The sequence below is a fragment of the Hemicordylus capensis genome, chromosome 2 (genome assembly GCF_027244095.1).
Source record: "Hemicordylus capensis ecotype Gifberg chromosome 2, rHemCap1.1.pri, whole genome shotgun sequence".
Lineage (NCBI taxonomy): Eukaryota > Metazoa > Chordata > Lepidosauria > Squamata > Cordylidae > Hemicordylus > Hemicordylus capensis.
In genome coordinates, this window is record NC_069658.1 from 182122019 (window position 1) to 182248894 (window position 126876).

Genomic DNA, 126876 nt, shown 5'->3' on the forward strand with positions numbered 1-126876 from the left:
CAGGCAAGAGGTATGTGTGTGCCCTCTCTCCTGCTGTTGTTGTTCCCCTGCAACTGGTATACAGAGGCATCGTGCCTGTGAGGCTGGAGATGGCTCACAGCCACCAGACTAGTAGCCATTGATAGACCTGTCCACCATGAATCTGTCTAAGCCCCTTTTAAAGCCATCCAAGCTAGTGGACATCACCACATCCCATGGCAAAGAATTCCAGATTAATTATGCGCTGTGTGAAAAAGTACTTCCTCTTGTTGATCCTAAATTTCCCAACCTTCAGTTTCATGGGGTGACCCCTGATTCTAGCGTTGTGAGAGGGAGAAAAATTTCTCTGTATCAACCCTCTCCACACCATGCATAATTTTATATACTTCGATCATGTCTCCCCTTAGTTGCCTCTTTTCCAAGGTAAAGAGCCCCTGATGCTGTAGCCTAGCCTCATAAGGTGCTCCAGGCCCCTTATCATTTTGGTTGCCCTCTTCTGTACCTTTTCCAGTTCTAAATATCCCTCTTCAGATACAGTGACCAAAGCTGTATGCAGTACTCCAGATGTGGCCGCACCATAGATTTGTATAAGGGCATTATAATATTACCATTTTTATTATCCCCTTCCTAATGCTTCCTAGCACGGAATTAGCCTTTTTCACAGCTGCCGTGCACTGAAATGACACTTTCAATGAACTGTCCACCACAACCCCAAGATCTCTCTCCTGGTCAGTCACTGACAGCTCAGATCCCATTGGCGTATATGTGAAGTTGGTGTGTTTTGCCCCAGTGTGCATCACTTTACACTTGCTTACATTGAACTGCATTTGCCATTTTGTTGCCCACTTCCCCAGTTTGAAGAGAACTTTTTGGAGTTCCTCACAATCCATTGTGGATTTCACTACCCTAAATAGCTTAGTGTCATCTGCAAATTTGGCCACTTCACTGGTCACCCCAACTTCTAGATCACTTATGAACAAGTTAAAGAGCACTGGTCTCCGTACCGATCCCTGGGGGACCCCACTTCCTACCTACCTCCATTGTCAAAACTGTCCATTTATTCCTACTCTCTGTTTCCTGTCCTTCAACCAGTTACCAATCCACACATAAACCTGTCCCCTTATTCCATGACTTCTAAGTTTAATCAAAAGCCTTTGTTGGGGAACTTTATCAAAAGCTTTTTCGAAGTCCAAGATACTATGTCAACCGGATCACCTTTATCCACATGCTTGTTGACACTCTCAAAGAATTCCAAAAGGTTAGTGAGGCAAGACTTGCCCTTGCAGAAGCCAGGCTGGTTCTCCTTCAACAAGGCCTTTCCCCCACTATATGCTTAACAATTTTGTCCTAAAGTATGCTTTCCATCAATTTACCTGGCACCGAATTTAAGCTGACTGGCGTGTCATTTCCCGGCTCCCCCCTGGATCCCTTTTTAAAAATTGGAGTCAAGTTGGCTACTTTCCAGTCCTCTAGTACAGAGGATGATTGTAGGGACAAGTGATATAGTTTTGCTAGGAGATCGGCAATTTCACATCTGAGTTCCTTCAGAACTCTTGGGTGGATGCCATCTGGCCCTGGTGATTTGTTAATTTTTAGTTTTTCAAGAAAGTTTAGAACCTTGTCACCTCAAATTGGCCCAGTTCCTCAGCTGCTAAATCTGAAAAGCTCAATTCCAGAGAGGGTATATGGTCAGTATCCTCCACCATGAAGACAATGCAAAGAACTCATTCAGCTTCTCTGCAATCTCCTTAATAATCCCTTTCACACCTTCATCATCTAAGGGTCTAACCACCTCCCTGGCAGGTTTTCTACTTCTGATATATTTAAAGAAGTTTTCATTATTCCCCTTGACACTGAGGTGCATGTAGCTAGAAGTGTCAAGGGGAATAACAAAAACGTCTTTAAATATAGAAGTAGAAAACCTGCCAGGGAGGCGGTTGGACTTTTAGAACTCTCTTTTCGCATCCCTTATTGCTCCTTGCATTTCTTTTGCCAGAGTTTATGTTCTTTCCTGTTCTCTTCATTTGGGCAGGACTTCCATTTTCTGACGGAAGACTTCTTCCCTTTTATAGCTTCCCTGACTCTAGTTGTTAGCCATGCTGGCGTCCTCCTGAACTTGGTGGTACCTATTCTCATTCTTGGTATACTTTCCAACTGTGCTTCTAGTACTGTGGTTTTAAATAAGTTCCATGCTTTCTGGAGTGATTTCATCATCCTGACTTTCCCTTTCAACTTTCTTCTTAGCAGTCCCCTCATGTTTGAGAAGTTTCCTCTTCTGAAGTCCAACGCATCTGGGTTGGACTTCCTTAACAATTCTCTATTTGCATATATGCTGTATTGGATCACACTATAGTCACTGCTACCCAATGGTTCTGCAACTCTGACATCTTGCACCAGGTCTTGGGCTGGCACCACTCAGAATTAAATCCAAAGTCCCCTGCTGCATTTCCCCCGCTGGCTCTGTGGTTTAAAACAGTCCCACAGGGCAGCAGTGTACCTCCTTGCTGCCCCAGTGCGCATCGGGCCAGAAGTACATGGAAGTGCCCCGTGTGCGTGTGCATGTTGTGACGCGCATGAACGCAACACACAAACCAGGCTCTTCCAGGTACTTCCGTTCCGATGCGTACTGGGGCAGCAAGAAGGTACACCTTCAAACTGGCCAAACCACCAGACTTTCGAACTGTTTTGGAGGTCTGTAAAAGGGCCTCCAAACCTCTTCGTGCACATCCCTAATTATTAGCCCATCTTCATAAAGGGACACTTAGATTCATTGTCCAGTATTTTGTGGAAGCAAGTAAAGGTTAAACCATGGGGAAGGTTGAACCTCCTTCTCTTTTTCCCACAGGCATTTGTAATTCCTCATAACTGATTCTTGGTATTCCATCTGTGCCACAAATAAAGTGGGAAAACATTGCACTGATCTGTTTGAATAATGTGTTGTTGTTGTTTATTTACGATCTTAGATCAAACATCAATATACACAGAATATACACAGTAAAAAGAGAAAACAATAATCTTAATGAATGAGACTAGTAACCTTGTTGGAGCATAAATAATGCTAGGTATTCATTTTCAAGTAATGTTCAGCTTATTTATTTTACTCCATACCTTCATAGTGAGTACTGTTTTGTATGTGAAGGCTTGCTTTGATCTCATGTGGCTGCAGTTGAGTTCCCTTGTGGTGTGTGTGTGTGTGTGTGTGGTTTTTTTGTTTGTTTTTGCAGCCGGAAAGCTAATAGTTTGATCTGCAACCCTCTTCAAAACCATCCTCTGCCTTCAGCCAGACAGAATGAAAGAACAGGAGAGGCAAGGGCAGCAAGAGCTGAAGGGAAACAATTGCAGCTGTATGTACTTTAAGCTCCCTTAATGATTGAGGATGTGAAACTAATATAGGAGATTCCCAACTGCTCCCACTCCCAGCAACGGTGACCAGCTATAGACATGATTCCAAGGAAGTGTATGAGAGGGGACATATTAGGGGCATAGCTAGGGGAGAGGGGGACGTGCTCGCCCTTCTCATTGGTGGCCCCTCAGAGTGAGGAAGATAATGAAGAAATAGGGAGGAGTGGAGTGGAGCTGGGGGCCCCGGGTTCTTTGAAACCGTCTGCCAAATTATAGCTACACCCCTGGTACATATATTATTATATTGCTTTTTGATGAAATGTTTTCCTAGGAGATGTTCAGACATGGCTTAATGCTTCAGGGTATCCAAAGAGCGAATCTGCTTTGGAGTAGATTCGCAGCAGTTTAATTCGGATGATTAGATGAGCTGTTCACGTAGGGTCAGTTCTTGTCAGCATTCCCTGTGGATCTTTTCCCTGTGTGCATTCCCAAAGCTTGCTCCGGGTTTTTCCTCCAGCCAGTCACATCCCAGAGGAGGAGGCGAGAGACCTTGTGTGTGTGTGTGTGTGTGTGTGTGTGTGTGTGTGTGTGTGAGAGAGAGAGAGAGAGAGAGAGAGAGAGAGAGAGAGTTCAACAGCTAGTTGTGGAAGACCTGCAAGACAAGTTGCCAAGCAGCTGGATCAAACAACAGAACACTTAACCCGAACCTGCCGAATCTGACCCAAATCTTTGCTGATTTTTATAATGAACTTGCCTTTGTGACTGCCTTAATCACCTCATGTTCCCCCCCACTCCACTCTAGACCATTTAAGAGGCCATGGAAGTTGAAAATAGAAATCATTGCTTTCTCTCTGTGATGAAGAAAAATGCATCCTCATGGAATCTGCTCAGACACAAAGGGCTCAGTTTACATCGAACCTGTAGTCTCCACTGAAGTTCCAGCCATCCTCCAACAACATCTGCATATGTAAAGCCTATGTTCCTATGGTGACCAGACTTCAATAAGATGAAGCCAGAGACTCATATATGAATTAAAAGTAGACAAAAGACTAGCAGCACTAGCAAGGCTTGTGTTTCGCTCAGGAATTTCTCCCTCCCCTTCTGGACTCCCTCCACAGAATGTCAACAATCTGCCACAACAATTGCAAATCACTCAAAGAGCAGACCATACCCAACACAGCTGTCAAACTCCCCTCCATTTAGCCTTGCGAAAGTGCAAATTTTGAAGAAAGCCAAATTACTGGCAATGGCCCCTCTACACATCACGGGAGAAGCAGTGGGGCATACCAGAAAGCTTGGTGTCCCCCCCCCCCGCAAAAAAGCTGCCACAAATAGGATTTTTTTTAACCCTGGACATAATTCAGGCCAAGCTAGAATGTGCAGTATTAATTTGGGGGAAAGCAGAATGGGGTGTGTACTGGTCCCTGATAGCTCGCAGGGACTTCGGGGTAAATCCAGCTGATATGTGGACTCGCACCCTCCATTCTGGCCATGTGTGTAAAAGTCCCTAGAAGTTTACATAGAAGAATAAGAAGGTCTCCTCTCCCGAAAGGAATCACAATCTAAAAGATACACAAGGTAGACAACAGCAGCAATAACTGAAGAGATACTGTGCCGGAGTTGAATATGGCTAGTTGCTCTTCCCCTGCTAATATAAAGAGAATCACGACTTGGAAAAGTGTCTCTTTATCCAGTTAGCAAGGGTACAGTGCTTTCAGAGCAGGAACTAATATTGGAGATATGCCTCACGGCTAGAAGAATAGGTATATATCACACATCCAGTGCCAGAAGGACCACATCTAAAGCTCTGCCCGTTTAATGTTCTGTTGCCTAGAAAAAGTTTATTGGGAGAAAACCTGAATTGAACAGAGAGGTTTGGAGTCATGCTCATCATCTGTCAAATGTTTATATTTCCTGGAAGTCCCTTTTTCATATTTATAAATATAGTCCATGTCATGGCAGTTTCATAAAGTCCCTGCTTACAGAGAAACCGGTGCTTTCCTGTCCCTTTTCTCTAGCTATCTTTGATGCAGACGCCAGTCCCGGACTCACACCATTGCCTCCAGATCTGCACAGATACATGTCATGTTGCAGCTGTTCATCTTACATTTTAAAACTTCCCACTTTGGGGGCCATGAGGGAGTTTCACACAATGATGTATGTGCACTAGCCCTTGGCAATAACACATGGTGAATTAACTATCTTTGGGTGGGGAGCGGGGGCAGGGGGACCACTTTCTGGAATTGGTGTGATGTGGCCTTAACTTCCTTTTTAAGGAATGTTTGACTCAGAGCATGGCTGCAAAAGCACATCTATGAACCCCAAACACCTCCACAATACAACTCTCCCCACAGTGATTGTGCACTTCTAGTGATTATTACATCTGAAGTTTGACACGGTTCAATTTATCTCATTGCTCTCTCCCAGACTTTCAAAAATGCTTAAAAAAAAAAAAAGTATATATTTCTTAGTGGCTGAGCATTCCTCTGCACCACCATTTAAGTGCAAGAAGGTTTATGCAGATTTTTAACAAATAAAAGGGGGGGAAAGAACACCAGCACAGCTTCCTTCAGAGTTGGCCCCAGGGATTTTGGTGCCCTAGGTTTGACTTTGGTGCCCCTCCAGCCAAAAATGGTTTCACTTGAGCCATTAACAGCTGTTCATTTGTTAAGATGGGAGAGAGAGAAAAACAGAGCAAGGCATGCCCCCCAAAAACTTGGCTAGCTGACTGGTAGACTGTGGTGCAGGGTGGTACAGTGCCCACCAAAACTGGATTAATTTATTCAGGTGGGTGGGCAGTGGCATCCCTTTTTAAAGTGGTGATTCTCTTTATTGAGCAGAGGGAGAGGGTCCCGTTCGGACTCGGAACGGGCCAGCTGGTTCCGTGCACACCCCTACTACCCTCCTGATTCCACCCCCTCCTTTGGAAGCTGTTCTCCTCAGTTGCTTTAGCACTAGCCACTTTCTTTAGTGCTGCCATCATTTGTTTATTCACTTTTTAAGGAGAACCCAGGCAATGTCATTGTTAGTCTATTGCATTCCAGTGTTTTGTGCGTGACCCTCCTATGTTTTTTCAGACTTGACTTGTGGTGATTTGGGGGAGGGGGGCAGTGTAACACAGTTGCACAGCCAGCCTTTCCAATGTAGACAACTACAACACAACTGAAGTTTTAAGGGCTTACTGTGCCTTTAATCAAAAGCTTCCCACTTGCAGGTTTTACCGGTTTTATTGCTTTCATTGTGGTTAGGGATTAGTGATGAATTACCCATTAGTCAATGTCTGTTCCCTGAAGTGGGTGAAACTTTAATACAGGTTTCCTTGTTTGTTTGTTTGTTTGTAGTTGCAAACTTCTCAAAACCCCTTTCTTCCATCAAGGCTACAACTTCCTACTCCTCATATGCCAGTAGAACTTAGCCTAAGTATGTTTAATTATATTCTTCCCCTGCTTACCACCAACCTATTTTGCTCAGCTTCCTCTGCTGTCTTGTGTTTGTTTACAGATTGTAAGCTCCTTGGGACAGGGACATATCTTCTCATACTTTGTAAAGCAGTATCTACAGTGACAGAGCCATGTATTATTATTATCATTAGCTTTATTGTTATTAATGTTCTTAATATTTGTGAGCTGCCCACAGAGCAATTCGTTATGGGGCAATTAACTAAGTCTTATTATTTATTATATTATATTATATTATATTATATTATATTATATTATATTATAATAATTATTATTTTATTTATTTTATTATCATTATTATTAATGTTCAGACACCTAATGGCGCAGCGGGGAAGTAACTTGCCTTGGGAGCAAGAGGTTGCTGGTTCAAATCTCCACTGGCATTTTCCCCCGTCTATGGAAAACACCTATATCAGGCAGCAGCGATCTAGGAAGATGCTGAAAGACATCATCTCTTAGTGCGCTGGAGATGGCAATGGTAAACCCCTCCTGTATTCTACCAAAGAAAACCACATGGCTATGTGGTTGCCAGGAGTTGACACTGATTTGTCAGCACAACTTTACCTTAACTTTATTGTTAATGTTCAGAGGTCATGTTTACCTTTGTTAACTGGATAAGCAGCATCTTTTCAAGTGATGGTCCTTTTATATTTGCCGGGAGAGTACAACTGTTCCTATTCACCCCAGCCCCACATCTCTCCGTTGACTGTTGCTGGTGTCTCCATTTTATTTCTCTTTAGATTATGGGTCCTTTTGGGACAGGGAGCCATCTTTGCATCCTTTTGCTATACAAAGAATTTTGAGAACTTTTTGTTGTTGAAAGTCACAATATAATTATCTTTAATAATAATTGTGTAATTAAGCTGTACAATTCCAACAGGTTCTGGTCCTAAACCCAGGTGAGCCTGACTCAAATTAAACCCTCTTTCTTGGTTTAACGAAAGGCACTGGTTCCAGCAGCTGCAGGGGTGCAGTGGCATCCCCACACCCTGCTCTGTCGCATTCTGAATTATGAGCACAATTGTGTGAGTTAATATTTTGAAGCAGTCCCCCCTGTGCTCCAGAAGCACTCTGTCGAAGTGGAAACATGGCCTTGATTCCAGAGAATAGGAGAGCACCCCCAATATTAGCACTCTTGCACAGTTATTACACTCAGAATTGTAATTTGTCGCAGGGCAGCACACAGGCTCTCACGGAGTCCCTGCAGCTGCTCGAAGCGTGGATGCTTCAGTAGTCAGGATGTCAGCAACAGTCCCTGATTCGTGGGGGGGGGCAATTTATTTGGGTTGGGAATGGGTGATACAGGAGCTAACTGGTGCAGGGGGCTTGTGTGGGTGCAATTCAGAGACATGAGGTAGTCAAAGGCATTAAATGGCTCATTAAAGGTGACACAAGTCAAAGATTCTAAAATGTGATAAAAGCTTGAATGCACATTTTTTGCTGTGTTATGAGAAATTTCTTCTCACAGAAGAGAATGTGGGTTTTAACCACTTCCCTGTATTTAAAAACGTTAAAGACACATAAGCAGGCCAAAGCATCCTTTCCCCCGCTGGTCAACTGACAATCTAAGTTGCAAATGGAGTGACGTCTTGCAGATTACTTGGAAGTATGTTGCTTTTGTCATCTGAAATTCTCAGGATGGTTGTTTGAGCAACTTTGAAATGCTGTGTGTGAAGATCATTTCAATTTAGTTCCCTCTCTGTTAATGGTAATATAGGACTGCAGTGAAAAGGCTGACACGATAAAAGTTGCAATGCTCTCTGCAATTTAAAGAACAACTTGATGAAGAACAGTAATTTCCAAACAGTGCCCATGCAAAAAGGCCCTTTAAAAAGTCGTGATCCCCTCTTGTTACAAGAATCTATCATATAACCGTACTCACATTAATCCCTTCAGTAGCTCACTACCTTTGCCTTTTTCTTCCCTTCCCTCACTCTATGGTCTCTCCGCGGGGTAGAAATTTAGATTGTAAGCTCCTTGGGGCAGGGAACTAGTTCGGTAGGTTGGTTTTTGCTTTTGTTACGCTATAAAGCCCCATGTACACTGAGGGTGCTGTGCAAAATCAATAATTCAGTTTTGCAGGCAGTATTTGTGGGGATCTTACTCAAAGAAGAGTAAGAAAAAAACACAAACACATTATTTTATGTCCACTCAATTAATTTTAGATTCCGCTCAGGTTGAATCAGGAAGGTCCCATTCCGAATATATGTGTGCACACACTGCCTTGATACTGCCGCCCAGAACAAAACTTATTCGTTACTCCGCACACAGATGAAAAAAATTAGAGAGCACACTGACCATGTCCTACGACGTTCTCCCGGGGTCCAGCTGAGAGCCGGATTTGGAGAGGGGGCGGGCAACAGCGGGGGAGGTCGAGGAGCGCCCCCTACCGGAGGAAACGTGGCCCGCCAACCCTGGCAGCGTACAGCTGGATCGCATTGACGGCTGGGCGGGCAGACGGACGCGATGGAGGCTCTGCGCCAGCGCTGCTCGGCCCGTCTGCCTCCCGCTGTTGCCGTCGCTCAGGCTGCAACAGCAGGCTGAGAGCCGCTCGCGCCGTCGCTACTGCCGCCACCCGGGGAACAAGCCGAGGCGCCCCGTCAGCCCCGAGGTGAGTCCAGAGGCCGGTTTCCCGAAGGCACCGCTCGCCTCCCCCCGTTGCTGCCTCTTGCGTGCTCCGCAAAACTTTGCTTCTTCGCTCGGCCAAAGTGCCTCCTGCTCCCAAAGCCAGCCAGATCTGGTGGCTTTCTGTCCTCGCCAAGCTTTGCCTTGCGCTCTGCTCTGTCCCCCAGCCCGCCCCGCTCCTCCCTGCCTGCTGCGGGTATCTCTACCTCTCCTCCAGCTCTCCCTCCTTCCCTCCCCGGAGACGGCCACGTTCCCTTTTCCCCGGTTACTCAGGAGTGCCTCTGGCGCGCGCGCTCTCTTTGTCAGCAGCCAGGTTCTTCCCTCCCCTTCCACACGCTCGCTCGCTCGCCCTCCACTCCTCTCTATTAGGCGCCCTCCGGCCCCGTTTTCCAGTACTGAGAGTTGCCTCCACGTATTCCCCCATCCCTTTCTCGTTTGCAGCAGATCAGTCCCCCCCTCTGTCTGTAAAACTGCCACTCCCTCCCTCAATCACTCCTTCCTCCCCTGGGATGCCCTATTCTTCCCCCTGTCTGCCTGATTCTCCCTCCATCCACTGTTTTCTCTCTCCTAGGCTGTTGCCTGCCAGCCTTTCTTCCACTTTTGATGCACTTACCCTTGCCCTTCATGCCACATCCCCAATCTGGACTTCTCTTGTGCATGCCCCACACAGGCGGCAAAAAATCCCTTTCATTGTATGGGGGGGTCACATACAACAGCATTCATTGATGTGCAGTGTTAACATTTCAGTTAGTTATTATTAACATTTCAGTCAGTAAAGTACCAGTGGGCGTGTCTGTCTGTATGTATGTGGTGAGGAGATCTGTCTATTGCAAGGACAGCTGTGGCAGGGTGCACAGAGCATCTCTGTATATTTAGCACAAGGCCAGACCACCCAGGGTTAGGAGTGAAGGGCAAGTTTTGCCATCACTGCCATGGAGTCTTGCTTAGCATGCAGTGTTTGACTTTTCTCCATAGGAATGAATGGCAGCCATTCTGCTGCATCTTGGATTGGATATAGGAGGGAGTTAAGGGGTACTCGTGGGACAGTGTTTTCTCATATAGATTTTTGTTCTTGCTGTGAAAGACAGCTGGTCCAGCTTCCCTCATGCTGGACCAGCTCATGCAGGTCCAGCATGAGGGAAGCTCCCAAAATGAGTGTGGGACAAAAACAGTCCATAAGTGGGGACAGAAAGACTTATTCAAAACAAGCAAATCCGCTCCAACAGACTTTGGGCTACAGGCAGCCTTTCATCAGGGGAACTGTGTGTGTGAAGATAATATATACTTGGAATGAACAGTATCTTTTTTACTTAAACAAACAAACTTTTGCATATTGTGAGAAGACCTTTCAGGGGCGTAGCCACTGTTGGACAAGGGGGGATCACCAAGGTCTGGGAAAGTTGCCCCCTCCCACACCCAGACAGCCGGTGAATGAAGCAATCACTGGCTGGGAGCACGAAGTGTGCCCATCTCCTGGCCAGCCGGTGCTTCATTCAAGTGCTGGCTGGCTGGGTGTCTTTCCCTGCCTCATTCCCAGTGAGACAGAGAAATAAACCCCCACCCAGTCAGCACTTGAATGACTGACTGAGGAGGATCAGAAGAAGGGCCAAGCAGCCCCTCCTCCTGGTGGTGGCCACACCCCCATGCTGGTCAGACACAGGGGGCGTGGCCAATGTTGGGAGTGGGGCTGCTCAGCTCCATTCCTGATTCTTTCCAGTCAGCACTTCACTTCATTCAGTGCTCCCAATACTGGCCATGCCCCCTGGGCCACCAGAGCATGTTTGTACCCCAACCACCAGCAAGCTTCCTATGCCCCTGTCTGTTATCTTCTACACACACACACACACACACACACACACCCCTCAGAATAAAGCTTGATTTTAAAAGGGGAACTTCTCCTCTTCATTCGGTGCATTTATTCTCTTAACACACACAGTTCCCCAATGAAAGGTTGTCTGTGGCCTGAAACATGTTGAGCTGTTGGAGTTAGGAACATAGGAAGATGCCTATGTTATGAAGAGTCAGACCACTGGTCCATCTAGCTCAGCATTGTCCTCACAGACTGGCAGTGGCTTCTCCAAGGTTACAGGCTGGAGTCCCTCTCAGTCCTATCTTGGAGGTGCCAGGGAGGGAATTTGGGACTTTCTGCATGCAAGTATCAGATACTCTTCCCAGAGCGGCTCCATCTCCTCAGGGTAATATCTTGCAGTGCTCACACACATGTGGTTTCCTTTTCCTATGCAAACCAGGGCAGACCTTGCTTAGCAAAGGATACAATTCATGCTTGCTGTCCCAAGACCAGCTCTCCTCTTTCTGTTAGATTCATTCAAAGTAGGAAAATCTTCTGCCTCCACTTGTGGACTGTTTTTGCATTGAGTTTTACAGTCCTCAAACCAATGGCCCCATTTTACAGACTGGGAAAGCAGATTGTGACGCCAGTAACTGGGCCAGTAACGCTTGCCTGGGGCTCTCTAGCAGTGTGTGCCACAGTAATGTACCTAAGATGCAGACAGCGCAGGGGTTCTCAAACTTGGATCCCCAGATGCTGGTGGACAACAACTCCCATTATCCCCAGTCACAGTGGCCTTGTGGCTGGGGATGATGGGTGCTGTGGTGCAACAACAGCTGGGGACCTAGGATTGAGAACCCCTGATAAAGTGTGTTTTAAGTGCTCAAAGTGCTTCTCATTACCTTGGTGACTCTTAAAACGACTCTATACAATAGGCCAATATTGCCATTTCCCTGTTGCAGTTATGTGGCTGAGGCTGAGAGTGTGTGTCATGCCTTCGCCACCTGAGTTTGGATGAGGTGAGATTCGAACCAAGTGTTTCTTACTTCTTATTTATTGATTTGATTTGGCTTGCGTGCTTAGGTGTGGCTCACAATTACCACATAAAATATGAAAGGATGGGGCAGTCCTTTCATGAGGCAAGATGAGGAGGTTGCCTCAGGCAGTAGATTACTGGGGTTATCAGTAGCGCAGCAAGATGCCCACTGCCTCCTCCATCGGATTTGATCTGATGATTCTGACCCTTTTAAGCTTTGCAAGTCGCACAGGAGGAAGAGCGAATGCTGCCCTCCCTTCCTCACACTCCTCAAAAACCTTTCAAATATCATGAGGACTGAAGAGCTGGCCATGTCCCATCTCCATACTGAAAGCTTTCCTCTGCTTCCTCTTTCAAGTGCAACTATTTAAATTACACGGGCAGTTCTCTCATGCTCTGGACCTATAACCCTATTGTAGGGAAGGGATTTCAATGGGCCCATAACCATTATAAGCCAGTTATTACAGAGCAAGCGTGTGTGGGAAGAACCAAGCCCATTAAGCATATCTTGAGACAAACATTTAAGGTCTAAATACTTGTAAAGGTTTACATACTTGGAGTTACATACTTGGACAGAAAGCCGGTGTCCCTGAGCTTTATGTCTTCATAGTGCAAAAGCAGAACAAAGAAGAAAGGAAGAGTAAAATGCAACAAGCAGGTAGGAAGAGGAGCGGGAGACCTGAGAGTCCCAGTCTACCAATCAGAAGCCAGAGCAGAGGAAGAGACATCAAGAGTGGGGAAACAAAGAGGAAGACCCTTGCTTACTCTCTCTATTCTCAGTGCCCTAGTGGTCAATAGGATAGAAGGTGTAAAGAGTTGATGCTCCTGGAGCTGTATCTCCAACCATTTTTCCTCCTCTCTGACCCCCACCCCCATGCCACTTTCAAAGTCTGCCAGAGTTGGTTTTGAAAGGGGTCTGGCCCTTCCAGGGATGTGGGGCAAGACAGCATTTGAAACCTCACCTCTGGCACCCCAGAACTTTGGGCTGCCCCTGCACGTGGGCACGGATCAGGGAGCTGCAAGTCTCCTCTGTGTTTGGAAATGTCTGCCTCTCTTTTCATAACATATATCTATGTTTACCACAGAAAATTCTGGTCAGACACCAGTATTTCTGCAGTGTTGTATAAAGTACCAAGCAGGCTTGAGTAGAGATTTGGATCTGAATCGAAAACCCGAATGCAGGCCACAGGACCACCCTGGGCTTCTCTTGCAACCCTCTTATCCTGCGCTATTCACACATAGTAGTGAGTCAGCCGTTTTAATCAGCTGTGTGGCTATAATCAGAAATTCACAGGGCTGTCTGAGATTCGGAAACCTAAGCACAAATGCAGCGTTTGGACACCACAGGGAGGCCACAAGCTCTGGGTGTGATCATGATTTCTTCAAGCACAGCAAGCCGGCCTATAGTTTTCAGGGCTGAGTTCTCCCCCAGGGTACCCAGTTTTACATCCAGCCCCTGCTCCCAGACTCCTAAGAGAAGTGTACAGCTGGATGTGGCCAAAGATGTGCCTAGTCCGGCATTCTGCCTCTAAGGAAGCCAGCTCAGTAGCTGTTGGGGAACTAACAAGCAGGGTGTTATGGACACAACTAACCCCTGTGATCTGTTCTCATTCTTGGCATCTGATAATTAAAAGTATAGATATACCACTACTGAATATCTTGGCTCTTAGGGCTAGCCATTGTAGGTTTATCCACAACTCATTTGTCTGAATACCTTTAAAAGCCATCTGAAATTGAAACTACATAGTACACACAGTTGCCTCAGTGTGGTTGGTGGTCATGGGGGTTTAAAACAAAAGCAACCATGTGAGGCTGCAATCTTGAATGGAGGACTGGTGAGGTGAGGGGGCACGGATTAACTTGCCTCTGGCCATTTTTCTGCTGAAAATAGCACAGCGGCCATCCGACTGCTTACTTTCCCGCTTGCTGAGGAGAAGATACAAGCAAAAGATTTGCATCTTGATGTCTCATGTAGTTTCGATCTGAGTTAGTGGCCGTCACAACATTATGAGCTGATGGCTCCTTTTAGTCTTTTGTGTGAAACAGAAGTTTTTGATTGTCTTGTCAGCTTTGCCAGTCCGTTTCATTTCTTGACCCTGAGTTTGTGTTGTCACTAGGGCCAGATTAACCTGTGTGGACTAATAAGGCTGTAGCTTAGACCCTCAAATATTTTGGCCATAATTTAGGGCTGCTCCCATTCCAGAAATGTAGGCCCTCCATTCTAGCCCTTCTCTCCCACTAGCCTTAAGGTATTCATAACCTTAATCGCTCCCTGATGTCCCTCCTGGAGTCTGTTTCCAATAGATACCTCTGGTTCCCAAATCTGTTTTTTTGGTCAGACACAGAGCATATGATTCAGAGTGAAATACAAAGTGCTGCTTTTTAACTACAGAACCCTTAACAGCTTGAGTCCAGGGTACTTATTTTTATATATAAAGGGGGGTGTGTGTGTGCGTGTGATGCTGGGCCAGTCACTTCTCTCTCAGCCTAACCTACTTCACAGGGTTGTTGTGAGGAGAAATTTAAGTATGTAGTACACCGCTCTGGGCTTCTTGGAGGAAGAGCGGGATATAAAATGTAAATAATAATAGATGATGATGATAATAATAATAATAATAATTATTATTATTATTATTTAATAATAAGTATATAAACAACTTTATTTGTTAGCTACCCCATAACAAATTGTTCTCTGGGCAGCTAATAAATAAGAGAGTGCCTTCTCTGTCATGAATCCCGTCACCTACTGAGAACATGTGAGGATCTCACATGGTGGGCCATGTGGGGAGGTCGTTACAGTTGCCATTGGCTCGTCTGGTGGGGACATGGAATCAGGCCTTTTGTGTGGGTTCCCCAGGGCTTTGGAATGCACTTCCTTCCAATATAAGCATTTCTGCATCTCTGGCTGTCTTTAAAAAAAATCATGAAAACATACCTATTTTTTCAGGCTTTCTGCTAAAAATAAAAATGAAAAACCCTCTGTTTTAATTGTATTTCATGTTTATAATTTTTTTTTAAACTAAGCTGTAATTCTAGTGGTTTTATTTTGATTGTGTGTTAAATGGTTGGGCGCTGCCTGAAGATTTGTATGTCAGGCCGTTTAGAAATATGACAAATATACATAAATATGCAGAAGGTCCTAGGGTCAGTCCTCTACTCCTCCAGTTAAAACAGGGCTGCACAACTTCGTCCCTCCAGTTGTTGGACCACACTGAGGGTGGTGGAAGTTGTAGTCCAACAACAGCTGGAGGCCTGAAGTTGTGCAGCTGGGAGTTAAAAGGATGCCAGGCAGCAGAGCTGGGCAAGATCTCTGTCTGGAGCCTTTGAGAGATGTTGTCAGTCAGAGTGCACAGTTCTGCACTAGATGAATGGTCTGACTCCATAAGGCAGCTTTGTATGTACACTTTCCTTTGCTTTGCACCATAGCACGGTGGTGGTGGTGGTATGGATGAACTGTTGCAATACCCCACCCCAGATGCTGCTGCATCTTGGACTGGAAATGGCAGAGAAGTATTCCTGTTTTGTTGCATGCAGTTTCTGACACTCCAGAGGAATGCACTGAGCTGAGGTCTTTTGGGGTAGGAGAGCCTGTTAAAATGCAAGATTGCTTGTTCCTCATGTGACCGTGATGGTAGAGAACCAGTAGTGTCATTTGGGGGGGGGGCAAGATGCCATAGCTAGTTGGACCAAAGACCTGATAAAGACCTGATAAAGACCTGATAAAGTGTTCAGGTGCAGAGAATGTTTGCTGTTCTCCAAAGCAGTGCAATATGAACTGAGGCAAATACAGCTTCCAGGGCATTTGCCTGGTATTTATTGAAAATACCTGCAATCTGCAGCTGCAGTTCTAAAATCTGTTGGATCCTCTGGATCCCTAAAAGTATGAGAAGATCCAAGCTGAACTGGCACAAGGCTCCATCCCACAGCGGGCAGACATACTGTTGGGAAGCCCACAAGTCGATCATGAAGGCAACAACTCTCTCCACTGTATGTCCTCCATTACCTGGCAATCAGAGGTATGCAGCCTCTGAACATGGAGGCCCCATTTAGCTATCATGGCTCAAAGATCATTGCTAAATCTGTCTTCCATTAATTTGCCTCATCTTGCCTTCTATGCTATTCAGCATCTACATGCAACCACTGGGAGATCAGCCAGAGATTTGAAGTTTGCTGCCATCAATATGTAGCTAAGATGCAGCTCTGTTTCACCTCATCATTGCAGGCTCGAGAGGCTGTTGATAATCCTAAACCATTATCTGAGTCAGTGATGGGCTGGATGCGAACAAACAAGCTGAATTTTAAGTCCAGATGAGATGGAATTCCTTGTGGTCAGGAGGTCTGCTGATGTGGCAATCTACCATCCTGTTCTGTATGGGGTTTTACTCCCCTGAAGGACCAGGTTCAGAGTTTGGGAGTGCTCCTGGATCCAGCTCCACTTCTGAAGGTCCAGGAGTCTGCTGTGGCCTGGAGTGCATTTGCCCAGCTTTGGCTCATGTGTTAATAGCATTCATTCCTAGACCTGGCAGCTGTCGCCCATGCACCGGTTACATCAAGACTGGATTACTGGAGCATTGTTCTCATGGAGCTGCCCTTGAAAAACATTCAGAAACGTCAGTGGGTACAGAATGCTGTGACCAGGGTATTGACAGATCCAGATTTCAAGACCATGCCATGCAACTACTGTAGCAGCTGCATTGATTCCTGATTTGTTTATGGGTGCAGTTCAAGGTGCTGGTTGTTGTAGTTAAAGCCCCAATTTGCCTTAGGTTTGCCTGCCCCCTACTGTTGCCTTTTGCTTTTTTTGATGGTGACACGGGAAAGGGCCTCTTCTGTGGTGGCACCCAGCATGTAGGACTGCCTGCCACAGGAGATTCAGTTCATTCCATTTTGGAAAGTACTTAATTGCCAGCTAAAAATGTTTTTATCCAGTAAGCTTTTAAGTCCTGTGGGTTTTACTGTTGCTCTTTTTTATTATTTGTTTGTGCACTACTGTTTTATTTTTATTCTGCTTTGATCCTTGTGTTCTGTTAACTGCTTGAAACTCCTCCAGGTTGAAAGGGACAGACAGGATATAAAATAGGCTTTTATATAATAGGCTTTAAATAGGCTCCTCATCTAAACTAGTGATTATTACCACATTTTGTGGCAGTGGTTTCTAGAACTTACTTAAGCACTGTGTAATATACTTCCTTTTGTCAATCCTGTATTAACTCCCCTTCAATTTTATTGGGTAATCCAGAGACTTTTAATCATGGGTCCTCAGATCTTTTTGAACTACAACTCCCATCATCCCCAGCCATAATGGTTGAAGGGGATTGTACTCCAACAACATCTGAGCACTCAAGTTTGAGATACCCTAGCATAACTCTAAAGTCTTTGTTTACAAGAGGAGGATAATATTTTCTCTGAGTCTACTTCTATTATTACACTCTTCATTATTTTATAACCCTCTGTTGCATCTCCTCTTACTAGTTGTAGTAGTAGTAGTAGTAGTTGTTGTTGTTTTGTAAATGAAAAAGCTCCAAATGTTGTAGTGTTTCCTCATAGGAAAGCTGCTCCAGTTCCCTGGAACATTTTCAGACAGCAGGCTTTACCTCAATTTTACTGTGAGGCTTTACTGTGAGTTTGAATTTGCCCAAAAAACTGACACAAAAAGTGGACTTTTTTTACCCCGGACATAAATTGGGCTACATTCCAGTGTCTAATGAAAAACTCAACTTGTGTGTGGAATGTTCCCCAGTAGCTTGCAGGGACTTCAGGGTAAATCTGGCTGATATGTGAACGCACACCCTCTATTCTGGAGGAGAAGCATGCTAAAAGCCCCATCCGGAAATGCTCCTGGTCCCTTGGTTAAGAACATAAGAACAGCCCTGCTGGATCAGGCCCAAGGCCCATCTAGTCCAGCATCCTGTTTCACACAGTGGCCTACCAGATGCCTCTGGAAGCCTACAGGCAGGAATTGAGGGCATGCCCTCTCTCCTGTGGTTACTCCCCTGCAACTGGTACTCATCCTGCCTTTGAGGCTGGAGATGGCCTATAGCCCTCCAACCAGTAGCCATTGATAGACCTCTCCTCCATGAAGTTATCAAAACTCCTCTTAATAGGAACATAAGAAAGTTGTTCCTTTCTAAATCTTCCTAGATATTTTGAGATAGGACCACTAGAACTGCACACAAATGCGGACAAAATAATAGAGATGTTGGACCGAATAATCTATATTGGCTAAAATAGTAGACATAATAGATTACTCTATTTACCTGAATCCAAGATTAGACACCCCCCTCCCCGCTCTTTGATGTTAGAGATCAGGGGGATTGTGTTAAAATCAGAGTCATCTTCTTTTTGGGTAAATACAGGTAGAAGCTGTATTTAACACGTATTTACCATATATTTTCAGAGTCATTTGCTATTCAGGTAAATACTGTACATAGAAATAAAAGCATTGTGATAAGAACATAAGAACAGCCCTGCTGGATCAGGCCCAAGGCGGCCCATCCAGTCCAGCATCCTGTTTCACACAGTGGCCCACCAGATGCCTCTGGAAGCCTACAGGCAGGAATTGAGGGCATGCCCTCTCTCCTGTGGTTACTCCCCTGCAACTGGTACTCATCCTGCCTTTGAGGCTGGAGATGGCCTATAGCCCTCCGACCAGTAGCCGTTGATAGACCTCTCCTCCATGAAGTTTATTTTATTTTCAATCCCTTTCCTAATCATTCCCCATGTTGAGTGTGTGTGTGTTTTGCTGTTATTGCCTACTAAGTTGTCATTGTCGTCATCAACTCAGTGCTGACCTAGGGAAAACCCATAATATAGGCAAACTCCATGTGTATGTACATTTTAATTCTGTGACTTGCCTCTTTGGGATGCTGTCAGTTTCTTCTCTATTTTAAAGGGCCAGTATTAAATAAATAATGGTTTAGAAATGAAAATCAGTTTTTAAAACACATGATGGATAAATGTACATCGGTTCTTGTCTGAGGTGACAAGGAACTGAAGACCAAACTGTGGACTGAGTTCTATCTAGAACCTGGAGATATATAAACTTAGTCTAAAAAAAAACACCAAAAAAAACACCACTAACTCTGTGTGTGATCACACCTGAAATGCCTGTTATTGAAATGACTAACTCCTAAGTCTATAAGGGGGGGGAAACCTCTTTTACTTTGCTCTACTGTATGTAGTAATGAATGATACTTGGCATTTAGTGCCATTCAAGTATTTAAAATGCTTTACCCAATTCAGCCACAGCCACAAACCATGGTTTATCATTATGAGAATGAGCTGTGGTGAGCCTCTAGCTCACATGATTCCTCTCCCCCTTCTTTCTCATGTGAGGGGAAGAAATTAGGTGCTTCTGCTTGTAGTTAGTGGCAAACCATAGTTTGCCATTTTGTTCACATGCGGCACACCATGGATTCCACACCACAGGCCCCCTTGCAAATGCACGACTCCCCCCCCCTTTTGCACTTACTTCCATGGGTTTCCACATTGAACTGCTTGCAGAAGAGAGCTTCCACACACAGCAATTTTTGTGGATTTCTTTTTTATATGACTGTTGTTGTTTTCTGTTCATAACAGGGGGTGGAACAGGAGCGTAGCTATTATTGAGCGAAAGGGTTCAAAGAACACAGGCCCCCAGCTCCTGAGGCCCTCCAGCTCCACCCCTCCCTATTTTCTTCATTATCTTCCTCATTCCAAGGGGCCTCCGGGGAGAGGGATGAACACGGGCCCCCTCTCCCCTAGCTACGCCCCTCGGGTGGAATGTTGCCAGTTGGTTTGTCTGTACCTTCCCCTGTCCTTCCCAGTGTCTACACCTCCCTATCAAGACCGTGCCTTTTAAAAATCTAAATTCTGTTGAGGCACACTTCCAGTTTAATGAATTTTCACAACATTTCCCCTCCCCCTTCCGAGGAGCTTGGAATGGAACGGGGGAGGACATGTTTGATTTGGTTTTAAAAGTTTCCTCTTTCTCTGGACATTGTTGTTGAACCTTAATTAATTCCTTCCTGAAATCCTGCAGGTTTTCCCCTCCTCCTACCTGGTTGTTCCCCTTTAGTGACTTAATGCTGTGCATGGTTTCTTGGGAGTAAAACCCACTAAACATAGTGGGACTTCTGAGTCAACATGCATGTATTGTATTCTTGAGACCACCATATCCGCCTAAAAAAAATTAAATTGCTCTTGTGCTTACTGGAAGGAGATAGATAATGCATAATATAATAGATGCTTATTATAGTACTAAAATGATTCTCTAGTTTACCACTAAAATGATACCTTAGACTATAATCTTTAAAATATGTGTAACATTTAAAAATTATTGACAAAATAGGATGCAAATTGTCAGCAGAGGTGCACCTTGGTAATTTTGGAACCTGGACCTAAAGTCCTTTGGAGCCCCCCACCCCAAACTAAGCATCATCATGCTTGGACAGGTGACCACACCACCCAGGACAGACAAGAGGATGGGGGGGGCAGGGGCTGTGGAGGCCCTGTACTTCAGCCCTGAAGTCCAGGGGTAAGAGCACCTCTAATTGCCAATATAGTAGCCCCTTCTGAAGTAATTGTATCACCAAAATTTCAGACAGATTGGTGTGCAGGTTTCTGTAAAGGTAATAGCAATAGCAATAGCACTTACATTTATATACCGCTTTATAGCCAGAGCTCTCTAAGCGGTTTACAGTGATTTAGCATATTGCCCCCCAACATTCTGGGTACTCATTTTACCGACCTCGGAAGGATGGAAGGCTGAGTCAACCTTGAGCCCCTGGTCAGGATCGAACTTTTAACCTTCTGGTTACAGGGCGGCAGTTTTACCACTGCGCCACCAGGGGCTCCTTTACCACTGCGCCACCTAGGGTGACCCCAAATACTTAAAGTTTGGGGGCACCCTAGCCCATAACTTGCTCATTTCTCTGCAGGCTGGAATGAAACTTGCATGCATGCAGGGGCGTAGCAAGGATGGAGGGGGCCCAGAGACAAGATTTTAAAATGGGCCCCTTGCGGATATACACACACAAACACACTTCACAATAGATCGTGCACTCACACTCACATCCCCATTATGAATACAGTGAATATCTAGTTCACATTGAATCTAGTTTTTTTTACTCTCTGCTCCTGCCGATCTCCAAGAGACTCAACATAATTCATAGGGGGTGCAACATGGGCAGGTGGGGAGTCATGTGATGTGCATCTGGGGGGCCCCTTGAGGCAGTGGGGCCCCAAGATGACTGCCTCCCCTTGCCTAATGGTAGTTATGCTCCTGCATGCATGGTAGAATTTTTAGAGGCCATGATGCACCCCAAATTTCAGAGCAATAGTTCCAGTGGTTCCTGTGCTGCTACACTTTAAAGTTTTGTATTTGATGCTTGACTTTTTGAAATTTTTAAATCCTTGCAATCAGGATGGCAGACAGGAAGGGGACAATGTTTTCAATGAGCATTCCTATTTATTTCCCCTTAACTCGTAGTTCTCCTTTTCCTTTTGTTTCTTGAGAAAAAGTCCAAGTAATAGCAGCAAGGCTTACATCTGAGTAACCATGAATGGGGGAGGGCTTTAAAAAAAAAAGAGGGGGCAGAATATTTTAATTGTGACCTTGTTTTAAAAAAACCAAACCTGTGAAGAGCAGTAACTAGAAGTAAACTGGTATAGTGGCAAAGGCACTCTGAAGTATAGAAGTGGGTGATGTACCTTTGGGAACCGACCTCCTGATACATTGCATCTATGTGGAAAACCAGTCCTTCTCCTAGTTTGATGATTTACACAGCAGCACTATAGGAAGATGCTGAAAGGCATAATCTCATACCGTGTGGGAGGAGGCAATGGTCAACCCCTCCTGTATTCTACCAAAGACAACCACTTGGCTCTGTGGTCACCAGGAGTCGACACCGACTCAATGGCACACTTTACTTTTACACTCTTCTTCATTGTACAAGTTGTTCCACTAGCCTTTTCACATCAGAAATTATGAGGTCAGAAAAGAAACACATGCTTTACAGCAGTAGTGTAAATATCACGGGGGATGAGAAAAATGCCATGTAGACATAAGTTCCCCTGTGACCATGAGTGTTCACGCTGGGATAAATCACTGTCTGGAAGGGCATATGCGATGACTCTGGTTGTTAAACTGTATCCCTAACTTGAAGCAGAAGCTGCTGGAAAGGAGGAGGTGGGAGGAGATCATGTGTGAGACTGAGGGGCTGCTGTTGCTTATTGCCAGCCCTCCAAACCAAGGGTTCCCAGATATTGTTACAATTCCCAGAACCCACAGTTGCAATGGCTTTTGTGTGGGGATTCTGGGAGTTGTGGTCCACAACATCTGGGAATCCCTGTTAGAGGGAACACTGTTCCCAACAGGAGGTATGAGTACCCTTAGAGGGACTTGAAAAGCTCCCAGGGAGTGCTTGGAGCCCTTCTGTCTCCCCACACTGCAGCTGTGTCGCTCCTAAGCAGTCTTCTTGAAATTAATAGGACAAGTTTATTTCAAAGGGAATACTCATGAATAATTTAGTCTGGATGTAAGCCAATGATTTGAGTAGCCTGTCTCATAACCATAACGTTTTAATTTGCACTCACACACACACACACGCTCTCAAAATCTCTGTGGGGTACCTAAGCTGGACATTTGTGACAGATTTTTAAAATACACTTATTTTTTAAAAGGTTGGGAACCCCTGCTCCAGACCATGGTTTGGAGAACTGTCTGTGTTTGTTTATTTGTTTACTTATTTGATTTCTATACTGCCCTTCCAAAAAATGGCTCAGGGTGGTTTACATTAAAATAAAAACAATTAAAATCAATTAACAGTTAAAACCAAAAGCTATAAAAACAATATAAAACCATTTAAAACAATTTTAAAACCCTGGAAAACCAGACCAAACCTTTACAGTTTAAAAGCAGTTTAAAAACCCTGGAAGGCCAGGCCAAACAGAAAGGTCTTAAGGGCTTTCCTAAAGGCCAATAATGAATTCAGATTATGGATTTCTGCAGGGAGTGCATTCCACAGCCCAGGAGCAGCTACAGAGAAGGCCCGCCTCTGAGTTGCCACCAGATGTACTGGTGGTAACTGGAGCTGTTATCTCAGTACCTCTTATAGCCACCCTGTAGGTCAGTATTGATGTAGATTAGCATTGTTGTTCCCATATAGTAGATTGGGACTGAGACTAAAATATTGCGGCTTGGCTAAAATCTCCTCATAAGTCTGTGGCCGAGATGAGATTTGGACCAAGGACTTTGTGGCTCACACCCTTAGCTACTATGCTTTGCATTATGTAATTCCTCATCAGTGTTCAAATACTTGGGGAACTTGCCACATAACTGCACCCTTGCTCGTGATGGAGCAAACTATAATGCAAAACTTGGGTCTTTAGACTTCTCCAGGAGCCATCTGCCTCTCTTGTTTTGCAACATCAGGGTTTGCAAAGGGGAGGAGAGCTGGTCTTGTTGTAGCAAGCATGAAATGTCCCCTTGGCTAAGCAGGATTTGCCTTGGTTTGCATTTGGATGAGTGACTACTTGTGAGTGCTGGCTGTGTAAGGTATTTCCCTTAGGGAACGGGGCCATAGCTCAGCTGAAGAGCATCTCCCAGGTTCAATCCCTGGCAGCATCTCCAGGTAGGGCTGAGAGAGACTCCTACCTGGAACCCTTGGAGCGCTGCTGCCAGTCAGTAAAGGCAATACTGAGCTAGATGGACCAATGGTCTGACATGGTATAAGGCAGCTTCCTATATTGCTAACTAGTTAACGGAAACCTGGATAAATTCCTTCCCTCTCGCCTTGGAAAGGCCATGTGCTTCTCATTCTTGGAAAGGTTTGTTTACTCTGGTGTAGTTGAAAAAAGTCTGCAGGTCGATAAAAGCCATTCGGATATGTCTCCTCGTGTGGGCCCAGGCTGTTTGTTTTAGACACTCACAGACTGCCCTTCATGGCTGCCGTTACCTTTACCATCCCAAGGAACTCCCTGCCTCTCAAGCTGTCTCTTGTTCCCTGTTTCTTTGCTGATGCATTCATAGACCGGATACTTTCCATTCATTTTTGCAATCTTCCGATCGGGCTCGGGCTCTCTGAAGCACCGAAAGAATATTTCATCCACACAGCTCAGCTCTTTCTCCAACTTGTAGGCTTTTGCAAAAAGAGAAGTCATTCTTGCTTAGCCCCTCACCCTCACCCACCCCCACTCCCATCATTCTCTTTCCCAAAGCCTCTTGCCAAATCTCAGCCCTGCAACAAAAACCATCTGTTGTTATCTGTGGTCAGTGCAATTGAGTTCCCCAGACTTCTGGCCTCGTATGTGCTGGAGAGGCTCGGGGGTGGGGGGTTGGGGGGCTCTCTTTCTGATTAAGCAATCGCAGCTGTTTGGATCAGGCTGAGATTGTCATCCTGCCATGTACAGCAAGATGTCCCCAAGGCGGATAACTCAGGAGGTGGACGGCAGGACATTTATCACTGAGAAATTAGGAAGAAATAGCTGTTCTCGCCCACGCATGCTATTTAGGAACCTGGAGGAAAACTCTCCAGCTATGATGAGCTCATCCCTGATGAGGAATCTCTCTGCTCCACCCTATTTACTCCTACAGTCTTTCTCAACTTCCACGGGACAGGAAGCGCCTTCACGCCACTTGGGTCTTTAACAAAGGTGCCCTTATTGGCTGCTTATAGATGTGGGGACAGAGGTCAGTGCGGGTGGCTGGCTGGCTGAGTGAGTGGGCAGAAAAGAGTCCATGCTCTATGGATGAGGCTCTGACCAGGATGCTGCCTGAGGTGACAGAAGTGGGTTAATGCAGAAATCAATGCACAGCAGGACTCTGGCGCTTGCCTCTTGCTTTCCAGACATAGGGCAGATGCTGATACTCAAGTGGAACAGATTGGCTGGAGATTCCCTGTTGCAGGGCGAAAAGATGCCGAAGTTTCCAACTGGAGCACTGGCTGACGGCTACATGTGCAGAGAGACTGTCTTGGCCTCATTGTTGCTAGGGGTTGCCACCAATCATCAAATCCCCCTTAAAAGTGCTGTGTTAATTTGAGTTGCTGTCCTCCTGTGTTCTTGGGGTGTGCTGTGAGAATGGAACTACCATCACCACTGGAGGTGGTACAATGGCCCCCTTACACACAGGGCCAAACAGAGCAGCAGCTACACATTCCCTTTTGCTCTGAAATGCTCGTCGTGTGGCAGGTACAGCCTGGCACATACAAAAGATTGAAACAGAATCAGACACATTTAGCTTAAGCAAGATGCCATTTGGGGTTGCAGTGAGCGGGGGAAAGCCTTTTGAGTGAGGCAAGGTTCAGATCCCTGCTCTTGGATAAATGTGTGTGAAAAAGGAGTGTATTTTGAAAGCATGTGTTGCCATTTTACCAGGTATCTTAAAAATACCTCATAAGGTAATAGTAATTACATTTCACACTTAGTCATTACAATAGTACTCACATTTCAGTTGCCCCCTTTTTAATGAAAAGGGATTTGTCTGTTGGCATGCACACCTAGTACATAGATACATTTAATGGTTCGTACCAATAGTTGTTCAGTGCACGGAATTGAATGAGCAGGGGTCAAGAAATGTTGGCCCAGTTCACCAGCCAGCCAAAATATTTTACTTGTCAGATGGTTCCTTGAGCTATGTTGGTACGTTACTCAACAGGATTCCCGCCACCCCCACTTGTCAAATATTATTTTTCACTCGTCAGGGACAAGTAGACAAGTGGATTTCCTGAGCCCTGCACATGAGGCAATCAAAGAGACTAATCGTCCTGAGGAATAATCACATGTTTTAACTGTATTTTAGATTGTTCTAATTATGTTACTATTTTGCTGATTTTATATTGTGAGCCGCCCAGGGACTTTTTTGTATGGGGCGGTATATAAATGTACTTTAAATGAACACACACACACACACACACACACACACATAAATAAATAAAGTTTATTTAAGGGAACACCACTTCCCTTAAATTCAGGGATGCTTAAATAGCATCCCTGAATTGTGGTTAAAAAGCAGGGTGGGAACTTGATAACTATTTTCAGACCTCTGAAAGGCTGACCAAGGGGGAAAGGAAAGAGAGCTGCTTCTTAGGGTGTGGGGAAGCATGGAGGGAACCTGTGGATTCAAGCGTAGCAACTACCTGCTGGTACTACAAAATCAGGGAGGAGTGGTTTTCCCCTTCTCCCAACTCCCTACACTCCAGGAACCCTTTCTACATCAATCTGTCTACCAAGGAGCTATTGCACCCTTTTTTTAGTAACTGCGCATTGCCAGGCAAGATCAATAATGGCAAGTAGGTCTCTCTTCTCTTGGGTAAATTTTCATGGAGAAACCCCAAGTTTTCTAGGAACATAATTTGGAGCCCACTGTTGTAGAAGGCAGGCCAGACCCTTAAGATGAGTTCAGTTATGTGGAATGCTAGCCACATAGCAACACAATTAAATGGACAAATGGTGAAATAGCGGAAGGAGGTCTTGTGGAAGAACCAAATGTACCAGTCTAAGTGGGCACCACTTCTGACAACTGTTTAGATTAGAGATCATGGTGCACAGCCAGCTGAATGTGCGTGGGGCACTGTGGGGCAGTTCTGGATTTGTCATCGCTCAAAGAAGAGGTTGACAAGTTGCAAACAGACTTGAGGAGAGCTGTAAAATGGTATGAGGGGAGCCTGAAAGAACTGAACCTATTATCTGAGGAAAAGATTTTGGTGGGGGAGGAGAGAAAGCAGGGAGAGGAAGGTGATTTTTTTGATGGATTTAAAACATGCTGGAAGGGTGGTGAGCCCTTGGGAATCAGACAAGGAGGAAATTTTCAGTTAAAAAAAACACCAGGAAGAGATATCTCTGGGGTTAAAGATTAACCTTCTTAGCTATTCAACAATGTGATAAGCTGACAAGGGAGGCTGTGGGGTCTCTTTTCTTGGAGGTTATCAGGAGAAAGCTGGACACGTGTCCAATCAAGGATGCTTTAGGAATTAGATGTCCCATCTTGGGCCTGGAGTAGTGGGGGAGGCTAGTTGGCCCACTGCTCAAAAACGAGTATACCTTATCTGACTGATTCTTTTAAAACAGTTTATGCCAGTGGAACATGCTTGTGAAAAATAACAATGGGAAAAAGTCTTCTGCAGAAGGTAGGAAATCTCCATTCATGGATGTGTCAAAGAGGTATCTGGCTGGTGCTTGGGAGACTTTTAAAGCTAAGGAATGTCTCCTGATAAGGTATAAGTGGATCCCCATGTTCAAGCCAGACTTAAGCCCTATTCAGACCTCATGTTGTACCTGCATTCAGATGTCTGTACACCCATACGTGTGTGTGTGTGAATGGCTCTACCAACATCCATGTTAAAAGTGAACCTGGGAGTTTTCCAGATATGGTTTCATGCCGCGGATTATCAGAAGACCGAATCTGCTTTGCAGCAGATTCAGAGCTGTTTAATTTGCAGCAATAAATGGACCATTTGCATTTCCTTGGCTCCTCTCCGCTTTCTCTGCGATCTTTCTCCTGTGTGCATTCCCACAGCTTGCTCCGGGTTTTTTCTCCCACCAATCACATCCCAGAGGAGGAGGCGCGAGATGCCTCCCTTCATTATTCCTTTTTTTCAGTTTGACAGCCAGCCGGAGTTCCACAAAACTGACTAGCCAAAACAACAGAATGCTTAACCTGAACCTGCTGAATCTGACCCAAATCTTTGCTGATTTTTATAATAAACTTGCCTCATCACCTCATGTTTCCCCTCACCTCACCCCACCCCACCCCAGCCCAGACCATTTAAGAGGCCATGGAAGTTCAAAGTACAAATCATTTCTCTCTGTGATGAAGAAAAATGCATCCTCACGGAATCAGCAAAGAAACAAAGGGCTCAGGTTACATCAAACCTGTAGTCTCCATGGTTAAGCTTCTGCATATGTAAAGCCTATACTCCTATGGTGACCAGGCTTCAATAAGACTAAGCCAAACTTGAAAGAATAGGAAGACCCACATTTTGCATTCCCGTTTAACTCAGGAATTTCTCCCTCCCCTTCTGGACTCTCCACAGAATTTCACCAATCTGCCACAACCCCTCTCCCACCAGCTCTCACAATTGCAAATCACTCAAAGAGCAGATCAGACCGAGCTGTCAAACTCCCCGTCATGCTGACTCTTGGTGTTCCGGAAATCCACCCAGCAAACATTTTTTAAAAAAATATGAAAGTGCGAGTTTGGAGAAAAGCTGAATTATCGGTAATGGCCCCTCCACACATCACAGATAAGCGTCAGGGTATACTTGAAGCCTCGGGTTTTTTAAAAAAAGAGCTGCTGAAAACAGAGGATTTTTAATGCCAGACATAATTCGGGTTAAGCCAGAATGCACAGCAGGGGAAAACAGAGTCATATCTGAACTGGTCCCTGATAGCCCACAGCAACTTTAGGGTAAATCCAGCTGATATGTGGACTCGTACCCTCCATTCTGGAGGAGATTCGAACTAACAGCCATCTGTGTTAAAGCTCCTGCCCCCCTCAAAGGCAAGATACAGATAGGAAGTGTACTGGTGTACCTGCATTCAATAACACACGTAAATAACCATACCTGCGCATAAATCTGTACTTGTGATTGTATGAGCATAGAATATCATGTCTGAATAGCACTTTAATCCGTAGTGGATTAATTAATTTCTCTGACCTCTTCTGCATGCTCAGAGTTAATTTGGATTCTGAATGGTGTCCCTGACCAGTGGCACAAGGCGGTGACATCACCAGCACGTGCTAAGGCCTAGAGTCTGAAGACCCTGCGGTGGCTTTCATGCTATTCAGGGGTGTAGCTATAATTGAGCAGATGGGTTCAAAGAACCCAGGCCCCTCAGCTCCAACCCTCCCTACTTTCTTCATTATCTCATTCACTCTGTAGGGCTGCCAGGGAGAGCAGTGAAGATGCTGGGTGCCCTCTCCCCCAGCTACACCCCTGATGCTATGACATGTTGGCACAGAATGCAGCAGCCAAGTTGGACTCCACGTCATCTCGGAGAGACGAGATGACTGTTATACTAAAAGAGCTACACTGGCTCCCAATAGGTTTCCGGGCAAAATACAGGGTGCTGGTTATAACTTATGAAGCCCTAAACAGCTTAGGCCCTCGGTATTTCAGAGAACGTCTTCTACGCCATGAGTCCCACTGCCCAATGAGATCATCAGGAGAGGCCCGTCTGCAATGGCTTGTCTAGTGGCTATGCAGGGACAGGCCTTCTCTGTTGCTGCCCCGAGACTCTGGAATGTGCTCCCTGCTGAAATAAGAGCCTCCCCATCTTGGACAACTTTAAAATAGTCTCTAAAAACTTATTTTTTCACCCAAGCTTTTTAACTGGACTAGGTTTTTAATTGTTTTAAGGTTTTCACTTTTAATCTGTTTTATGTTGTTGTATACTGCTCAGAGATGGAAGTTTGGGGCAGTCTACAAATTTGAACAAGTTGTTCTGCTAAGAACTAATCTGCCTACTTTCCTTTCACTATAATCTTAATTGATAATTACCATCGTCACAAGTTACCCACTTCAGCCTTAAACGTTCACACGTCTGTCATCTTAAATTGCGGTGGATGACATCATCACAAATTGAGCTGTCCCTATACCCATACCAGATTTGGTTCAAATCGGTTAGGCAGTTCACCAGTTAGCCCACTTGCACCTCAAACATTTACACATCTGCCATCTTGAACTGGAGTGGATGACATCATCACAAACTACACCGTTGAGGTGTCCCAATGTGTCCCTACAACTACCCAGTTTGGTTCATATTGGTCCAGGCACTGTGAAGTTAATAGAGGGACACATTCTCTCTCTCTTCTCTCTCTCTTCTCTTCTCTCTCTCTAGGGGGACACATTCTCTCTCTCTCTCTCTCTCTCTCTCTCTCTCACACACACACACACACACACGCTGGGTGATCTCATAATCTTACTTTCCTTAAGGAAAGTAAGCTAAAATAATAAATAAGTGGAGTCTTGCATGCACCCACCACTTCATGCACATATTGGACATAGGTGGGAGATGGTTGGAATGGCCATATTGGTGAAAGAATCTTCAGTCCTGGATAAACATTGGAAATGCATGCTCCATGCTTTTCTGGACACGCCACAAATGTGCAGGCAGCATCCAGGGCCTCAGCCTCTGTAGTAGCCTTCACTGTTATGACTAGAGGACTGCCCCATCCTACCTCAGGTATGTAGTATGAAATGAGAGGATGGCAGGGAAGGACCCTACTCATGGCATGAAGGCAGCATGCAGCTGAATCTTTGGCTTTCAGTCTTGCCATGTGGTGATGATGTCACTGCTTTGGATCTGGACCTGGTGGCATCAAACAACCCAAGATGCTGCATGGTCTGGAGTTTAGTCTGAAAGTGATCTGTGGGGGATGAACTTCCCCAAGTCTGAGCTTAAAAGCAAAATCTGTGGGTGATCTGTTTGTTCTGTTTTGAAGTTCACTGGCATTAGATGATTCTGAGGTCATTTCCTACTTTAGAATCTTTGCTTGCCTTTGGAACAGGACTACTGGGTATATCTTCCAAAATGGCTTTAATACATGACACTAAAAATTGGTTTTGGTATTCTTGTGTGGTCGTTGTGTACATTGCTAATACAGATTAGAAAGCAAAAGAGATCTATTTTAAGACTGATTGTCTGGAATGTAAAATTGCCTTGCAGATTTCAAACAGACTCTGACTGAATGTGAAAATGGAAGTTGGAGCATTTCCCAAGAGAAGCGAAAGCTAGCATAGCACCTCCTTTGCAGTGCTCCTCTGGGCCATGGAACACTTCAGCTGTTAATGCCAATGATACTGATGCAGATGTAGAGCTGGAAGCCCCTCTCCCCTGCTGGTGGTGCCCTGATCATTTTACCCCTCTTCCTCCTCAGGATTGTATGCTGGAGTTCTGCCTCAGACTGTTGCTCTAGTCTAGAGGCAGTTAAGAGCGAAAAGAGGCTCTTCTAGGGTATGTTTTCCAGGCTATGTTTCCCAGACTATGGAAAACACCTATATTGAGCAGCAACGATATAGGAAGATGCTGAAAGGCATCACCTCATACTGCGCGGGAGATGGAAATGGTAAACCCCTCCTGTATTCTACCAAAGAAAACCACCATGGCTCTGTGGTCACCAGAAGTTGACACCAACTCAACAGCACAACTTTATTTTACTTTAGTACTTTTTCTGTCCCTGGGCAAACTCTGAGAAACCTATTGTGCAAGTTTCTAGCATGGACAGTCTGTACCAGGAGGGCTCCTGTTGGCTAGCAACGTCACTGACGTCTCCATCACCCTTATCTCCAGAGTAATTTTGCTACTGTTTTCCAAAATCGGTTTCTTTCTTTCTTTTGCAAAGATGAATATATAAATAAGCATGCATGTGCTGCTTTAAACAAAAAGAAACAAAAGGAATGGGGCAAGGCTGAAAACTGATCTAGTGGCCGACTTCCTGGGATGTACTTCTGTAACACAAGTTGCAAACCTGAGTTCACATCATTGTTGAAGAACATGCTATGACGGCTCTTAATGACTTGCATCTGTCTTCACCCTAAGTGGAAAGCGCCTTTTCCCTTGCAATGCCTCTGAAATTCAGAGATGAGGCCTAGATTATCCCTGAAGCAGTCTAGCTTGTGTCACATTCCACCTCATCCCACTTCTTCTCTATGTCCATGGCAGTGTTCCCTCTAACAGGGATTCTCAGATGTTGTTGACTACAACTCCCAGAATTTCCAGCTTATGGAGTTGGAATTGGAGTTGGAATTGGAGCTTATGGAGTTGGAATTGGAATTTCCAGCTTATGGAGTTGGAGATTATGGGAGTTGTAGTCAACAACATCTGGGGATCCCTGTTAGAGGGAACACTGATCTGTGGCCCTGCTTGAAAGGCAGGCTGATCAGTAAGAATGCATGTGAGGGAGTATGAATTGAGCAGGACAGGGTCATTGTCCCCCCTCCCTGGCCACCGTTTTATGGCAGGGCAGCTACAGCAGTCTGGATTGTGAGCCATGACATCAGAAGCAGATCAGAAATTTCATAGCCAACCAAAGCAGGCCAAAAGCTCACCATGTGAAAGTGTAAATTATAAATGCAAATATGCACTTGCAATAAAATGTTATAGTATATCCCTAGTGTGCATGTGTTACCTGAGCCTGTCTAAACATGGTGAAAGTTTTAGGCATCTTTTCCCTTCAGAAGCAGAAGCAGTTGTGACTATCTTGAGGGAGTACTCTTTAGACTGAGAAATTTCCTGCTTTTTTTGTTTGTTCATGCCCTCATTCCCTTACCTCCTCACCACAAAGTTCAGTTTGTCTGTTGGCTCCATCCACCTGGTTGTCAACTGCCTTCTGATTCCACTCCACTGAGTTACATTGGGGCAGTCTGGTTTGGGGGGTTGTTTGTTTGTTTTTGCCCCTCTTGGGTTTTTGTCTTCTGATTTTTGTGAAACCAACATATCTGCAGGGTTCCTCCCTCTCATTCGCAGGTGCTCTGGTTATATGCCCATAAAATCATAACATTTCCAGCTCTTTTGGAAATACAGTAGATAGATCTTCTAACTAGCAGAAAATTTTAATTTTAATTTTGGAATTGGACTTTGAGAAACTGTGTTTATTTGGCTTGGAGTCAAGTTACTGCATGACCATTGCCTGTCCCATGGGTCCTTCCATATGGCAGTAAAGTGCAGGATATTTGAGCTTTCGCACACAAGTTCCAAGCACAATCTTGAGGCGAGTCTCACGATCAGTGAGACTTGCTGTTGCGGGGAGAGCGGGCTGAGCCCACTCTCCCCATAGACGAGCAGAAGGCAGCCCTGGGCGGCTGAATCGGCTGCCCACGCGACTGCCAGCTCCGTCACAGAGCCGGCGGGGGCTGCTGGGATCGGGGGGCACGCAGCCCCCAGAAGTTCCAGGATGCCCTGCGCAAGTGCACGGGGCATGCTGGAGAGACCCCCGAGCCCAGGAGGTTGCTTGCAGCCTCCCAGCCGGGGGTCTCCTCATGTGTTACCATGGCGCAGAGCTGCGTCACAGCAATACACGAACAAAAAAACCGGGTTAGCGGAGCGCTTGCTCCGCTAACCTGGGCTAAGGGGAGGGGTAGTTAAGCGGGTGATGCGCTTTGGGGAACCGGTGGTTCCCACGATCCATGAAAAGCGGGCTAAGCTTCCTTCGCCCGCTTTCCACGGATCGTGAGAATACCCTCCTTACTTTCCATTCACACGCTACAGGCTTCTGCACTACTTCCTAGCACAATCTTAACCTCTGTACACATGCCATTCAAGATTTTTGCAGTGCCACCTGTTGGCCAGCTTGCACAATTTTCACAGTGCTGCCTACCAGCTAACTCTTGCATTTTAAGAAGAATCCACCCTTTTCCCCAGCGCCACCAAAGTGATAATGAAAAGGGAAGGATTGTTGTCAGAATGCAAGATCTGGACAGCAAGTGGAACCGCAAAATCGTGCAAGGTCCTAGCTCAGTGTGTGTACAGAGGGTAAGATCGTGCTGGGAGATCACACAGAAGTCTGTAACGTGCATATAGAAAATAAGATTGTGCTTGGAACTTGCACGAAAGCTTTGGATTACTTTACACTTTATTGCCATATGAATATACCTCATATCTTGGAATATGAGAATGCGCTTGGAATTTAGATTTCAGATCTTGAGATTCAGAGTGCATTCAAACTGAAACGGAGTTTAATGCTTTCCAACTGAATCTTTGACAAAAGGACTTGCTTTTGAAACAGAATCCTCACTGTATCCCTTTTGCTGCTGGGGTAAGTGGCCTGTCCAGCCAAACCTAAACAGCTGGACTCAGACTTAACTGCAGTTCTCCCTTAACAAGCTTGAGCTTACTTTATGGGGGATACAGGGGGTGAAGGAAGTGCATTTATGTGTGTCTATTTCTGTATGGTGATAGGGAGGTTCCAGTGCATGGCTGCACATCCACTGCACAAGGAATTCTGGGCATTTTGCTCCCTGGCTGCTTGCTAGCAGTGGCTATCCCTCTGAAGTATGATCTAGACCAGTGACCTCTTAGGGACTCTCTCTGAGATAATCTTCCACCATGTGGTCCCCTTCCCCATTCCTGGGTTCAACAGGCTCCTTTCGTGTTTCTGTGCTTTTTATAAACAGTTTAGAAACTTGTGTTTGCTTCCCAACCCCACAACTTCCTTAGGACTGAGACAAAGAAAACCTCAAAAGAACTGCTGGAGGCAAGATGGGATTACCTTGTCATTGAGAGCAAGATACATGAGACCAGCTCAACTGAAGAGGCAGCCATTGCTGGGGCACCAAACTGTTTCGGATCACCACATGATAAGACATTGCAGAGGATGCTGCGTGGGTCTCCCAGATTGTGCAAGCATTGTCCCGCCACATGGACATTTGGGTTGCTTATGGAGTTGGGCCATCTGCAACCCAACCCTGTGAGCCCGTTAGGCTGTAGGGCTGTTCTCTCAATGATGGCTAGGGGAGGAGAAACCGCCAACTCTCGTTTGGGAGCCATGTGCACTCCCAGTTGGCCATCGTGATAATTCTACAATCAAGGGGGGAGGAGGAAGTGCTCATCTGCAAGCTGGGTATGGAGGCAAGCGGTGCAGGGGAGTGCCTTCCCTCCACCCTCACTCTGGAGCTGGGTATTGGTTCTGGGCTTGCCGCTGCCGCCCACCTCTGTACCCAGCTTGCCGACCAGCATTTTCCCTTCCTCCTACCTTGATTGTAGAATTCTTGCAATGACCAATCAGGAGTGTGCACAGCTCCTGAACTAGGGTCGGAGGCTTCTCTTGCCCTAGTGAGCACTGTGAGAACAGTTCTAGTATGACATGCCTGTTCTGAAAAGAGTCTCTCCTTTGTGCTTTCCCCATTTCTCTTTGTTATTGCTAATAAGATGTTTGGTTTTAGGTCATTTTTACCCTAGCTCTTGTTGAGTCAGCTGCTGTCTCATGGGGGAGAGTGCCAACTTCTGAGCTACACTGAACTCTTTGCATTCTCAAATTGCAAGCTGAGCACATCAGCAAAACTGTGCCATTTGCATTCTCCATGAATTATGCTCTTTATTTAGCAGGGGGAGAGTAACTGGCCCTCTCCACCCGCAGCGCAGTGCCTCCAGTGACTGTTGCTGGTGTCTATCTCATGTTTCTTTTTAGATTGTGAGCCCTTTGGGGACAGGGATCCATTTTATTTATTTGTTATTTCTCTGTGTAAACTGCCCTGAGCCACGTTTGGAAGGGTGGTATAGAAATCGAATAAATAAATAAATAAATAAATAAATAAATAGTCCAGATCAACTCATGCCCCCAGCTTCCCCCCCCCCTTCAAAAAAACTTTGCATGGCCAAAGTCCTTGGAGGTCCACCTTTTCTCCCCAGTGCTTCTTGTCCTCTTTTTCATCAGCCAAGGACCCAATCCAAGCAACCACTGACTTGTACAAGCGTTTGTTAGAAGCCACTGCTCAGAAAGGTGCTCCCTTCTATAATGCAGAAATACTGATAGTAAGGAAATCTAAAGTGTAAAGAGAGAGGATTTTTTTTTTTTTTTAAAGCAGGGTGGTGGAGGGAGAAAATGAATTGGGGGTTGGGAAATAATTAAACCCATGTACAGGGTTCCAATTAGGACTTTGAAATGAGACATCTTGGAGTGCACACTCCTAATGGGCAATGCCTGGAGAAACCTCAAAAGCAAGAGAAGTTACTAAGATTTCCAGTGGTCAGAGGGTTGGGCTTCTTTGTCATTCTTTGCTACACCCTGTGAGTTACAATCCTAGAAAAAGCTATGCAAGTGTGTTGCACAGGCTGCAGAATTCACCTTTTCTGGATGCAGAACGTTAACTTCAACAGCACAAGAGTACACACAGCTCTTTGTGTGTATGCATGGGCGTAGCCCCTGTTGGGCAAACAGGAACAAATGTCCCTGGGCCCAGAAGGTCAGGGATCCCTCAGCGCCCTCAAGGAGGTCGTCGCTGCCCTGCCCCTGGCTGAGTGGCGGCGGTGGCCGCTGTGGCTGGCCGGCCTCTCCGCTGGCCTCTCCAGCCGTTGCCCCTGCCCCGCTGCCACTATTTGTGTAGGCCTGGGTGGGAGGTGAGCCGAGCGGTAACGGTGGGTGCTGTGGCTGGCTGGCTGGCCTTTCAGCTGGAAATCTGCACCTGTGCAGTTCGATATGGAGTCTCTGTGCAGGCAGGCAGTTCGAGTGGAGAGGCCAGCCAGCCAGCCACAACACCCACTGCTGCCGCCTCCGCCGCTCGGCTCACCCCCCCGCCACAGCCCAACACAAGTAGCAGCAGGGTAGGGGCAGCGGTGGGGAGATGTTGTTGTCCCAACCCCTTGCATCTGATGTCGGATGCAGGGGGCGTGGCTTAGGGGGCTGGAGGGGGCGTGTGCCTTGCGTGCGATGGGGAGGCCCACTTATAAGATTTTGTCCCCTGGCCCCCAGGGGGTCTCGCTACGCCCCTGAGTGGGTGCGGGTGTGAGTGAGAGACAGACAGCCTATATGTCAGGTGTGTTGACATCTTGCAGCATACCTGCAGCATATTCCGCTTGTATGTCTGCTCGTGTCTGTGTTGCACTTTGCAACACCAGCCTACTTCTGCTTGGTTTTGCTTGATGCTGCTGACGATCTATGCAGTCAGATTTCCCCATCAGCCTTCCCTCCCTTCCCCTCTGGTGCCTGGGGTTGTGCAAGTGAATAACGGCTGCCTCTGCCGTTGGAACGGTGAGAGTAGTAGCACTTCCCTGCTGCTGCAGCTGGACTCCATCCATCTCTCAGTCCTAGTGCACTCAGACTGCCTCCTTCACGCCTATACTGTGGCCATCTTCTGCTCTGGCCTGGTGGTCAGGCGCTCACTCATCCCAGACTCCTGCATGGTCCTCCTCTGTCCTCCTTTTTGCATATGCTTCACTTTGCCCTCTTCCGAAGACGTTGCTGTGCTCCTGCTTTGTTGCACGCTTGTAACGCCTTTCTGTTCCGTTGTGGCTCTTGTTCCACTGCTCCTTCTCCGGCTTCCACCTCTTTTCTTCCTCTGGCTCCCCAGTAGTTAATTCCCTGCTCCCAAACAAGTCTTCCCTCTTGCTGTTGCTAGTGACTCAACAGCCCTAAGCAATAGGCTGGGACGTGCCTGGATATGATTTTGGGCTGGCTGTGCTGGGACATCTCGGCATGCTGGGTTAGCCCAGGAATCCTACCGGGTCACGCTGCAGGTGCCCAGCTGGCTTCTTCGCTGAGTAAGCCACCTCCCAGCTGGGACAAGGACAAAGGCAGCTTGAGCAGGATGGGAGAAGTATCCGAGGATCCAGCAAGCAAAGCAAGGTTGGAAATGCCAGCATTTGACGGGATAAGGGTGGGAGTGGGGTGAGGTTTGGTCCCAGAGCAGTTGCAGGAATATGAATACAAGCTGTTGGGCTCTGGCATGTATCGTTTAAGGGTTAGTTCACCTGGGCAGCTTCTGCCATAGTTGTTTTTTATATGCACATGCACACACACACACCCCATGCAGCCGTGTAGTAAAACCTTCCGTGTCTGCTGTGCTGCATATAGATAAATAGCTTGCAGTTACTTACGTGGTCACTGCAAAATGTTTCCCAGCCTCTGCAGTCACAGTGATCGCTGTGGCTGTGCCCGTGTAAAGCCTCTTTCATGTGGACGTGCCCTGTGTGATTGCAACCTGCCTGTGCAACATAGTTGTAGTTTATTTAGGCAACAACGTCTGTGCCCTCTGAATACTGCATGATTAATCGGAAGTGCTGGAAGCTAGTATGTACTTTCAAAATCCAGTACCTGGTGGCACAAACAAAAAGGTTTTATGACATCTTAAAAGTGAACATATATATGGTTGCAGGACTTCCATAGAAGATAAAAGATGCATCTGAATCTGATTATGGGCAAATAAAGCAACTGTCTTAGGGAGTCAGATCATTAGTCCATCTAGCCTCATACTAATTTTTTCTGACTGTCAATGGCTCTCCAAGGTCTTAGGTGGAGGTCTTCCCCAATCCTGATATCTGAGACCAGTGTAACTGGCAATGCTGACTCTAGATCCCACCACATGTAAAGTATTGCTCGGTCACTGAATTGTAGCATTCTGTGCATCCATAGTCAAAATGCAATTTCTGCTGTTTCCATGGCCTATGAGTGGACAGACACTGGGTGCAAAAAGCTCTCCCTTTGAAACACTGTTTTTTTCTCTCTTTCAGATGCTCTGCTTTGTGGTGGGGTGGGAGGGTGGATATTCACTGCTTTATTATAATTCATGCTTTATGTAAATTTATTTACATTATGCATCTCTGAAACTGACCAGACCCCCTTACTGGTTAGATATCAGTGCAGACAAAATGGGTGAACTGATAGCATTCTCACATGTTTCAGAAACCTAATCCACAATTACTCCCAAATGAGAGGTAATTCTACCACTTCCCAGGGCTGTTGTACTGGCTGAGGCAGGGCTTTGCCCTATGACAAAAGTTCAGCATTTATTCAGCCCTTGTACTTTCTGTGATATTTAGTTTTCTGCTGCAAACTAAAATTGGCAAACTAAGTTTGAAACAAACTCAGCTTAACACTGTGCAGTAAGTGCTCTTGGTACAGTTGCTCTCAAAATGGTTGCTGTCTTAGGCTTGATTTTCTCTTCTGGTCCCCTGCACCAACAGAAACACACACCCCATGCATTTAGTAACAGAACACTTTGGCTCCTATTCTGATTGCATCTCCCTTTTAAAAGATAATATTACTGTCGATCACAGGTTTTCTAATCACTCTACCTAGAAAGTTGTAGCAACTCAGCGTTCAAAAGCCTTTTCTGAAGTCTCACTGTCACTTCATGCCATAACAGTTACAGCTAGTTCTGTCTTGAGATTTCAGCTTGTTAGTATCCGATGCAGGCATGCCTTCATTCTGTTGTTTGATCCATCACCGGCTATAAGTTGTAGTGTTAAGCAGAATTTGTTTCTGACTTTGAAATATCTGTCACAAAGTCTGGTAATTTTGTCGAGTGCTCATAGTCTGGCTCCTAAAGTTTTTGGGTGGCTCCTGGAGCCAAAGAAAATTAGTCAAGGCCTGGAGCATATTGTACTCATCCCCTCTATAGTTCCAATAAGCATGGGTATTTTCTGGAACTTGCACTCAAACTCAGCCATTCCTGCAAATACTTTTCTCAGGATATGCAAAACCATATCATTTGTAACATCTGCCTTCAGTTTCAGTTCTGAGATTAGCAAATGGGGAATCCTGTACAACAATGTCAGCTTCCTCAAAACATATTTTTCTGTATATGTACTGGGTACAGCATCAGCATTTATTAACTCTGCCTGTCTGTATACTATTTGTAGTTTATCTTTCTGTTGCATTAGTAGCCATCTTTGGATTCTTGGAGGTATATTATGCAAAGGTTTGTTGAATAGTGAGTTTCAGTGGTTTATGATCTGCTTCCACTGTCAGTTCTTCCATACATAATAGATGAACTGGTGGAATCTTATGCATCCAAAGAAAAGCCATTGTCAACCTTTTTCTGTTTGAGCATATTTCTTTATTTGGGGTAGTGCTTTGGAAGCATATGTAGCAGGTGAACCTTTTCTGCAACAATAGATCACCTAATCCTGAAGAAATGGCATTTGTTGACACAGTTACTTTCATATTGTAATACTTGCACACAGATGCTTTTGTTAGTAACTCTCTTAACTGCTTGGCACAGCTCAACCTCTTGAGCCAATAAGTGTCATGGTTACTATGGGATTTTTATTTTATTTTTTGGTTGGTGGCGGCTTTGCTAGATAACATGACCATTCCTAGAGATCTCTGTTCTTGGGGTTAGGCATTTCAGCTATGGCCTCTATTTTAGTTGCATTGGGATTTAAGCATTATTTGGCTAAGATAAGCCCTAGCAAGGCATATTTGTATTTTACTTTTTTTAGTTTCAGATTCTTCTTTCAGTACCTGTCTAGAGCTGGCTTCAGCTTCTCATTATGTCTCTGTCCGGTCATTCCCTCACATGAGGTCACCATGGTATTGCATGTGATACCACTGAGACTTTGGATCTGTTGGATCACCTTATGGTATACCTCTGGAACACAAAAGATACCAAATAGGTAATCATTCCAAATCTGTGCCTGCCAAGAAGTGCACTGAATTAGCCTGAAATTTTTGTCACTCAGCTGAATTTGCCCAAATCCATTGTTCCCATTTATTTTTAATTTAACTATATTTACTAGATTTTATTTTATTTTATTTTATTTTATTTATTTATTAGATTTATATACCACCCTTCCAAAATGGCTCAGGATAAAATTTTATCCTGCCCTTCTTCAAAGGTCTAGCACCCCCTAACCACTACTCCACACTGGCTCTCATTGAAAACCATAAATAGTTCTGCTTCTGCTAATTCTCCAGTGGATTGTTCTCCGGTTAGTCCTGCTCACGAGACAGAAGAAGTTGAAAATGTTCTCTTGGAATTGCTTTGCTTGGAGCTTTTGGGTCCAAATGTGTTCTTATTTGGTGTTTTCCAGATTTGTCTGCAACTCATGTTGCACAGACACACTCTGTAGGTCAGAGGTGGGCAAACATGGCCTTCCAAATATTGTTGAACTACAACTCCCATCTTTCCCAGCCACAATAAATTATGGCTCAGGATGCTGGAAGTTGTAGTCCCAAAACAGGTGGGGGACCACGTTTGCCCACCCCTGGCCTGCTGCAGGTCCATCTGCCTTGAGTATCAGCTTCAGTTTTCCCACACAGTTCACTGCCTTTTGAACTCTAGCCTTTAATGCCACTGGAAGCTTACCTTAACTAATCTGTTAGTTTCATTACTATAACAAATTCCCAACTGTTATTTTTATATTTCAACCCCCGTTAATAAATCCCAATTCACATTGTTTTTCGTATACCGCAAAAAGGTTTTCCAATCTTCTACAAAGTTTTCTATATGACTATCTCTTACTAATACAGTAAGTGTTGCCATTTCTGCATATTCATATGCCTTCATCAACCATTCTTCTTTTGCTGGAATTTCTGCAGATCTCCATTTCTGAGCAAGAACCATTCTAGCCGCCGTCGTAAGATATAGGAATAAATTTCTATTTTCTTTCGAGATTTCTTCATTAATTATGCCCAACAGAAAGGATTCAGGTCTCTTATGAAATACACATTTAAAAATCTTTTAAAGTTCATCATAAATCATATCCCAAACCCTCTTTACCTCTCTGCAGGACCACCACGTGTGATAGAAGGACCCCTCGCTATCTTTACATTTCCAGCACTTATTAGATACATTTTTATACATTAAAGCTAGTTTCTTAGGTGTGAAGTACCACCTGTACATCATTTTTATTAAATTTTCTTTTAAATTATAATGCTGTAAATTTAAGATCTTTCTTCCGTAGCTTCTCCCAGGCCTCTAAGTTAATATTATGACCTACATCTTGTGCTGATTTTATCATTGTGGATTTTACCACTTCATCTCTTGTTTCTTCACATAATAAAACATATATGTTTTCTGAGCTACTTGAAAGAAGGATTGGGATAAATATGGAATAAAATAAAAAATAATAAGCAACACGCCTTGAAACATATCGTCGTAATCTATATAATTATCTCATTTCATCTTCTAGGCTTGTTTTTATTAAATTAACTCTTTGTATAACATTTAAATTAGTCACAATTCTTGGATCCAGTACAGCTTGTGCATAAAAATCTGCTCTCTAGAATTTCCAGCTGAGCTGCTTTTGTCTTTTTATCTGCAATTCAGATTACTTTTACCAAACACTTGTGATCTTTTCCCAGAGTATATTACTGACCTGGTATTTGAATGCTGAAGTGGTTCAGCTTGCAGTGTGTTTTTATGTTTTCAAACATGGAATTCGCTTGTGCCCATGTGTCTCTTTAAGAATTCACCAAGGTAGTTCACATGACCAGCTGCAGCAGAGTGGGAAAATCTGGGTAGCAAGGCTCGTGTGGAGCCTCGGGACCTGCTTCAGCCCCACTGCTCCAGTGCAGGGCTGTTTAACGTAACCTTTAACCTAGGTCAGGGGTGTGGAAACTTGGCACTCCAGCTGTTTTTGAACTACAACTCCCACCATTCCCAGCCACTGGGGATGATGGGAGTTGTAGTTCAACAACAGCTGGAGTGCCAAGGTTCCCCACCCCTGACCTAGGTTAAAGGGGCAAGACCCAATCTTACCTTGGGAGCCCTGATCATGTGTGCGATCGCGGCTGTGTGCTGCAGCTCCCAACAGCCCAGCTTCCTTAAAACCACAGAGTGCCACTTAAAGAGTGGCCAAGAAGCTGGGAGCTGCGGCGTTGCTGCGGGCAGCCTCTCCACTGCCCGCACAATGCATTGTGGGATACTGAAGGACTTCCTCCTCCAGATCCCCAATGCAGTAAGCTCCACCACGCTGATCGTGTGGGCACGCCATGTGACCAAGTGCTAGAGACCATACGCTCGTGTGGGGGGGAAGGCAGGTATACTCCTGCCTTCCCCCCACCCCATCCCTAGCCACCAGGGATTTTGGTCGTGAGAAATGAATGACCTCACTATTTTGTGATCATTTGTCACACACCATCTGCTGGAGTTTAAGAATACCGTGCTACAATTAAATCCTGTTGGGTTTTACCCATTTCTGCCTGTGGAAAAAGATCTTTGCCTTGGGATTTTCTTTTTCTATTTGTATTTTAGCAAAATGCTTAAACACCATACTTTCTGTGTTCTTTCCCATATGCTGGACAGTAATTCATGCTGCGGCTGTTGCCACACTTAGAGAAGGCCTTGGCCACTTCTGCATACCTCCTGTAGCACTTTTCTGTGTGAGGTTTCTGTTGTGCCTCTGATCTGAAGCTGGTTGTCTTTTAACTTTTTCTATGCTTGCGCTGTTGGACATCAGTTTGTTTGTCTGCTGCTCCCATCCCTTTCATTTGCTTTTGTAGCCACATCCCTCTGCTCTGCATATATCCATGCCATGCTCCAGGGTCAATAACTTCCTCTCTGGGATCCAGCTCTTAGGTTACTTTAAACCTGTTGTTATCTCTGAAGAGCTTTATTCCCCCCGCCCCCAATAAATAGCATGCATGAGGAGGCTGATCCGAATCAGAACTGTGATGTAGGAGAGAGAGGATTTAACACATTGCCCCTGTCATGATCTATGTCTGGATTGGTGGCTCCTGTGACTGCTCTTTGGCAACAATGGATAGCTGTGAGGGGTCCGATCAGGCTCGGTACAGCCACTTGAGGAATACTATGCTGGGGTTGGATAGGGCCAGTTGCTCTCCCCCTGCTAAATATAAGAGAATCACCACTTTAAAAAGGTGTCTCTTTGCTCACTTAGCAGGGGCTTACTGAAGGACTTTATTTACTGGCACCTATTTACTGAGGGAAAAGCAAGCATGCCAGCTTTAATAATAGATGTGCAGTGTGCATTTAGGCCCTTAGACTCTCTCTGTGTGTCACATAAGGTGTTATCCTGTATAAGTGATTCATACAGCTCAGCAAATTTGAATAAATGATTTAAAGCTGTCAGCACCATCACATCTTGGTCCATGCTTTCTTGTTCTTTTAGAGTTCTAGTGAAAGGTTTGTGCCTTTCCTATTCAACATTTCTTCTTCTTAAATGTTTCATAGTTAGCATTTCTTCTTATATGCTTAAAACTAAACTGAAAGGATTTTAAATGCCCTATTGCTGCTTTACCTGCCAACAGAGGTCATGGTGATTGAAGTCTCTCATCTTTCAGTCACTTCCACAGGCAGTGCACTGTTTCTCATCCTTGGGCTCCTCCAAACAACATAAAGAAGCTCTCTTTCTGCCCTGTTCCAAACTCCGTTTTACTTATCTGCTTCCTCATGCTGGCCAGCCCTTGCTTTCCATGAAGAACTGAGTGGCTACAGAAGTACTACCTTTCTGGTGAATGGTGGTTCTTCACGGAAGACAAGAGCTGTCCAGCAGGTAGTGCTGCTACAATTGCGTAAGGACACTACTGTGCATACAGGCAAAGCATGAATCTGATCCGGAAAGGACAATGAAAGAGTTCTGAAGCTCTGGAAAGAACAACGCAAGCCACCTGAAGTGAGCAGAAGCTGAGCAAAATTGCGCTTGGAAAAATGCTTCTTTATGTCAACTGGAAGAGCTCAAGGATTTGAGTCATAATGCGCTTGAGACCTGTTCCAGTTCTCTGTAACACTTCCTTCCAACCCATTTTCCTGGAGGCTTTTAGCTGATCCTCTCTTGGCTTCACAGTTTCACATTCAGATTCTCTCCTGATAAGTTTCTGCAAGCTTTTTAAAATAGAATAACGGGATGTGTGGAATTAACAAATTTAACACTGTACAACTAACTTAGTACAATCTAGCTGCTGCCCCAGGTTTCAGTTCTCCACTGGTGTTCCCTAGAACTTCATTCCTCCATGCACCCACTTCTGGAACACTTTGTTAATGTTCCTGTTAACTTTTCCACCACTTTTTAATGGAACCTACTGCTACTTTTCCTGTTTACAAAGTGGTTATGTTTGCCCCTGGCTTGTAGGCAAGTTTGAGCATCATTCTTTGTTGCCACCTGTAGAACCACTGTTATGCCTTGAGGAGGCTCACAATGACAAGTCTTGAGAATCTTGCTTCTAATGTTGGAGGAGGGGTTCAGAAAAGAAGCACCCCAAACAAGCTTGCCTGGAAGCTACATCCTCTGGCCTCAAAAGCCCTGCCTTGTACCATGTAGAAATGTGAGGGCTGGCTCTCATTACTAATTCAGGAATATGCTCAAATGTACCCCCTTATTATTACATTGCATGGCCTGTAACAGAGCTGATGTTGGGAAAGCAGGTTCCACATCTCTGATTAAATCATTGTAAACAGCCAGGTAGCCACCTAATGGTGCAGCGGGAAATGACTTGACTAGTGAGCCAGAGGTTGCCGGTTTGAATCCCCACTGGTATGTTTCCCAGACTATGGAAAACACCTATATTGGGCAGCAGCAATATAGGAAGATGCTGAAAGGCATCATCTCATACTATGCGGGAGATAGCAGTGGTAAACTCCTCCTGTATTCTACCAAAAAAACCCACATGGCTCTGTGGTCGCCAGGAGTCAGCACTTTACCTTTAAACAGCCATGTGATTTTTGTCTAGAGTTGCCATCCCCCCCGGAATTTCAGGTTTCACCCAGGTTTTAAGCATCTCACCCAAATTGTTTAGCCCACCCAGATTCGCCCGGATTTCAGCTTTCATTAAAAAAAAAAAAAAAGTTAAGCTCTAGCTCTTGTAGAAGCAGAGTTATGAAGCAAAACGTGTAGTCACTATTCTGCTCAGAAATTATTTTCAAGCCAATTTACATAATATGCAAATTAGGCATTCGGCTTTGGAAAGCCAAAATATGGTAACCCTATTTTTGTCCCTTCAAAAGCTGGTGAAACAAAGTGACCGTGAGCATTAGCTGTGAGTTGGTAAGTCTTTGGTTCAGTCCTACCCTTGACAAGATGCACTTTGGCTCCTCCAGGGCTGGGAGCACAGGCCTGCCATGCAGGGTTGTCATAAAGATTGGTTGGGCAATCTAAGCAGTGTAGTTTGGGCACTTAGATTAAGCTGCACTTCTTTCTATCAATACAATGTATTACTGTGGGTTGTAGCCAGAGAAGTGTGAGCATGAAGAAGGTTGCAGGAGGAGACTCTCCCCCGCCCCCCCCACCACCACCGCTCTTCTCCTCAGGGCAGCCCACTGCATTCCCCAAAAGCCACCCCGGAGGGTTGTGGGATCCTTAGGAACAATGTGGCGTGTGATGCAAGGGGAAAGGGAAATCCCTGTGAAACTGTTGGGGAGTCTCTTTGTTTAAGAGGATTCTCCTCCCCCTGCTGCCCTCCATACCACATGTTCCTGGGCCTCCTTTGATCCTGAGGAGCAACTTCCTGGGGGCAATGGCAGGGGGCTGCCGTGGGGAGAAGCGGGGGGAAGTACCCTACTTCAGGCTTCCTTCCCTTTTCTCTTCTTTGGATAAAACCAAATATTAAAGTTAACTGTAATGTACTAAGTGCGGGTGTTCTCAATTTTATAGCTTGTACATATGGCGCAGCGGGGAAGTAACTTGCCTAGGGAGCAAGAGGTTGCCGGTTCAGATCCCCGCTGGTATGTTTCCCAGACGATGGGAAACACCTATATCGGGCAGCAGCGATCTAGGAAGATGCTGAAAGGCATCGTCTCATACTGCGCGGGGGGAGGCAATGGTGAACCCCTCCTGTATTCTACCAAAGACAACCACAGGGCTCTGTGGTCGCCAGGATTTGACACCAACTCGACGGCACAACTTTAGTTTTACTTTACATAAGATGCTAAATGCATATATTGTCTGTTATACAGCATCCTCCGGTGTTTCTATTGCAGCTCCTAATAACTGTGAGTGGTAATTTAGATTCTAAAAAGAGAGATCATGGAGCTGAAGCCTACCGGGACACTCTTTCTCTTGTCCCATATGTATGGGGGCCAATAGGAATTACTCAGTGGATAAAGGGAATGTGCATTCTTCCTTTAAAAAAAAATGGCTTCATATGTCCTAGCATTGAATCTAGACTACATCTGTCTGCTTGTTTCTGTTTTAAAGGATGCACAAGAGATACCATGGGGCCATAGCTCAGTGGTAGAGCATCTGCTGCACATGCAAAAGAAGATCCCAGGTTCAATCCCTGCAAGCATCTCCAGGTAGGGCTGGGAGAGACTCCTGCCTTAAACCTTGGAGAAGCCGCTGCCAGTCTGTGTAGATGGACCAATGGTCTGACTTGGTATAAGGCAGCTTCCCGTGTCCCTATGTACAATAGATATAATAATAGTCAAGCCGAGAGAGCACTTTGTAAGCAACTTTTACCTCTTTCAGTCCAAACATACCTGTTTCTCCACTGGGGCAAGCTCTGAAGAAACCGGTTTTGCAGCTTTTTGCAGTGGTTCAGTTTAATGGTGCTGATTGCTGCCAACAGAGGTCTTTCTCCGTGCTGCTCCCAAATCCACAGTTTTGCAACTGTTGTTTAAAAAATGTTTTAAAAGGGGTGTCTGTGTGTGTGTCTGTCTGTATGTATGAATGTGCATGCATGTGTGGACCAGCAATCTGGACTCTCCAGCAATTGTTGGGCTACAACACCCATCTCCCATAGCCATACTTTATGGCTGGGGGATGTTGGGAGCTGTAGTCTAACAACAGCTGGAGAGCCTCAGAATGGCCACCCCTGTGCCAAAGCTTCAGACCCATGGGCCCATCATATTGAGACCATTTGTGACACGTGAGAGAAATGCAACAGAAATGTTAGCATCCCAGTCCAATAGCTGCAGTGTAATACAGAGCACTCAGGCATGCCTGCACAGTGCGTGGAACATTCAGCACACTTTTCCTGCACATACGCACTCCCTCCCCCAATCACCTGTCAGTGTAATCATCAACTACAATATTTTTAGTTGGTTAGAACTTTAATTCTGTTCTGGCTGCTGGTCTTGTCGTAGCAAGCACGACTTGTCCCCTTAGCTAAGCAGGGTTCGCCCTGGTTGCATATGAATGAGAGACATGATGTGTGAGCACTGTAAGATATTCCCCTCAGGGGATGGAGCTGCTCTGGGAAGAGCAGAAGGTTCCAAGTTCCCTTCCTGGCAACATCTCCAAGATAGAGCTGAGAGAGACTCCTGCCTGCAACCTTAGAGAAGCCCCTGCCAGTCTGTGAAGACAATACTGAGCTAGATAGACCAATGGTCTGACTCAGTATATGGCAGCTTCCTATGCTTGATAACAAGGATGATAAGATGGGAAATGAGAATTTCTTTGTTTGTTTTTTTAAAAAAATCCAAATGAGAGTTAATGATTAGGAGTGTTTTCTTTAATGGTCAATCTACTTGCAGGGTGCAGTTTCTGAAATTGTTCTGCCGGTGTAGATGTGTAGCAGAACGAAAGATAAAGTTGTTGTTAACTGGAATCAGAAACCGACAAGTGTTCTTTGCTCATCAATGCTGTGCGGTGCTATTTATTGCAGGGATGGCCAACCTGAGACCTGTGTTCCCTGTAACAGGGATTCCCAGATGTGGACTACAGCTCCCATAATCCCCAGCAAAAGGCCATTGCAGCTGAGGATGCTGGGAGTTGTAGTCAACATCATCTGGGAGTTATTCACACATGGCTTCATTCTGTGGGGTATCTGAAGAGCGAATCTGCTTTGCAGAAGATTTGCAGATGTTTAATTTGGGGGATTAAATGGACAGTTCACATAGGGTCGGCTCCTCTCCGCAATCCCTGGCAAAACTTTTTCCTGTGCATTCCCACAGCTTGCTCTGGGTTTTTCCTCCAACCAATCAGATCACAGATGAGGAGTCAAGAGAGCTTTTTTTCGTTGTTCATGTAACAGCTAGTTGCAGAAGACCTGCAAGACAAGTTGCCAAGCAGGCAGATCAAACAGCAGAACACTTAACCCAAACCTGCCAAATCTGACCCAGATCTTTGCTGATTTTTATAATGAACTTGGCTTTGTGAGTGAATGCCTTCATCACCTCATGTCCCCCCTCCCACTCCACCCCAGACCATCTAAGAGGCAGGGAAGCTTAAATGAGAAATCATTGCTTTCTCTCTGTCATGAAGAAAAATGCAGGCGAATCAGATCAGACAAAAAGGGCTCAAGTTACATCAGAACCTGTAGTCTCCATTCACTCTGAGCCTCTGGGTCTCTTGCCCCTTTTCCTATTCTGAACCTCTTTTTCATGTTCCTTCTTCTGAAAGGCCAATTGAAGCTGGGTATCAATAATGTTATCCTCCGCTTCCCAGCTGTGCTTGGAAGACCAGCCTCCCCACTTCACCAGATACCATGATTGTAAAGAACTTTACACCTTGAAAAGGTACTGTGTGGTTAATAACAGAAAACGTTTTGAGAATGTTTTGCATTTGCAGTTGTTGCCCAAACAAGTTTATTTACCTTTTGCCATGCTAAAGTCAACCCTTTTTGCACAATCAGGAAAATGAAGGGTAGATGTGGGCTTTGCCATTCTCTTGAAAAGTATTGGAAAACGCCAAATTACTGGCAATGGTCCCTACACACATCAAGGGAGAAGTGGCAGGGCATAACAGAAGCCTCGGGGCTTTTTTGAAAGCCGCTGGAAATAGAGGATTTTTTAAAAGCCAGACATAATTCAGGCTAAGCCAGAATGCACAGCCATGATTTGGGGGGAAACAGAGTCCTGTCTGTACTGGTCCCTGATAGCCCGTAGCGACTTTGGGGTAAATGCAGCTAATATGTGGACTGGCACACTCCATTCCGGAGGAGATTCGAAGTAAAAGCCCTGTGTGTAAAGCCTCCTGGGAATTCCTGTTACAGGGGACACTGCCTGAGACTTTCCCATCATCCTCGGCCACAAGGGAATTTTAGTCTGGCAAAAGCTGGAGGGTCTCAGATTGGCCATCCCTGATATATTGGGTCCCAGTTGATAAAAGAATCTGCTTTCCTGGAGATAGAGAGGCACAAAAAGAATTCATAATCACCCCAGCCCTGCAACCCACAGCTGATGTTCATATCAGAGGGACCCCCCTTAAAGGGACAGACTAACAAAGACCATAGGGAAATTGGCCTTTGGCTCTCATGTGTTTCCCTTGCATGGAAGGGAGAAAGAACAGATGACATGGTTTTGTCTTTGTTAAAAGGAATACAGATATATCTTTCCCCTTCTCCCCCCATTTGGGTTGCCAATATTGGAACCACAGCTTTCCCCTGGCATCTTTATTTCAGCCACCAGCTATATCACAAACTGAATCATTGCCTAGCCCTCCAAATGGAATAGTTGTGCTAGTAGGAAGTGACTGCCCAGTAGCTGCTTTAATTGACTGCACTTATTCATTATATTGATCTTCCCTTATATTGGGCGGATTTGGAGAATACTACCCACTGACCCCACCCAGCATATGATCAGAAGCAAGGGCGTGCACGTGCCATCCCTTCAGCACACCATTCTGCCCCTCATGCTTGCATGAGGGGCAAAATGCCATAATTGCCCTGTAATCACAACCATGGGGCCCGGCCAGCGGACACTGTCATCCAAACCTGCCCAATGTCTATGTCACCCTATCAGTATGGCCCCCTGGTGGACCCTTGCAGGAAAAGGCTTATTGTCACCAAGAAAGAGTTTGAAGCTGATGAGGAGACTGAGATTTCTGTGAGTGAGACTGGAATGAGGAAGAAAGTCCATCTGGAGTGAGACAGGAAGCTATGACCTTCGAGGAATTTGCTGCAGCAGCTCTACAGCCAGTCACTAGCCAAGGATTCTACCTCCTGAGGGCCTCATTTTCCCTCAGTTGTTAACCTAAGGGACCCTGTCCCTCTTCTTGTGCACACACAGACAGGTTTCTTCCCATCAGGTTTCATCTGGCTGAAAAGATTAACAACTCCTGAATTATAGTTTCTGGAGAAAGCACTGGCCCCAGGTAGCTTTGATTCACCGCTGACATGCACATAGGAAAGTCCAAAGTCCATCACCTTTGATTGATGGCATAATTCCCCAGAATTTGGGTGGGGAGCAAGGAACTGTCCTCTGGTTCAGTGGCTTTGCTGTGTAAGTAGCAGCTTCCTGCTGCATCAGCCCTACAGACGCAAAGGACTTGGATAAAAAACACAGGAAATATTTGGAGAATTTGATTTGGATGCAACCTTCAGCATCCTGGCATTCTTCCCTGGAGAGGAGGTGTTCATGCTGAGATTTTCCCCCCTGGTGTATCATGGAAACAGAAAGTGTTCTGCAGATGTCCCCCTCCGATTCTTTGAAGGTCAGTGCTTGTAGGAGCATGATTGTGAAGTGGCCAACACGCACCTTTGCTAATCCTTGTTCCAAGGATTTCTTGATTTGCTGGAACTCCACTAATGTTTGTGTTCCAACTATAAGGCTGGAGACAATAGTATTTTTAGTACTCCTCTCCAGACCTTCTTTATTGCGTAAATTAAAACACAAGTAAAACTAAAACAGAGAACAAACTTTTTGATGTAAATGTCAGCCTCAGTGTTTGATGTTCCGCTGTTTAAAATCTACATCCTTATATCTGAAACTCTCCCCAATCAAATCAAATGCCAAGTTAGCACATGGGGTGGGGGGTGGGGGGGGGAAATGATCACACACAGATATAAGAATGCAGATTTCCAACAGTGGAACTTCGAACACTGAGGCTGATGTATTTACATCAAAACATTTGTTCTCTGTTGTAGTTTTACTTATGTTTTAATTTACGTAATAAAGAAGGTCCGGAGAGGAGTGTTGTTGCAGATCCATCATGCACATTGCTTTGCCTTTTAATGCAGAGTATTTTGATAGTACTGCACTGGAAGAAATTTAAAAGAGGGATTGCTGCTTGTGGTGTGTGCACTTCTCCTGCTTTCACCTCTGATAAACAGGATTGGCAGATTTTCATATTCCAGAAACCTGCAAAATGTGTCTGCCTTGAGGCAGTGATGGGGCAAAAGAAGGCTGCACATGCCCCATAGAAAGCAATGCTTCTCTCAAGTCTTTGTCTGTCTCCGACCGAAAGCCTGTGGTGGACGTGTATGAGATTCTTTGCTGTAGTTGCCTGGTGGCTTTTCTCAGAACTCCTCATGTTTGTTTCTTTTACACTGCTCCCTATTCCAAGAATTCACTCCCCTTTCACCTTCCTCCTCCTCCTCTTTCCATAAACTAACTCAAGATTCATCTTTTCTACTGAGCTGCTCGCCCTGCTTAAAGCTGCTGCTTTTAGCTGCTTCTTTGGCATGTAGGGGTTCTGCATCTCTTCTGTGCTCCCCCTGCCCCTCCCTGTATTCACATCTCTCTTCAGGTGTGAGTCTGCAGGCTTGTATTGTGTATTGATTTCATTTAATGTATGTGAACACTTAGCAGTTATTGAATGGGGATGGGGCCCGAGCTCAGTGGTAGAGTGTCTACTTTGCACGGTCCAATCCTGGGCATCTCCAGGTAGGGCTGAGAGAGCCTCCTGCCTCGAACCTTGGAGAGACACCACTAGGCAGTCTACTGTAGACAGTACTGAGCTAGATGGACCAATGGCCCGACTCTGCAGCTCTCTATGTTGAATACCATCACATGTCCGTCATCCCTTGAGTGCAGCACTGTATGGTGACTTGTGTGTATGAAAGGGCCTTTGCATTCCAAAAGGGACCACACCACAGAAGATTGTAGCACAATGTTAGGATTATTGCTATTGGTGTAACACCAGTGGTTTGTTTGATTGTTTGCAGCAAATGCATAAAGCGGAGAAATGAAATCGAAAACACATACACACGGAAACCTGGGCCAATATCCCTAAATATTTGTACCTGGGTGTTTTGAGGAAACTATTTACACACACTTTTTTTTTGTTTTGCTTTTTTTGCTTTTAAATGTCTGCTGTAGAAAATGCTGATGTTTCCCACCATGAGCAGAAGTGCTTCCCAAAGAGTGTGCTTTGTTTGCGGGGTTCACATCACACTTCTGTGTTCTTGCGCAGCTCCCGCTTGCTTCAGTGGAACTGATGCAGGAGAACTTCCAGGTGGATTGTGCCCTATGGGTCAAATTTTGTCTGGGAGGACCCATAGCTCAGTGATCAAAGCCATACTCTACTTGTGTAAAGGCTCTAGTTGCCTAAGGCTCTAGTTTCAGTCCCCAGTTAAATGGATCTCAAGCAGGAGGACTGGGAGAAATCCCTCTATGAGACTTTGGCAAGCCACTGCCAATCGGAGAAAAGAGTATACTGGGCTACATGGACCAATGGTCTGACTTTGCATAAGGCAGCTTCATATCTTCTGCTGCTTATGATACCCAAACTGCTGCCTAAGGTCGCTGCCTCCTAAGACCTGGTCTATATTTTGCCACCCATTTAAACCTCCCCCTCTCCTCATTTCCACCACCCCAGGCCCCAGAGGAAGATCTCTGGTACCTTCCTTCTAGTACCCTTGCACACCCTCCCACTTGGGTTTCTATTCCTGCTTTTAATCTCATTAAGTTAGGAGGCAATGATCCAATTTGTATCCACCCTTGTGCCCTCTGGGCACATGGCGCGTGTGTATAAAACAGCGGGGGGAGGGAGAACTGGGCTGTCTGGGCTGGGATGAAAGAGCCTTTGGGATGAAGAGTTGAGCAGAGAACAAGGCTGCCTTCTGTGTGTATAGCTGTATAATGAGCTGCCTTGGACAGCAGTAAGATCATGTCTTGGAGGATCCAAACAAGCCCTCCTCTGTATTATTCCTGTAGAGCAGCTTTCGGTAGCAGAGCCGGAGGAGCAAATGCATAGGTGGCCTCATGCTCTGATCAAGGCTAACCCCGGCGAAAGGTAGGCCCTAAAGCTCTTCAGGTGTCCCTCAGAGAGAGGGGATGATACCTTTCCTAAGAGATGGGGACTCTAAGCTTAGAGCCCATTGCTTGTGAGATGCTAGCCAAGAGGTATGCCAGTCCTTGAGCTCTTGGTACTGGTAGCTCTTCCTCTCCTTGGAGTGGTCTGGATCATGCGTGGGAACTTGTCGTTCTTTTGCATGCATTTCGAGGGGGGCATGTTTCTCTTGGCTGCTCATCCGGGGGAACCTAGGGCCAGACTTCATGTTAGCACTGCAAATGTGGATTCTGAGAGTGCTGTTGGCTGAAGTGATGGGAGGGGCAAGGGGAGAAGTGGCATAGGGTGCTTAATGAGCCCCTGGTGGTGCAGTGGTAAAACTGCCGCCCTGTAACCAGAAGGTTACAAGTTCGATCCTGACCAGGGGCTCAAGGTTGACTCAGCCTTCCATCCTTCCGAGGTCGGTAAAATGAGTACCCAGAATGTTGGGGGCAATATGCTAAATCATTGTAAACTGCTTAGAGAGCTTCGGCTATAGAGCGGTATATAAATGTAAGTGCTATTGCTATTGCTATTAATGTTTTGTGAACTTGTCAATTCTCCCCTGAAAATGCCTCACTTAGATTGTTTCCCCATCAGTGGGCTTATTTCTGATCTTGGAGCTTAGCTGGGGGAAATGGGTTAAAATGGTTGAGGGTATAAGGGAGCGGGGAATGGGTGGATATTAAACAATGCCTACTGGTGTTCTCCTGAAAAATTATGCTCCCCTCCAGCACACACAGATGTGCATATTTCAAGGCAAACATGGTATCAGGAACCCTGTGTTTGTCTTGTAATGTGCAGTTCTGCCCTGGGCTTTCTGATGTCCCAGGGTTCTGTTCTGCCCTGAGTAAAGGGAACAGCAGATAACAACAAAAAACATGGAAATTCCAGCCCTAAACAATGGGGCCTTTTATAGACCATGCCTGTGCTACTTTCATATGAAACTTCCTTTTCAGGACACAGTTCTGCTATTTTATTTGGGCATGGCCTGTGCTTCTTACAAAGGAGAGCATTCTTTATTACCTGAAGTTACCGGGGGGAGGGGGGGTCTGTGTGTGTGAGGAAGTCATTTTTAATCAACAGTCTTTTTCCTGATAAAATGAACCTTTCCCCACAAAGCTTTCTTTTTCTTCTAAGAGGTGGCTGGCACCACAAGCCACAACAGGCAAACGGAAGGGGAGCAGGACCAGCAACAGGGGATGGCCAGTTCGGGCACTGGCCGGGACCACCAGATGGCCTACGACCAAACTCTGCCCAATGCTTGATTTCTTGCAGGGAAAAAAGATGGCAGACACCAGTATGGCCACCGAGAGGTGCTCCAAGCCACTAAAGTAAACCTTCCTCTAAGCCTGTACTGGGGCTTACCTTGGCAAGGGGCAGCAGTGGCCCAGAGTGTACCTTGACAGGCATGCTAGCAGCTGTCATATAATAATAATAACTACTACTACTACTGCTACTATAATAATAATATAAAGCAACTTTGCTGGGAACAGCCTATATTCTGCAATGATATCTATAATAATAACAACAATATTGATAATAAAATTCAGCCATCCCAGGTCCTTGGGAAGGACTCGATGTCTGGGTAAAACAAACCAGTCAATAACACCTGTTTGACTGTGTAAACAAGAGATAATAAATTAATTAATTGCCAGTAATGCAGTGCCTCTGCCCCTGACGCCGCAGGACTGACACAGCAAGGGTAGTGTCATGTTGTTGATTTAAAACGAAACAAGAAATGGTGGTAGTTGAGGAGTTCTCTGGGCCTCTCCCACCACTAACGGGTAAGCCCCCATTAAGGCTCGGGGTGGAGGCCCACCTGAACACTTGATTTGAGGAGGAGGGGGCATGAACTGGAACTGGCCCTGAAGGGGAAAATTCAAAAGATCCCTTTGCCTAATGGCTGAGGTGCATAATAAGGGGAGGACTCTTCCAAAGGCCTCTGTTGGCTTTCAGACTGAGAAGGAAGGCCCTTTGCCTTTGTGCCAGTTTGCACAAGAGGAAGAGTCTGAGGTTGTACACACGACCTCCTGTCTCTGGGCCTGGGAGTGCGGGGTGGTGGGGGAGGCAGGAATGCTCTTGCCTTCCCCCACATGATCACTGCTCCTGCCCCACCTGCCGTGCTGTACTCCCATACAAGCGCTGCTATGGCGAGCGACATGGCCAGAGAAAGGCTGGGGGAAGGAGGACGCCTGTCCTCCAGAAAGCCTGTAATGCACTGTGCTCCTCATGTGATTCATTGAAGGCCTTCTAGAGGCTGGGGCACTCCTTCCTCCAGCCTCTCTGGTAGCTTGGGCTGCTGGCAGCCTGAACGGCGCTTCCGGGAGTTTGTGTTGCCACACGACCTGGTGGTGAGGTAAGAGGGCGTGTACGCACCCTCTTGCCTCATTTTTAGCCTAGGTTAAAAACCTGGGCTACCCAGCAGTGCAGTGCCGGGAGCGGGCCCAATCTCGGTGCTTCTCACGAGCAGCCCTACCTGGGTCGGGCTGCTCAAGCCTGGGTAGGGCTGCTTGTGTGAACAGCCTTTCCGTGAGCAGAGTTGATGTTGCTGGCCTTGCCCCATACAAAATATAACCCCTGCTGAAATTTAGTTGCTAGAGGAAGTCCTACCAAACCGTGCCAGAAGCAGAGGATAAATAAATTGGCTGTAGAAAGGGATCTTCAGAGCCAAATAACTCTCAATAGGGTTTGTGTGCTGGCTCCAGGGCTTTGGAGTCCTTTGGGCATAGCAACTACCCTTCCCACTGGTCGAAGCAGGACATAGAAGCTGCAGGTTTTCTTTAGCTGCTTCTTGGGTGTTCTTGGGGAGCAGTGGGCCCTTTGCCCCAGCAAATGCCTAATTTCACTGGAGCCAGGACTACCCTGACTCTCTCGCTGTTGTTATTTTTAAAGTGGTGAAGTTCAGGACAGAGACTGATGAATGCTGGATCTTGAAGCCCTAAGTAAGGACACTTCTAAATCTTTCTTCAAATGGGACACATGTGAACTGTCCTAGACTGGGAACATTTCCAGTTCTAAATACAACCCTAAATCAGATTTGAATTACTTCCATGCGAATGCTTCTCTTGGTGACTAGACTGCTCCCAGCCTCTGAGTCTTTACAGCTGGCAAGGTAGTTTTGAGCAACAACTCTGGCAAGTTACTGGTGCAAATGAGAAAAGTTACTCATCATAATTCCCTGCAAGGAGGTACAATTCTGGTGGTCTTTCTAGCCAAAATGGTAGAGTAACTAAATGCTGGGGTTTTATGTTAAAGTCTTGTTGTGTGTTCACACACACTATCTCAATATTCCCAAGGCTGTACATACTCTGCCTTTACAAAAAAAACTAAAATCCCGGAAAGCTAGATTTTGCAACCTCCTATATTATGCAAAGTGAGAAAAATTTGCATGATTCTGGTTTTGCTACTCCTGGGGAAAGACAAGGCACAGTGCAGGCATCCCTCTGGCTTCTGAGATTTCAGAAGACATTTCCCACACAATTCATGCATATTTTCACAGTCATAATGGCTAGAAACTTGGGGCCAAGCTACATGTGATGTTCTGAAGCATTATTAGCCCTGATGGACTTAGTTTTTCTTTAGTCAGCAGCAACTGGTTCAGCCCTTCTGCTGATCCAGACCATGGCAAGAAGGATTTCTCCCCCATGGATCAGGACCACAACAGGGGTATAGCCTCTTGTCATAGTTCATATCTGCAGAAGGGCTGATTCGGTTGCTATTGACTGAAGAAAAACCTAAGCCCATCCTGTATAATAATGCTTTAGATATCACCTGTAGTTTGGCGCTCTCTCTCTCTCTCTCTCTCTCTCTCTCTCTCTCTCATTCTTTCTCTCTCTTGCTCTCTTTTTTTAAAATGAAAACTGAAATTCTTGAAAAGGAAAATACTTGGCCCACTACTACACTCAGTGCTTTTATGCATTCCTAAAATATTGCAGGATACACACAGCCCAGTAAGGTAGGTAAGTATTATTATTCCCATATTACAGGTTAACTATGGTTAGCACAATTTTGGCAATAAGTAGACTACTTATTGCCGAAAGAGTGCTAACCATAGTTAACCTGTAATATCTTAAAGTACTGTGTACTGTTGTGTGTAGGTTCTCATGCAAATGTTCACTAGTTTAGAAGATGCTAACCTAGTCTCTACCATTGTTGATAGTGCAGGTGGTATTGCTGAGTGTAAAATCTAGACGAGTTGGAGGGGGAAATTTCCCACCCAAAAGTCCACATCCAAAAAAGATATTAATTCCACATCCATCTGATGAACACGAGTTTCACACATTCCTTTTTCTAATGCTCACTCTATCGCACTCGAAGTGTTCCACTTTCTGGCAGGAGACTCTGAAAGGCTAAGGGAGAAAGACAGCTTTGAAAGGGGATCCATTTCCTTATGTCTGCCTGCCTCAGCTGTCCAGGGCGCTTTCCAGCAGCATTACTACGGATCTGCTAAGTGGGCTTCCGTGCTTCCTGTGTCGTGACACCCCCGTCCCTGCGCTGTCAGCAAGGGGCCGTTCGCATTTCCAGTGCCTTATTTCGGATTTTATCTTTGCGTTATAGTGCTGCAACGTTGCAAGTCAGTTGCAGATAAATAGCTGTATTTTCCCATTGTAGGAGTTTGAGATTCTGGGGATCATTTTCAATATGATCCTGCCAAGTTGAAGCATTTTAACCCTGTTGTAGCGTGTAATCTGGAAGGTCCTCAGTGCAAGGAACTTAGTTCTCACTGAGGTAGTAAATCTGCATCTGGATGGTGCCCATTTCAGACTGCGAGTGAGAGTTCACATCACTAAATGCCCTTTCATTTAAACAACAACAACAAAAACCTGCACCTGGAAAACAAGCATGTCAGGGGGACGCCTAGGCTAGAACTCTTCTCCCTTACATACTAGCTTTTCTGTGTGCAAAGTTTTTTGTGTTTTTTTTAAGGGAGGACTATTTGGTCATGTGAGCTCCCCCCTCCAGCACAGACTGTACAGGCTTACCACTTCAGTAAGGCCCAATCAGATGTAGCTTTAAGCAGGTCTTTGGTGGTGCTGGTCATGGTGTTTTTGTAAATAGCATATGCAGGGGTGGGTTGTGGATTGGGACGACAATGCGGGGGTAGCAGAGCTTTAACCCTGCTCTTCATCCAGCTTGGCCCCCAGTGCAAACAATTTACACATTATTTGAAAAAGCAAGCATGTCAGGGCCAACAAGGTGCTTAAAGCGTGGCTCTGAGAACTAGCCTTTATGAACTTTGATCCTATCTTGCTGCATCTTACCTTTGTGATCAAGCTACTTGTTTTGCTAGGTAGGTGAACTGGTAGACAGTTCTGAGCACATAGCTCATCCCCCAGGAGAAACAACCCACTCGTCTTCCCTTATGCTTCTTTTGAGCTGGGCCTATTCAAGGCTTCCTTGATTCTTAAAAATCTTGCCAGTGGCTCCAAGGCATGGGTGCTCCAACCAAAAAGTGAGTAATCTCTTGATCTGTGGCTGCCTCTTCTTTCCAGGCCACTCAGCTCCCACGCAAACATGGGTAGGCAGTGACACAGTTCGAGTACTGGCAATCTACTCTGAACGTCAAGCTGGGGCATGAAAGGGAAGGGAAGGTGCCCATGGCATGCCATGGACGATTCTAGAGTGTTGTATATGAGTCAGAGAGTGCAGGCATGCGGCTGTGCCAGGGCAGGGCTGTGCCAGATAGATGGAGATAAGCCAAACAAATTATTGGTGGCTGTGAAGGAAGGGGCAGGTTGAGAATCGACATTGGCGACATTGAATGGTGGTTGCCATTCAAATAGGAAGTACCTGTTGTTGTTGTTCTGCTCACTGGCTTGAGGTCAGAAGAGCCCTGTGATGCCATCTTGTATCTGCTCCTCAGGGTTTAAAAGTTACTAGCGTCTGCATGCTAGTACTTGATTGCTCCCCTCACCCTCTGCCACAGCCCCCTCACCTCAGAGATCTCTCCACCCTCACATGAGTCATGCTTCTGCTCCTCCTCCTCCATCCTGTTGCTTCTATCCCACTCACCCCTCTTGGTTGCTCCTCCATTCCATTGTCCCATCCTCCTCACCCCTCTTGGTCGCAACTGCAGTGTTGCCAGCGCCGATTGGCCAAGCTGCAGTCCCCTAACCCCAGAGACCTCCTCACCTGAGCACCGCTCCTGCTCCTCCCTGCAGGAGCAAAAGCAGCAACAGTGGTTGACTAGGCCCTTCCTTGCTGCCACTGCTGCCATAACCACTCTTTCCCTTCAGGCTGCTGACAGGCCCTGGCCCGCCCCCTGCCCTTCCTTTTTTCTCTCTTCCCTCGCCCTCCTTCTTTTTCTCTCTTTCTCTCTCCTCCGCTCTCTCTTCCCTTCTGTCTTTCTTCCCATCTCTTCCCTTCTTTCATCCCCTCCCTTCTTTCTTTCTCGTCCTTCCTGAGTTAAGAGGGCTTGTTCATCTAGTTTCCTCATCTAATTCGCACAGTGGCAGCCTCCTTCTCCTGAAAGGGCTCTTTCCTCCCTCACATGCCCTCTCTTTGAAGACCCCTTCCCACTATTCTTTTCTGTATGGACACATAGGGATGCCCCAATGCTGTAGTTTGCAATGATGTCCAATGATCCAATCCAAGATGGTGGATGTGTGAAATTTTAAGGCGCTCTAATTTGAGGACTGTCTAACCAATTTGAACCAGATTTGGTACAGTTGTAGTGAGTGACACACAGGGACACCTCAATGGTGTAGTTTGTAATTATGTCACCCACCCCAATCCAAGATGGCGGACGCATAAGCATTTGAGGTGCAAGAGATCTAACTTGTAGACCTCGATTTGAACCAAATATAGTCGAGTTGTAGAGACAGTGAAAGGAAAGTAAACTGATTAGTTCTTATTAGAACAACTTGTTTATGATAGATAGATTCCTCTACAATCGAGCACATCTTCCAACCAGTAACAGTTGCATTCCAACTGACTTAACCCTCACAGGCTCCTCCTCCCTATTTGCATATGGAATCCCCACTGGCCAATCAACACAGTGCTTCTGCTCTGTTACCTCCAATTAGTAAAGCACTATGTGCCATGTATGCCCTTAGCCTTTATATATATAGATTAATGACCTCAGTTCAGGATTGTATATTGCTACTCGTCTGTGGCGAGCAATACATAGGCGGACAAGAAGGGAAGTTCCTGCAAATTGGATAGAGAGTTGGATCCTTTTTTCCTTTTCATGCTGTTTATGTGCCATCATGATTGAGGTAGTGTATGCAAACAAGCTAATAAAAATTATTTTTAGCTTAGTAACATTTTTATGAACTTGCATGCAAGACCGTGACTGACTAAAATTAATAAGCCCTCTTAAACCTTTACATGCTTCCTCAGGGCAGAACTATATTTATTATTTAGTTTATTTTAAAAAAATTTATACTGCCCAAAACTTGCATCTTTGGGCAGTTTACAATTAAAATCATTTAAAACATTAAATCAATTAAAACTTTAAAATCATTAAGATTATCATTAACATTAAAATAATTTAAAACCAACATTAAAAATTAAAAGCATAAATCTGATTAAAAGCCTAGGTGAATAAATGTGTCTTCAGTGCCTTTTAAAAAGTTGCCAGAGATGGGAAGGCTCTTATTTCAACAGGGGGCGCATTCCAAAGTCCAGGGGCAGCAATGGCGAAGGCCCATTCCCGAGGAGGCACCAAACAAGTTGGCAGCAACTGCAGACAAACCTCTCCAGATGATCTTAACAGGTGGTGGGGCTCATAGTGAAGCAAATGTTCTCTTACCCAGGGCCTAAGCTTTTAGGGCTTTATAGTTAATAACAAGCACCTTGTATTTTGCCCAGGAATATATTGGCACCCAGTGTAGTTCTTTCAACACAGGAGTTAATATGGTCTCTCCTAGATGACCCAGAGACCAACCTGGCCACTGCATTCTGGACCAACTGCTTTTGGAGTTCTTTGAGACTGTCAACAAGTGTGTGGATAAGGGTGAGCCAGTTGACATAGTATACCTGGACCTCCAAAAAGCTTTCAACAAAGTTTTATTATTTTTATTTTTATTTATTTATTCGATTTCTATACCGCCCTTCCAAAAATGGCTCAGAGTGGCTTACTCAGAGAAATAATAAATAAATAAGATGGATCCCTGTCCCCAAAGGGCTTACAATCTAAAAAGAAACTAGACACCAGCTACAGTCACTGGAGGAATGGATAGGGCCAGTTACTCTCCCCCTGCTAAATAAAGAGAATCTCCACATTAAAAGGTGCCACTTTGCCAAGTTAGCAGGGGTAGGTTAATTGCCAAGTTAATAAGTGTAGTTCCTGTACCAGAAGGGATTGGAGATACAGGCAGGACAGGAGCCAGTGGCTCATTTGGAAGGAGTGGTGGTAGAGGATTGTTGGATGTAATGTCAGGGCATTCCCCCCCACAGACCCCTCTGATGAACATCCACCCCGCTCTTAAATCCACCAATGCAACTGGTCCCTGTGGATGGGAACTATGAAGGCCCTCCACAACAGCATGCTTCCTCTTGCGCCTAGCCTTCTTGGGTGGTTGGGAGGATGACTCCTCAGAAGAGGAGGGAGATATGGGGTGATCCCTGCTCCTTTTCTTAGACTTTTTATCCTTTTTTAGAACCTGTTTCAAAGACATAGACAAGGTTTCTTTAATCCAATCCTGCCAGGCAGGAGGCATAACCAAAGGCAGGGAAATATGTTGCAATCCCTGTTCAGTTTGCAATTCTTGGGTAGCCTGAGGGCCTGTTTGCAATTCTTGGGCAACTAAAGGGTTAATTAAGGGAGGTCCCTGGCTAGCCGTGACAAGGAGGGATCTCACTGGTCCTACGTTGCCCTCTCTGTGTCCCGAAGAAGACTCCAGCCTTCTGGAGGTACTGTGCTGGGGATGGATAGGGCCAGTTACCTCATCAAAAACTCCTTAGAAAACTTAGCAGTCATGGGATAAGGGGACAAGTACATATATGGTTGCTAACGGGTTGAAGGACAGGAAACAGAGGGTAGGGATAAATTGAGAGTTTTCACAGTGGAGGGAAGTAAGAAGTGGGGTCCCCAAGGGATCTGTACTGGGACCAGTGCTTTTTAATTGATTCATAAATTTATTTATTGTTGAATTTATATACCACTTTTCATTAAAAACAATCTCAAGGCAGTTTACAAAAGTTTAAAAAAACATACAATAAAATGACAATAAAAATAATAAGCTAAAAATATAAAACCAAACCAAATTTAAAATCTATAAAATACGAGCATAAAAACTATACATGGGTAAAAACACATAGAAGCAGCAATAAAAACAATCATGTAAAAGCCTGGATAAAAATCCAAGATTTAACACACTTTCTAAAAACTGTGATGGAGTCCGAGGAGCAAAGGGCCACTGGGAAAGCATTCCAAAGTCTGGGGGCAGCAACAGAGAAGGCCCTGTCCTGAGTGCACGACAGCTGAACCTCCCTCATTGTCGGCACCCGGAGCAGAGCCCCCTCAGATGACCTTGTCAAGTGGGCAACAACCCTTGGGAGCAGGCGGTCCCTCAGGTACCCAGGCCCAAGTTGTTAAGGGCTTTAAAGGTCAAAGCACCTTGAATTGGACCCGGAAACAAACTGGCAGCCAGTGCAACTCTTTCAGAATGGGTGTGATGTGCTCCCATGGGACAGCTCCGGATAGAACCCTAGCTGCCGTGTTTTGCACTAGCTGCAGTTTCTGGATATTCTTCAAGGGCAGCCCCACGTAGAGTGTGTTACAGTAATCCAGCCGTGACTTGACTAAGGCATGGGTAACCATGGCCAGATCTGCCTTCTTGAGAAAGGGACGCAGCTGGCGCACTAGCCGAAGCCGTGCAAAGGCAGCCCTGGCCACCGCCTCCACCTGAGCTTCCAAAAGCAGAGCCGGGTCTAGTAGTACCCCCAAGCTGCATACTTGCTCCTTCAAGGGGAGTGCAACCCCATCCAGAACCGGTAAAATCTCCTCATCCCAATTGGCTGTCTTACTGACCAACAGTACCTCCATCTTGTCCGGATTCAATTTCAGTTTATTAGCCCACATCCAATCCATCACAGCCTCCAATACCCGATTCAGGACATCCACCACATCCCTAGGGTCAGGTGACAAGGAGAGATAGAGCTGAGTGTCATCCGCATATTGCTGACAACTCAGTCCAAGCCCCTGGATGACCTCTCCCAGTGGCTTCATGTAGATGTTAAACAGCATGGGGGACAAGACCGAACCCTGTGGGACCCCACAGGCCAGTGGCCACGGAGACAAGCAGCAGTCCCCCAGCACCACCTTCTAGACCCTCCCCTCAAGAAAGGACCAGAACCACTGCAACGCAGTACCTCCGACTCCCATACTCAAGAGCCGGCCCAGAAGGATACCATGGCTGATGGTATCGAACGCCGCCAAGAGGTCCAGGAGAAGCAACAGGGATGCATTCTCCCTGTCTAGTTCCTGGCGTAGGTCATAAATGATCTAGAAGTAGGGGTAAGCAGCGAGGTGGCCACATTTGCAGATGATACCAAACTCTTTTGGGTAGTGAAATCCAAAGCAGATTGTGAGGAGCTCCAAAAGGATCTCCCCAAACTAGGGGAGTGAGTGACAAAATGGCAAATGTGGTTCAATGTTGGCAAATGTAAAGTGATGCACATTGGGGCAAAAAAAACCCAAATTCAAGTATACGTTGATGGGATCTGAGCTGTTGGTGACTGACCAAGAGAGGGATCTTGGGGTTGTGGTGGACAGCTCGTTGAAAGTGTCAACTCAATGTGCGGCAGCTGTGAAAAAGGCCAATTCCATGCTAGGGATCATTAAGAAGGGGATTGAAAATAAAACTGCTAATATTATAATGCCCTTATACAAATGGATGGTGCAGCCACATCTGGAGTACTGTGTACAATTCTGGTCACCACATCTAAAAAAGGACATTGTAGAACTGGAAAAGAAGCAGAAGAGGGTGACCAAGATGATCAGGGGCCTATGTCTATCAACGGCTCCTAGTCGGAAGGCTATAGGCCACCTCCAGCCCCAGTGGCAGGATTGTTACTCCCCAGTTGCAGGGGAGTAACAGCAGGAGAGAGGGCATGCCCTCTACTCCTGCCTATAGGCTTCCAGTGGCATCTGGTTGGCCGCTGTGTGAAACAGAATGCTTGACTAGATGGGCCTTGGGCCTGATCCAGCAGGGCTGTTCTTATGTTCTTACGCAGTCTCCAGATTACGTACAAAGGCAGCCCCACATAGAGCACATTGCAGTAATCCAGCCTAGAGGTTACCAGCATATGTACCACTGTTTTGAGGTCATTCATCTCAAGAAACGGACTCAGCTGGCGTATCAGGCAAAGCTGATAAAAAGTACTTCTGGCCACCACCTCAACCTGTGACACCAGGGACAGTTTTGTCCAGAAGCTCCCCCAGACTGTGTACCTGTTCCTTCTGGGGCAGTGTGACCCCATCCAGAACCGGCAGATCAAAATTGTCTCTCGAGTTCCGACCCCGCACAATAAGTACTTCCATCTTATCTGGATTCAGCCTCAGTTTGTTATCCCTCATCCAGCCCATTACTACCTCCAGGCAGGCATTTAGGGAAGTTATGCCTTCTCCCAATGACATTGATATGGAGAAATAAATTTGGATGTTAGCATATCTGGAGCCCGAGCCACGGGGTTCGGTGGCCTTTTTCATTGGCGGCCCGGGTTCTTTGAACCCATTGACCCAACGGTGGCTCCGTCCCTAATAGAGCCTCTAATGCCCTTTCCTCATTGGCATCTTCCACCTTCTCATTCTCAGGCTGGTGGCAAACAAGGGAGGAAGTGGATGCCCCATCTTCATGATGCCAAGGCTGCTAGCAATCAAATACAGATTTAAACAATACAGTTTTAAGCAGCTTCATTTATTATTGTGCAGATCTTAAAAAAATAAAGCAGGATATGGGGAGAAGAAGTCATCAAACTGGCATATACGAGGAAAGGTCAACATGAGGCTTTCTGTATTGTAGCTTTTCAGCTGTTGTGTAAGGGAGAGAGTTTGAGCATATGCAGTTTGTCATACCAAACTGCTTCAGCAGTTTAAACAGCTGCACCAGCCACCATTTTCTTGTCTACGCAACAGTTAAAGGTACAGGTATTCTAAGAGTACATACAAGTATATTAAAAAATCAGGAGTCAACTGTGGGTGTCACCCCATTTCCCCCAGTGGGTTGAACCCAGCTTCCATCCACATTCAGAATGCAGCTGACAGCTTTACTAACTGGTGAACTGGACCGATTCAGTCCATTGTCTTTTCCTCCTCCACTACTTCAAGTGGGGCTGTGTCTACCTATTTACATGTTGAACGTGCTGCATAAAGTACATTTTGACCTTTTAAAGCCCTTAACGGTTTGGGCCCTGGGTATCTGAAAGACTGCCTGCTCCCAAAGGTTTCTGCCCTCCTGACCAGATCATTGGAGCAGGCTTTGCTCCCGTGCTGACAATGAGGAAGGCTCAGTTGTTATGCATGCGGGACAGGGCCTGCTCGGTCATTGCCTCCCGGGCTTTGTTTGGAATGCTCTCCCAGTAAGCATCCACCCCTCAGTATCCATTACAGTTTTAGAAGACAAGTACAAATTTGTCTTTTTACCTGGGCTTTTTGATAGGTGTGTTGTTTTCTTTGCTGCTGCCGCCTGCTCTGAATGCTGTTTTATTTTTATAGTGTTCATGTTTAACTGATTAATTGATATGTATTTTTAAATATATAAATTAAATATTTGTATTAATGGCCTTGTTGATTTACATTGTTCTTAACTATATTGTAAATCACTTTGAGGTGGTTTTAATGAAATGCGGTATATACATTTTAAATAAATGCTTAATTTTCTGAATAAAGGTTTTTGTTTTTGTTTTTTAGTACAGTCCATTTTAAAATCATTGAAAAGCTCCTCTGGGAAGAAGGAAGTTGTTTTGGTGACATTATCTGTTCCAGCCAATCAGAGCTGTGCAGAGCCCACTTATGAAGCAAACATACAGAGCTGGTTTCCTCTGAGCTTGATCTGGGAAGGAAGATGGTATGTTTGGACAAAATATGAGTATGCTTCCATAGTAGACTTGTTACTTAGATTTATGTACCTCTGCATATATCCTGTAGCTGAAATGCTAGCCATCCTTGATACAGGTTGTATCTGATTCTGCAAATGAAATTGCTTCATTTACAACAGAGATGCTCAGACTTGGGTCCCCAGATGTTGTTGGCTGGAGTGTTGGGAGTTCTAATCCATCAGCATCTGGAGCTTTCCCAGACAGATGGCTTTACTGCAGGTTTTCTGTGAGGCTTTACTGTGAGTTCGAATTTACCCAAAAAAACCAACTCAAAAAGTGTATTTTTTTAACCCCGCATATAAATTGGGCTACACTCTAACACGTGATGAAAAACCAAAGTATGTGTGAAGTGCTCCCTGATAGTTCACAGGGACTTCAGGGTAAATTTGGCCAGTATGTGGCCGCACACCTCCATTCCGGAAGAGATGCATACTAAAAAGTCGGGTGTAAAAAACTTCCTGGGGTCCCAAGTTTAAGAACCACTACAGGATTTCGAATTTCGGGTTTAAAGATTTTCCATGGCAAGTATTTTACTGGAGAATGGTTGTTGGGATTCTTACAAGCCACCTGCTTCCCTCATGTTCTGGGCAGGAAGAAAAGGGATATGCACAACTTGAAACAGCATCATTCGCTAATTATCTGAAGCCCTGGCCAGACAATGTCCCTTTACTTTCTAAGGATTCTGTAGAAACCACTCATATCTCTGTGCAGGCATGAGCACTAGAAACGTGGTGCGTTTCATAAATCTTCTGATAGCAAGCTTCATGCTTTTTTCTAGGCCCCCCGTTACTGGATGAAAGTCATGGCTATATATAGCAGTGCTCTTGCACAGCTCCTATTCATTTCAGCGGGGCTTGTACAAGGGAACTTTCCAGTGGACTGAGTCTTATAGCAAAACTCTGACAAGTGGTAATACATAACATGTCTCCTGCGGAGGTGGGGGGAAACATTTGTAAAGATTGTCATTCAGAGTAAAAATTGATCTCTCCATGTTAATGTGACACACGCTAACTATATTCATAATTTTTGAAGTAGTATTAAAAGAAATGTGTTCTTTTATTTATTTATTTTTTACATTTTATATCCCGCTCTTCCTCCAAGGAGCCCAGTACTACATACTTTGGTTTCTCCTCACAACCACCCTGTGAAGTAGGTTAGACTGAGAGAGAAGTGACTGGCCCAGTGTCACCCAGCAAGTATCATGGCTGAATGGGGATTTGAATTCGGGTCTCCCCGGTCCTAGTCCAGCACTCTAACCACTACACCATGCTGGCTCTCTTGTCATTTATTGAAAGCACTTCTGGTTATTAACTCTCCAGCACAACCCACCCCCCACCCCCGGGCTCTGGGATATACGTAGGCTTTCTTGGCTCCAGTTATGCTGAGATCAGCATGCAATGTGTGTGGTGTTGCAAGTTTTAAAGCAACATCCCCATTTGGATGGGCCTAAATGACGATGTTGTATGAGAGAGATAAAAGAGGGGCCTGAGGAAATGTCTATTTACTTGAACTATCTGTTAACAAAAGTGTTCTCCTGCTGACAATGTGTTCGTAATAGCTGGGGGAGAAGGTTCCCTGGCTTGTGCTGCTGCACAAGATACTTGAACAGTTGGTCAATTATCCCATTAAAAACAGTGACCCTTGAACCTCTGCTCATGTGCTATGTCAGCTACATCACTGGCACTTCTGAATGGTAACGAGATTGCCCCAGTTAATTCAAGGACTTTGTCGGTAGACTTGAACCTCAGGGTCTAGCCTGGGATCTAACCCTTGTAAGTTATATGGAGTGGTGTGTGCTTAGATCTCTGAGCCCTCTTCAAGCGCAGAAGGGACTAGGAATGTGTGGCATCAGCCACTGTGATTGGCAGGCAGTGCAACATCTCTGGATTGGCCCGGCCTGGTATACATTCTGCCCCCGATTTGGATCTTCTGAAATGTAGATTGTAGTAGTTTAGCAGTGCAGGGTATGAATACTGGGAACTTGATATTTCCATCGTTGCTTAGTCAACAGACCAGCACCCTTCAAACTCCAGTTTAAGCTATCCGCTTCAGAGACCCTGAGCTGAACACATTAAATTTAGGTGTGACCGCTCTCAGCCCTGGCTTGGCTTTGATAGGCCTTACCTGCAGCATGTTGCATAAACAGATACTGGGCAGCTTCTAAGACACAGTTCTTTGGAAGCTGTCTGGCTCTGTCCCAGGTACACACTTCAGCCTACTTCATCATGGGTCATAGATTGGGGGTGTTCTCTCCCAGTAAATTAGGGTTGCTGAGGGCCCTGATTTGGATCTTCTGAAAAGTAGATGGTAGTATGTGCAGTGTGCGCCTAGATGTGTCTCCCCACCACACACACACACAACCAAGTGTAAGACTATATTGGAGTGGAACCTGCATGTGTGAAGAGGGGCCGCCGCTAAGTGCTGGATTACAGTTCTGCCCCTGGAAGAGTGCCACATGCTGGCAATAGACAGGATTTTTACCACAGGCTTTTTGATGGTGGGGGTGGGGGGGGGCATGTCAATCTGGTTGGTTTGGCAAGTCGTTGGTCTTGCAAAAATCTTCACAAAAATAAGTAAAATGAAATAAATTGTCATGGGCCCAATTGAAAAATTTCAAAGACACACTCCAGGTAGGAAAGAGGAGGAACTGTGCCCCACCTCCTCTAAAAAGCCATAGGCCAGACAGGGCCAGAGAAAGCCCAGGGAGCAAGCGCTATGAATGGTGCACAGAAAAAAAATTGCAAGGAACGGAGAGGAACCCTATTAAAACAACACCGATGTGTACAGCTCCCAGGCTTCTCCGAATTATCTATACTGCACTTATATGCAGCTAATATATGCTCTCCTAACTCACTGCACTTTAACCCACTTAATCCCATGGTAAAGCCCACCATCTGGGGAAAGTGCTGGGGTTTAAGGCCAGTTCTGTAGCAGTAAGACAAACATTTGAAAAAGAGGTAGAATTAAACAAACGGGAGAGAAGTTAGGACTGGCACTGACTGTTCTACTCAGCTAATGCACCCTGTTCTGCCTATGCTCCTCTAAGCATTCCCACCATTTGGAAGACATATTGCTAGTCGAATAATAATCTAGTGGTGTTCTGCCAAGTGGTGCATGCTGGCTGATGCTCAGCTGACAGCATTAGGGATGGGCAGAACCGGTTCTGTTCTAACCTGGTTTGAATAGAACCAGGCTGGTTAGGCTGGTTCAAACTCGAACTGGACTGGCCCCCCCAAAAAGGGATGCTGTTCCAAGTTTGAACCAACCCCAATTTGAATGGAACTGGTTTGGCAGTTTGAGGGGTATGCTTGTAAAGGGGAATCCAGAGAGATGTACAAGCAAAGGAGAGAACCCTAAATATTTCTAAAAGTGGATGGGGTGGTGAGAGGGCACCTTACCACCGGCGTCTCCTCTAAACTTCAGGCAGGGTCTGGCACTCTAGCAGACCAGCGCAGCCTGGTTCTGTCCTTCATGCATGTGTGGAGGCCATTTGAGTGACATCCGCCTATGCATAGAAGCCATTTGGTTGATGATGCACATTTGCATCATCACGCAATGGGCTTCCACACATGCACCGAAGTCACACAAATGGCCTCTGCATGCATGGAGGCTGGAACCAGGCCACATTGGTCCACCGGACCTGGTCCGGAGTTTAGGTGAGCCGCCACTGGTGGTGGTAAGGTGGCCACCCTCTCCCACCAGGCCGCCATTAGAAGTATTTTAAAGGCAGGGTTTCCCCCCTTCGCTTGTAAAGGTAAATCCGTAATGGATTCCCCTTTATACACATACCCCAAATTGAACTGGTTCAACTTGAACTGGCTCACGGACCAGCAGTCCAGTTCGAATTCGAACCAAACTGCCAGAATCAGTTCCATGCACACCCCTAGGTAGCATTTCCCTCTCTGCTGAGCCTGTCAGTCAGGCCGACGGAGAGGTGGGCTGCGCCTGAGCACATAGCCAGCCAGTCATGGGGAGAGGAGGAAGGAATGCTGCCTGACACTCCTTTCCCCGCCCCTCCTGAAGAGGATTTTTCAGCTTGAAGCCAAGACGAATCCTATGATAGGCAGCCTAGTGTGCTAGGAAGTCAGGGAGGTGGGAGGGGGAGAGCAAAAAATGTGCTGTTGCCCAGCTGGCATCCCCTCTCCCTTAGACAAATGTCTCACTTTGTTCTGTTGTAACTACATTCCTGGAGGAGTGCCTAGCTGCTGCAGCTTTACCAGTATGGACTGGATCCATCTTGAAATATCTACGACGTAAATAGCTTCTACCACCTAATGCGCTACCAGAGCAGTAGGACTGTGCAGTATTAGGGGGGGGGAGAGATCTAACGGGAGATACTGAGTCACAACTTGGCCAGTTTCTAGTTTCTGCCCATCCAACGCCCCTTGAGGGTTGGGACACACATTTATAATACTTTGCCTAAGAAGCCTGAAGCAGCAACATAGGGTGACATAATGGAATTTTCCCAAACGAGAACACACCAGCTGCAATTAATCAAAAAGTCAGGTTTATTAACAAAACACAAAGAACATAGATTGCAGGCAGTAAATTGATTTGACTTGGCTTGTGCAATAGGCAGATATGTCTTACATGCCGCAGAGGATCCAAAAGAAGAGGCAGTAACAGAGCCAGGAATCAGAAGTCTCTCCCTGCCCTCCTGGAGCTTTCCGAGACAGCAAGCTTTACTGTGAGTTCAAAGTTGCCCCAAAAAACCAACACAGAAGGTGGATTTTTTTTTAACCCCGGATATAAATCAGACTACACTCTAACGTGCAGTGAAAACCCCAAATTGTGTGTGAAGTGCTCCCTGATAGCTTGCAGGGATTTTGGGGTAAATTTGGCCAATATCTGAACCCACACCCTCCATTCCAGAGGAGGTGCAAAAAGGTGTGGGGAAAGTCCCTTGTAGAAGATGCAGCATCAATTCTAGGGGCTCTAACTACTTCAAGTTGAAGACATCCAATACACTACTTGGTTGAATGTTTATAGGGTAATGACATGGCCTGCTTTAGGATATCTGTTAGGAATGAAGCAGGTACGACCAATTGTATCCACGTGCATTTTTGTCTCTTAGGAAAATAAGAAGGAAAGCAGGTTATGGTCTTGGTGAAACAAAGGTCAGATACAGAATTAACCATAAAGATGCAGGTGTGCTGCTCTCAGATGTAAAATAAGCCATTTTGTGGTCCTGTAGAATTGCTGCATACACAGGATACTGGCCAACATGCTGCACAGTGAAACGCCAGCATTCTCGACCCGTGGGGGCTGCTGCACACATGGAAAGCAGCCTTGGTGATGTTGCACAAGTGTGCTCTAGGACAAACACCATTGAGTCGCCTTCCATGTGCGCAACAGCCATGGCAGGTTGGGAACACTGGCATGTCACTATGCAGCATGTCGGCCAGTGTCTATAGGCCTGTTGGCAATTATTTAAGATGCTCAGAATATGCAGCCTTAAGCACAGTCTCTGCTTATACCCCTGCTAACTTAGCAAAGAGGCACTTTTAAAACATGGTGATTTTCTTTATTTAGCAGGGGAAGAGCAACTGGCCCAATCCACCCGCAGCATAGTACCTCCTGTGACTCTTGCTGGTGTCTATCAGATAGATAGATAGATTGATTGTGAGCCCTTTGGGGAAAGGGATCCATCTTATTTATTTATAATGTCTCTATGTAAACCACTTTGAACACTTCTGTTAAAAAGCGGTATATAAATATTATTTGTTGTTATATTTGTAAGAAGCCTGAAACAAGTGATGCAGCATGGCCAACTCTAAACATCTTATGTCCTGATCAGCAACATTATCAATCTGCTATAGCCAAAGATGGTTCTGGGATACAGTTCAATTGCACAATACATTTGAGGCTGTCTTCAGTTGGCATCAAAAGCATGCATCCCCCCACCCCCTAACAGCACAGCTGTTGCTGGGAAATGGTATTTGCCCAGCAGTAAACACAACATTTGGTTGCAGCTTGGAGGGCTGTGTGTATTGCATGAGTGCTGTGTACACTTATTGCCCACACCAGCACTGGCAAAGTGTAATATGCTTTCTCTCCTTCCCAAACTCAAATGTCCTTGTCAGTTTGAGAACATTTTGAAAGAATTTTCTAACATGTTGTAGTTGTTCTAAAGTTGGGGGGGGGGGGCGGGCTTCCCTCTGTTCTTTTGCAATGTGAGAGTGCTGAGGGAAGGGTGTGAGGCACAGTGAGATATATCTGGAAAGCAACCTTGTTGGTGTTGACTATTTTTCAGCAGTCCTTGGCTGCTCATGAATCTTTTCTCACTTTCTAAGCTATCCATTCCCTCTCTCCAGTGCCAGGGCATACAGCTCCCTTGTTTAATCGGGAAAAGTGGGGAAAGCGGCAAACAACTCCTTCCCCTCAGCACAGCTATGCCCTATGCTAACTCTTCCCCCTCCCTCCCCTCCCATTGTACGGAAGAAGCTGGCTACTGAGCTATAAATACCGGGTGTGGACTGGTACTTTGTCGGCACCTGGCCATGCCCAGCTCCTGCAATGTCCTGGGAAGGAGGCATTTATGTGGCAAGCAAGCAACAAGGTCCCCTTCTTGTAGTGCAGACCAGAGACCTGGTTTGATGGGTTAGAAGCGTTTATCAGGCCTTATCACATGATCTGCTCGGGCCTATTGTTGTCCAGAAGTCTTGGTTGGATTCTGGCTGGCTGGCTGGCTTGTAATTCCTTTCTTCAGACAGACCCTGGTGGCAATTAGGGCTGCCATAGGTCCAGATGGCGAAACTAGCCAAAATCTGTCACCAAAAGAAGTGGAAATAGCAGCGGGGAAGCAGCTTGCCTAGGGAGCAAGAGGCTGTTAGTCCAAATCCCCACCAGTGTGCTTCCAAGACTCTGCCTAGTAAATATATATTTGTTGTCACCTATATCAGGCAGCAGCGATATAAGAAGGTGCTAGAGGCGGATGCTCACTTCAGTTACAGTGGCAAAAGCATCATCTTTTACTGTGTGGGAGAAAGGCAATGGTAAACCCCTCCTGTATTCTACCAAGAAAACCACAGGGTTCTGTGGTCGCCACGAGTCGACACTGACTCAATGGCACAATCTTTCCTTTCCTTTACTCACTAAAAAAAGTTTCCGAAAAGTCTCTACTTTGCATTAAAATGTGCATGACATTTGTATGTGTTAATTGGTATAATATATGCATATTTTGCATATTTGGACAAATCTGGTGTATTTGTAAGGGGAAAAATGAAAGCCACCACACACGCCCCCTTCTCTACAGTTCAAACACCCTCTTCCGGATCACAGACTCCCATTGGGACAAATGGTGCATTTAATTTCATTTATAAGTGGGAGGAAGATACAGCTTGGTCCGTCTGCATTTGATGGGAGACTGCAAGATATTCCCCTGCGTGGAAGAGCATCTACAGTCATCCCTCGGCAACCGCGGGTTTCCCAATTGCGGTTTTGAGTATCTGCAACCAGGGAATTGTGGTAGGTCTAGCCAACCATGAGCTGAGTGTCTGCAGTTTGGTGAGATTCCCCCCCCCCAATTGGGGGGTTCATGATTTTTGGGAGTCGGGTAATTTGGGGGGGTTGGGGTCTTTTGGGGGGTCCCCTTCACTCCTCTTAATGACTCCTGGTAATTTGGGGGTTCCCCCCATTTTTTCCTATCTTTTTGCGACCACGATTCCCCTAACCCCCATTTGCCATTGATTTCAATGGCTCGTCTAACGCAAATTTGCGAACTGTGAAGTTTTCCCAGAATTGGAACCCTTGCGGTTGGTGAGGGATGACTGTATTTTGCATGGAAAAAGTCCCAGGTTAACTCCCTAGCAGTATCTCCAGGGCACTTTCCAGATTACACCCTAGAACAACAGTAAAATGCTTTGGCTTGGCAGGATCGTATTGAAAACGATCCCCAGAATCTCAAACTCCTACAACAGGAAAATACAGCTATTTTTCTGCAACGGACTTGCAGTGTTGTAGCACTATAACGCAAAGATAAAATCAGAAATAAAGCACTGGGGATGTGAACGGCACCTTGATATCAGCACAGGGACTGCGGTGTCACCACACAGGAAGTATGGCAGCACACTTAGGAGATCCATAGTGACACTGTTGTAGGGGTTAATCTGGTACGTTCCTAGGTAGGGCTGAGAGAAACCTCTGCGTGAAATTGTGGAGAGCTGCTGCCAGCCAGTGTAGACAACACTGAGCTAGATGGACCAATGATCTGACTCAGTATAAGGCAGCTTCCTATGTTCCTATGCATATTTAAGTTGACTTTTAGTTACATGCACTCCAATCCTAACCAAACTATCACAGTAGTAAGCAACCCAGTGTGATCCCTGAACTACATTTAAGCAAAAAACATTAGCATTTATAGTGCAAGTCCAAAAGGAACATGTCCAGAAGGAAAAGCCACCAATTTGCTGTCAGTGTAGATCTATACAGTATATTTACCACTCTGATTTTAAGCAGGACAGCAGAATGGTATATGTGGAGTTACCCAAATTGCTTAGGATTGAAAAATAAGCAAGCATTTCAAGAGCAAAGGAGCCTTTTAAACACATTCCCTGTGATCTAATTTGTAAAGTCTTATTCTGAAGCAAGTGCATAAAACAGGCCAAAAATAATGTACTTTTGATAGGGGGAAGGGGAAAATGCTTAATTCCTATTTTAGCAATGTGTGAAGAGTGAAGCCACATGCAAGAATTTGGGGGTATTTTGGTTCCCTACAAGCTTATAAAAAGACAATATGTAAAATATGAGCTACAGTTACAAGCACAGAGCAAAATAAAATAGCCACTAAAACTTAAAAGAAGAACCATATTCTGGAGGTAAAGATTTTTGTGAACCACCTAGACTAGAGCCTTTGGAGTCCGGCGGTGTATAAAATAAACAAGAGAACACGTTTTCTTATATATTTTTATATGTATCCCATTTTGAGAACTTTATTGCTTTAAAAAGCAGCATATACATATCTCTAATAAATAATTTATAATAAATGGTTTATTTATAATAAATTATAGTAATTTCTAATAAATAAAGGCACAAGAAACCAAATGAGAGCTAGTAAACAGCCTAATATCTCCAAACCCAGCAGCCACCACATGATAAACCAAAAAGCAGAAAGGGAAAACAAAAACAGATTGATTTTGTTATAGCATTTCTTCTTTTCCCTCTCTTTTTATTTTTGGAGCTCTTTAATACTTTTGCAGTAACTAATTTCCTCAAGAAAGTGTACTGTGAGCTTTTCTTACAAGTTTGTACTTTAACAGTTTTAGCTTATGCTTGTTGGCATCTAGTACTGCTTGGGAAATCATTTTTTAAAAGTTAAAAATCTCTTACTCTGGCACAAACAAGGGGGTGGGAAAGAAACACATACACACAACACAAGTGGAGGCTTTCAAATGAGGGTGGGATCTTTCTCACACAGAGAGAGTTCATAAGTGTGGGAAAGAGAAAAACACTCAGAGACTTCTAAGGGAAAGAAATCACACACACAAAACAAACAGGTGCATGTATGTGTTTTGGGTGTTTTTTTTAAACATAAGGGAAGACAAGCCAGCAAACAGCTTCTACCTCGAACTCCTCCTCCTCACTCAGCAAGTGCATGCAAATGCTGAGGTGAGCACAAGACAGAGCTCCAGGAGGAGGACCAATCAGGTGGCTGCTGGGAGAAGGCAGGGCTGGTTTTTAACCCTTTACTTCCTCTCAGGGCCGTCCCTAGTGGGGTGTGGGGCTGGGGGTGAATCAGCATGTGCGGGGCCTCCTTAACATTTCATATCATTACAGAATCATACTGATTGAAGACATACAGTGCAAATAGTGTGAGTGAGGTTTTGGGACATGTCCAACCAGCTTGGACATATAATGCATTTCTAAAGAAATGCAAATAAAAAGCACAACATATGCTTCACAGTTCTCAGAGCTTCTGGGTTGCAAATCAACTTGAGCATAGTGCATTCATAAACAAACAAACAAATTATATATTGTTTGTTCTAGAAGCTTTTGTAATTTTCTGCCATGGAACAAGCTACTTATAGGACTTTTTGGATGGGTTTTAAAAAACAATTTGTCCAGTCCACTTCAATTTAAAGATACATATTCTTCCTACCCTGCCCTACGTCTCTGCTCAGTGTCAAAGCCCTATGCAAAGTCATTCCAGGTGATTTAAAAGCTGGGGCTTAAAGGGGGGTGTTTTACCCTTTTTTATGAAGGCAAAGGGCAGATTCTTCCATATGGGGTGGAATGATGGTTGTGGGGTGGGGGGGCTTCAGTTCCTGACATTTTTGTAATTTTCTACCATGAAACAGGCCATGTATAGGACTTTTGGGATAGGGTTTTTTAAATTTAAAAAAATTAAAAACCAACAATTTGTCCAGTCCAATTTAAGGATACATATTCCTCCCACCCTGCCCTTTCATCTTTGCTCAATGCCAAAGTCCTATGGCAAGCCAATCCCTAAATATTCAAGGGGGGGGATAACCACAAAATGGAAATCACATCATACCTCCATTGCTAAGGCTGGGCTGGGCAGAGGGTCTGTAGAGAGCTCTGGTGCTGGACACTCTCTACCTGCCTGCTTGCTTGCTTCTTTCCTGAGCTTCAGGCTTCAGGGAGGCCTGCCTGGAGGCCTCTCTGGAAGCCCCGCCCACCCATCGAACAGCTGAGAGGCAGGGAGAGATGGAATTCTAGCAGCTTGCCTGGGAGCCTTCCAAGCTGCACACAGACACAAAAGATTGACTGCGGGGAAAGATAAGTGGCTGGGACTGGGTGAGAGAGGAGGGCAGGCTGCACTGCAGTGTGCCAAGAGTGGGGCCTATACCAGCGCAGGGCTCAGGGCAATTGCCCCAGTCGCCCTGCCCTAAGGATGGCCCTGCTTCCTCTGCTGTTGCTTGCCAGCAGTCAGCAGCTGAGGAGAAAAGTACAAAGCAGACGAGAGGAGGTAGGTAAATTATGGTGGCATGGCTAGGACTCCAGATATCCCCTCCCAACAAGAAAATAGAGGGAATTAAAAATAGCCTAAAATCCAGTTCAAAAGTCCCATGATGGCAACCCTAGCACTGGCAATTCATAGGCTGAATACCTGCCTGACCACCCCCCAGGCTCCAGGTTCAGGACCTGCTTCAGGCTCTAGCTGTGGGGGTGGGGTATTGGTCGTCTGTGAAAGCCCTTGACTGAACTCAGACTTTTCAACATCTCAGTAATGAAAACGGGGACATGTGAATGGGTAAGCAAACTGCTAGGCCCATACCACAAATGGATAACAGACCATTAGGTGCATTCAGAGCACTCTGTTCTAATTTACCAAAGCAAATTACCCACCATTGTTTTTCAGATGAGACTCAATTGCACTTGTAATAACCAATTATCTTACCAAGGATTACTTAGCCCCGCCCCAACCCCCACCGTTAAGCATTGTTGAAGACTGGATTCCACCTGCTAAATGCTGTGCACTGCGTGGTGCCTCACTGTTGTGCACCCACTTGGAGACCCTGAGGAGGACATCAGGTGGTTCAGTGGCTGAGCGGGGAGAGGACAGAATCCTTGCCCAAGTATAATTATTGTTTGCTGCAATACCAGTGGCAGCACTGGTCATATGTGGGCAAATTCTCATTGCTTGGTGTGTACACAGCAATAAAGCAGCAACGTCTTGGAGATGGAGCTGCTCTACAAATGCTTGTTTACCAAATTGTCCCCTTAGTAATCTCTACCCTTCCTAGAGGGCATCATCCTTGCCTCTGGGACATGCGCAGCATTGATGCCTTTCTACTTCTTAAAAAGATAATTAATGATCCAGGGGACAGTAGGGACCAAGTAGTGTGCTTGATTAGTTCTTTTAAAGTTTTGAAGGAGTCTGTTCCCTTGCTCTCCAGTGAGAGTAAAAAGGAGCAGTGACATGTTTATCCCACCCTGTCCCAGGGCTAGACCTCCCGGAGACATGTGTTTAAGGGGGAAGGTGGGGCCCCTGCAACCCAGTATTGAAGCTAAAGTTAAATAGTAACATGCTTTAATGAAAAAATAAACTGTTACTTGAATGCCTGTCTTGTTTCGCTGACAGTAATGTTATGTTGTTAAGTGTATGCAGGCACACCTTAATTGTTATATGGATGTTCGACTAAATGCAAGGATCTCATTACCACTGAACTGTATATTGTTGAAAGAGATCAAAGCAAAGAGTTACGAAAACTGGAACATAAACGTGAGAGATGTTTATGACTGTTGTCTGGCAATGTCCGCCAATAGTCCCTCCCAGTGTAGACTAAAATACAGTGCTCTCTCCTTAAATCTACCTCAGGCCTGCACAATGTGTGACCTATGAAGTTAAATGCAGCCCACTGGCTCTGTGTGATGGTCTTCCAGGTGCTTGACAACCCCCAACACCATGTTTTAGGAGTTCCAAGCAAGCATCAAAATCAAAGATTCATCTTGCATCTCCAGTCAAAAAGACCCCTCAGATAGCAGAATTGCAAAATACTTCTGCCTGAGACACTGGAGAGCTTTCGCCAGTATAATAATAATAATAATAATAATAATAATAATAATAATAATAATAATTATTATTATTATTATTATTATTATTATTATTATTATTCAATTTCTATACCACCCTTCCAAAAATGGCTCAGGGCGGTTAGACAATACTGTAGCTAGAGTAGACAATACTGAGCTAGATGGACTAATAGTCTGACTTGGTATAAGGCAGCTTCCTCCATGGTTCCAAAACTCTCTCTAGTTTCTCAGGTTGAGGTAGTGGCTGGGGGGCTTCTTATCAGCTTTGGCTGATATGTCGACTATGCCCATTACTGGAGTTACAAGACCTTAATAACAGTGTTGTGGGGGAAATCCTCTGGAACCTTGTCCTCCTGTTTAATTCAGCCCCTTGCGATCATCTTTCTCTAAGGCGTACCTGTGGCTAATCCCATGCATGGCAGCTCTCACGAGAGTTTGCAAGCAGAAGCACTGTGGTGATTGGGCAGTGGAAATTCCATATGCAGATAGGGAAGAGGAGCCACCTGTGGCATCGCGATGATAGGGCAGTGGCGATTCCATATACAGATAGAGAGGAGGAGCCTGTGAGAGCAGAAGCACCATGGTGATTGGGCAGTGGGGACTCCATATGCAGATAGGAAGGAGGAGCCGCCTGTGGCACCATGGTGATTGGACAGTGGGGATTCCATATGCAGATAGGGAGGAGGAGCCTGTGATGGTTAGGGTCAGCTGAAATGCAGCTGTTACTGGTTGGAAGATGTTCTTGATTGTAGAGGAGAGGAATCTATCTATATATTTCTCTTAAATGTACCCGTATCGAATCCCATGCATGGCAGCTCTCATGAGAGTTCCCAAGCAGCTGCCAGATAGCTGCAGGAATGGGTGGACGGCAGCCCAGCCGGACGACAGAAAAAAATGGAAGAGGTGGCCAGACAGGCCAGCGGGCAGTGAGGGAAAGAGGTAGCCAGGCCAGCCGGCAGGCAGTGAGGAAAAGAGGTGGCCCAGCCAGTGAGGAGGGAGGGAAAGAGGCGGCCAGGCCGGCCGGCAGGTGGGCAGGGAGGGAAAGAGGTGGCCAGGCTGGCCAGCTGGAGGGGAGGGAAAGAGGCGGCCAGGCCAGCTGGCTGGAGGGGAGGGAAAGAGGTGGCCAGGCTGGTGTGCAGAGAGGGAAGGAAAGAGGTGAACAGGCCGGCAGGCGGAGAGGGAGGGAAAGAGGCGGCAGTCCAACGGAGAGGGAGTATAGAACCGGCCACTCCGGCTGGCAGGCAGAGAGGGAGAGAGGTGGCTAGTCCGGCGGGCGGGGAGGGAGGTAAGAACCGGCCACTCCAACTGGCAGGCGGGGAGGGAAAGAGGCAGCCAGACTGACCAGCAGGCAATGAGAGAAAGCAGTGGGCGGTGCGGGAAAGCGGCGGCCAGGCCAGCCGGTGGGCGGCGAGGGAGCACGCCACTGGAGGGAGGGGGAGAACAGACTGGTGCTGAAGACAGAATGAAGATGGGGGGAGAGCCTGGTAGAACTAGGGACGCAGATGCTCTGCGAGCCCCTTCAGGAGAAGAAAGCTACTGTTGTGTTAATTAAAAAGACAGAGACAGAAGAAAGACAGAGGGGAAGAGCAAGTGGAGAAGAGAGAAAGAGAGAAAAAGGGAGGGGAAGAGAGAAAGAAAGAAGGGTGAGGGATGGATCTGAGCCTGTCAGTGGCCTGAGGGGAACAAGCAGCCATAGCGGTGCCTATTGGAAGCCAAGAAGGGCCCAGTCAACCACTGCTGCTGTTTGGGGCTACCAAGGCCATTGGCACAGGCAGGCAGGCAAGGGGCGGGCCCGGACCTGTCAGCAGCATGAGGGGAATGAGTGGCCATGGCGGTGGCATCAGCGAGGAAAGGCCCAGTCAACTACTGCTGCTGCTGCTGTTCCTCCTGTGGGCAGGAGCAGGAGCGGAGCTCCGGTGAGAGTGGGGAGGTCTCTGGTGATAAGGGGCTGCAGCCTGGCCAATAGGCTCCACAATGCAGCAGCTGCAACCAAAAGGGGTGAGGGAGGTGGAGTAAAGGGATGGAGGAGTTACCAAGAGGGTTGAGGGGGGTGGAAGCAACGGGATGGAGGAGGAGGAGCAGGAGTGCGGCTCAGGTGAGGGTGGAGAGATATCTGAGGTGAGGGGGGCTGTGGCAGGGTATGAGGGGAGCAATCAAGTACTAGTGCACAGATGTTCTGCGCAGGTTAAGCTAGTTTCTTTTATTTCTCTTTTTGAAACCCAGCAGAATGAGTAATTTCACCTCAGTGCCCAGAGAGAAATTTTACCTCATCTGGAAACTTACCTCTGTGTGATAAAAACACTGCCTGATTTGAAAGCATGTGTATCTGTTGTTGTTTATAAATGTCCATTATGTTGAATACTTTCCCCTTTTTTATAGTCTTGGATAATTTGATGGCAGCAGGCAAATGTCCATTTCGTTTCAACATCTATAGTACTCATAGATAACCTAACCACCACCACCACCCCGCCATTTCCATTTATTTTAATGCCCCGTTATCTGCAGTTTCTCTATCCATGCGCCCCGTGGAACAGAACCGCCATGGATAATGGAGTTCTCCTGTAGTAAATATGCTGGTAATCTCCAGCACTGACTACTGTAATGCACTCTACAATCAGGCTGCCTTTGTACATAGTCCGGAAACTACAACTGGTACAGAATGCAGCAGCCAGGTTGGTCTCTGGGACAACCTGAAGGGACCATATAACACTGATTTTAAAATAATTACATTGGCTGGCAATATGTTTCGGAGCAAAATACAAGGTGCTGGTTATTATCTATAAAGCCCTGAACAGCTTAGGTCCAGGGTACTTAAGAGAGTACTGCCTTTGTCATGAACCCTCCCTATTAAGTTCATCTGGGGAGGCCTGGTTACGGTTGTCGCTGGCTCGTCTGGACGTTTTCCAGATCATACGCTGCAACAGTTGATGCGATGTGTCTGTTAAGCGCCCTTCCGCATTTCTCATGTTGTAACATCACGGTTGCTGCGCTGTCACCAGGATGCCATCCATATTTCCGATGCCTTGATTCAGGTTTCATTGATGTGTTTTGGCCCTATAATGTTGTAAAACTGTTGCAGGAAAGTGCTGTGTTTTTCTGTTGTACAAAGGCTTGCCCCATGTTTGATGCATTGCAGTCTGGACGGTTCACTTGGGTTTCATGCAGTGTAGTCTGGACGGTTCACTTGGGTTTGCAGATTTTTACAGCCCCTTTCCACCCATTCCTGAAATAACGTTGCTGCTCTTTTTCAACGTGAGTTCTTGTGCAAGGGTGCAACCCGTTTCTCATCTGCTTTCGGCTTTTGATTTCAATCGCTCATGTTTTTCATTAAGACCTTTTGTGGGGGCGGGGGGCACATTCATTCTGTGGATTCGCTGGCTCATTTGGCAGATTAAGGATCTGTTGATATGTAAAGCCACACAATATATTTTTTCTTAATATATTGTCACCTCTCGTTTTTTTATTTCTACTTTCGACCCTAGGTTTCGGTAACATTTGTCTCTGGAATTTGATATGTAAAGCCTTTTTTCCCCCTTTTAAAAATATATACCTAATGTATTTCTGCTGTTTCATTTCCGCTTTCACCCTTGGCTTTTGATCCCATTGGTCTCATACACCACGTGTTTGGTGCTTCTGCTTGCACAAAGGAGAAAGTTGTTGCACCTTTGCACAAAAGCACTGAGATTTTTTTAAGAAAAAGACTTTGTTGCATCAGTGGTTCCCCATCCCCTCCTCGACCCTATTGGCTGGAAATGGAGGAGGAGGGGGCAGTGAATGCGATCCAGGTGGAATATGGACACCTCCTGCCTAGAAAATCTGCTGCAGTGGTGGGCAGTAGAGACAGCCAAAACCCTTTCATGTTGCATAGAAAAATCAAAGCCACTGCGCTCACGGTTTCCAACCTCTGCCTAATTCCACTGCACTTTGCAACACTTTAACCGTTGTAAATCTTGTAGTCTGGAAAATGCCCTTGTGGCGACTTAGGGCAGCCTTCTTTGTGGCTGCCCCAGAGCTTTGGAATGTACTTCCTATCAAAATAAGAGCTTCTTCTTCTCTGATTGCTTTTTAAAAGACCCTTAAAACACACCTGTTTTTAATCAGGCTTTTAATCAAAACCAATTTTAAACTGTTTAATTGTTTTATTCTGTGAAATTGTGTTTTATTCTGTGAATTGTTTTTAATTGTTTGTACTCTGTGAAAATTTTAATTGTTTTTATTTTATTTAAATAAAAGCGCAGTGGCTTTGATTTTTCTATGCAACATGAAAGGGTTTTGGCTGTCTCTACTGCCCACCACTGCAGCAGATTTTCTAGGCAGGAGGTGTCCATATTCCACCTGGATCGCATTCACTGCCCCCTCCTCCTCCATTTCCAGCCAATAGGGTCGAGGAGGGGATGGGGATCCGCTGATGCAACAAACTCTTTTTGGAAAAAAATGGTTTGGATTATATACACCACCTAGCGATATATATAAGGTGGTATATAAATATGACAGATAAATACATAAAATAAATGTGTTCCTATATTTGTAACTTATTTCTTACAACTACTAAGGTATGCAGTGATGAACATTTTACATGTGTGGCATTACAATACTGTCTTACAGTATACTCTTGTGAACCTTTGGTCTGCTGGGTAATGAACCACACTGGCCACTGTGTGTCAGGGTGCTTCCCATCCTGCTTAGTACCACCTAGAAACCAACAAGCTTGTCAGTTTCGTCTCTTCATCCACAATCTGGGTGTCCTAGTGAAGAGTACTTGTAATATTACCTCTGTTTCTTACTAAGTGTCCTAGAAGGAGAGTGGCACCTCTCCGGCTATATTAAGATATAGCCAGAAGTGATATTTCTGCAGTAAAACATGTTATATGCCTTTTAGTGTGTGTAAAGGGGATTTGGAGGAGGTTGTTCCATACACAAGATCACACAAGGCATATTAATTGCTCATCAATGTCCTTTTAAGCATCTTGTGCACTACTTATTTATTTATTTATTTATTTATTTATTTATTTATTTATTCAATTTTTATACCGCCCTTCCGAAATGGCTCAGGGTGGTTTACAATTAAAATAGAAACCATTAAAACCAACAACAATTAAAACAGAAATATAAATACCAATTAACAATTAAAACATCTTAAAAACCAATTAAACTATCAGAACAATTAAAACCCTGAAAACCAGGTTAGTATTAAAACTAATTAAAAACCCTGAAAGGCCAGGCCAAATAGATGGGTTTTAAGGGCTCTCTTGAAGGTCAGTAAGGAATTAAAATTGCGAATTTCTGCTGGGAGCGCATTCCACAGCCCGGGAGCAGCTACAGAGAAGGCCTGCCTCTGAGTCACCACCAAACGACCCGGTGGTACCTGGAGACAGACCTCCTCAGATGACCGTAACGTGTGGTGTGGATCATGTAGAAGAAGGTGCTCTCTAAGATATCTCGGACCCAAGCCGTTCAGGGCTTTAAAGGTAATAACCAGCACTAATACTAATAGTATAGGAGGCAAAATGGGGAATTAATTTATTGGCTGTTTTCATTGAGTAGCGACTGCTTTATTTGCATTTATCGTGTTGTCACATTTACTACACATGCAACTGGACAGCTCACCAGCCACCATCAAAGCAGGTGCAAAGGAATGGCCATTTTGAGCTCTTCAGTAGTGACAGCTGAACTGCAAGAAGTAGGTCTAGAAGGCTGCATGTATCCGTGGCTGGGCAAGATGCCAGCTAGCTGTACTTTACAGTTCCTTATTGTGACTTCTTGAGGTCGGGGGGGGGGTCACTTTTCCAGGCAGCAACCTGGAGATGAGATGTGTGTTCAAAGCTACTGTGCACTGGGAAGCTGTTCCTGCCCCCAACCCCCTACTATGCACGACAGGGCCTGTCTTCCAAACAGGAAAAGCAGTAGCCAAAGGACAACAATTGGCCAGTGGGACTCCATGCTTGGGAAGGGCAGGGGTGATAGACCAGCTTTCCTGTCTCAGGGTGGCCTCATCTTCCCCTGCCACCTCTACCCACCATTTCAGTCCTTCATGTGCCCATAGTTTAAATGCAGATCCAGGTATGGCCAAGATGCTTCTGCTTCATGAAGAAAGAAGCCATAAAACTTGGCTGGTCTGGTCCTGAGATGTAGACAGAGTGAGTTTGATTAGGAGCAGGCTTCACAGCCTTGTTTGTTGATGAACTCCATGGATGGCCTGGGGTGGATCAGCGGGTGAGATGCAGGGCTTCCAATTTGTGTCCTATGCCACCTGATAAAGAGACTGGAGTGATGTAGCACTCTGATGTAGCATAGTTCCGTCTAGCTCAGTATCGTCTACTCTGGCAGCAGTCTTCTAGGGTTTTCAGGCAAGGGTCTTTGCCAGTCGTACCTGGAGATGTCGGGGATTGAACTCAGGACTCTCTGCATGCAGAGCATGTGCTCTAGCACTGAACTGTGGCCCCAAATAAAAGCTAAGTATCCAGGAGTGGAATTTGAATCCATGCCTCCCTTCAGAAACCAGAACATCCCAGCAGGATTAATTCCGTTCCTTGGGTCTTGCTTTAAATACTCTAAAGTGCTATATATTTGCTTTGCTTTAATAACTTCCTTTAATTCTCAGTTCCCTATCTGTAAAATGGGAATATAGACCTACTTCATATTGAATACTGGCTCCTGGGAATAAGGATTTGTAAAGCACTCTGGGTGTTGAAGAGTTCTCCAGTGCGGGCAGTACCAAACAGAAAGCAGGGCAGGAAGTACTACCATCTCACAAAGGAGTTTAGTGCTACTAGCTCTGGCTTTGCACAGTAGTTGCTGAGCCATCCATACTGATCCTCCTAGAGGTGCCCAGCACACAGTTTTGTGCGGTCCCAGTTTGGGCTCGCTAGTGCAGGTATGGTCAAATTAACTAACTTTATCAGGACCAGAGAAGGTGGACAATTAGCAGATGGGATAGGAATAAAATTGCAACTTGTCATTATTTTCATTCATTGGAATGGAAAATATGGGTGTTATTTATTATGGGGTCTGACATGCACACACTCTTGTCTGCCATTTTCCTCAGAGGCCCTCAGGGTTCTCCAAAAGGAAATGAATCTCCTTGATTCCCTCTGGTCTGGGTTCAGGGCTAGCTGAGCCTTCCTGAAAGCAGATCTGAGAGCCTGGAAGGCTGGCTCCGAAGGTGACCACGCTCAGGAAGGGGGCAGGGCCTGAACCCTATGGAAGCCAAGACTAATGCCAGGAAGATGGAGTTGCAAGGGATAGGGCAAGCAACTGGCTGGAATTTTATTGACCTGGTCAGTAACTCTTGGATGCCTTCATTCTCCTGTCCAGCAGCCAAAAAAAGAAGGTTGTAAAGCCGGCCGGGGGGCGGAGCCTGTCTAGCATATTCATTGTCTAAGGCAGGGGTCAGCAACCTTTCAGAAATGGTGTGTGTCATTTATTCACCTCTAATTTTAGATTTCACGTGTCAGTAATAGGTTTTAACATCTAGAAAGTCTCTCTCATATATAATGCTTTTGCAACACTAAATAAGCTTAATTTAAAATCAGAATGCAGATCTTAGTGCTGACAATTGGACTCAAGACTGTCCCTAGAGGAGTGCAGGGCCCCCCAAGTCCTGGGCTCCATGCTGCTGCACCAGCACCTCCTCCTCCTGCTGCATCCCACCACATTAGTGCCTAGCTGTGGGATAGGAACTTGAGGTGTGCGTTGAGGTGAACTCTGAGGTTTGTGTGCCCAAGGCCGGAGGTGGCAGTCACAACAGCTGCTGCTGCTCCTGCCATGGAGGGGGTGAGGAGGAAGGTCCCAGTCCCCTGCTGCGGCTTCCTGTGTCCATCCTTTTTGCCTCTGTCACCCATGTACTCTAACTCCCTGATGGCAGCAGCATCAAGCCCCTGCTCTGCTCTGTACAACCTCCCTTCCTGCTGCCAGCAGGGAGGGAGAATGGAGCAGAGCAGGGGCTGGATGCTGCCACAGCTGCTCTTGCTGCTATTTGGGGAGTTACAGCACTTTGGCAGTGGAGGCAAGACGTCTTTGAGTGGCACTAATGCTGCTGCTATTCCAATTTGGACTAACCATGTTTATGCTACTCAAACTCTTTCCTTGTGCTACCTTTGGCACGTGTGCCATAGACTGCTGACACCTATGACTAGGTTGGTGTGTGTGGGTGTGTGTGTGTGGGGGGGTAAAAACACAGATGTTCTGAAAAGGAGGATCACTTTCTTTTAGAAGCTGCGTCCTGTCACAGTAGGTATGTGCGAACTGGTTCGAATTCGAACCGAACCAGCCATCAGGTTTGAGCCGCAGATTCGAATTTGAACCAAAGGTGATTCGATTCCATCCACCAAAAGTGGGTGGGATAGTAGCTGGCACCCATGTGTACCTACCACCCAAACCCCAAAGCAATTGGACATTCATACGGTTTTTTATGAATTTTTGATATATATATATATTTTTTCTCATAGGGTATAATGGGACTCGAACCATCCCATTATTCCCTATTGTGGAGCACCCATGGGTGCCAACAACCACCCAAACCCCAAAGCAATTGGACACCCCTATGATTTTTTATGAATATTTGAAATATTTTTAATTATTTTTCTCATAGGGTATAATGGGACCTGAACTAGCCCATATCCCCTATTGTGGAGCACCTAGGGGCACAAAATTGGGGTGGGTGGTAGGCACCCATGGGTGCCTACCACCCACAAAACCCCAAGGCAATCGGACACTCCTCTGATTATTGGTGAATTTTAAAAGTATGTTTGAATTCCTCATAGGGAATAATGAGGATTCATTATTCACATCAGGGGGAAAGGGGTGTCCTAGAGTGGAGTGTGGTGGGTGGTAGTTCCCAAGTAGGGCAAGGAAGCTATCAGAATTATTTGAAAGGAATTGGGTGAAGGGCTGATTTTTAAGTGATTTTTGAAGTTTACGTGTCTTTAAGGTTTTTCTCCATAAAGAAGCATGGAGGTGTCAGCAAATGTATAGCTTAATGTTGGGGGCAAAGGGGTGGCCTAGAGCAGAGTGTGGTGGGTGGTAGTGCCCAAGGGGGGGGGCAAGGAAGCTATCAGAATTATTTGAAAGGAATTGGGCAAAGGGCTGATTTTTAAGTGATTTTTGAAGTTTATGTGTCTTTAAGGTTAGCAATGAGGGTGGATTCATGGTTTGTCATTGAAAATCTTATATGCTACCAAAGAATCTACACTCAGAACACTTCAGAAACAACAAAACCCACTACCCCATGGGTTGCTAACCCATGGGTGGTTGGCACCCTCACTCTGGGCCACCCCAGCACCTCCCAAGTGCAGTTATGGGGCTGCTGAAACCTCCATTCTTCCCTATGGAGAAAAACCTTAAAGCCACTTGTGGGGTGATGGGGTGGCCCAGAGTGAGTGGTGGTGTAGTGCACAGAGGGTGCTAACCACTCCCATGGGTTGCTAACTCATGGGGTACTGGGTTTTGTTGTTTCTGAGGTGTACTGAGTGTAGATTCTTTGGCAGCATATTAGATTTTCAATGACAAACCATGAATGGTGCTAAGGATGTTCTGAGGGGTCATTGCAAGTCCATATGAAACAACAAAGACCTGCCTACTGTATGTTTAAAAGGTATTTAACTATGAAGTAATTTTTCATAACCATGTCACATGCATGCCCTTCTTCCCAGCAGCTGCACATCAGTTGGTCAGAATATGGGGAGGTGAGAACAGGAGGCTTGCTTCATACTGAGGAATTGGATAAAACATTTCTTGCACATTTTTCTTAATATTTCCATCAGTAAATGGGCTAGAAACATTCTCACTCTCCTTCCTTTTAATGAGACCTGAAGTTTTAGAGTAGGGGCCTGAATTATCCCAGAGAAGCCACTGCAAACCTGTGGCTATGGTCTTGCTGCCTAAGTGAAAGCTTCCAAAAGTGAATATTCTGAATGCACACAGGGCCTGTATATTCCCACAACTTGGAGTTTGTTTTATACTGCCTCTTTTCTTGCTCTCTGTTCTAAGCAACTAATCCTGTTGATTTTTGTGTGTCTTTACCACCTCCAGGCTTCACCAAGTTGGCCCCTTGCTCCCTCTCTTCTGAATGGATATTTGTGGGGGGCAATCCTGTCCCATGCCCTCTAATACAGACCTCCCTGGGTGGATGCCAGTGTAACCAGTCTTCGGAAAGTGTGGCAAAGCCATGGGAAATACCTACAACCACTACTATGACAGAAGCAAGATCGTTGAGCACTACAACCACACCAAGGATAAGCTGGAGATACATGGTGACCCTTCAGTACCCCCCATCAACATTGTCATCATCGTACTCTGCTGCTTGATCATCCTGGAGAACCTGCTGGTGCTAGTGTCTGTCTGGAGGAACAAGAAGTTCCACTCAGCCATGTACATCTTCATTGGCAACCTAGCTTTTTCAGACCTGCTGGCTGGCTCAGCATTCATTGCCAATGTTGTGCTCTCGGGCCCAGCCACTTTTGGCCTCACCCCTATACAGTGGTTTGTGCGGGAGGGCACCGCCTTTGCCACTTTGGCAGCCTCTGTCTTCAGCCTGTTGGCAATTGCCATAGAGCGACATGTGGCCATCACAAAGGTGAAGGTCTACAGCAGCGACAAGAACTGCCGGATGGTGATGCTGATTGGGGCTTGTTGGGTTATCGCGGCAGTCATTGGGGGGCTGCCCATCCTTGGCTGGAACTGCCTATCCAACCGCGATGAATGTTCCACTGTCCTGCCACTCTACTCCAAAAGCTACATCGTCTTTGTGGTTTCCATCTTCACCGTCATCCTATTCTCCATTGTGGTCCTCTATGTCCGGATCTACTGCATTGTCCGCTCCAGCCATGCTGAGATTGCTAACAAACAGACTATTGCTTTGCTCAGGACGGTCACCTTAGTCCTGGGAGCCTTCATCATTTGCTGGCTGCCGGCCTTCACCATCCTCCTGATAGACGCTTCGTGTGTGAGGAAGTCCTGCCCCATCCTTTACAAGGCAAAGTATTTCTTTGCATTTGCCACCCTCAATTCAGCCATCAACCCAATCATTTATACCCTTCGCAGCAAGGACATGAGAAAGGAGTTCCTCCGAGTGCTCTGCTGCTGGGGGATGTTTGGGCAGGGAAAGCCTGCAGAGCGTTGCATGATCCCACTCCGCAGCTCCAGCTCTTTGGACCGGTGCACCCAAAAACAGGACCTTACAACTTCAGCTTTCTTGAAACGTTCCACTGTTGTGTGAAGAGAGATGAGTTGGAGAGGGGGACAGTGGGGTGGATGGGCACCAGGGAAAAGGGAGTTGGACCCGAGAGAGAGCGGTACAGAAGAGGTGATGTGGTACATGGCATGAAAACAGGGGTGTCCGTTTTTTCACTAGACCTGCACAGTATTATAACTTTCTCTTAGAAGTGTGTGTGCGAGCGAGAGACTGACTGACTGGAAGTGTGGGGAATGGGTAGCTGCTGAGCCACCAACAGTGATTTGGTACGATGGTTCTCCTTCCTAAAAGAGGCCCTGCCCTGCCTATACAACCACACGTCCTTCCATCCTGCATTTCAGGTCATGCTCCATGTTCACAAAACATGCACTCCTTCTTTCCAGGGAAGTGGCAATCTGTTGCTCCAATCTGCTTGGCGTTCTCCCTGTGCAGTGTCTGTTTGGACACAGACGGTGTTTGAGGAGTCCAGGGGGCTTCCTCAAGTGACTGAGGCGGACGTTTTACGACATTTTTAAGGCAGTAGGGGAAGTTGATAGTGCAGTTGTTACCTGCGCTGCAAACATATTTCCTGCCCCTGACTGCCTTGCTCTGGGTTCTGCTCAGACTGGTTTTGCAGGTTTTCTGTGCACTTCAAGCTAACCAAAGGTAATCCCTTTAGATGGGAGACAAAGACCGATTCCAGAGATATGAGTACATTGGGTACATATTGGCTAGCATTTGTGACCTTGCTGAAGCCAAACAATGCATATGTAGCTAGGATCCAAGCATGGGATGGAACTAAATTGTACAGCACACTAGAGAATGTTTATGCAGACTTGTTTCTTTGTATCTATATTCAAATCTTTCCAGATGTTCGCTTCTTGTGAGACTTCCTGGAGCTAAACAGAAGGCGAATTAGAACACAAAAGACATTCTGAACAGTGAGCAGCTGGCACAGGCCCAAGAGCAAGAGAGAATATGCTTGTCCAGGAAATATTAAGGTTTTAGTTTGAGAAGTGCCTCATGGGAAGAGAGGTGGTAGCAAGCAGGACTTGTCCCCTTAAGCTAAGCAGGATCTGCCCTTGTTGCATATGAAAGGGAGACTAGAAGTGTGAGCGCTGTAAGATATTCCCCTTAGGGGATGGAGCCGCTCTGGGAAGAGCATCTAGGCTCCAAGTTCCTTCCCTGGCATCTCCAAGATAGGGCTGAGAGAGATTCCCGCCTGCAACCTTGGAGAAGCCGCTGCCAGTCTGTGTAGACAATACTGAGCGAGATGGACCTATCTTCTGACTCAGTATATGGCAGCTTCCTATGTTCCTAAGTGTGCTTCTCTGTGTGACCTGCTCTCTCAAAAACTTCAAATCCCAGAGTTTCCTAACTCTTGCAGGTATTTCCTGTGCACAGGCAGGAGGAGCCAACAGGATGTGACAGTGGATTGATAAAGGAAGGGACACGTGCCATAACAATCAGGGATACAGTCATCACTCAACAACTTTTCCCAGTTGTGGTTTTGAGTATCCATGACTGGGAAATTGTGACCGGTCTCACCAATTGTGACCGGTCTCACCAATTGTGACCGGTCTCACCCAAGCATCTGCGGTTTGGCGAGATTTTTTAGTGATGGGGGGGTTTCCTGCAATTTTGTGGGGTTCAGAGGTTCAATCTGCTCATTCCTCTTGCTGACCCTGCCAACTCCTAGCAATTTAAAGTGACTTTGAGTAGTTTGTTGGAGTTTGACATTTCCCAGAGGTTCAATTTGCTCACTCTTGCTTATTCTTGGTGATTTTAAGGGATTCTGGGTGATATTTGGCGCGCACACACACACACACACACACACACGTTTTCTTTTGATTTTTCAGTCTTTTCACGACCAAAGTTCTTGTAACCCCTTGTTTCCCATTGATTTCAATAGCTCGCCAGCTGCGAACTTGCCAGTAGCGAGGTTTTGCTGGAGCGGAACCCTCGTAGTTGGTGAGGAATGACTGTACTGACATCCCAGGGCATCCTACAGCTATTGTTGCTAATAGGATTTATAGGGCCCTGAAACAGAAGTCAGTAAATGAGTTAGGCCTCTGCTCTCCAGGATGCATAGATGAACTGACCTTAGATTCTAGGGTCAAAGGGCAGGGAATGCTAAAGGACATTTGTCACTTACATGTAATCAATGTCCCTGTGTGCCTTACTGCCATGTCTGGCTATAAATATAAATTGGGGGTGCCCCAGAATTTGAGGAACTTGAACAAAGGGAACTAAAAGAAGCTTAAGGACACCAATCAATCCTCCAGTTTTTGCAAAGTGGACGAGGCCATTTGTAGTGGAGAAGAAGACCGAGAATTGCAAATATGTGTCAGGCTCAGAGAAACAATCTTTGGGCACTGTGCTTAGTTCGCTGGCTCGCTTGCTCACGCTCTCTTGTTTTAAGAGAGAAAGAGAAATAATGCACGGCTATCCTGTTCCCCACTTAAAGATAGTTTTCTGTTTATTTTAAATATATTTCACTGAACAGAATATATTTAGCCTTTCCAGCACTAGAGTAACATTCCCTGGTTTTAAAAATATGTTTTAAAGGAGCAGCCAAGTTTCCCACCCTGAAGCAAGCATTTTCCATCTCATTCCTTTTGTCAGTCTTGTTAAAGCTGGATTGGAGCTAGAGCCATAGTAGGAGCTAAAGGGAAACTGGTCTGAGAATTGTATAGGTAGACTGAAGTCTTGGAGTTGCATTCTTGGCCCGAAAGTGGTGCAGGGCACTGCAAATGGGACAGGCAGGCAGTGTTTCTGGAGGTTTCCCAGATTTTGGTTGGGTGGGGTGGGTGGGGGGAATTACTGCAGGAGGAAGCAATATAATTTAGGATGAGTTAGGATGAAATTATATAAAGCACATATAAGTGTGTAAAAATGTAAAGAAGCAGAAATTGGAGCAAATCTGGGCCATTCACATTGCTGATTGTTATTGTGTTTGATTACACTTCCTTATAGCTTTTCCAGCCTTGGCTTGTTCACACGGCAGGCTTCTCCCCCTCCATCCTACCTATTTATGGCCAATAGGGTTGAAGAGGAGGCAGGGCTCCCCATCTCCTGCTTCCTGTTGGTGCATTCATCTGTGCCCATCTACGCAAGGAGTAAATGTGTGTGCATGTGTGTGGTATCTGGTTATTTTTCAGATTGTTATTATTTTTGGTAGTCTTGCAACAGAGCACCCTTGTGCTAGCTCACTGGGATTCCCAAGTTACTGCCCTGTAGCTTTAAATCAAAGCTTGGTTTTAGGATGTCACAAGCAGCTGTGACCCAGGTTGATCAGCTAGATGGGGGAACTGGTCTGGCACTACATGGCAGCTCCTTCTAGCCATGTGGATTGTGACTGAAAGCAAACCAGTTTTAAAAGAGAACTCTTGCATCAGAATTGCCGCCTTCAGCCCTAAGCACCACGTGGGTTGTTGGGGTGGATTTGTACACACATCATGCACCCTCCCTGAGGATGCATCCCCCATTCCAACCTGAAAGACCAGTCTGCAGCAGGAGTCCATTTAATTTCCAGCCCTTCCACTGAAATTCCTTCTACCGTGTGGGAACAAGGGTGTGGTATGGGTTTGGGGGAGGTGGGTTTGCCAGGCTGGGGGCATTGCTAAGGGACAGGTGGGAAGAAGCATTGGGTGAGGAGGGGGCAGTTCCTTCAAGGAAAGAGATAGGAGTGGGTGTGTTTCTTGCCAGCACTGCTGCAGCAGCTGGAAACATGATTCATTAGCACGATGTGCAGCAACATGCTGTTGAGGGTGAGAGGAGGATGTTTTCATGAATGGGGATGAAATGCAGGCGTGGGAATTACTGTTCATCTCTCCCAGGGCATGGGTGATGCAGCCTGGCGGCTGAAGGAGGTGGGTGGTTGCTTTAAATAACCCCTTCTCCTCCTCCTCTTTGCTTCCTTCACCCCAGAAGAAATCCAAAATTATTAACAAGCCAAAAAAAAAAAAAAAGGAAATTCCCTTCAGAGTCCCCCTAGCTGGGAACCAAGAGAAAGAGAAGAATGACTGTTGCAACTCAGTTTAACATAAACGATTGATTCTAACCAAGATCCCTGTAATGTAAAATTGTAATGGTTGCATATGGAGTGAAGTTGGAGAAGGGCGATGCAGTGTAAGGGTCTGTTGTGTGTGAACATGAACACTGTGAAGTGTCAGCCACAAAGAGTGTGGACACAAACTGTCATAAGAACATAAGAGCAGCCCTGCTGGATCAGGCCCAAGGCCCATCTAGTCCAGCATGCTGTTTTGCACAGTGGCCCACCAGATACTGCTGGAAGCCACAGGCAGGAGTTGAGGGCATGCCCTCTCTCCTGCTGTTACTCTGCTGCAACTGGTACTCCGCAACTGGTACTTCGCCCTGGAACCAATTATTTCAGCACTTGACTCAAAAACATAGAAGTTGGGATACTTAACACTGTTGAGATAACTGTATCTGCACATGCAGTAGAAGAGTGGAAGTGTGCTTCTGTGCATGTGAAGAGGCACTCCTCCCTCACCACTGAGTCATCCACCTTTTCTAGAGCCTGGCTTCTAGGAAGGCCGGAGTCTCAGCATCTCTCCCATTTATAACTGAAGCACTGGCACCTGTTATCAAATATTTGGTTTCTACACAGCTTGCAATAAAAGTAGTAAGATGAAGGGTGCAGAAATCTGTGAGTGTAAGAGTAAAAGGGCCGGGATTGAAACTTCTCCAAATTGAAATTCATAAGAGAATTATCAGGGTTCCTCACAAGTGGAATGCCAGATGATTTTTCTCAAATGGTTTCTCCCTAGGATGTATTTATAAATGCTGGAGAAAGAGTGCCTGCACAAGTGGATGTAGCAAAGGACTGAAACTAGGAAGGGAAGATGTATGCTTACACATCCCTTAGAGTCAAGCCAAATTGCAGAGTGTTGAACACACTGGCCCTGTGAAGCATGTGTGTGCTTGTGCAACCTATCATGACAATGAAGTATATGTATTGCTGAGTGTAGAAAGTGTGTGTGCGAGTGTTGGTAAGCATATTGTGGGTGGGTGAAGTTTCATGTCTGTAAGTATGCTGAGTTCTTTTGCACATCTGCATTGGCATAGGTGTATAGCCAATGTCCACATGACCAGAGCTGAGGAATATGTGTTGAGGCTGGTATATGTGCATTTTGTATGGATGGGCATGGGGAATTGTTCTCCCCTACCAATAAGGTGACACTGCAGTAACATTTTGTGTACAAGTGCCCCTGAGTGTCTGAGGCTGCTGTGCCGTGCTGTACATAATCTCTCTGGCCTTCTATTGTTGCCCATGTCTGGGTGTTGTATTGCTTATCCCATTTTCCTCTTTGGTCAGAGGCAGGGTTCTTGGCTGCTTTCAAAAAGAAATTACTACGTGGTGTACATATGAACACCTGCCCCGCCTGTGCCCCCATGCGTGCATGCGCCACTTCAGGCACTTGTTTTCAGCTACTGCGAGCAAATTTCCCATTGCTGGGGTGAAGGGATGGATATGCACACAAGACAGAGATAGGCAACTGTTGCTCCACCCCCCGAAGAGTTAAAGGTGACATGGTAATAGCCTCATTGCCCATGGTGTGGACATTGATCACACTATCATATCTGCTCACAGGTTTTGCAGGGCTTGAAAAACCTGCAAAACCTATTTTGATTAGAATGGCAGTTGAGCAAAAGAAAGATGTGTGTGAGAGCAAGGCAATAATGTCTACATTGTACTATCTTCAGCATTAAAAACTATTACCTGTCTCCAGCCCGAGTAAAAAGCCAGCCTCACCCCACTCCCAAGTCCACATATACCTACAAATATAGCCTATGCTTAACACTGTCAGTGTCACTCACCTCTCCACTCCATCCATACCATGGGTAGTAACCTTTTTGGGACCAGAGTGTTGCAGGAGTTCTGTTCTGAGTGTGAGAAAAAGGCTTTTGAAGATACCACCTTTAAAATTCCAGTTGGAGACAGAAGCACCAAAGAGATCACTGTAGCTGTCATCTTAATGTGCCTTCAGACAGGAACCATTTGTCCCACTGTCATTTTTCTTGTGTGTGCCAAAGCTGAAATGAAAAAGGGCATATTTACAGCACAGATGTATTGTATTGTTCTTTGCCCCAGGCAGTCCTGGGAATTGTAGTTGTCAGCTTAGAGATCTAACAGAATTTTCCTCATCCTCACTAAGCTACAATTGCCAGATTCTGCAGAAGAATCTATGTTGTTTAAAATCTGATTAAATGCTGACGTTAAAACTGTTATAAATTTGTGGTACAGATATGTCCATAGGTGCAAAGCAAATATTGCCTTAGAAAAGCACTGGGCTAGTCTGTGGATCAAGCTTTATCGTGGAAGTATTCTTAAGGAAGAAGAAGGGAGAATGAATAAACTGTGCAATACCAACATGTTGCAGTCTCCCCTGCACAAACCAAAAGGTACGGTCTTTGGCCATTAGCTCTTGCTATCCCTAGAGCAGCAGAATCTTGCCTGTGGAAACACTAACTTTGTTTTTTGTATTATTTTTAATATTTCTCCCTTTTAATGGAAATGTGTATGTATTAAACTATTTGCCTCTAAATTTGGCCTGTGTCATTCCCCCCCCCCTCCATGCCCCTGCTGTCTGAGGACATGTGCATCCCCTGCTGTACTTCCTCTCAAGTGTTTGAGGGAATGGACACTGACCCTTTCCACACAACATCCATCTTTTAAAAAGTCCATCTGATATTCTAACGCTGTTTGTGTAATGTGAATGTGGGAGAGGACAAATGTGGGCATTTATTCTAAGGCAGGGTAGATTTTAAAATTCATCGTGAAAGGTGATGTATTGTAGTAGCTATGAGTGAGAGTTAATAGAGGGGAAGTGGTCTGAGCATGCCAAAAGCACTCTAGATATGCCAAGTCTTTTGAATGGGATATGCTTGCACATCCCTTTGAGTCAAGCCAAATTGCAGTGTAGAAGAAAAAGGTAAAGGTGAGACAGCCTACATTGCACCCAATGGGAGTGGCTGAGAAGATGGAATTGTTGGGGAAAGTGATAGATTCTTCATGCTTGGGGCGGTCGCCAAAAGGATTATCATACAGCCCTGGAAGGACAAACTTACTCCTGAACTGCAACTTTGAATAACTGACACTTGTTACTTGTCAGCATCTGAACTGTTGTTGTTTTTTCCTATGAAAAGGTAAAGATTAAAAACGTTCAGTTATTTGGTCGAATTTTAATGAATTGATTATGCTTTGAAGACAAAAGATATATATCTTTAGAAGACGATGATCCATCCCCTGCCCCCTTTCCCCCTAGGTAGGCTGTAACTTATTATGTTAAAGTTATGTGTAAGAGATCTTTTTCTTTTATTGTCTGTCTTTTTCAGTTATACTCTCCTTGGTTATATTAAAAAAAAATTAAAAGGCGGGGGGGGATTTTAAAAAAAATTAGAAAAACGGTTGAAAGGAAAAAAGAGGGTGGCTCTTTCAGTGAGTGAGGAGCACTTTCAGAGAGGCAGAAGCAACAAAACCATAGCTAAGAAGCAGAAATGTTTAGGATCCTTTAGAGGAGCTGAGTTGGCTTCATATTTGATTTGGGCTCCTCAGAAATCACTTCATTGCTTCTTCCTCTCAGAAGGTTATCCTCATGTGTGCCCTCTTTTCTAGCCCTGCTTAGACATTGTTGTATGTGCATACAGGTGTCTGTATTCATGCACATGTTTTTGTGTGAATGACTATACATTCATTCATTTGATTTCTATACCGCCCTTCCAAAAATGGCTCAGGGCGGTTTACACGGAGAAATAACAAACAAATAAGATGGCTCCCTGTCCCCAAAGGGCTCACAATCCAAAAAGAAACATAAGATAGACATCAGCAACAGTCACTGGAGGACCTGTGCTGGGGGTGGATAGGGCCAGTTACTCTCCCCCTGCTAAATAAAGAGAATCACCATGTTAAAAGGTGCCTCTTTGCCAAGTGAGATGTGTTCAGCCTCAGATACAAGATACAGATAGGGAGTATTCTACTGTATGTGTGTAGAGCATAATGTGTGAATATGCATGTGTGTACAGACTTTTACATGCATGGACTGTACACCAGATTATACATACATTGAGCAGAATATGCGAACAGGACTCTTTTCTCAACTGACCCTTGAACTGTCACTTCCATCCTCTCAGCCCCTCCCCTCAGGTGGAATACAGGCTGCCTCATGGCTACATTACCTCAGTGCAAAACCACTTGAAGCCTCTCATGTGAGCATGCACTTGTCCTTGAGGTCCGGCTCACTTGTGGCTTTTTGTCCTCACCAGTTGTTACAGGGGAAGGGTGAGCTTGCTGCGTGATTGCTAGTCCATTGTCGGGTTTTTCATTCTTCTCTGAAGCCTGGTGGCCCCCTGCATAGTGACACACCTGTGGGGTGGACAGTCTTCTAGAATGTCATCTGTAGACATTTCTGGGAGCAAAATAACAGATGGTACTCATAACGTGATTGGCCCTGACCTGCTTGGTTTTCCTTCTATCTCTGTGGGTGGAGGCGAATTTGGATCGAGACTCTATAACTAGCAAGGCACCATGGCCACAAAAAGTGTAACTTAATCAGTTGGCTACCTCACAGGGTGGTTGTGGAAATAATTGAAATGGGAGCTATCACACTTTTCATACATTAATAAAAGGCAGTTATATAAACTTGATCAGAAAAAAACACCAGTTAAGGGCTTAAGGAAGGAAGTGTGCGACTCCCAAGAAGGGTGAGTCTTCTAACTCCCACCCCAAATGCTAATTCTTTGAAAGGATTAGCTGGGAGCATCAGGTAATCAGCACAGCTTTTTAGTGGGCGGGTGACTATTTTGGGGACCAAATGACTTTTTTTTTGCATGTGTTGTGGTGCCCGAAGTTCTGGGGAGCAGCTGGAACATTTTCTTGGCTCAGAACACTTTGCTCTCATGAGCAGCTTCTCTTCCTCTGTCTCCTCCTTCCCCTTCCTACTGACCATCCATCCAATGGGGAAGCCAGAGGGGAGGTTCTGCTTCCGTGGCAGGTTGCAGGAGCATGTAGAGGTGGGCCCGGCAGGTACAGCTGGCTTCCTCCATGTGGTGGCAGTGAGAAGTTAGCAGTTAGCTAACTGACTTTACTCAGTTAGCAGTTACTCCTGCTAACCAAGTAGAACTTGATGCGTTGGCGATGCAATGCACATATTATCACCTCAACTCCCTTCAAAAAGGCCCTTTATTCGCTCAAAAAAAAACATAACATAATTTATTTTATTTTATGTATAGCAACTTTATTTTTGTGCAATAAAGGGTATTTTTGAAGAGACCTGCTGAGTAAAAAGGCCCCTTTTTAAATGGCGAATCTCTTCTATTTATCATGGGGAGAGCATCTGGCCCTATCCAACCTCAGCAAAAGATCCCTTCAGTGGTTGATGCTGGTGTTACCTTGCATTTCTTTTCAGATTGTGAGCCCTCTGGGGATAGGGGACCATCTTATTGTTTATTTATCTTTGAAACCCACTGTGAAGCTTTCTGTTGAAAAGCAGTTTATACATGTTTGTAGTAGCAGAGAATAGCAAGTTAGTGGGAGACTGTGCATGCACCGCTGTGCCAGCAGATGAAGAGACTGGCTCGGTAGCTAGCGGGCTGCCCTGCCTCGAGCCAAGAGGTGGAGTTGCTGGCCTGGCTGGAGACAGCAGGCTGGGTGACCCGTGGGGAGGAGGCCTGCGTGTGTGGTAAACCTAACCAGGAGATGAATGTACGGTTAAGAAGCAGGGGCCTTGAGAACTCTGCCCCTAGACAGCAGACTGAGCAGGCATACACCTGGCCATCAGCTTCACAGTGGTGAGCTGCATTTATTCTCAAATTATCAAAGACTAGTAATTTTTAGCCCGTTGTAATAACGGGCGCTAGCCTTAAGGGGAGCTACTGCCACCTCTTGCTGAGGCCGCGGCCGCCATCGGGGCTAGTCGCCCCGCCACCGCCTCACCCGCACTCTCGGTGGCGTCGCAGCCGCCGCCAACGGGGCCAGTCGCCCCACCGCGGCCACAACTACCTTTGGCCGAGGCCGCGGCTCCGCCGCCGCCTCGGCCACACTCTCCTCCTGCCGTTGGCGGCGGCCGCTTCTCCTTGGCCCGCCGCTTCTGCTCCTCCCGGCCCTCTCGCCGTAACGGCGGCGGCCGCCATCGGAGCCAGTCGCTCCGCCGCGGCCACCGCCTGGTCCAACATGGCCGCCCGTCTCTGGGCGGCCGTATCTTTTTTGCCCGATCTGGGCATGCGCTCCGCGCATGCCCAGATCGGGCGAAAAAGACACGGGCGGCACGGACGCACGCCCAAGGCTTTTATGGGTAAGGACTAGTTATTTTAGGCCCGTTAAATAACGGGCGCTAGGAGAGTTGTGCGCTCCGGGGCCCCCCCCCCCGCCATTCCCCCTCCCGCTGCCACCAGCCTCCATGCTGCGGCCAGTCTCCCCGGCTGGGCAAGGGCCCCAAGGTCTTCCCCCCGCCCGGCTTCGGCGGCGCTGCCAGGCCTCTGCGGCGGCTCTGGCGCCACTCGGCCAGCTTCCCCCGCCGCCTCTTCCCCCCGCCAGGCTTTGGCGGTGCGGCCAGGGCTCGGCCATGGCTCCGCCGCCGCCTCGGCAGCGCCGCGTCCTCTGGCCGAGGCGGTGGTTCCGCCGCTGCCTCAGCCAGCTTCCCCTGCCGCCTCTTCCCCCCGCCTGGCTTCGCGGCGGCCACTTCTCCTTGGCTGCCGCTTCTCCTTCTCCCATCCATCACGGCCGCCTGGTCCCAGCGGTTGTGTCTCCCTTGGTGTGTTCTGGGCATGCGCTCCGCGCATGCCCAGAACAGCCGAGGGAGACACGGACGCACGCCAAGCTCTTTATTATATAGGATATATGATACCAATTTATGCAAATTTTATGCAAAGGAGACTTTTTGGAGACCTTTCTAGTGGTGTCCTCTGTTCCCACTTTTTTGGTGATGGATATTGACTTTTTTCACCATCTGGGCCTGGCAGCCCTACATCTGGCTCAGGGCAGGCTGTGCTCCTCCACTTTCTTGGAGTGACACACTCCAGGCCTAGTACAATGGAGATGATGATGGGAAGCCATTGACTGATCTGACACGAGGCTGTGAGTGAGACAGCCAGTGTCCCTAGTTCAAACAATGAAGCCAGGCCTGGTTGTGGCAAATCACCATTCTTCCACCTACCTCAACATTGAAGAGGAAACTCCAGTAAAGCTTTCTTTGTCTCAAGCCCAGCTTCCCTGATTCCACCCTGTTCCTTCCTTGAGGTGAGCCAGGGGAGGAAATAGCCTTCCTCTGCCTAACTGCTAGCAGATGGCATTCAGAAATGGGTGGGAACCCCCAGCCCCCTCACACACACATACACACCCTGTCTGGCTGGGTCTGTGGGAGCTGAGCCCTTTCACATCCAGGGAGACAGAATGATTGCACAAGATTATTTTTCTTTCTATTTAAAAAGGGGGGGCTCTCACCACCCCCATCTCCCTGGAGGGATCCAGGCACGAATCCTGCTGAGTTCAGCGCTTTCCCTTGATCAGGAAAGATGAGCTGAGCAGCCAGAATTTGTTTGGAGTGGCAATAGTAGGAGAGCGAGGTTCCTGTGGACCCCCAACAGCAACTCCATCAGTGTAAAAAGAGCAGCAAGCACAGCCACAGAACTACCCGGAGCAGTTCTTTGCTCAGCCTCAGCTGCAGTCTGGATCAGGGATGGCCTCTGAGAACTTGGGGACTGGAGCTATTTTAGCTGTCTCTGACACAGCCCTACCAAATTTTTAATTGGGTCAATGGTATGCAGTTTGTCCAAAGTTTCAGTCTTAAGGAAAATAAACAGGGTTTCCCCAAAAAAAACTGAAAGAGAGAAAGAAAAATCGACTCTGTGATTCACCACAGAATGTAGTGGGGCAGGAGGTCTGAAGAAACCCCACTTGTTCTCCACACACCTGTGGTGGGCAAAAATGTAATTTGAGCTCTCATAGCACTTCTCATTTGGAAATTCAACTCGGAGTCCATTTGCATGAGTCATGCAATGAGTGTCTGGCGGCTCACTTGAGGAGGACAGGGTCGGGCCGAAAACATGTCCATCCTGACGTTACTAAAATAATGTCTTTTAATCTCATGAGAGGAGTGTTCCTCCTCACTGACTCTCTACGTGTTCTCAAAATGTTTGTTTAAATGCATCAGGATGTCCTTTAGTGACATCAGGACAGGCACACTCTTGGAGCAACTACGTCCTCCTCAAATTGATGTGAATTCGGTTCGTCCCTGGGTCCGCCTTAAGCCAATCAAACAGACTCAGTGGGAATTCCTTAGAGGCATTTTATTGCTACTGCAGTTAGCAAGGTATACAATGGGCTTTCGCTCTGCATTGAATACGAATTGCTTATAGGTGCATCTTACATTTATACAAACAATCTGAACGATGCTGACACCCTAGACACAGTATACGTGGCAATAAAATGGTGGACTAAGTATCTAGTACGCATGCAAATGATTCATTGTTCATCTGGTGATTACTCCTTATTTGGTTACATCCTGTTTTCTTAACTGTCAGCAAAGAACAGTGAGAACCAAGTTTCTTAGATACAATTTAGTGAAGAGAGATAACGACATTGATCATGAGAGGCCATGATGTCCCTGAGCTGGGCTGGGGTTACTTTAAGTTAGAATGTGGTATTCTGGGCAAACATGGAGTTTCTTTGGTTTTCTAAAACACATCAATGTAAGCCACCAGACACTCGTACAAACTGGCTCTATATTAGGCCTGTTCGACTTTGGCCTCTCCATCTGTTTTTGGCCTACAACTCCCATAATCCCCAGCCACAGTGGCCAGGGATTATGGGAGTTGTAGGCCAACATGTGCCCAAGGGCCAAAGTTGAGCAGGCCTGCTCTATATGTTTTTGAATCCATGCAATATTTATTTAAGAGAAATACACCCATTTCCATAACCCACGCAACAAATCCATCAGTGCTTTTAAAAAGCTGACGCTATGGCCTTTTGTGTCTCCAGTCTGAAAATACTCTTTAGTTGCCGTCGCCACAGCCTCCTCCAGCAGCCACCTGAGAGCAAATGTTTCCAGGGTTGCAGGCTCTTTTGGAATTTCTTGGAAGCTGAAAAGGCCTCTCCCAAGCTCCCAAGGTAGATGGTAGTGCCTGGGTGCCTTCTCAAACAGTTATAAACAGCCAAATACCTGGGATGTCAAGGAGTCTGACTGATATTTGTACTATTGGAACAAGAAGATGCATGTATCAAGTGGGAACAAATGTTTGTTCAAACTGAATTTTTCAACACAATGTTAAAGTGCAGACTGACTTGAAAGTGAAATACAAATGTTCAAATGCCTTGCTATAGTGCCCAAACAGGAGTGTCTCACAGAAATTTCAACTCTGTGACATCTCACAACCCATGCTAGATTTGGGGTTTCTCATTTAAAACAACAACAACTAATGTTGACTTAAGAAATACAAAGTGCACCCCCAGGACTGTTAAACTGGAATACTTAGAAAAAGAAAATGGATTATATGACGATACACAGCAGTTGTGCATTGTATCAGGGCTTCTGCGGCCTCATAAGGCAGCCCCAGTGCTGCAGGGAATGAGCAGTTGCACAATCAGCACTACCGCAATTATTCCTGTGGTTCTGAATATACCCCAGCAAAATGTGCAAATTTAGGACAGGCTCTCACCACATAGGAAATTAGTGGTCACAGGCTAAACATGGAAACCAGGAGGCAGTGTTCAGGACTTGATCAAAGAGGACTGAACTGGAAGAACAGAAGATTGGGACAGATGTTCATAACATCCAGGCCGGATTTCCGAGTGTTCCTTCCAAGCCTCTCCATCTCCCTGCCCTCTTGAGTTCATCACACACACTGGGGACACGGAGTCTGAGTTCTTAAGTACAGGGCAGCCAAGAGCTACTGAAAACCCCAAACCCAAAAGACAAACATTCCCAGGGAAGCTACAGGGGTCAGTGGCTTCTTTCTGACTGCACAGGCACCAGATGGCTGGGGGTGGGAGCTGAGAGAGCTTGTATGCCTTTGCAAAGTAACATCTGCAATAGCTTTGCCTGGTTTTGCGAGCAGCCGAGGACCACAGAAGCCACCGAAGATGATGTATGTATTCTAAAGGGAGGGAGAGTGAAGAGAATGATAGATGTGATTTTCTGCATTTCTTTCTGCCCGTCTCTCTTTTTCTTCCCAGCTTCCCCACAATGGCCCAAGACTTGGTCCTTTTCATCCTTCAGTGTTGTTTCCCTCCCTGGATTTCAAAATCCTCCAGTCTCCCACCTCCCATGGAAAGTTAGTAAGGTGTCAAGCTTAGTATGCCTGTCATGCCAATATAGATATATCCCATTGAAATTTGCAAATTTGGGGCAGGTCCTCACCACATAGGAAATTGGTGGCCACAGGCTAAAGCTGGAAACTAGGGGGCAGCTTAGAGCTTTCCTTTTATCTATGACAATTTGGTGCCCTTAAATGGTATTGCAAAATCTGGAACCTGAGGTAAAGTAAAAGCTAAAGTTGTGCCGTTGAGTCGGTGTCGACTCCTGGCAACCACAGAGCCCTGTGGTTCTCTTTGGTAGAATACAGGAGGGGTTTACCATTGCCGCCTCCTGCGCAGTATGAGATGATGCCTTTCAGCATCTTCCTATATCGCTGCTTCTGCCCGATATAGGTGTTTCCCATTCCTGCCTGCCTACAACTTTGGAGAAGCCACTGCCAGTCTGTGTAGACAATACTGAACTAGATGGACCAATGGTCTGACTCAGGATATGGCAGCTTCCTATGTTCCAGTGTAATGTCTGAATAGAGAGTTGACAACCCTAGATATGACATGGGCCCTGATGCGTGGTTTGTGAGGCCTTGTCAGCAGGGTTGTTGCGATGTTTCTCTTCTGAAGCCTTTTAGCCTCTTCCAGTTGCTTTTTTATCCTGCTGAATCCCCAAGACTTGTGGCAGATTACAATGAGTTCCACTCCAATGTCAAAATAATATCTGAAGGAATCAAACAGCTTAAAATAAAACCCAGCAAAGTCCCAGCATGATTTAATGTATCTTGAACTAAAAACTTACAGAACACCAGATGAATCCTCTGGCCAGACCCAGAAAGAACGCTTTGCAGTTGTTTGTTCAGAAGATGGTCAGCAGCCAACTTTGACAAATCTTCAGGAGGAGGGAAACCTCTTAAGTGGGAAGCAGCTACCCACAATTTCATTCCATATGTTGGGGCCATTTGGTGCACAGATGAAAAAGTGGTGCCAAGGCTCTGTCCTACAGGGAGGGACATCTCCTTAACCAGTCGCAGAATAGGTTGGCAAAGAAGCCCATATAGTATTGACTGGTTTTGTACCCTCTGAATTGTTTGCTTTTTGTTTGGTTCTGCTCTATTATGTTCTGGTGCTGTCATTTTTTGCTTTGCTATTGTCTCTTGCTGAATTTAAGATTTAGGTGATCGATCCTTGTCACAATCACATAATGGTGAGGTGGGGGAGGTAACATGCCTGCACAGTGGCACTCCAAGAAGAAATATCAAGTTACTGGAGGCACTTACACTCCACCCTATGTGCTCAGCATGACTGTTTGTTATTTTTATGTACATTTTGAATATACACTACTTTGGGGACTTTTTCCAGAAAGCAGCCTATAACTTTGAAAAATAAAATGTCCATCATGAGTGTGACTTAAAGTGCATCAGGAGCATAAATAGTTTGATTCCGTCATGCCTTCTCCCCCATTTCGTCTCATGGTTTGTAGGCTTACTCTTGGCAAATTGTTTGACTTCATGAACCAATTGCCTTTTGGGATGGAAATCTCAATTTCTCATTGCCTCACTGGCACAACCCAGTTGATGATGCATCTTAAAACTCCTGCTGTAGGTTACAGAAAATCATTTTAACTGAATGTGGGGTGAGGTGGCTCATACTTCACCCAGGGCACCAAAACCCTAGGGCCAACTCTGTCCCCCAATGATCATAAAACATAGCATGCACTATCCCCATCACAGCAGCTTGAAACGCACTGTGAAATCTCTGTAAGCTGTTCCTCATAAGCATGAGTTAAAACAGGCTGCATGCTCTCCTGGGAGTTTGGTTATACATTTGAATGCTTATTATTATCTTTGGACATTTTTTTCTGTTTTAGAACTGACTCATCTTTACAGTAGAACCTATTACACCTTCTATGCAAATTACGATATCATTTTTACTGTTCATTCCGGCATGTGTGGTACACAAGGATTGCAGCACGGATGAGGAAGACAGGCAGTGGGCAACAGGAAATAGCATGAAAGCAGCTGGTGGGGGGGGCATGAGAAATAGGGGAAATGGACAGAGATTTCTAGAGAAGCATCTGCATAACGGGACAGTTCAGGACACCATATCTTCTTGCAGGAGAATTTCGGGCAGCATCCAGCAGATGACAGGCAACTGGGATAGCCAGCAAAAAATCTAGGAAAATGTAGCTCATCCCCACCCACCCAACATAAAAGCAGCAAGTCATGCAGCAGACCTTCAATGATCATGTGGTTTGTGACACAAGCTTTTGTAGAAAATCAGTCTACTACAGCAAAGGCATGAACTTAGAAGATGGTGGCTCCACAAGGTTCGAGGTACACAGGAGAACAAAAACAATAAGGTGAAAAAGTAAACAGTGTAGGCATGCAGACATACATACATGCTCCACAAGAAGCATACACACTACGTCCCAGCATGCTAAACACAAACAAAACACATCTTTATTTATTTTACACATTTGCCCCACTTTTCTTTAAAGATACCCAACGACAGACCAAAATAACAAGAAGAAAACATCTCAAACCATCTTCTAACATCAGAATATGGACAATACTCCTCACAGTATTAAAACCACCAAAATAAAATGACAAAATAGCATTAAACACAATGAAGAGTGGAGGATTAAATACGAACAGCTAACCGCAACAGGTAGTTGGACTACCATATTCCCAAGGGTCTTTTGGGATCCTTTACCATCTATTTATTTATTATTTTATTTTTTACATTTTATATCTCACTCTTCCTCCAAGGAGCCCAGAGTGGTGTACTACATACTTAAGTTTCTCCTCACAGCAACCCTGTGAAGTAGGTTAGGCTGAGAGAGAAGTGACTGGCCCAGTGTCACCCAGCAAGTATCATGGCTGAATGGGGATTTGAACTCAGGTCTCCCCGGTCCTAGTCCAGCACTCTAACCACTACACCACACTGGATCTAATGGACGATGAAAAGAGTGTAGGATAAATGGACCTCCCAGGGGAGATAATTCCAAATCCTTGGGGCCATTACTTGAGGACATCTTCACCTGCATGGCCACTCGGCCCACCCCAAAGGTCAAGGGACATAAAGCAGGGCTTCCAGGGACAATCTGAGTGATGGGGCAGGCTCCTATTTGAGGAGTTGGTCCTTCAAATCTCCTGGGTTCAGGTCATTTAAAGCATTCAAGGTTCGCACCAGCACTTTGAACTGAGCCCAGAAAAAAACTGGAGCCCATGACATATTTGTTGGATGTGCAACTCCTGATGGCATCGACTCTTAGCACCAGCAAACCTATTGACCGCTAGGGGCATTAGGGGTAGCAGAGCCAGTAAGGGCATTTCCTTTCTGACTATGCGTTCTCTGCTCTGATTCCCCTTTGTTAGACTGATAGTCTCAGGTTTAATTCTCTAATCTGGAGCATTTCCAGGTGGGGCTTTTAGCTTGCTTCTCCTCCAGCATGGAGGATGTGCGTTCACATATTGGCCAGACTTACCCCTGAGTCCCTGTGAGCTATCGGGGAGTGCTCCAGACACAATTTGGATTTTCCATTGTGTGCTATAGAGCATAGCCTAATTTATTTCAGGGTTTTTAAAAAATTCAACTTTTTGTGTCAGTTTTGGGGGGGCAAATTCAAACTCACAGTAAAGCCTTGCAGTAAACCCACGGTAAAGCCTGCTGTTTAGAAATGCTCCTGGGGGTGGGGGGGAGGGAGGGAGAGAGAGAGAGACTTCTGCCTTCTCCCCTCCTCCCCTCCTCCTGTGTGTAATCAGCTAGGCATGTAGGCTTATCTATCTCCCTGACATATTTCCTGATTAAACTACTTTATTTAGAACATTAACTCCAAGTCTCCAGACAATATTAATCATCATGGCTCTCCTTACCTGTGCACTTCTGCAGCTGGGGTAGATAAATAAATCTTCCCTCCAAGCTCTCTCACAGTATTGGGGTTCTGTGCTCCATGTGATGAGTCCCAGGAAGGTCTCTTGCGGCTTTATTTTGGATCCACAGAAATTTCCAAATAGACTGTGTGTGACAGTGATCTGGGGGTTCCCACAATGGGAATGATGGAAACTGTAGCCCAACATCTGGAGACTCAAAGTTGGGGACCTGGACCCCTGCAGTGATCTATCCTGGATGTCACTGAGGCATGTGCGCTGCTCTTAGCTGGAAATAGGCTCTCCTAGGCTATTCGGTGAGAAGATGACCTTTGCTTTTGCTTGCTCTTCCATGCTTAACTTGCTTAACATTATGTATTGTAAATAAACAAATATCACAAAAATACTCCAGGTCTTCAACATCCTTTCGGGTAAAAGTCTGTCCCTGGAATGTCTTAAGGCTCAGGGAAGTGGGAAGCATGAAACAGTATCAATAACACTGGGTCAAGACTTTGGGCCAATTCATAGGTTAGTGTTGTGGGATTGGAGCTGGCACCGGCAACATCTTATGGCACTGGTAACATCTGTAAGGAACAGCCAAGTGGATCATAGGAGCAACATGGTGCCAGGGCTAGTGTGCATAAAACTGAAGCAAAATGGAGAGGAAAACAACATGCAGAAAACACAAACCAACATAAATGTGGAAGAAGATTGAAGTGGGAAACTTCAGTCCTGACTCTCAAGGCCAAACTACAGGTGCACACAAACATGAGGCATGTTTCCAACAGAAGTGCATCTTCTCCTTTTTGTCAAAAACAGCTTCATGGTGGGGCAAATTTGGATGGAACTAGGATAGGATGAGGAGGGTCATCATTCCATCATTCCACTCTGCTCCTGCACTATATTTTCCCACTGAAAATTATTCCCATGAAGCTGCAATTTGCCCAGAAGCAATGGTTTATGTGAAAATAGTGAGGAGGAGGGGGAGGGGGAGGGAAAAGAGACTTTGAGCTGGGTCTCACAATCAGTGAGACCCAGTGTGTAAGAGTGAGCAGGGAGAGCGGGCTAAGCCTGCTCTCCCCGCACACGAGCAGGGCGGGAGCCCTGGGCAGCCGGATCAGCCTCCCACACAACTGCCGGCCCCGTGACTATGAGGAGAGCCGCACGGTCCCCGGAAGCTCCAGTATGCCCTGTGCAAGCGCGCAGGGCATACTTGGGAGACCCCCGAGCCAGGAGGCTGCTTTTCAGCCTCCCGCCGGGAGTCTACTTGTGAGTAGCTGCGGCTACTCACGATTAAAAAAACCTAGCTTTGCGGAGCGCTCGCTCCACAAACCTGGTTTACGGGGCGGGCTACTTGAGCAGGTTACTTGCTCAAGAACCACTGGGCTCGCAGTCAAGCCCGGTGGTTCTCACGATTGTAGAAAATTGGGCTAGCAAAGGCCTGCCCGATTTTCTACAATCGTGTGAATAGCCTCACGGTGTTGTTATTTTGGGTGGCAACCCCATGTCTGCCATAATTTCAGCCTTAGTTCCTTGTTGTGAGCAGAACTATTGTTGCTTTCAGTCAAAGAATTGCATCTTGCCCATTCTTTAATTTTGTAAACAGACATCTGCAGAGGTCTTTGTTTCTTAATAAGTTAAGGTTTACCCAGCCTCCTTGCTAACTGCTCATCCCACATGAGTTCTTTTGAGTCAATTGCTCATTACAAAACTGTTGGTCTGGTGCTTTTCAGAGCGGGTCAAAGAGGGCCTAACATTGCAAGGGATTCTGGGGTGTCTCTCAGCCTATGTACTGCTTCACAGGCACCCAGAGGAATATTGCAATCATCAAGCCACTGCTTGAGCTGCTATATGTGCAGCTGGAATGACCCTAATGGTTCTGCCTCACAGCAAAGGTCTCCTGCAGATCAGACAGATGAATGACACTAGCTTGCTTCATTTCTCCTTATGACTGGGCTGCTTCCTTTTCTGGCCCGAACATAGCTGCTGCTGTTGAATGGGGGTGAAAAAAGTGACTGGGGAATGAGTGACTCATGAGTGGAGAGCTGCCAGTTTTGAAGTGGCGGGTGGCGGCATTTGATGCAAATGATTTGGAAGTGTATTTACATAGTGAAACGTAATATGCCTCCAAGTTGAATCCCTTGACCTTTTTATGCTGGCAAAGCTCTCAGCTGCTCAAGATCACTAGTGAGCCAGTGTTCTGTATTGTTTAATATGTTGGTATTCGCTTAAGAGTGATACCCTGCCAGCTGATCCATGGCAAACCACATGAGCTGTATTAGACTGGGGAAGATGGAACAGTGTGCTTGAGGTTTAGAATGAGGAAAGCCTTGGGTCAGGCGCTTGAGCCTGCCTAGAAACAGAGCGATCTCTCCCCCGAAGGTGAAGAGGCTGCTTTATTTTATTTATGTATGTCGATAAGTTTACACACCGCTGCTCTCCCATTGCACCCAGGGCAGTATACAACAACAACACAATAATAAAAATCCCCCACAAGATGATCAAGAGACACTTGCAGCTGATCGCAATTAAATTCAACAGCAAAGGAAAATACAAGCAAAGCAAAAGTAGATTAGAACCTATCCAGCAGCAAAGTCTGTCTCAAACAGTTATGTATTAGTTATAGATGGCTAAATGTATAGAGTGTGGTGCCTGTCTGGACTCCATGAGGAGCGCATTCCAGAACATTAACCCACCACCACAGCAGCAGCCAGGTTGCTTCTTTCTTGTGGATGCTTGCCAAACTTCAGACCGGCATTCACCCCCTCCATCATCCAGGTAACCAATCCTGGTCTGGCTTGCTTCACCTGTCATGAAAGGCAAGAATCGAGTATGCGGGAGGTTGTTCTTGCAGATCCAAGAATCTTGTCTACATCCTCAAGTGAAATAAGCTGGAAAATAAAGGGATATGTGAGTTTGGCGTGCTATAGAAATATAAATAAAGAAATAAATGTCTCTATCAAAACCTGATAAGCGGATGATCTGGAAACTTCTTCAATCCTTGTTGAAGACTTTTATATCATGGGAGATACACATGATTTTATCTGCAAAATGTTTAGCAAATTTGTCACGATGGACTGTCAAATTTCGACCACATCATTCTGGGGATCCAACTCCAAAAGATCCCATATAACCCAAAACAGTTATATACAGGAGACACAATGGTGGTAGAGCAGTATAATTTCATCATTAGGCCCTAAAATGGATTAGGCCCTAAAATGGGCTGTAGCTGTATTTGATCTCCTCCACCATCTTTCTAGCCCGTCATCCTTCCTATTTTATTAGCTCCACAGAATACCAAGGTGTTGCATAGGCTCTGCAGGCAGGGAAAGGGCATTTAGGAGGAATCGTGTCTACTGCCAGAGCTATGTCCACATTCTAGAGGTTGAGTGCTAACAGGAAAATCCCTAGAGCTATCAGAAAGCCCATTTGATCCGTCATCCTCCAGTTAGGACCATCCTGACTGACCCACGATCCCTGCAGAGCTGCTACCCTGTTAGGTTATAATCTGTTTGTGTTAAGGAACTGACGATAATCTAACTCACATCCGGATCATTTTGTCCACACCTAGCACAACCCCCCCCCCAAATGATCTAGAGTACCTTCTGCTGTATGGGTGGGGGCAGATATCACCTGAGATGGGTGCATGGTTGGCATGGAGGCCACAATATCCTGAGCATACACTTCACTGAAATGAACACAAGCTGCCCCATGCTGATGAGCAGAAGGTGGGGCACAATGTGGGTATTTTGTCTCAGGCACCATACTGTCCTAGGCCAGCTTCCTGTAAGACCACTAGAGTATGCCTTGCACCTCCCTAAGGGAGCTTGTTTGACGACGAGTGATCCCGGCCTGTACTGTAATCAGGGGCCTCAGGAAGAGACCATTGCCATCCCAAGCCCTGTTATTTGATATCACTGAACTGGAGAAGCACCAGGTGCCAGTGCTCCCTATAACAGGGATTCCCACGTGTTGCTGACTACAACTCCCATAAACCCCAGATGCCATAGTCTTTGTCCAATGCAGCTGGGGATTATGGGAGATGTAGTCAACAACATCTGGGAATCCCTGTTACAGGGAGCCCTGGCAGGAACACCAGAAGTGCGATAGCTGGCATGGGCAGTGAGTGAATGGCCAGAACTGGGGTGCTGGACTTGTAACATCATAAAGGGCTTGGGAGTCCCTGATGGGGAAGAGGCGGAAGCCCAGCAGGCCACTTATTGAGAAATAAGGCCCAGATTGGATCTGAGGGGAAAACCCACGATCCAAACCAATACCCCAGAGCACAGTACTCTATCACAGTAACCAACCTGCTGCTCCTAAAGGCTGTGCTTTAAGAGAAAGAAATCTGAGATGCCCCAAGACCTGACCCCATTCTAGTGAGTCACCTTTTAATGCTGACATGCAGTTTCTCCTTCCAGGAAACAAATAATTTTTTGATAAAACACAGCTGGCTGGAGCTGTTGCATGTTGCCACTGGCTGGGCCTCACTTAATGGCTCAACAGGGATTTATAAAACCTATTCACATCCGCCACCACTGTTCACTTCACCCTCATTAAGCATCCAATCCTGAAAAGAAACATGCCTGGTTTCTGATGCACACTTCATGGGTTTCAGTAGGACTCCTCATACGTTTTGCTGGGTGGTGGGAGAGACAGGGCTAGAAGGGTCAGGCCCTGGTGTAACATGCACCTTTCCCTCCATTTGGTGCACCACTCCATCCCCTTCACAGTCACACGTGGGTACAACATCCAAACCAGCTGCCCTGATTGTGTGGTTTTGATACTACTTTAAAGAAGTGTTTTAACTGCAGTTTGGGCAGTGTTCCTCGGCTTTGGACTATGCAAGGAAGGAACAGCACACTGGCTTGAGTGCATGCACACGACTCAAGTAATCCAGCAGCTGGGTGGACAATATCATCCCAACTGGCCCACAGACATTCTGAAGCATAGTAGAACAACAGGTTGCTTACCTGTAACTGAGGTTCTTCTAGTGGTCATCTGCCCATTCATACATGGGCTCTGCACCTGTGCAGGAGCAGCCATTGGAACTGTCAAGCTTTCTCTGGTTTTTGGCAGGAGCTCCGCCCCTCCAGCCTCACTCCCGTTCCCCCTCAGCTCTGTTTTTAATCACCTGCCGTAGGAACGACAGCTTATTCAGTGCTCTCTTGCTCTCTCTGTGATCAATAAGTCTTTATTATTGCTTTTAACCCTTCGGCGTTTAATTTTTCATTACTGTTTATTCCTAATTTAAGCTCTCAGTAGTAGAATGCACATTTGCTACATTCCAGTGCATTTGGTTTCAAATCAAAGGTGTGCTCCCCTTCAAATCACACTTCAACCTCCAACCACATCTGCCTCCACTTGTAGTCCAGCACAGCATTTTGAGGTAGTGACAATGGCAGACATGGTGTACAGCGGTACAGAGCCACTGCACATTGCGTTGGGGCTGCTGCAGATCCACAAGGCAGAACTCGCACAAGCAGCATTACTGTCCTTATTTCTATTAGTGCAAGTAGAAATGACTGCTGTAATGCTGTTTGCAAAACTGCCCATTTTTAACAGCATCAGGGCTGCCTTGTGGATCTGCAGCAGCCCTGACGCAGATCATCGGAGTTCCACCCCACTGTACCTAATGTCAGCCAATGTCACTTTACTTCACTCCCACCCCAAAGCAAAAAATTGACTCTCACTGACCCTTGCTGGCGGCTATAAATACTTCCAAAGTAGCCTGCCAGAGCAAAACGTGATATAGAGATGTATATAGCAGGTGGTATAATTAATAGATAGACAGACAGACTGACTGACTGACAGACCGATAGAGTAAACAAATTACTTGGCCTTTTCTCACATCCTGAACCTTGTGTCTGCTTCCCATTCCTGCTCTTTGTTGTCCTCCTTTACCTGCTTCAGTCCATCTTTCACGCTGTCCCACATCCTGCTCCTTCCTATATTTGCCCCCGCCTTTGGACAAATTCTCCAGTAACCAATCCCAGACTCCTCTGATCATGCTTTTATCCTTTAGCGGGACCTCAGCTTCCCTTTGAATTTGTCCATGGGTTTGTGCCTGCAAGTCATAGCAGAGTATCTACAACTAGCAGTTCTTGCATCAGTTCCAGGGGTGTAACTACCATTAGGCAAGGGGAGGCGGTTGCTTGGGGCCCCACTGCCTTGGGGGGGGCCCCAGAGACACCTCACATGACTCCCCATTGCCCCCTGCCAAGCCCCATGTGCCCTCAGCCACTTGCCCGGTTCGCCCTCTGTCCTGCTTGTCCTCCTGGTCGGCAATCTAAGCAGCAGACAAGCTGCCTGCAAAGAGCTCCTTTTCTCCTGCCTCTCAGCTGATAGGCGGGTGGGCGGGGCTTCCAGGGAGGCCTCCGTGTAGGCCTCAGTGAAGCCTGAACTGGAGTAGGCTTGCAGGGAGGCCCCAACCAAGCAAGGAAGCAGGCAGGCAGAATGACCCCCACAGCTCTCTGCAGCAGACCCTCTGCCCAGCCCAGCATTCGCCAGGTAGAATGTGAACTCCTTTTTGTGCCCCCCCCCCGCCCCCAGCGCCCATATATAGGGATCTGCTTGCCATCGGGCTTTGATATGGAGGGGAGGAGAGACTGAGAAGTCTCTGAATATTTAATTTAAAACAGCTTGGAAAATTGGCTGGCTTAAAAAAAAACTATCTAAAAAATCCTATAAGTGGCTTGTTTCATGGCAGAAAATTATAAAAACTTCTGGAACAAACAATATTATATTTTATTTATGTATTTATTTATTCATTCATTCATTTATAAATGCACTTATGCTCAAGTTGTTTTGCAACCCAAAAGGTCTGAGTGAGAACTGTGAAGCATGTGTGGTGCTTTTATTTTATTTTATTTTTCTTATGTGTGAACTGCTCCCCAATAACTCGCAGGGACTTCAGGGTCAATCTGGCCAACATGTGAATGCAGCACCTCCATTCCAGAGGAGATGTGTGTTAAAGGCTTTAAAAGCCTCCTGTGAAAAACCTCCTGGAATCAAACTTGACTGAATTTGTTCAAAATTCTGAGAAAACATACATAGGCTCACACTGCATGGTTGAAAGTTTCCTTTGCTAATCTGCAGCGAGGGTCCCATTTTAATAATTAGTGTTTCTAGTGTGTTCTAGGCATTAAAAGTAGCACAAATAATGTATATCACTATATATTGTGAAGTGTGTGTGTGTGTGTATTCAGTGAAATGTATTTCTAGGCAGCATACTTATTTTGAAATATCAGACTTAAATCCTTGGGGGGCTGGGTTGTGCGGAGGCCCTGGACTTTGAGAAGGGGCCCCATTTTAAAATCTGGTCCCTGGGCCCACTCCAACCTTCCTACACCCCTGATCAGTTCATCTCATGATTTTCTGTCTGCATTGCAGCAGAGTGTTGGGGAACATTGTGGGTTGGGGTCCCTTCCCTGTCCAATGTCACTGCTCCCAATACTTAATTTGCACATGTGCAGAAAGGCAGAAGTTTACTTTTTAAATTTAAATATTGCTGCACTGTTGCATATTTCCAGTTGAATGCTCTGCTGCAGCATTCCCATTGAACGTGTCAGGATTTACTTCTGAGTGAACATGCATCTGTTCTGCTGTTGGGACCACCATTTATTTTTATTTTTAAATGCTTAATTATTGCTCTTGCTGCCGGTGGTGGTGGTGAGAATGAGCGATACAGCACAAATACTGTTAATGTGGTTTTTTAAAAAATATAACAGGGGGGATCAAATATTGTTTTAATAGTTTTAACGTTGTTTTAAAATATTGTTTTAAAATTTTAAATTGTAATGTTTTAACTTTTTCTGTTATCATTTATTTTGTTTTAACTAATGTTTTAATTTTTGTGTTGTCATTTATTTTGCTTTGTTGTAAACCGCCCAGAGACGTAAGTTTCGGGCAGTATAAAAATATGTTAAATAAATAAAAAATAAATAGAGGTGCAAAGGAGAAGAAAGAAATTGATCTGTTGGGCATTGCAGCCAAAGAAAAAGGGTACAGGGGCACAGGCTGAATATTTTTTTAAAGTCAGTGAAAATTGCAAATATGTACAAATGCATAATAATTTAAAAAAGAGGACCAAAAATTGTATTATCAATAAAACTGATCTTGGGTTATTTGCCCACAAGAATCAGTTTTCATATTGCGATACCCACCATCCAGAAAGACTCTCGGTTTGTGAACTGTGTGCAAGACTGAGGACCCTTTGGGCTATCATGGGGTTTCCTCATTAGGTTCAGGCGTCATCATTACTCAGTATAAAAGTTTTTCTCAGAACTCTGAGTCACAAATCAAGTCAAGATGAACGTTTTCAATGCTTTACTGTATTTCTAAATAAGCAAATTATAACTCAGTTAAAACATGAAATGACTGGTTACTCATAAAATGAGAAGATATACTAACAAGGTTTCTAGCAAGATTAGGGATTGATATTAATTCTTATCAATTTGACAATTTGATAAGAAATCATAATAATCCCTAATCTAGCCAGAAACCTTGTTAGTATAACTTCTCATTCGATCAAGGTTGTCCATAGCTACCCAATGTACAACTGGTGCTGATGGTATCCCAGAGTGGTCATCTTTGTTTGGTTCAGAAATGACTGCATAGTCATTCCCTCATCTTCTGTTCATTTTATAAAACCACAAATTAAGGATTCAGACACTGAAGATGGAATCCACTTGATTAATCTGACACACAAAGGGGACAAGCAAGACCCATTCACTGATCCACCATCTGATTTCCTGATGCATATGCTTGTACCACCAGTGGCAAGGCTGGGTTTACACGGCAAATGAAGAGCTCACTGTGGCTGCAGAATAAAAATATTAATGTGCTTTAACTTAAAGCATTAGATGCACTACAGAAGTAGTTATAGTAGAATGGCATAGCCTAGGGCTGCAGTTCTCTTTTCCAGAGTAAGGGGAAATGGTTGTTAATTAGATTGTACAGGCAAGTCAAAAGGTGTACTCTGCCCAACAACAAGATTACATTTAAAATATAAACACACAGCCAAGAGGCAAACAAACTGTTCAGACAAGTTCAAAATCAATCAAGTGACAACTCTAGTGCTTTAAAAAAAATTGTGTGTGTTTAACTTCATATAATTCAGATCTAATTCCTTCAGGATTGAGCTGCTTTTGCTTACTCCTCGATCTGGCCAATTGCCGAGTCTGAGTCTCCGCTTGGACGGGGTTGCGCTGCCCCTGAAGGAGGTGGTCCACGACTTGGGGGTCCTCTTGGACTCACGGCTCCTGCTCGAGGAGCAGGTGGAGGCCGTGGTCAGAGGTGCCTTTGCCCAGCTTTGGTTAGTCCGCCAGTTGCGGCTCTATCTTGACCAGCAGGCCCTGGCAGTGGTAACTCATGCCCTCATCATCTCTCGTCTGGATTAATGTAATGTGCTCTACATGGGGTTGCCCTTGGAGATGACCAGGAAGCTTCAATTGGTCCAGAATGCAATGGCCCACCTGCTTACGGGCGCTAGGAGATATGATAGTGTGACACCTCTTTTGCGGTTGCTACACTGGTTACCTATTTGCTTCCGGGGTCAATTCAAAGTGCTGGTTCTCACCTTAAAAACCCTTCCGGGCTTAGCACCTGCTTAACCTGCAGGACCGCCTCTCCCGGCCAGTCCTGTCCTGTCCTGTGAGATCTTCTCAGGTTGACCTTCTTTCGGTCCCTGGTCTCAGAGAGGTCGATAGTACTAGGGTCCGCGGAAGGGCTTTCTCTGTTGCTGCCCCTTCACTTTGGAATTCTCTCCCCCACCCCCAAGATTCGGTCTGCCTCCTCCCTTTCAGCCTTTAAAACCTTATTGAAGACATTTCTTTTCCGCCAGGTGTTTACCCTTTAATGTTTGTTCTTTGTTTGTTTGTTTGTTGTTGTTTTAAAAATCTCAGCTGCTGTTCTTGTTTGTACACCACTCTGAGTCGTGTGGATTGGGCAGTATATTAAATCTCTTAATAAATCACTCACACACTCACTCATTCCCTGGACTGCGAACAGGATTACAACTGGAGATTTCTCTATCACTTCCCCTAGGGACAGTTTGGTGAGAAATCCTGTGTAGTTACCAGTGGAAAGATCCAGAAGCTCACCTAAATGTCTTAGGAGAGACAGTGCTAAAGGGAGAGGGTTTCCAGTATTCAGCAAAAGCAAAAACAATCCTAAGAGTCCAGCTAACATTTGGTGCTGCCTGGCAAGACACTTCATTAAGGGGGGGGGTGGTATTTCCCCAGGCTTGCCACAATAGCAATGAGGCTAAAGCCAACAGCAATGGTGGCAAGACAAGCAGTAATTTGTAGAGATATTTTAACATCATGCCCACCCCCCAGAATCACTCTTTGCTGCCCACCTTCATAGTGCTGGATTCAATTATATCATGCATTGTTAAGTTTCCTTTAGATCATTTGAAAGGCAAGATATACATTTCAAATTTTTAAAAATGTTGAATTAAGCATTATTTGTTTATTGAGGGAGCTTCTGGATGCTAGTAAGTAAGTAAGTAAGTAAATTTATTATGGTCCTTAGACCAGCTTAAAATTTAAAATAATACATTTATAATTTACAAAATATTCAAATTGCTAATACAAGGTCTGCAAAGTTTGGATGCAACCAAACAAAACTTGACCACATTTATAGAGGTAGATTTAAAATTTGACAGCAAGAAAACCAAGTAAAATTGATCCGTATGGCCAGGATGCTAGTTTGCTCTAGAGATTGTGATGCTTATGTGGGTAACTGGTACAATGACTCAGCATGCTGGACACCCACAAAGCCTCAGCTTGGGTTAATAAATGCTTCCTAGGAGTCTTTTTAAAAGCTGTCAGAGATGGGGAGGCTCTTATTTTGGCAGGGAACACATTCCAAAGCCTCGGGGCAGCAGCAGAGAAAGCCCGTCCTTGAGTAGGCACCAGACAAACTGGAGACAATTGCAAATAGGACCTCTCCAGATGATCTCAATGGGCAGTGGGGTGGATAGCAAATAAGACGTTATCTTAAATGGGTCTCTCCCGATGTCAACCATGCCTATCCCCAATCTCACTGCTGCTTCAGTGCTGCCTGTGAATGAGGAAGAATCGTAGCTCAGTGGGACAATATCTGCTTTGCATGCACAAAAGGTCCAGGTTCACACCCTGGCAGAATCTCCAGATAGGGCTGGAAGATAGGAAACACCCATCTGGAATCATAGAGAGCTGCCTAGCAGTCAGTATAGAAAATAGGCTCATTCACATAACCCAAAATAGTGTCAGCGGAGCTGTCAGTCAGGGTAGAGAAGCCATGCACACTCCCAGTCTGCAGTCATGTGAATTCCAAAAGCGATGGGGGAGGAGGGGAGAGTGATTGTGTGAAAGCTGGGAGCAGGGCCGTAGGGACCGTGGAGCAAGGAGGGGCAATTGTCCTCCAGCTGCCAGGGTCTGGGGGAGCTGCCAAGACTCCGCCTTGCCCTCAGCCAGGGTGTCCCCTTTCCTCCTCACACACTCAGCCAGAGAACAAAGCACTCGCTGGCTGGATGTGCAAGGCACGCCCCTCTCCTCTCCAGCCAGCATTTAACTGGAACATTGGCTATGCTGGGGGAGAAAGCCCAGTCAGCTTTCAATGAAACACTGGCTGGGGAGGGATAGGAGAAGGTCCGAATGGACCCTCTCCCGAGTACTGGCCATGCTCTTGCGTCTGATGTCAGATGCAAGAGGGCAGGGTCAGTGACAAGAATGGGGCCCATCAGTCCTGGCAGAACTTTCCTCCCCAATCAGTGATTCGATGAACCGCTGACTAGGCAAGGGAAGCTCTGCAGGGGCCGATGGGCCCCGTTTTCAACATTAGTCCCGCTCCCTTGCATGACATCGGACATAGGGGGCATGGCTTGGGGCCATGCAGTGGTAAACTCTAGGGGGCAGGGGAGCTGCTGGAGGACTTTGTCCTCCAGCCGCAGACTAGCTCCCTATGCCCCTGGACAGGAGCTAGGTAGGATGGATGTGCCCAACCCACATTCTGTCCCAAGCATTTTACTGAGGGTGGACCCAGCTCCTGGCTCCCACGCGATCATTCTCCCCTCCTCCTACCTTGCTTTCGGGTTCACACAACCATCAGGAGTGTGCCCAGCTCTCCTACCCTGGATGGCTGCTTCGCCATCCCTGTTTCAAGTCATGTGAATGCGCTTAATAATGAGCTAGATGGACCAATGGTCTGGCTTAGCATAAGTTTCCTATGTAACCTATAAATATATGCACTGAACAGCAATGCATGTACAAAACCAGTGAGAGCAGCCCCTCTGTGATGTTACTGTGATAACAGGCATCTCTGCTAGGAAACAGTTCTGTTTTGCATCCTGGTTTGCTGCTTCTGTCACTTTGGAAACTAATGACTGAAACTACATTCAAACACTGGAAAGGAGATACTAGTCTGAGTGGAGACTAGTCAATATGCAAAGTCAATATGCAAAGATGAAAAAGATGTGGAACAGTTACCATCGGAGTCAGTTCAGATGCAATTATTTCAGGAAAGAAAGATCCCCGACCCTTCAAATTCACCTAAGGTGTTCTGTTAGCAGAAATAATTGACCCTCTTTGACATTACAGTACCCCTGCACCCAAAAGCACCACACTCCTTACAAAAGATACAGTGGCCTCCGATCTGAAGTCTGTCATTTTTAACAGAATGCTAAGCAGAGAGCCTCCTTCTGGCTATGAGCAATTTCAGGCAGAGGATATCTTTTTGTAGCTACATCAGGTGAACAGCCCCATCTTCTGCTGGCAAGGCAACATTGCTTCATACATGCTGGATTTTTTCAGACATCTTAAACGAGAATTGACATTCTGTAAAGTGAACTTTTTCAGACATCTTAAACTAATAGTAATGGGAGATTCATGTATGGAACTCACCCTGAAATCTTTGTCTTTCTTGGCCAAACGTAGAGTAATGTGATGTTGGTTGAATGTGTCTGAGTTGCAGAGTCATTATTGATTAACTATTCTATTAAGCAGTTTTTGAAAAACAAGTTTCCTAAAACAGGTTTCTTAAGGGTAAACAAGTTTACTAAGGATTCTATGGTTTCTTTCTTTCTTTCTTAAAGCAGGTGCAATGGGGGGCAATTTGGATCACAGATTGCCAGCGGAGATTGACAGAGGAGGCAACAGGCTTAGTATTACTCTCCTAAAGAAGATATCAAGCAAGGAAATAAATAAAATAAAATAAAATAAAATAAAATAAAATAAAATAATCAACAGGAAAACCAAGGGGAAAGAACAAGCTAAGTTTGTTAGGGCTAGTAATTTGCTAGGGTTTGACTTCTGGCTGGCTGGCAGTGTGAGTGTTTGACAGAGCAAGAGCAGTTAGCCTGAGTGAGGGATTAGTTCCAGGTGAGTGACTCAGCTTGTGGGAGGGCTCCTGAGGTGAGTCAGGTTGCCAGCAGATCTTGAAGACAAGGCTCCGACCAGAGGGACTTTGCGAATAGATATCGAATGAGTTTTGTAGTTTGGTGGGGGTTTGGTGGGAAACTCAGTGGGGAGGCGCACAAGTGGTCCCCCTTCATCACAGAGGAGACACATAGTACGAGGTTAAGGTAAGCACTACCCTACTTGGTTAATTTTCTTGGAGAACAAACCTTAAAACCTTTAACTGAGAACTGCACCCAATACGTAGCTTCAAGTGAACAAGCCCTATATATCCTAAATAGCCAATCAAACCAGTTATGAAAGTAAAAGGCTGGCGGGGAGGGGGTGCTACCCAGTATATTGCACAGTGTTGCATCAAATGACTATCTACCTGAGGAGCAGAAGTCCTGGGTGTGCGCTAGGTGCAAAGAGCTACTGGCCCAAGGCCTATCTAGCCCAGCATCCTGTTTCACACAGTGGCCCACCAGATGCCTCTGGGGAGCCCACAGGCAAGAGCATGCCCCTCTCTCTTGCTGTTGCTCCCCTGCAACTGGTATTGAGAGGCATCTTGCCTATGAGGATGGAGGTTGCCCACAGCCACCATACTAGTATCCAGTGATCGGCCTGTCCTCCATGAATTTGTCTAAGCCTCTTTTAAAGCCATCCAAGCTGGTGACCATCACCACATCCCATGGCAAAGAATTCCATAGATTAATTATGTGCTGTATGAAAAAATACTTCCTCTTCTTGATCCTAAATTTCCTGACCTTCAGTTTCATGGGATGACCCCTGGTTCTAGAGTTTTGAGAGAGGGGGAAAAAATTCTCTCTGTCCATTCTCTTCACTCCATGCATAATTTTATGCACCTTGATCATGTCTCCCCTTAGTCGCCTCTTTTCCAAAATAAAAAGCCCCAAATGTTGTTGTCTAGTCTAATAAGGAAGGTGCTCCAGGCCCTTCATCATCTTGGTTGCCCTCTTCTGCAATTTTTCCAGTTCTACATCATCCTTCTTAAGATAAGGTGACCAAAACTGTACACAGTACTCCAGATATGACCGCACCATAGATTTGGATAAGGGCATAATAATATTAGCATTTTTATTTTCAATTCCCTTCCTAATGATTTCTAGCATGGAATTTGCCTTTTTCACAGCTGCCACACACTGAGTCAACACTTTCAGTGAGCTGTCCACCATGACCCCAAGATCTCTCTCTTGGTCAGTCACTGACAGCTCGGATCCCATCATGGTACATGTGAAGTTGTGGTTTTTTGCCCCAGTATGTATCACTTTACACTTGCTTACATTGAACTGCATTTGCCATTTTGTTGCCCACTCCCCCAATTTGGAGAGATCCTTTTGGAGCTCTTCACAATCTGTTTTAGATTTCACTACCCTAAATAGTTTAGTATCATCTGTACATCTGGCCACTTTTCTGGTCACCCCAACTTCTAGATCATTTATGAACAAGTTAAAGAGCACTGGTCCCAGTACTGATCCCTGGGGGACCCCACGTCCAACTCCATTGTGAAAACTGTCCATTTATTCCTACCCTCTGTTTCCTGTCCTTCAACCAGTTACCAGTCCACACATGAACCTGTCCCCTTATCCCATGACTGCTAAGTTCACTCAGCAGCCTTTGAACAATTTTATCCTTAAGTATGCTTTCCTTCAGTTTACCCGGCACTGATGTTAAGCTAACCAGCCTGTAATTTTCTGGTTACTCCCTGGATCGCTTTTTGAAAATTGGAGTTACATTGGCTACTTTCCAGTCCTCTGGTACAAAGGCTAATTGTAGGGACAAATTACATATTTTTTTGCTAGGAGATTTGAGTTCCTTCAGAACTCCTGAGTGAATGCCATCTGGTGATTTATTAATCTTTAGTTTTTCAAGACAGTTTACATTTTCCCTTGTCATCTCAAATTGGCCATGTTCTTCAGCCTCTAAACGTGAGAAGCTCAATTCTGGAGAGGGTATATGGTCAGTATCCTCCACCGTGAAAACAGATTCAAAGAACTCATTCACTTTCTCTGCAATCTCCTTCTCCTCCTTAATAATCCCTTTCATGCCCTCATCATCTAAGGAGCCGACCGCCTCCCTGGCAGGTTTTCTACTTCTGATATATTTAAAGATGTTTTTGTTATGCACCTTGACACATTCAGATATATGCTCTTCAAACTGTCTGTTTGCATCCCTTATTGTTTCCTTGCATTTCTTTTGCCAGAGTTTATGTTCCTTCCTGTTCTCTTCATTTGGGCAGGACTTCCATTTTCTGAAGGAAGTCGTCTTCCCTTTTGTAGCTTCCCTGGCTCTACTTGTTGGCCATGCTGGTGTCCTCCTGAACTTGGTGGTACCTATCCTCTTTCTTGGTATACATTCCAACTGAAAAGCACTCCATGCCTTTCATGATTCTGGGAGGGAGAGCCGCTTCTGGCCATGCAGTAAATGCAGCGCTGGCCATTTAACTCTTGAATGGGGCTGTGTGGCCCTGTTCAGGAGCTAAACCAGCCCCCCCCCCATGTCTGACTTCAGACACCAGTGGGGGCGTGTTGGGGCTGCGAGGTGACACCCCTGAGGGGCAGCGACCTGGGTTCTTTGAACTTGGTCGCCCAATGGTGGCTAGGCCGCTGGTTCCACCAGGTTTCCATTATGTCCACTATATCTATGTCTTCATTAGTAACCATGAACTCCAGCTCACCCACGTTCGCTTGGAGGCTTCTTGCTATATAGACACCTATACCCCAAGTCCTCCACGGAGCCTCCTCACCTCCCCCTTAGGGCAGCCTCTCATCTTCTTTCTGCACCCAGCTAGTGAACAAAGTGTTCACTGGCTGGGAGGACTTCACCCATCCCCAGCTAGAACTTGATTCACCAGATGGATGCTTTCCCCCTCTCTCCTTCATTCTGAGCAAGGGAGAAAAAGAAAACACCCAGACAACCAACAAAGCCCTTCTTACTTGGGGAGGCTTGTTTTTGTATGTAAACTGTCCAAATTCTGCACCCAGAAATTGCAGGTGCTAGCTAGGCTGAAAATAAATGTTGCAAATCCATGGCATCTGTTTGGAGGTGCATTCTTAACCCAGACTTCTTTGTGTATGGCTTTTCTTGAAGTTATTGCTCACTATTTGAATTTGGTATTTTTTTTACAAAGAGTGGTGTGATTAAAAAGATGGCATGAGCAAATGTAGTGCAACTGAGTAAAACTTATGATCTGAGGACATGAGGGAGAAAGAGGTTGTTCCATTCAGGTCCCAGAAGCTGCTCTATCTCATGAGCAATGGAGCCCTCCATAGACATTTACCTTCTTACTTACCCCCCAATATCCTTATCTCAAAAGTAAACCATTTGCCCTGGCATGCAGTGGCTCCAGTGGGCTTGGAAGGATTCCAGTCAAAGGCGGCCCTTTCATGAGGCGGTGAGGCAGTGGCCTCAGGTGGCAGATTACTGGGGCACCAGCTGAGTGGCATTAGAGAAGCTCTTTGGGACTAATCTGACCTTTGTAAGGAGTACCTCTCCTCAAAGCTCACAAGAAGTGCATGGAGAAAAAAGGCAGCTGCTGGCAACCTTCCCTCCTCCTTGGCTTCTGCACCACTTTCAAAGCTTGCAATGGTTGGTTTTGAAAGGAGGCTGGACCTCACCAGGGGCATCGGGCAAGGCAGCATTTCGTGCCTTGCCTCAGGTGCCACAATACCATGGACCTGCTTAAGCAAGCTCTGCCCCATTTCTCTTCAATGCCTGGGAATATCCTACCACACTCCCTCACTCTGAGTGTGAAGCATTCCCCAACACTGAAGATGATGTGGCGCTTCATGTTCAGTCCTGCAGATATTTGGATTGTAGCTTGCCTGTATTTTTTCTCACATTATTTCCACAACTCAAAGGCCTGGGAACTTATAAAGTTGCCAGATCTGCCTCAAAGAGCAGGTGGGAGAGTAGCGGGTGGGAGATTTATCAAGACAATGGCTCAGAGAAGGGAAAGCCCCACCTTCCCCAGCATTTCACCTTTAAAACACACCACCACCACACAGGACATTAGATCATGGGTCTCCCCACCATCATGTCTAGTTGGGTCTTTAGTGTCTAACCTAGAATGGATCCCAGATTCCTCTCAACATGCAGAAGTTCCAGGCTGCAGGGGCTCCTTGACAGACATATTCATGGTGAAAATGGGTTCTTGAGCATAGAAAGTTTGAAAATTAGTGCCTAGAGCTAAGAAAGACATATCCCTGACCTTCTTAGGTTGCAGATGCTAGAGCAACAGGTGGTGGGAGGAGAGCAGGCCAAGAACAAAGATCTGAAGGAAATGCATAAATGGTGGAAGAAAACTGTAGAGGAGCATAAATCAGAAAACAGCAGCAATTGGTTCCTGCTCAATGTCTATGGCTCCACCCCGGAAGAAAGAGCCAAAATCAAATTGCTGGAGAAGGTGAAGGAAAAGGTGATCCCTCTTCCCTTTGAAGCAAACTCTCTTTTCAGTTCTGGATAAGGGCAACTTCCCCTTGCCCCCCACGTGCACAGATAAGCTGAGTACAAAACACATGTACATCTCATGAAGCAGAGTACACATATACACTATTAACTTCTTGTCCTCTTCAAATCCATAGAAGTGCAGAGAGTTTCTCAAGGGTTAGGGCCTTCTTTACATGAGTTTCAGAACACTGGTTTTTAAGCATTGTGTTGGGACCCACAAGATCTGTACAGAACTATTGACTGGCAATGAGTAGATACATCAGTTGCATCAAAATTTTGTTTCATAGTTTGTAAAATTTACCCAGGGTTGGTTAAATGGTCTTAACTTACTGGTCAGTAGTTTACTGTTTTGCTATCTTATTGTTTTGCTTCATTAATTGTTTCTTGTGTATGTTGTGTTTGCTGGTCGATGACTGTAATAAAGATTTCTTCTTCATCAGCCTGTATGGCTACAAATTCTGTTTTTGTTCCCTTAATGGCATCCATCCCAACTTCAAGCATGCAGTCCAGAAGTTCATTTTGAATAGCTATGGATGTACCTTTGAACACAGTTGCTGTTTTCAAGTGTTGTTTCATCATAGTAGCTAGACTGGCTACCAAATCTACTAATCCCCAAAGGTAAAAGGTAAAGTATGTCAACTCCTGGCAACCACAGAACCCCGTGGTTGTCTTTGAATACAGGAGAGGTTTACCATTGCCATCTC

At 45.7% G+C, this 126876-nt stretch overlaps 1 protein-coding gene and 1 long non-coding RNA gene across 3 annotated transcripts; one reads left to right on the plus strand and one right to left on the minus strand.

The window, feature by feature from the left end:
• Positions 1 to 9315: 9315 nt before the first annotated feature.
• On the plus strand, positions 9316 to 97395 carry S1PR2 (sphingosine-1-phosphate receptor 2). Of its 2 annotated transcripts, none has more exons than XM_053302770.1 (3): positions 9316 to 9390; positions 66336 to 66492; positions 89048 to 97395. In XM_053302770.1, exon 3 carries the CDS (start codon positions 89184 to 89186, stop codon positions 90231 to 90233), a length of 1050 nt encoding a protein of 349 aa, XP_053158745.1. In that variant the 5' UTR covers positions 9316 to 9390; positions 66336 to 66492; positions 89048 to 89183; the 3' UTR covers positions 90234 to 97395. The 2 variants fall into 2 exon arrangements, with proteins under 2 accessions (XP_053158745.1, XP_053158746.1); XM_053302771.1 differs by lacking the exon at positions 9316 to 9390 and adding an exon at positions 48885 to 49002.
• Positions 97396 to 110702: 13307 nt separating this feature from the next.
• On the minus strand, positions 110703 to 113455 carry LOC128341691 (uncharacterized). The gene is made up of 2 exons (XR_008314514.1): positions 113297 to 113455; positions 110703 to 111214 (listed from the first exon to the last, which is right to left on the minus strand). It is a non-coding gene; the product is annotated as an uncharacterized LOC128341691 (long non-coding RNA).
• Between the last annotated feature and the right edge of the window lie 13421 nt (positions 113456 to 126876).

Bases quoted from the DNA above. Each gene is read 5' to 3' on its own strand.
- S1PR2 (XM_053302770.1), top strand. From the start codon at position 89,184: ATGGGAAATACCTACAACCACTACTATGACAGAAGCAAGATCGTTGAG.